Here is a 127,286-nt window from a genome sequence, read left to right as displayed (position 1 = left end):
TATCTGTTGCTTTTTGACATTTGCATATATGTAAGTATATAAATACGTGGACAGGAATGGTTTCCTTCTTCAGAATTGTGATTACCTCTGGGCTAGGACAGTATGGAAGCAGACCCAAAGGGTACCAAAATATAAAGTTTTAAGTATAAAAGTATAAAATGTTATTTCTGGGCTGTACGCAGTGGCTCATGCCTGTAATCCCAGCACTTTGGGAGGGAGGCAGGCAGATCGCTTGAGCCCAGGAGTTCAAGACCAGCCTGGACAACATGGTGAAACCCTGTTTCTACCAAAAATACAAAAAATTAGCTGGGCATGGTGGTGTGCACCTGTGGTCTGAGCTACTCAGGAGGCTGATATGGGAGAATCACCTGAGCCTAGGAGGCAGAGGCAGAGGTTTCAGTGATCAGTAATTATGCCACTATACTCCAGTCTGGGTGACACAACAAGACCCCTTCTCAAAAACAAAACAAAAAACCCACAGATGTCCAGCTTGATCAACGTGGTGAAAGCCTGTTTCTACTAAAAATACAAAAATTGGCCAGGTGTGGTGGCACATGCCTGTAATCCTAGATACTTGGGACACTAAGGAGAATCGCTTGAACTGGCGTTGGAGATGGCAGTGAGCCGAGATTGCACCACTGCACTCCAGCCTGGGCAACAGAGCAAGACTCCATCTCAGAAAACCAAAAACAAAAACAAATTTATTTCTTAAAGTTAAAAAAGATATCTGAAGCAAATATGACAAGATGTCCACATTGGTTAAAATCCGAGTGGTAGGTAAATGTTTTTATATTCTGTTATTTTCCAAGTTGCAATTATTATACTGTTTTTAAAAGCCTGTGTAATATGAAAGAGCACATTTACCTGAATGTTTTGTTTGCCAGCTTTATTAGATTGTGAGGACTGCCATTACAAAATACCACAGCCTGGGTGGCTGAAACAACAGAAATTTATTTTCTCACCGTTCTGGAGGCTGGAAGTCCAAGACCAAGGAGACAACTGCTGTATGTCCGTATCCTCACAGGGTCTTTTCTCTGCATGCACATCCCTGCTGTCTCTTTCTCTTCTTACAAGGACCCCAGTCATATTGAATTAGGGCTCCACCCTTCCGACCTCCTTTAACTCTAAAGGCCCTGTCTCCAATTACAGTCACACTGGAGATTAGGGCTTCAAAATATGAACTTGAGGAGGACATGATTCAGCCATAACACCACCCAAAGTATTGTATAAAAGTTGTAAGCACCTGTGTATGCATTAGCCAGTACCCCTTCTTAGTCATATCCCAGATGGAAGATTGAGATAGGACAAGGATCTTGAAACTATCGAGTCTTCAACCCACCTATAAACCCTTCCTAAAGTGAATCTGAGAGGTTTTTACTTACGCGTAGGAACTTTTCAACCCGCATTTGCAGTACCTATTTTGACTATTGAGATCAAGTTGTTTCTTATTACTGGGCTCATGGTTCTATTCTACAGAGTTGTGAACCAGAACAGCTCATTTTTCAATTATGACAGGTATATGAATTTGCTGCAGCCCTTGTGTATTTCCTAAAATTCCCACTCCTGAATGGATAACAGTTTGTATGATAGATACGATTCACTCATTGAATTCAACAAACATTGGGTGCTCATTGTGTGCCAGATTCTCAAAACACTGGTAGGAATGCAAAAATCAGTAAAATACAGCTTCATTTCTGGGATTCACTCCTCAAATACTGTTCAAAGTGAGGGAGGGGAAGCTGAAAATGGTAATAGATCTAAAGTCAGATGTCTTCTAGGGAATAATATCCTAATCCTTGCTCTTACATGTTTTATACCTGCATATTTCTACCTTTGCCTCATAGATGATAAATTCCTTGCATATAAGGAAAAGAACCTAAATGTTCTATACACCAAATGCTTATTGACTCTCTTTAATGTGAACTCTCTACATTTTTCTTATTTATAATAGAAACATATTTTCAGTGTCTGGATTTCTCATGTATTGTGGAGGGCGAAGCTTTCATTCAACCTCTTGATATGTTTAATCAGGTCCTTGGCACTGGGGAGTAGATAGTCTCCAAAGATGGCCCCTATCAATTCCTTCCCTTTTTGTAAGCATGAGTTGTTTCATTCATCATGAAGTGGGATCTACCTCTGCTCACCTTCCACTTGGGCTGGCCTTGCAGCTTGCTTTAACGTTACCCTTTAAGAAACCACGGAGCCTCCACTGTCACCCTGGGAAGTCAGCAGCCATGTGTGAAGTCTAGTTACCCAGAGCCCACTGTGCTAGGAGGAAGTCCAGACTAGTCTCATGGAGAGAGAAAGAGAATGTCATTCTCCACTTACTACAACATCATCTCTACTAAGAAAATTAACACGCCGGGCGCAGTGGCTCACGCCTGTAATCCCAGCACTTTAGAAGGCTGAGGCAGGCGGATCACGAGGTCAAGAGATCGAGGCCATCCTGGCCAACATGGTGAAACCCTGTCTCTACTAAAAATACAAAAATTAGCTGGGCGTGGTGGCACGTGCCTATATCTCCAGCTACTCTGGAGGTTGAGGCAGGAGAATCGCTTGAACCTGGGAGGTGGAGGTGGCAGTGAGCTGGGATCATGCCACTGCACTCCAGCCTGGTGACAGAGCAAGACTCTGTCAAAAAAAAAAAAAGAAAGAAAATTAACAAAAAATTCCCACTCCACTATATAGACCGTATTAAAATTTCTTCAGTTATTCACCAAATACATATTTTACAGCTAGATTTTTTTGTGTGTGTTGGGATCCAATGAAATTTTATACAGTGCATTTTGTTTGATCTTTTTCTTTTTTTCTTATTTTTGAGATGGAGTCTCGCTCTGTCACTGAAGCTGGAGTGCAGTGGCGTGATCTCAGCTCACTGCAACCTCCATCTCCCTGGTTCAAACCTCCCAGGTTCAAGCGATTCTGCCGAGTAGCTGGGATTACAGGCACGTGCCACCACATCTGGCTAATTTTTTTGTATTTTTAGTAGAGACAGGGTTTCGCTATGTTGGCCAGGCTGGTCTTGAACTCCTAACCTCAAATGATCCACCCACCTCGGCCTTCCAAAGTGCTGGGATTATAGGCATGAGCCACCGGGCCCGGCCTTGTTTTATCTTTTAATCTAGAACAGTTCCTTTGCTTTCCTCTGACATTAACATTTGGAATATTCTTGGTTCTGGATTTGTATAGTTATCTCCTCTTGATGTTCAACTTGATCCTGTAATCTATATTCTATAAACTGGAAGTGACATCTAAAAGCTTAAATAGGTACCGGTTAAATATTTCTGGCAAAGTATTTCATTAATGGTGCTATAAACTGAATATCGCCTTTACACCAGGAGTTAGATAAGAGATCTTTAATTTTGATTAATTCATCATGGTAGAGAAGTCCCAAAGGATCCAGAGAGCTGTAGCAGCAGGAGCTCTGTTCACAATCATAAAATATTCCTGTCTCTGTAGTACTGTTAGATCTTTCCCCCACTTCTTTGAAAACTTAGTTCTTGTCCCAGCTTCACCAATGAATTGTTTTTATTTAGCTCTTTTTAAATGATGATGGTGTTTTGATTTTCTCTTTTAAATTGACAAGTTAAAATTGTATATACTTATGGTGTACAATATTATGTTTTGGTATATGTACACGTTGTGAAATGGCTAAATTTTTTTTTTTTTTGAGATAGAGTCTTGCTCTGTCACCCAGGCTAGAGTACAGTGGCACGATCTTGGCTCACTGCAAACCTCCACCTCCCGGGTTCAAATGACTCTCCTGCCTCAGCCTCCTGAGTAGCTGGGATAACAGGTGTGTGCCACCACACCCGGCTAATTTTTGTATTTTAAGCAGAGACAGGGTTTCACCATGTTGGTCAGGCTGGTCTTGAACTCTTGACCTCAGGTGATCCACCCGCCTTGGCCTCCCAAAGTGCTGGGATTACAGGTGTGAGCCACCACGCCTGGCCATTAAGCTTTTACCATATGCATTAGCTCACTTTTGTGTGTGTGTGTGTGGTGAGAACATTTAAAATCCACTCCCTTAGCAATTTGCTTTTTGATCTTTTCTTTTTTTTTTTTTTTTTTTTCAAAGACAGGGTCTAGCTCTGCAGCCCAGACCGGAGTGCAGTGGCGAGATCCTGGTTCACTGCAGACTTGACCTCCTAGGATCAAGGGATACTTTTACTTCAGCCTCCTGAGTACCTGAGACTACAGGTGCACGTCACCATGCCCAGCTAATTTTTATTTTTAAAAAAATAAAGACAGGATCTTTCTGTGTTGTTCAGGCTGGTCTTGAATTGCTGGCCTCAGGTAATCCTCCCACTCCAGCCTCCCAAAGTGCTGGGATCATAGGTGTGAGCCACTCTGCCAGGCTGAGCAATTTTCAAGTATACAATACAGTATTGCTGGGTATAGTGGCTTGCACCTGTAATTCTAGCACTTTAAGAGTCCAGATGGGCAGATAGCTTGAGCCCAGGAGTTTGAGACCAGCCTGGGGAACATGGTGAAACCTCGTCTCCGAAACATTTTTTAAAATACAAAAGTTAGCTGGATGCAGTGGCACATGCCTACAGTCCCAGCTACTCAGGAGGCTGAGATGGGAGGATCACTTGAGTCAAAGAGGTTGAGGTTGCAGTGGGCTAGGATCACACCACTGTACTCCAGCCTGGGTGACAGAACAAGACCCTGTTTCAAAACAGAACAGAACAGAAGAAACAAACAAAAACCAAACAACATAGTATACAAACTGCAGTTACAAGATGTGCAGTAGACATTTTGAACTTATTCCTCCTATCTAACTGAAATTTTGTGTCCTTTGACCGACATCTCCCCGCGAAATTTTGTGTCCTTTGACCGACATCTCCCCGCAGCCACTGCTAACTACTGTTCTTCTTTTTGTTTTTATGAGATCAATTTTTTTTTTACATTCCACATATAAGTGGGATTATGCCGTATTTGTCTTTTTGTGCCTGACATATTTCAGTTAGTATGATGTTCTCCAGGTTCATTCATGTCACAAATGACAGGATTTTCTTCTTTCTTGAGACTGAATGGCATTTCATTGTGTATTATGCCACCTTTTCTTTATTCATCTTCCATTGATGGACACTTGGGTTGATTCCATACCTTGGCTATTATGAATAGTTCTGCAATTAACATGGGAGTGCAGATAACTCTTTGACATACTGATTTCATTTCCTTTAGATATATACCCGGCAGTGGGATTGCTAGATCATATGGTAGTTCTATTTTTAAGTTTTGGAGGAATTCCTATATTGTTTTCCATAGTGGCTGTACTAATTTACATTCTCACCAACAGTGTACGTGGGTTCCCTTCTCCCCACATCTTTCCATCACTTGCAGTTCTAATTTGCATTTCTCTGATGACTAATCATGTTGAGCATTTTTTCATACACTTGTTGGCCATGTATGTCTTCTTTTGAGAAACGTCTATTCAGATCCTTTGCCATTTTAAAATCAGATTGTTTACTTGTTACTGAGTTGTTTGAGTTCCTGATATATTTTGGCTATTCAGACCTTATCAGATGTATTGTTTGTAAATATATTCTCCCATTCTGCAGGTTGTCTCTTCACTCTGTTGATTGTTTCCTTTGCTCTGAAAGGCTTTTTAGTTTGATGGAATCCTTTTTATCTATTTTTGCTTTTGTCGCCTGTGCGTTTGGGGTTACACACAAAAACTTATTGCCTTGACCAGCGTCATGGAACTTTTCCCCTATGTTTTCCTTCTGTAGTTTTACAGTTTTGGAACTTATATTTTAAATATTTATCCATTTGGAGTTGATTTTTGGTATATAGTGTGAGGTGAGAGTCTGCCTTCATTCTTCTTCATTGGATATCCAGTTTTCCCAGTGCCATTTATCGAAGAGACTGTCCTTTCCCCATTGTGTGTTCCTGGCATCTTTGCCAAAAATCCATTGACCACAAATGTGTGGCTTTCTCTCTGGGCTCTCTATCCGGTTTCATTGGTCTGTGCATCTGTTTTTATGCCAGTACCATGCTCTTTTGATTTTCATCAAGCAAACCTACTACTCTTTTCACAATATCAAAAGAATATTGTCATGATTGATACTAATTAAGGATAAAATCTCAGGGGAACAAAATACATAACATGCAACAATGTAGTATTTGACTTCTAATCTGTGAGTTCTCATTCACTAATGTGAGCTATTTTGCTTTTACCCAGTGTTTCTCATAAGAAGATTCCTAAATATTGTGAGCCTATTGCTTGAATGGTTAAAAATACATAACAAAAATACATTTATCTAGGCAAACTGCATTATTAATCAGCATCATTTTGTTTACTAATTTTTAACCTACTTCAGAAACCATATAAAGAGTTCTTCAATGAAATAAATCCTTAAGCTTTAAAGTTTTTATTCTACCACTAAGCAAATGACAATCGATTTAACTTTTGTCACTTAAAAATACTGTAAACTTACTTACTTTATGTTCTGAATATTGTCTGTCTTCAATAAGTGGATGGAAAGTATGTACAATTCTGTTTTGAGTTTGGGTTTTGCATCTGAGTTTAAATCTTGGTTCTGCCCTCTGTTAGTTTCATGTCTTAGGGCAGATCTTGCAATCTCCCACATCAGCTCTTTCTCCACATGTAAAAGACATGAGCAAATAGCTCATGGCGTTTGTACCAAGGATGAAATGAGGGTTGTTTTGTGAAAAATGTGGCACGAACGGTCTTGGTCTCCACTGAGCAGAGTCTGTGTGTTCACGGCACTTTTGGATCTTTGGTTTTAGATGATGAAATAAGGCGTACACCCGTGTTTATGGGTTTGGATTATTGCATAAAGTGAATATGTGTGCATGCAAATTTCTAGATTTGATGACATCTTTCTTGGAGCATGGTGACAAATTTAGAGTCATAAAGCTATTAAAGTTTTCTGTTCCATGGCATATATGGAGTTAATCTGGGGTTGAGAGGAAAAGGCACCTGAGGTCCCAAGCTAGAGACTGATCCAAACCTGACTCCAGGAGAGACCAAGTGACATTTCCAAATGTATTTGTTCAGAGTCCTGGCGCCTGGGTCTAGCCAGTGAAATGCTAACCTGGCAGTCAGTGGCTGGTGCTCTTGCATGTTCTCTCTGGGTTTTTTAAGATCTGGAAATTGAAAGCATGTGATTTCAAAAAGAAGCCGCTAATCTCTGTAAGCAAAGAGATGTGTTTATTTTCCCTTTGACTCCCAGAACTCTGCCTGCCCCAGAAGCTCTGGTTGCACAATTCCTACCTGACAGGTAAAGCTTCGGAAACTTCTGAGACTCGCAGAAGCAGCAGAAAAATCAAGTAGACTTGCCTTCCCCCAAGAGTCAGAACGTTGTATAAACATCTTGGGCTGGGCTGATCCCATAGCCGATGGAACTGGTTTAACCAGGTGCTTCTGCCTGGACGCCAGTCTGGGAGAACAACACTGCCTTTGATCTCAGGGTGGCTTTGGGAACAATCTAGAAAGCTACTGTAGGCTTCAAGTGTTTGTTTTAAATTGCAATACTTAAAGGTAACCAGGAACTGCATTTAAACCCAAGTGCTAGTTTAAATCAGGGAAGTAACTGCCCTAGTATGACTTCTAAGCAATTTAACATCTAACTACACTTGCTATCCGTGTTGTCTGTGAGGAGTTGGAAATGCTGCATTCCCTGAATTTCTGGCTAAAGTCCTGCTCCTTCACTGGGACAGTATCCCCTTAATATGTCTTGAGGACAAACATTATTACCTTTACTTTAAGTTTCAAAAGTCTGAAACTTGGGACAAGTTGTCATGGTTGATGCAGAAATTTAATGTAATCCTTAGAGGAATGAAGTGGAAAAAGTCTTTGACTTTGAATGAAGAGATTAACTTGATTCTAGTGGCGGTTCTCCTTATAATTTGGGGCAGGTTATTTGAATTTCCTGTGCACGCATATGTATTGTATGTGTACATGTCTGTGTGTGTGCTTCCTTATTTCTTTCATGGTGCTATCACATGTATCTTGGTATATCTTACTTTACTGGGTGCTAACTGTTGTCCGTGCTACACTGGACATCTCCTGTTTTCTCCTCCAAATCTACTCTCCATCCTTCCCTCCTGCCTTGTGCTCTGGGAGGCTGACTTTTATGTGGCACTTTTATGGACACTTCTCACTTCTGGTTGCTTTTTGCCAATAGGAGACACGCAGAAGAAAGATCTGTAGGCAGAAGGAGGAGAGTGAGATTGAAGCATTTATCTCACCAGCTTCTGCCCAGTGGGCTTGTCGTGGTTGGCTGAGGCCCTCTACCAAAGGCCACAGCCGTTGTAGAGTTGCGTTTTCCATATACTTATTCTTTTTGGGTTCTAAGAAAGTTCCAGAAACTTCCAGGTCGCTTTGGCCTTGTAGACTTGGGGGTAGAAATGGCTCCCTGCTGTAATAGCCTTAAGATAATGCATGTTCTCTAAGTGGTTTATTTTAACTTGGCCCACAACCTGGCAAATTGTCCCTCTGTGAAATACCCCTCAATTAACCCACTTGAATGTGTCATCTGTGTCCTTTCAGCATCCTGAATGTCACACATGTGATCTTACTTCATTCTTTTTTTTTTTTTTTTTTTTTTGAGGCGGAGTCTCGCTTGTCCCCCAGGCTGGAGTGCAGTGGCTCGATCTTGGCTTACTGCAAGCTCCACCTCCCGGGTTCACACCATTCTCCTCCCTCAGCCTCCCGAGTAGCTGGGACTACAGGCACCCACCACCACGACTGGCTAATTTTTTATATTTTTAGTAAAGACGGGATTTCACCATGTTAGCCAGGATGGTCTTGATCTCCTGACCTCGTGATCTGCCCACCTCGACCTCCCAAAGTGCTGGGATTGCAGGCGTGAGCCACCGCACCCAGCCCAGACCTTAATTCTTACTGCAGCCAGGAAGAGTTTTGTATTATTACCGCATAGCACAGCTGAGAAAGCCTCAAGGATGTGAAACACCTTGTCTGAAGTGACACACTTTGTACACGGGAGGGCAGAACTCCAAGGGAGGCCCTCTGGCTCAGCTCTCCTGCCTCTTGCTATGCTGAGCTCTGTTGGATTACCTCTGTGAGTCTCACACGTGTGAGTTCACAGCCCCCTTTTCATAAAAGTACTTGGCAAACCTCTTGACTCTCTTGAAATGAAATTAATACATTATACAATGTATCTAAACACCTAATTTCCAATAAAATACATATATTAAAAATAAAAGGACAGTTATTTATAATAAAATATAGTCATGAACTGCATAATGATGTTTTACTCAGTGACTGACTGTATATACGACGGTGGCCCCAAAAGATTATGGAGCTGAAAAATTCCTAGTGACATTGTAGCCATTGGGCTGTTGTGGTGCAATTTCTATTTGCCATTCCTTTTTTTGAGACAGGATCTGGCTCTATCACTTAGGCTGAAGTGCAGTGGTGCAGTCACAGCTCACTGCAACCTTGACCTCCTGAGCTCAAGAGATCTTCCCACCTCATCCCACCCCTCCTCCCCATGACCCCCCACTCCCACCCCACTGCCCCCACAGTGGAACTGCAAGCGCAGGCCGGCATGCCCAGCTAATTTTTTAAAAAAATCTCAGCGGAGATGAAGTCTTGCCCTATTGCCCAGGCTGGCCTTGAACACCTGGGCTCAAAGCAGTCCTCCCGCCTCAGCCTCCCGAAGTGTTGGGATGCAATTACTTTTGAAAAAGTAAAATTGGCATAGCCTAAGTGTACAGTATTTACAAAGTCTGCAGTAGTATACAGTAACGTCCTAGGCCTTCACATTCACTCACCACTCGCTCACTCACTCACCCACCCAGAGCAACTCCCAGTCCTACAGGCTCCATTTGTGGTAAGTGCCTAGACTGGTGTAGCTTTTTTAAAATCTTTTTTACGGCATTTTTCCTTTGCCTTTTCTATGTTTAGAGATGCCTAGATACACAAATACTTCCCACTGGGTTCCAGTTGCCTTTAGTATTCAGTCCAGTAACACACTGTATAGGTTTGTAATCTAGGAGCAAGAGGCTATCCCCCGTAACCTAGGGGGATGTAGGCTATACCACTGGGGTTTGGGTAAGTCCATTCGATGATGTTCACACAGTGATGAAATCACCTAGTGATGCATTTCTCCGCATGTATCCCTGTCATTCGGTGACACACGACTGTCTGTATTTTGTATGTAAATAGTCATGACCACGTGGTTAAGTTATAATGAAATGATCAGAGGCATGGACTTTCTTATCAGAGTACATTAGTACTGGAGATATGTAAGGCAAAATGGGTTTTTTTTTCTTTGTCTATGACATTTTGAGATCAGGGCTACATTAAGACCATCAGGTCGAATCACCAAGGTAGGTTAGATTTTTGCTCAAACGTATTTACTCTCTTTCCTCCACCTCCACGGCAGGCGTGTGCTTTTACTTTTCCACGTGTTGACTTCAGGCTTGGCGATGGGGCCTGCTTTGGCCGCTTGGGCTAACAGCAGACAAGACTGAATGAAAGCTTGAAATGTGCTGTGCAGGGAGGCTCGCTTTCTCCTGCCTCTGCCACTGTCATGAAAAGAGCCTCTCCCAGGAATCTGCGGCCCCATCTGCCTGGGTCTCACAATGAGATACTAAGAACAGACCTGGGTCCAACACAAGCAAGGGGCCAAGCCAAGCTAACCATGCTTGAGGCAGGACTGCTCAGCTGAACCCAGCCAAGACCAACCAACCCCCAGCAAACCCAGCCATGCATGGGAGAGAATGATCATTATTTGCCTTGGAATGGCTTATTATGCAAAAATTGCTGACAGACACAATGATCATGAATGCAGTGGCTACAGATGCAGATGATACAGGAAGGTTGTACTGGGAATTCAGATACCATGGGCCCAGGTGCTATTGCTCATGTGATTTTTCCATGATAGTGAGCATTCTGGATAAAACACAGTGTCATTTCCCCTTCACACACACAGTAGTTGTGTTCCTGAAATACTCAGATACATGAAAACTGTACAAAAATAGTTTGTTTTTGTATAGTGTAAATCAAAACTGTTATAACGTCTTCTAGGCTGAAGACGTTATAACAGCTTTTTGATCTACATAAATATGCAGACAATAAAAGTATGTGGGACATTAGGTGGAACTGTCCTAACTATTATAGGTCACTCAGCACCCAGCTGCCCTCCAAATACCGGAACTGTCCCCCAATTCTTGTGAAAGCCAAAAACACCTCCACACATTTCCATAATTCCCCCAGGTGGCCTTGGTGGAAACACTAGATGAGATGTCTAAGTGGTCCCTTCCAGCTCAAATATTTGCAGATTTTAAAAATGTGATTATAGTAGTAATTTAATCAATACATAGATAGTAAATATTATGTGCCAGTAATTTTTTTCTGAGACAGGATCTTACTCTGTTTCACAGGCTGGAGTGGCACAAACACGGCTCACTGCAGCCTCAACCTCCCAGGCTCGAGTGACCCTACCACTTCAGCCTCCCATGTAGCTGGGACCATGGGCACACATCACCACACCCAGCTAATTTTTGTTGTTGTTGTTAATTTTTGGTAGAGATGAGGTCTCACTTTGTTGCCCAGGCCGGTCTCGAACTCCTGGGCTTAAGTGATCCTCCTGCCTTGGCCTCCCAAAGTACTGGGATTACTATGAGCCACTAGCCAGTACTGTTGATATAAGAAAAATACACAACCATTGTTCTCAAAGGGCTTACAGTGTAGAGGGGAGTGCAAGTCAGCAATTAGGCAATTATAATGTGGAGTGATAATTCATACCAGGAGTGTACATTCAGGATGCAGCAGGAGCACAGCCCACGAGCATCTAACCCAATGTTGGGGCTCAGAGAATGCTTCCCTCTCCTGGGGGACGAGTAGGTGTTAATCAAGCCAGCAGCGGTGAGAGGTGGAACGGAGGCGAGGGAGCGGGCAGCACACTCCATCCCACATAGAAAGGGTCATTATAATGCACCTACTGAGACTACAAAAGGGGCAGCAGCCTCAGCCTTGGATAGATTTCCATTCAAATTCTGGTTCAACTCCAATCCTGAGCCTTTATAATGACTAAACTTTATTAATTGCTTATTATGTTCCAGGCTCTGTGGGAAGTACTTAATATGAATTATTACTCTTAATCCTCCCAATGGTACCTTAAAAGGGTAGCTACTATGGTTATCATCCCTATGTTACAGAATGAGAAACTGAGGCACAGAAAGACTAAGTAACTTGCCTAAGCTAGGAGTAGTGGAGCTGTGGTTCGAACCAAGACAAAAACAAAAAAAATAAACAAACAAAGAACGAAGACAATGTGACTTGAGAGCCAACATTCTTTACCACTGCCCCACACGGCAACCTTCTCTGATCCTACTTCCTCGTTGAGATGAGTGCAATCACAGCTCCTGTGAATTTATACATGGATGAAGTCGTTTCTATATTTAAAGCACCAGATACATTGGTAGAATTTTTAAAAAAATTTTAATTATCCAAGTTCTAATTTTTCCATTATTGGTATCTTAAAAAAATTTTGCCTGTATTTTTAAAAATGTGGCTACTGAAAAAATTGAAATTACATATGTGTTTCATATTATATTTCTTTTTCTAATTTTATAGATTTAGGGGGCACAAGTGCAGTTTGGTTACATGTATATATTGTGTACTGGTGTAATTCTTCCCTTTTTAAGGGAGGAAAGTAATCATTTGGAGAGTATACAGTATATATAATTTTAGTTACAAATCACACTTTTTTTTGGCTTTAAAAAAAACCCAAGCCTATATTGGGTTGCATGTAACAGAAAACACAAAATACAAGTGACTTAAATACACAAGGATTTATTCTTTTTTTTTTTTTTTTTTTTTTTGAGACGGAGTCTTGCTCTATCACCCAGGCCGGAGCGTGCAAAGGTGCGAACTCCGCTCACTGCAACCTCCACCTCCCGGGTTCAAGTGATTTTCCTGCCTCAGCCTCCCTAGTAGCTGGGATTACAAGTGCCTGCCACCACACCCAGATAAGTTTTGTATTTTTATTAGAGAGAGGGTTTCACCATGTTGGTCAGGCTGGTCTCAAACTCCTAACCAGGCAGGTGATCTACCTACCTTGGCCTCCTAAAGTTCTGGGATGATAGACGTGAGCCACCACGCCCGGCCGAACAACGGTTTATTCTCATATCAAAGAAGCCGCGTTAGGTAGTCCAGTTCCTCCTATCTTTTTGGCCTCTGTCTCCAGGTGACTCTATGATCCAAGATGGCTGCCAGAGAGCTTCAGTCCTCAGATCTGCATCCACACTGCAGGGAGGAGGAGAGGGGAAAGAACAAGGAGATAGACCTAGTCAGTTCCTATAAGGGGCTTCTCTAAAGTCCCATGCAGGACTTCTGCTTACATCTGGGATTGTGACAGGGAGACTCACAGCCTGTGACTGACTGATAGAGGTTTAGAAAAGCCCCAGCCTCAAAGAAGGCAATATGGCAATGCCCAGAGCCTCCTGTGTGAGCAGGCTGAGGCTGGAAGCCACACCTTCAGCTAAAACCACCTCTTGCCTCTTTCTTGCCTCAGTGTCTAGAGGAACTCTAGAAGCTTCTGGAAGCCTTTTGCTTCTGGAGACCTCAGGCGTACCTTGACTTGTGGCAGATAACTCCAATCTCTGCCCACCTCTGTCTTCATATGGCCTTTGTCTCCCTGTGTCCTTTCCTCTTTTTTATAAGGACACCAGTCATTGGATATAGGATTCACCCTAATCCAGTGTGATCTCATCTCGAGCATTAACTGATTATTTCTGCGAAGAGCCTACTGCCAAGTAAGGTCACATATGATGTTCTGAGTGAACATGAACATTTGGGGAACAACCCACTAAACATGGTATTTTACTTTTCAGCAGATTTATTTGTCTTTCTTTTTTCTTTTTTGAGACGGAGTCTTACTCTGTTGCCCAGGCTGGAGTGCAGTGGTGTGATCTCGGCTCACTGTGACCTCTGCCTTCTGGGCTCAAGTGATTCTCCTGCCTCAGCCTCCCAATAGCTGGGATTACAGGGGGCCTGCCACCATGCCCAGATAAATTTTATAGTTTTAGCAGAGATAATGTTTCATCATGTTGGCCAGGTTGGTCTCGAACTTCTGACCTCAAGCGATCTGCCTGCTTCGGCCTCCCAAAGTGCTGGGATTACAGACGCGAGCCATCGTGCCAGCCAGATGTATTTATCTTGAGGTTTAATTTCTATGCGTTTACAAGAAGCAGTTACGTACACACACACACACACACACACACACACACACACACACACACACGTTCTCTCCTGCACTTCATTCCCTGCTTTCATGCCAGAGAGGTATCCTATTCAGGCAGGAAGACAGGGGACAGGGCAGCTCCTTGAGATGTGGATGGAGAAAGTCTCAGGAGTTCCATGCCACAGGTCTTTATTGGCTTCTGAAAGGCCTGTTCCATTGAGGCTCCTGTCCAGCACAGCAGAAATGACCAGTGAATCTCAATAGCTTATCAGAAAGCGTCCTTAGTTTCAGGGTGTTTGGTTCAGCAGTGTTGTCGCTGTTTTTCAAAGATCCAAGGAAGGCTACACAGAGTCCCTTTGTATCCAAGTCCTTTCCCAGCCAAGTTTTCACAGTTGAGACTTTTCAGGGCTGGAAAAAGGTTTGGTGAGCTTTACTCTTGGAAATTAGAGAGATAAAGTCAAGGGGATTGCGGGGCCCTCTCAGCAGGGGTGCCGGGATCCAGAACTGGGAAGCAGAGGCTGCTGTGGTAGGGTCTCTGCAGGTTTTATTCTTGTTGCTGGTCTTCCCTGATCGCTTTCCCCTTAAAACAGAACAACAGCAACAAAAAACAGTTGTGAGTGCTTACTTTGGGGCAGCAAGACAAAAAGCAGCAAAGAGTCCAGGTTCCTCCACAAAGGCCAGAGAGTATGGAGGGAGGAAAGATGGAGGGAGGGAAACAGGCAGGTCTACAGGGAGTGTGGCAGGGAGAAGGAAGGTCAGAGTAACCTGATCTTGACTGGAGAAGGACTTCAAGGACAGATACACCCATCCAATATTATGGCTGCAGCCACAGAGCATTAATCAGCATTCTTGATTATAAGTGATAGAACCAACCCCATCTCAAACTGGCTTAAAGAGCCACTGAGGAATTTATGAATTGTGTAACTGAAAACTTCAGGCTGGTCGGGTGCGGTGGCTCACGCCTGTAATCTCAGCACTTTGGGAGGCCGAGACGGGCGGATCACCTGAAGTCAAGAGTTCAAGACCAGCCTGCCTAACATGGTGAGACCCCGTCTCTACTAAAAATACACAAAATTAGTGTGATGGCAGGTGCCTGTAATCCCAGCTACTTGGGAGGCTGAGGCGGAGAATTGCTTGAACCCAGGAGGCGGAGGTTGCAGTGAGTGGAGATCGTGCCACTGCACTCCAGCCTGGGAGACAAGAGTGAGACTCTGTCTCAAAAAAAAAAAAAAAAAAAAGAAAGAAAGAAAGAAAAAAGAAAAGAAAACTTCAGGCATGGCTGAATCTAGATGCTCACATGGTGTCCTCAGACCTTCCTGTCTCCCGGTTCTGCTTTTTTCTTATTGGCTTCCTTCTAAGGCAGGTGCTCCTCAAGGGGTGGGGAATATTGCCACTGGCTCCTTGGTCACCCTGGTGAAGAAGGCTTATGTGGTCGATTGTGTTATGGACCCTGATTCTTCACCATTTCCTGATCACATTCCTTGTCATGTAACTTTGCAATGCTTGGTCCATGTGACTTACTTGAGCCAAAACTATGAGATGGAAGTGAGAGTGGTATAATTCCAACCCCAGGCCTCACGGAACTTGTCTGCTTCTGCTAGTTCTCGTGTGCATCTGCCATCCCCATGAAAAAGATATGCCCAGGCTGTCCTGGTGGTTCCAGGAGGAGGAGGAAAGATACACAGAGCAGAGCTGAGTTATCCCAGCCCCAACCCATGTTTGACTAGTGTTGCATTATTGGAACGCTAAGCATGTGGGAGTTATTTATATCCTAATGCTCAAGGTCATCGCCAAGGTCTGATTGCAAAAATTCACAAAATTGCAACTTCAGGCATAAATGGGTTAAGATGATCCTGGATGAGCCAACCACTAGACGTGTGACTCAGCCCAGGTAACACTGGAGAGCTGAACCCCTCAGACACATAAGGAATCAACATCATGAATGCCACGGAGATGAAAACATGTAACCAAGACACCTTTTTTCTCAGCCATTCCAGCAGAAGCTGCAAGCCACCTGCCCAAATCCAAGCCAGTCCCTGCCACTTTTTACACCTCTCACAACTACATGGGCTAAAATCAGGAGGGTTGGCTTCCCAAAGGAAAACTGGAGTCCTGTTACCAGAAGATAGAGAAGATGGTCAGAGCTCCACTACAGAACTCTCCTCTGGCTTCACCATTTTCTCTGAAGGAGGTCTGGGAATTGAAGATTTTCAAAAGACACTGATTTGTTCTATTGATGAAGCCAAGGAAGGAGACTACCAGCCCTGTTAGAAAGCTCACCAGTTTGGACTGGGCGCAGTGGCTGACGCCTGTAATCCCAGCACTTTGGGAGGCCGAGGCGGGTGGATCACGAGGTCAGGAGTTCAAGACCAGCCTGGCCAGCATAGTGAAAGCCCATCTCTACTAAAAACACCAAAAAAAAAAAAAAAAAAAAAAGATTTAACCGGGCATGGTGGCACATGCCTGTAATCCCAGTTACCTGGGAGGCTGAGGCAGGAGAACTGCTTGAACCCAGGAGGTGGGGGCTGCAGTGAGCCAATATTGATCCACTGCACTCCAGACTGGGCGACAGAGTGAGACTCTGTCTCAAAAAAAAAAAAAGAAAGAAAGAAAACTCACCACTTTGACCAGACAGTCTGCTGGGAGAGTAGCTGAGTTCCAGCAATCTTAGCAGCCCAGGATCACGCTCTGTGTGATAAGTGTAATCTAGGTCTCTCCTGGTGCTTAGGCCTCAACGGACCTATTTTCAGTTATGTCTTTGGCTTCCTTTGAGAACCTTGCTGAATCTCTCGGTATGTTTCTACTCAAGCATTTTCCTGTGAAGACTCAAAACACTATCAGGAAATTAAATGAAACATTTATAACTTACTGGTCATATTCATAACCTCATCAGTAATATTTAACACAGGCTATTTACCATATATATCTGAAAATAAGGTGAGTTTTTTTCTCCCCAAAATTATCCCTCTGCTAAGAAAATGGCCTGATGTTTGAAACCTTCGGCAGCTCTCACATTTCGCAGTGCCTTCCCATTTACCTTATTTGGATCAACCTTTGTTGTATTTTTACTGTTTGGGGAAGCTTATCTGTAAAGGCTGCACATCCATACTGGTTTTGGCTGTTTAGAGAGGTTGCCTCACAGAATCAGCATTATTTAAAAGAGAAAGAGGAAATATGGACTCAGTAACTCTGGTTTTATGAGTTCACAAATTCAGTTGCAAATTTTATAAACAAGTCTTTTAAGATCACAAATTTGTACATCTAAAACAAATTTGTAAATAAAAGTGCTAGAGTTCATGTGAGTAGGTAGTTAGGTCTCTTAATTTTTATTCTGCCTGGGGCACTGTCTCAAGAGGTCCTGAGAACATGTGCCCAGCTAGTTAGGTCTTGAGATAGTGTCCAAAAGTATCATCCTCATAGCTGTAGAAAATTGCCTATCTCAAAAGACCAGATATGTGCAGATAATGTACACTGAAAAAGTGTGCTGGACAACTTGAAAAAGGGGACACTGGTACATCAAACACAGATACTACTGGTGCAGATGGAGAATTTGAGTAAAACCATTATGTGAAATGTGAGAGAAAAACAGCCATGTTTTTACAGTAATAAGCCATAGCATCAATGTGTGATGTTAACTAGGCACATGCCCCAATGGTTCTTTAAATAACATAAGGAGACTATTTCGTCTACAATCACAGACATGTGGATGCATCTTGATTACTGCACTATAAGACTTGAAATTGAGTAGATTGATTCCTCCCACTTCATTATTCTTTTTCAAAATTGTTTTAGCTATTTTAGTTCCCTCACCTTGCCACATAAATTACAGAATATTGTCTAAATCTACAAAGAAATCTGGCTGGGATTTTCATAGCAATTGTGCTAAACCTGTATATGCATTAAACCTGGGGAGAACCAATATCTTTACTATGTTGAGTCTTCTGATTTATGAGTGCAGCATGTTTCTGCATTTGTTTAGTTATTCTTTGATTTTTTTTTTTTTTTTTTGAGACGGAGTCTCGCTCTGTCGCCCAGGCTGGAGTGCAGTGGCGCCATCTCGGCTCACTGCAAGCTCTGCCTCCCAGGTTCATGCCACGCTCCTGCCTCAGCCTACCGAGCAGCTGGGACTACAGACGCCCCCCACCATGCCCGGCTACCTTTTTGGTTTTTGTATTTTTAGTAAAGACAGGATTTCACCGTGTTAGCCAGGATAGTCTCGATCTCTTGATCTCGTGATCCACCTGCCTCAGCCTCACAAAGTGCTGGGATCACAGGCGTGAACCACCACACCCGGCTATTCTTTGATTTTTAAAAAACTTTAAAAATTGTTTATTTATTTTAGAGATATGGTCTCGCTTTGTTGCCCAGGCTGGTTTCGAACTCCTGGATTCAAGCAATCCTCCCACCTTGGCCTCCCAAAGTGCTGGGATTACAGGTGTGAGCCACTGCACCCAGCCTTGATTTTTTTTAATCAAGCATTTTAGAGTTTTTAGCATACATAAAACCCTGTACATATTTCGTTAGATTTACACCCATTTCATTTGAATGATTGTAAGTGGTATTCTATTTTTGAGTGTTCTTGTGATCATTGCTAGTATTTAGAAATCCATTTGATGTTTGTATGTTTATCTCATATCCTGCAACCTTGCTGAACTCAGTTTAAATCGGAGGTGTTTTCCTGATAGATTCTTTGGGATTTTTTAAATGTGGACAGTCATGTCATCTGCAAATCGGCACGGTTTTCTTTGTTTCTAATGTATAAGTGTCAATGAGTGTGCAATTATGATGTGCAACTTTCAGCGTTGTTCAAAAGTTACAGAGGATGATGCAGTGACTGTGATTCTGAAAAACAAAGAATGGTCCATCAATCGCAGCTGCTGCAGCCATTTCAGCTATTTGGCAGAGGTGGTAATGCTGCCTTTTGGACCTACAATACAACTAAATCTTTGTTCGAATCATCTCACCTCCTGGCTATATTCTTAAGAAAAGAGGGTGCTTTCAGGCGCTGAGCTCATGGCACAGGTCCCACGAGTGACCTGCGAGCCCCACCGCTAGGGGCCGCTTATGTGCAGCCCCCAGGTGAGCGGGGACTGCGTTTCGGGGCGTGGCCTCCGCCGCGGCAGCCCCCGCCCCAGCTCCTCCTAAGCGCTTGGGGGCGCTGTCGGTCGCTTTGGGTCGCGGGGGCGCTCTTTCTCAGCATTCTTGGTTCGTACTGAGGCTTTCGGGACGGCGGCGGGAAGATGGCGGCCCCCAGGGATGGGTTTGAAGCCGTGGAGGCAGAGGGCAGCGCAGGGTGCCGGGGGAGCTCGGGAATGGAGGTGGTGCTTCCCTCGGATCCCGCCGTCCCCGCCCCGCTGTGCCCTCACGGTGGGTCAGAGTCTGGGCTCAGCCTAACTGCTGGGCGCTGAGGGTGTGAATTGGCTTGGAAGTGGCCTTTGGGGCTCCTGTGTTTTTATCAGCCTCTTTTCCCTCACCAGTGTGCAGTCTAGAAAATAGTCCTTCCTCGGAACGTGGTGTTTTTCAACTTACTTGAGAAACATTCAGAGCAAGTCTCCACTCTTGTGGTTTTGGCTCCAGGACTATTTCATCTCTTTTTGGGGGGGAAGGGGCAGAAAGGTAGGCAAAGAGAAGGATGCATGGTATTGAATAGTTCTCGTTGACAAGTACTTGGGGATTTCATTTGTTGATTTGCTGTCCCTTCAAAAATAAAAAATTAGGGAGAAAGACAGAGTGTAAACCTTGCCTGCGAACTAGACTTTGTCTAACTTACAGAAAGTGGGCGTGGCCAATTCAAAGCTCAGGTTTTCGCTGCAAGGGTAAACGCGCAGGAGATGTCAAAGTCCTCGATTCTCTGAGTCCCTTCCTTGTTTTAGTCTCAGGTTTGTAACATTCACAACGTAGACAGCAGCTATACTGACAGTAGCATTTTCTTTCTGGAGAGACCTGTTTCCAAAAATTATTTATGAGTAGTCACTGCCGGAATGTTGTAACAGAGAGAAAAGAAACATTCATTAAACAGAAGCCGGCATGGTGGCGTGCACCTGTAGTCCCAGCACTTTGGGAGGCCGAGGCGGGCAGATCGCTTGAGCCCAGGAGTTTAAGACTAGCCCAGGCAAAAATGGTGATACCCTGTCTCTACAAAAAATAAAAACAGCTGGAGACACGCAGCTGTAGTCCCAGCTACTCGGGAGGCTGAGGCGGGAGAATCCCTTGAGGCTAGGAGGCAGAGATTGCAGTGAACCATGATGTTGCCACTGGGCTACAGAGGGAGACCCTGTCTCAAGAAAACAAAACAAAAAACAACCAACCAAAGAAATGGATTTAATTATGATAAATTGTGCGTAAAGCTCAAACAAATTTTATTTAAGGGCGGTGAAAACTAGGAACTTGACGCAGATGACTGTTGACACTTTTTGTTTTTTTTTTCTATTCTGGAACTAGGACCCACTCTTCTGTTTGTAAAGGTGACCCAAGGGAAAGAAGAAACTCGGAGGTTTTATGCCTGTTCAGCCTGTAGAGATAGAAAAGACTGTAATTTTTTTCAGTGGGAAGATGAAAAGGTATATCAACTTTTTGGATATTTATTTTTTATTTTTGGTGTATGTGACAACTTTGTTGAGAATGTGTAAACCAATAAAAATATGCGGTCTGAACATATAAGAAAATCTCTTAAGAGAGATGGAGATATTATGTTTGTTGGTTCAGAAAACTGCAGTTCATGCTTACTCTGAATACTGATACCTTAAACTACTGTCTCAAAGTCTTAATTCTCCATAAGACTCTGAGGTGGTAATATTGGGTGACTGATCTTCTGTGTCTTAGCTGGGGCTTCTATAACAGAAGTACCATAGGTTGTGTGGCTTAAACGACAGACATCTGTTTCTCACAGTTCTGGATACTGGGAAGTGCAGGATCAAGATGCTGGCAGATCTGGTGTCTGGTGTAGGTCCTGTCCTCTTCCTGATTTGCAGAGGACCATCCTTTCATTATATCATTTCCCAGAGAGAGGAAGCAAGTACTGTCTGTCTTAGAAGGACACTAATCTCATTCACGAGGGCTCTACCCTCTTGACCTAATTACCTCCCAGAGGCCCCTCATTTAAATACCATCACATTGGGGTTAAGGCTTCAACATACGAATTTTAGGGGGCACAAGCATTCAGTCAATAGCACTGTTGGCAAATATAGATTTCTCACTAAAGAGAAATCATGATCATTCCAGAAAGTGTTAAAAACACTTTTTTTGAACATTTGCATTGAACATCCCTTATACAGCTATTAGATGACCAATGAAGACATTTAGAGATATAGTTATGAACTTGGTATTCTCTTGAACTCGGCTCCAGTTGAAGTTTCTGAAAGCTTTGACGAGAGAATTTTCAGTTTTGTTAGGTTTGTGGTAAAACAGTATCATATACCATTCTTCGGCAAACCCATTAAGGTGAATACTTGGCTTGTGTCCACCTTTTTGCTATTGTGGATGATGCTACAGTGAACATATGTTAATCTCAGTGCTTTAATATGCTGGATATTGCTTCAAGCTGCTCTAGAATTTACCCAGTTTTCACTGTTTTGTTTTCCCCTAAAAGGAATGCCTGTTGAATTGGTTGAATTTCTGGCTTCTTGATGTCAGAATGTGTTGCCAGTTCTTCTAGGATGATAGAGATTTCCCAGTTTATTCAATGGGTTTTGTACTCTCTTTCAGTTGTCAGGAGCTAGACTTGCTGCCCGAGAAGCTCATAACCGAAGATGTCAGCCTCCCCTGTCCCGAAGGCAGTGTGTGGACAGGTACTGATGCGGTGTCATTTCTCTTTATTAGTTTAGCTGTCATGTTTCTTTGTTGTTGCCTTTTTCTGTGCCTTCAAGTTTACTTTCTTTTATTTATTTTTATTGTAGTTATATATATAATATAAAATTTGCCATTTTAATCGTTTTCAAGGATGCAATTCAGTGACATTAAGTACATTCATGGTGTTGTGTAACCATCATCCCTATTTGCAAAACTTTTTCATCACTCCAAGCAGAAACTGCCACCATTACGCTGTAACTCCTCATTCCACCTCCTCCCAAACCTTGGTAACCTCTGATTTATTTTTGTGGTTTTTTTTTTTCGAGACAGGGTCTCACTCTGTGTTGCCCAGGCTGAAGTGCAGTGGTGCTGTCACGACTCACTATAGCCTCAACCTCCTGGGCTCAAGCAGTCCTCCACCTCAGCCTCCTGAGTAGCTGGGACTTAAGGCACACGCCACCACACCCAGCTAATTTATTATTATTTTTCATAGAGACAAGGTCTTCCTATGTTGCCCAGAACTCCTGGTCTAGAACTCCTGGGTTCAAGGGATCCGCCCACCTCAACCTCCCAAACTGCAAGGGTTACGGGCATGAGCCACTGTGCCTAGCTATTTTTGTTGCTATGAATTTGACAGTTCTGTGTACCTCATATAAATGAGATTATACAGTATTTGTCCTTTTGGGTCTGGCTTATTTTACGTAGCATAATGTCTTCAAGGTTCATGCATGTTGTAGCATGTATCAGAACTGTATTCCTTTTTACAACTGAATAATATCCATTGTCTGTCTATACCACATTTAAAAAATCTGTTCATCTGTTGATGGACACTTGGGCTGTGTCTACTTTTTTGCTGTTGTGAATGATGCTTCAATGAACATTGGTATACAGTTTGGGATCCTGTCTTCAATTCTTTTGGGTATATACCTAGGAGTGGAATTGTCAGTAATTCTGTGTTTAGTTTTTTGAGGAACCGCCAAACTGCTTTCCATAGTGGCTGCACCATTTTACATTCCCACCAGGAGGGTATACGTGTTTCAATTTCTCCGCATCCTTGCCAACATTTTTTATTTCTTGTTTTTCTGATTATAGCCATCCTAGTGTATGTGAAGCGGTATGTCATTGCAGCTTTGATTTTTGTTTTCTACCAGATTACTAATGATGTGAATCATCATTTCATGTGCTTATTGGCTATTTATGTATGATCTTGGAGAAATGTCTATTCAAGTCCTTTTTCCATTTTTAATTGGGTTATCTTTTTGTTGTTGAGTCACAGGAGTTCTTTATATGTTCTGGATATTACACCCTTATCAAATATATGATTTGCAAATATTTTCTCCCATTCTGTAGGTTGTTTTTTCACCTTCTTGATGTCCTTTGAAGCACAAGAGTTTTTAATTTCAATGAAGTTCAGTTTATCAATTTTTTTGTTGTTGCTTGTGCTTTTGGTGTACAGATCAGAATCCATTATCAGATCCATTGTCATGAAGATTTGCTGTGATGTTTCTTTTTTGAAATACTAAACCAAACTTGAAAAATCTCTGAACATCTATTTTAAAAAATCTACATTGTTGAAATGTTTTATTGGGTGGATTAGAGTCATAGATTTACTTTTTCAACAAACTTGTGAAAAGAATTTGTCTCTCACCTGTGTCACTGACATTATACAGTAAGTGCTGGGAGAAGCTCCTTAAAAAGCCTCTTGTCTAGGTTACTGATGACAAATAGGTTTTCACTTTTATGGCAGCTCCTTCATTTTACCTGGGCTGCTGTGTTCAGAAAGATTGTGAGGCCTCATTTAGACTAAGCACAGAGGAGTACTGGGGTCTATTTATATTTTTCCTGAGCTGTTTAGTAGTAGATTTTAAAGTCCTTTGATACAGGAGGCATTTCTCAAGATAATTTGATTACCCCTTAACTACAGTGGTTAATCAGAGATGTCTGTGTATTTACTGTATGGGAATTCAGTCATCACCCAGAACATCTTGAAAAGGGAATTAAAGAAAATCAAGGCCAGGCGCGGTGGCTCACACCTGTAATCCCAGCACTTTGGGAGGCTGAGGTGGGTGGATCACTTGAGGTCAGGAGTTCAAGACCAGCCTAGCCAACATGGTGAAATCCCATCTCCAGTGGAATTACAAAACATAGCCAGGCGTAGTGGCAGGCGCCTGTAATCCCAGCTACTTGGGAGGCTGATGCAGGAGAATCGCTTGAACCTGGGAGGCAGAGGCTGCAGTGAGCCAAGATCATGCTACTACACTCCAGCCTAGGTGACAGAGTGAGACCCTGTCTCAAAAAAAAAAAGAAAAGAAAAGAAAATGGAGCACTACTGTGAGGCTGGCGCTGTGCTGCTAGGTGTTTTACATGAGATATTATTTAGTCCTGCAGAGGTGGTTTACTTAGATGAGAAAATTGAGGCTTGTAGGAGTTATACTTTATCACGTTCAGTCTATGAGAAGTACTAAGCTGTGATTCATCTTATGCCTGATTCTAAAAGGTTATTTTTAAATGTAAAAGCAGATAGTAATATATGATGCATAGCGATTTAATTTGAGGATATGTAAGGAGAGAAAAGGTAAGGATTTATGTAGAGATCTATCATAATGATTATTGAGAGAAAATAGCGTATTGAAGATGGAGAAAGTAGAAACACATGGCCCGTAGTTTCTTCCTTTGAAGTCATCACCTTGGTCATTTTGTATTATTTCCTTCTGGCTTCTTTTCCTATGCCAGGTTTGTTTGTGGCCATAATGTATACATAGTTTTGTATTCTGTCCTTAACACTTTTATCTGATAAGCATGTTTCTATTAGAAGGATATTGGTGATTTAATTAAACTCTGTAAGAAAATCTAAGTGATCTTATTTCTATGCATAGTAAAATTTTAGTTTGGAGCTAAACCACTGTTCTTTTTTTTTTTTTTCACCTTTTTTTTTTTTCTGAGAGAGAGTTTCACTCTTGTCACCCAGGCTAGAGTGCAGTGGCGCGATCTTGGCTCACTGCCACCTCTACCTCCTGGGTTCAAGTGATTCTCCTGTCTCAAGCCTCTGAGTAGCTGGGATTACAGGCACCTGCCACCATGCCCAGCTAATTTTTATATTTTTAGTAGAGACGAGGTTTTACCATGTTGGCCAGGCTGGTGTCAGACTCCTGACCTCAGGTGATCTGCGCATCTTGGCCTCCCAAAGTGCTGGGATTATAGGCATGAGCCATCATGCCAGGCCTAAACCACTGTTCTTATCTTTGTAGTGCCAGAGTATGTTTTTTTGATAAAAAATTGAAATTCATATTTTATATTAATTAGAACATAAAAACTGGGTAAAATAAGAATTATTAAAGAATTTCCAAAAGGTTATTTTTTGGGGGGGCCATAATTTCATCTTTTATCTAGTGCTAATTCTTGCCAGCATGTCTCAATAAAATGCTTTTCAATATCTTAAACCATCTGTGACCCGTTACCTTGGATTTTGTTGCCAGAAGTCTCCAAACAACCATCTATCCACCTAGTCAGTCATTCACTCATTCATTCATTCAGCAGGTATTTATTGAAGGCTCAAATAACATTTAAAATGCTAGTAATAGGTGGAGATATATAGATAAAGATTATTTAGTATAAAGTAAGGTGCGTTAAGTATCCACAGTATTCGTAGAAAAGGCTAAGTGCTTTGGAAGTCAGATGTCTTAGGGGTAACTTGTGGCTTAGGTGATCAATACAGAGTAAGGAGAGGGCATCTGAGCAGGTTTTGGAAGATGGGTAGAAATTTAATATCATTGATTTCACTGTATCACTTTGTAATCAATGTTCCTATGCTTTATTATATGCTTTCTATGGAGCAGTTTGAAATCAGTCCTTCTTCTGAAAATATTCAGTGTCTTAAGATAAAGAGTACTATTATGACTTTGGCTTTTTGAAATCAAAGGCATAGTAAATAATCTATTCTCTTTGTCTTCAGCTTGAGACTAGCAGTTCATTCTTACGTGTGAATAGACCTAAGGATGATGTACTATTGCTTGAGAGTGTAATTATTTTCTAATGTGGATAATTTAATTTTTTATAACTCATTTATAAGTTAGCTTATTAAACAACTATTATATTTGAAAATATTAAACTGCATTTGAACTTTGTACTGATTCTTAAAAAAATTGTACATATTCTATAAAGCAAATTTTTCATGTTTTTGTGTGGTTACAATAGCTTTTCATTGACTAATTTATTTTTAAAATCATTCGTAAGGACTTACGGTAGCTAGCAAGATAAATTGACCTGGTAGCTGATTTTTATTACGGGACTGGTGGCGCTGCACAGATTTCTAGGTTTACAGAATAGGATTTGATTTTCATTTTTCTAATCTCACTCTTTGAATCATGCTTTATGGTTCATATGTGTTCAGTTGACATATTTACATTTCCTGCCTGAGATTTGCTTTGTTTTATAGTTTTTAGCTGCCTGTTATGCTCTGAAATGTGTTATTATGTTTATTATATAGTATGTTTGCACCCTTGTTGTGACCTATGAAGTCTCAGGGAAGATATTTAAATGCTAAAATCAGCATTAATTTATGTGCATCCAAATAGTTTTGTTTCGTTGATATTTGGTTATTTTTTTTCAGATCTCATTTAAACTGAGATTTTCAAAGTCTGCTATTAGAGAAATGCCATAAACATAATTTGTGTACTCCAGGAAAGGCAAATGGAACATCAAATGGAGATCAATAAAAATGACATTTCAAAATGCTAGCCTGCAATTTGTGAATCATGCTGAGCCATGCAGCAGAATGAATTTCCCTCCCCTTGGGGAATGTGTTGTAAATACGAATAAGCGGGGAGAGCTGAGTAATCTTGAGCGCTTCACATTCTCATGTTCTGTCTACCAAACTTTTAGAAGGCCGTATGTCTGAATGTTAAATTTAAGGCATGATAGTTGCTGATTATGTTGTGATTTTGAGTAGAGAGAAATATGCACAAGATCTCAGTTTATCTTTTATCAAGAAAAGGTTAATAAACTAGCAGTGAAGCATTCTGAAGGGCAGTTTGGAAATATGTAAAGGAAAGAGGTAATTGACAAAGCACAAAGATGTATCATGTAAGTGGAGGTTCATTTGCAGTGTTCTTCTGTTCCTTCTTTTAAAAATGATTAAACTCAGCTCCTCATGGTGAGTGAATCATCTCCACATCAGCCCCTCATTGCTTTGAACTTTTGACCATATTTGAGTAACAAAACCCGATACAACTTCCTCTACTTGTGGTATTTTCCTTTCTTAGGTCCTCTAAAGGCCTTAATTATTGTTGTTATTCTTTCAACCAGGAATATTTTTTCTTTCTTTTCTCTCTCTGTCTCTTTCTTTCTTTCTCTCTCCCTCTCTCTCTCTTGCTCACTCTCTTTCACTCTTGCTGCCGCTCTTTCTTCCTTTCCTTTTCTTTCTTCTTTCCTTTTCTTTCTTTTTTTTGGAGACAGAGTTTCATCTGTTGCCCAGGCAGGAGTGCAGTGGTGCATTCATAGCTCATTGTAGCTTCAAACTTTTGGGACCAAGGGGTCTTCCTGGCTAATTTGTTTGTTTGTTTGCTTGTCTGAGATGGAGTCTTCATCTGTCGCCTAGGCTGGAGTGCAGTGGCGTGATCTTGGCTCACTGCAACCTCTGCTTCTGGGGTTCAAGCGACTCTCTTGCCTCAGCCTCCGGAGTAGCTGGGATTACAGGTGCCCACTGCCATGCCCAGCTAATTTTTGTATTTTTAGTAGAGACAGTGTTTCACCATGTTGGCCAGGCTGACCTGGCCTCAAGTGATCTACCCGCCTCAGCCTCCAAAAGTACTGGGATTATAGGTGTGAGCCACTGCGCCCAGCTCTGGCTAATGTTTTAAAATATTTTTAGAGTTGGGGGTCTCAATATATTGCCCAAGATGATCTGGAACTCCTGGACTCAAGTGATCCTCCTGCCTCAGCCTCCCGGGTAGCTGGGATTATAGGTGTGAGCCACAGTACCTGGCCAAGGGATATTTACTTCTCTGATATCAAATGTATGTCCTGTTGCTCTGTTCTGGTGGCTGACTGAATGTACATGATGTGTTTCAGTAATGAATCACAGGGTGATGGCAATTAACTCTCCACCCGTAGTTCCAGCCATGCACAACACTTGCCTGAAGACATGACAGCTTCAAGAGCAAGGACCAAGTTTTCACGAGTTCTGAACTACATCTTGGCCTCTGTCTGGCTAACAGCAATTATAAATCTTATCTCCATATTGCAGATGCTAAAATATGAAAAAATATATACCTTAGAAATGATGACATAGGGTGGTTGGATTTTGCTTTGTGATGCAGGCTGACAGGCTCTCTTTTTATTTATTTGTTTGTTTTTGAGATAGGGTCTTGCTCTCTCACGCAGGCTGGAATGCAGTGGCATGATCATGGCTCACTGTACAAAGATGTACAACTATCACAATCTATTTCCAGAACATTTTCATCACCTCTAAAGGAAACCTCATGCCTGTCAGCAGTTACTCCCATTTCCCCACTCCCCACCCCAACCTCTAGAAACCACTATTCTACTTTCTGTCTCAATGGATTTGCCTATTCTAAACGTTTCATATAAACAGAATCATACGATAGCCACATATCATTGTTGATTTAACCTTTTTTTAATTTATAAAAGACTTCTGTTCAAAAACCACTGAATCGTACACTTTATTTTTTTTTATTTTTTTGAGACAGAGCCTCACTGTGTCACCCAGGCTGGAGTACAGTGGCGTCGTGATCTTGGATCACTGTAACCTTCGCCTCCCGGGTTCAAGAGATTCTCGTGTCTCAACCTCCCAAGTAGCTGAAATTACAGGTGCACACCACCACGCCCGGCTAATTTTTGTATTTTTAGTAGAGATGGGGTTTTGCCATGTTGGTCAGGCTTGTCTTGAACTCCTGGCCTCAAGCGATCCACCCACCTTAGTCTCCCAAAGTGCTGGGATTACAGGCATGAACCACTGCACCTGACCTGAATTGTCCACTTTGAAAGGGTCAATTATATGGTACATGAATTGTATCTCTGTTTAAAAAATCTATATGTGGTAGGAGAATCAAATCATTCTATGAGAGCGCATTTTGCAAAGAACAATCAACACTCCTGTTTCCACCTCTGCATTTCTCCTTCTCCAGTAGCAACTATAGTCGCCTCTTAAGGCTAATTCTTTGCCTCACATCAAAAGGCAGATAATGTTTGGTTTTTCACTTTTTGTGATATTAAGATTAATCACGTGTTCAGGTATTAGCCAGCGATAAAGCATCCATTACAAAGCTCCCCATCAGCCCTTTGCCTAATGATTTTAGTGGTAACTGATGATCATTGTCCAGAGGTTGTAAAGGGTTTTGGAATCTTGTCATTGTTTATGCATTCATTAGCTGTAATTCTTCTGTAAAAAAGAACTTGGTTTCATCAACTGTTAGCGTTGATGTGGGAAAGGAAAGATAAATGTTTCATCCTTCCCCTCCTTTTTAACTAGTTGTTAGAAAAATGATTCGGTACTGCAGCAGCTTCCAAAGTTGATTAATCAGGATCATTTTTTAAAAAATATCACTATGAAAACATGTATTTTTAAAATTTGGTGTTTTGTAGTTCTTTGAGATTATTACTGTTTGTGATATAGCACTTTTGGAATTTGATTTAATTTTCACAATATTATGGGGGTTGTATGTAGGGTGACTGTAGAATTCAAATCCAGACCTAGATACTTTTTGAGACTGGAGGGGAAGGAGGCAATAACCAGATGGAACTCCAGGATGGAAGATGTCAACTGGGACTGTCCTGGGCAACCAGGGATGTGTGGTCACCCTAGTGATATGGGGATTGTTAGCGGAAAATTCACTTTTCCCCCAACATTTTTACCTTTACTAAGGTACGATACTTTACATATAATAAGTTGCACATATTTAAAATGTACCATTTGATGAATTTTGACGTATACATCTGCCTGTGAAATCATCACCACAGTCAAGATAATGAACATACTATTACCTTCAGAAGTTTCTGCCTGTCCCCCTATTCTATATCCCTGCACCCCTAGGGTCCCCAGACATCCACTGATCTGCTTCCTGTCACTATAGATTAGTCTGCATCTTCTATAAGTTTATATAAAGGTAATCATACAGTAGGTACAGTATGTCCGTTTTTTTTTTTTGTTTTTTTTTTTTGAGACGGAATCTCACTGTGTTGCCAGGCTGGAGTGCAGTGGTACGATCTCAGCTCACTGCAGTCTCCGCCTCCAGGGTTCAAGCAATTCTCCTGCCTCAGCCTCCTGAGTAGCTGGGACTACAGGTGCACGCCATGCCCAGCTAATTTTTTTTTTTTTTTTTTGTATTTTAGTGGAGACGGGGTTTCACCATGTTGGCCAGGATGGTCTCTATCTCCTGACCTCGTGATCTGCCCGTCTCGGCCTCCCAAAGTGCTGGGATTACAGGCGTGAGCCACTGTGCCTGGCCAGTATGTAACGTATGTACTGTTTTTTAAGGGCAGGTGCATTCATTTATTTAGCATAAATATTTTTGATATTCATCCATGTTGATGTGTTTGTCAACAGTTCATTCCTTTATTCATGAATAATGTTCCACTGCATGGATATTTCCATTCACCTGTTTGTAGGCGTGTAAGTTTCCTCCAGCTACTGACTCTTAGAAAAAAGCTGCTATGAACATTTATGTATGTGTCTTTGTATGGACTCATGCTTTTATTTCTCTTGGGTAAATACTAGGAACAGAGTGGCTGGATCATATGGTGGATATACGTTTAATTTTTCCAAAACGGCCAAACTTCTCCAAAGTGGCTGCACCGTTTTGCATTCCTATCAGCAATGTAGGAGGAATCAGATTTTTTCCTGTCTCCTACAACACTTGTTATTATCTGTCCTTTTAATTGTAGCCATTGTGAAGTGATATTGCATTGTGATATTAATTTGTGTTGATGGCATAGAGCATCTTTTTATGTGCTTATTGACTATTTTTGTATTCTCTTTGGAGAAATGTCTATTCCGTTCCTTTGCTATTTTTGAGTTGGGCTAATTGTCTTTTTATTGTTGAGTTATTCCTTATATATTGTGGATACAGTCCTTTAGCTGACATATAATTTGCAAATATTTTCTACCATTCTTGGGTCATCTTTTCATTCTCTCTTTTTTTGGCAGCGTTGCCATCTCGGCTCACTGCAACCTCCGCCTCCCGAGTTCAAGTGATTCTCGTGCCTCAGCCTCCTGTGTGACTGGGATTACAGGCGTGTGCCACCACACCCAGCTAATTTTTTTTTTTTAGTAGAGATGGTGTTTCACCATGTTGGCCGGGCTGATTTTGAACTCCTGACCTCAAGTGCTCTGCCTGCCTCAGCCTCCCAAAGTGCTAGGATTATAGGCGTGAGCCACTGTGCTGTCTTTTCAGTTTCTTAATGGTGTCCTTTGCTGTGCAAAAGTTTAAAATTTTTTATTAAGTCCAATTTATTTATTTTTTGTCACTTGAGTATCTTTTGAAGAAAAAAATTTTAAGTCATGACGAAGTTCAGTTTATTGATTCTTACACTTTGTGCTTGAGTCTTATTTAAGAAATCTTTGCCAAACCCAGTCATTATTATTTTCTGATATGTTTTCTTTAAAGTTTTCTAGTTTTAGGTCTTAGAGTTAGGTCTATGATCTATTCGGGGTTCTTTTCTTTTATATGAAGTGAGGTAAGAGTCAAGGTTCATTGCTTTGCCTATGGCTTTCAAACTTTTCCAGCACCTTATCTGCTGTGGGATTAGAGTGAAAAAAAACACAAAAAACAAAAAACTTTGCCAGCACCATTTGTTGATAGTATTATCCTTTCCTCGCTGAATTGATTTTGCACCTTCATTAGTTTTCCTGTTGCTGCTGGGAAACTTATCACAAGCTTAGTGGTTTACAACAACATAGATTTATTTTTCCAGTTCTGGCCCAATGTCCAAAATCAACTGAAGCAGGTTAAAGTGAAGCTGTTGGTGGGGCTCGTTCCTTTTGAAGACTCTGAGGGGAGAATTCATTTCTTGCTTTTTCTAGCATCCGGGGCCACCTACATCTTTTGGCTGTGGCCCCTTCCTCCGTTTTCATAGCACAACACTCCAGTCTCTGCTTCTGTCACCATGTCATCTTCTCCCTCATTCCACTGCCTTTTGCTTATAAGGACCCTTGTAATTATGTTGAGTCTACCCAGATGACCCAGGATAATCTCCACATGTTAAGATTCGTGACTTCATGACATCTGTAAATTCTCTTTGGTCCTATACATGTATTCACAGGTTCCATATTGTCTTTGGTAGGATGTGGGGAGTGAGGGGGCATCATTCAGCTTACTGCAGCACCTTTCTCAAAAATCAGTTGACTTTATATGTGGGTTTTTTTCTGGACTATTTTCTTCCCTCGACCTATAGGTATATCTTTACATAAATACCATATTGTCTTGATTACTGTGACTTTATAATGTCTTCTTGAAATAGGGTAGTGTAAGTCTTCTCACTTTGTCCATTGTTTTCAAAGTTGTTTAGGCTATTCTAGGTCCTTTTTATTTTCATATTCATTTTTTGAATGAGGTTTTTAGTTTCTACAAAACATCCTGCTGTGATTTTGATTGAGAGTGTGTTGATTTTATAGATACATTTGGGGAGCATTGACATCTTAATAATATTGAGTTTTCTAGTCTGTGACTGTGGTGTATCTCTTCAGTTACTAAGTCATCTTTAATTTTTCTTGGTGATGTTTTGTAATTTTCAGTGTACTACGGTTACACATTTTTGTCAGATTTATCACGAAGTATTTCGTGTATTTTAATACAGTTATAAATTTTTTTAAAATTTCAGTTTCTAATTGTCTATTGCTAGTCTCTAACAATACAGTTGATTTTATATATTGATCTTTTATTTAGAAGTTTTGATAAGCTTACTTACTAGTTCTAGCAGGCTTTTTGAAGATTTCCTTAGGATTTTATACATGTATGATCATGTTGTCTGTGAATAAGTAAGTTTTAATGTTTCCTTTCCAATTTATGTCTTTTGTTTTTTTATCTTGTCTTATCAAACTGGCTAGAAACCCTTAGTCAATGTTGAGTAGAAGGCTGACAGCAGACATCTTTGCTTTGTCCCCATCTTGGGGAAATGCATTCAGTCTTTCAGCTGTATGGTATTAGTAATAGGTTTTCTTAGATGCCCTCTATCAGCTTGTAGAAGTTCCCCTCTATTCCTAGTTTTTTGAGAATGTCCCTCCCTCCCTCTATCTCTCCCTCCCTCCCTCCTTCCCTCCTTCCCTCCTTCTCTTCCTGTCTGTTTTTTCTTTCTTTTCTTTCTTTTTATCTGTCTCGCTCTGTCACCCAGATTGAAGTGCAGTGGGACAATCATGGCTCACTGTAGCTTCTACCTCCTGGGTTCAAGTGATCCTCCCACCTCAGCCTCCCCAGTAGCTGGGACTATCAGTGCGTACTACCACACCCAGCTAATTTCTTTACTTTTTGAAGAGATGAGGATCTTACTGTGTTGCCCAGGCAGGTCTCAAACTCCTGGGCTCAAGCAGTCCTCCTGACTCAGGCTTCCCAGAGTGCTGAGATTATAGGCATGAACCACCATACCTAGCCTGAGGATCTTTATCATCAGTGGGTGTTTGATTTTGTCAAGTGCTTTTTTGGGGGGGCACCTAATGAAATTATCTTTTTTTCAAAAAAACCTGTTAATATGAATTACATTGATTGAATTCAAACTTTTAAACAACCTTGCTTTGCTAGGATAAACTATATTTGGTCATGATGTAATAACCTTTTTATATATTGCTGGTTTTGATTTGCTAACATTTTGTTGATAATTTTTGAGTTTGTGTTCATGAGGCATGTTTGTCTGTAGTTTTCTTGTATTTTTTCCCCTGGTTTTGGTATTGGGATAATGGTGGCCTCATGAAATGAATTGGGAAGTGTTCTCCAGTTTTTTGAAAGAATTTGCATAGAATTGGTATTGATCCAATGTCATCTTGCTTGTATTGTTTTCAGTGAGAAGCCTGATGTCATTTTTATCTTTATCTCTGTTCCTCTGTACATAATCTATCTTTTTTTCTTCCCCCAAGATGGAGTCTCACTCTGTCTCCCAGGCTAGAGTGCAGTGGTGCGATCTCGGCTCACTGCCACCTCTGCCTCCCGAGTTCAAGCAATTCTCTTGCCTTGGCCTCCTGAGTAGCTGGGATCATAGGCACCCACCACTATGCCCAGCTAATTTTTGTATTTTTCGTAGAGAAGGGGTTTCGCCATGTTGGCCAGGCTGGTCTCGAATTCCTGACCTCAAGTGATCCACCCACCTCAGCCTCCCAAAGTGTTGGGATTACAGGCTTGAGCCACCGTGCTCAGTCCACAATCTATCTTTTTTCCTCTGGTTTCTCTTTATCATTGTTTGTTTGTTTAGAGAAAGGATCTTGCTCTGTCACCCAGGCTGGAGTGCTTTGGCGCAATCACGGCTCACTGCAGCCTTGACCTCCTAGGCTCAAGCAGTCCCCCCACCTCAGCCTCCTGAGCAGCTGCAACTACAGGCGCTTGCCATCACACCTGGCTAATTTTTGTATTTTTTGTAGAGACAGGGTCTTGCCACATTTCCCATGCTGGTCTCGAACTCCTGGGCTCAAGCGATCCTCTCACCTTGGCCTCCCAAAGTGTTAGGATTACAGGTGTAAGCCACTGCATCTGGCCTATCATTGATTTTAAATAATTCTGGCGAGGTGCAGTGGTTCATGCCTATAATTCCAAGACTTTTGGAGGCCAAAGCAAGTGGGTCACTTGAGCCCAGGAGCTTAGACCAGCCTGGACAACATGGCAAAACCCTGTCTCTACAAAAAATACAAAAATTAGCCAGGTGTGGTGGCAAGCACCTGTAGTTGCAGCTGCTGAGGAGGCCGAGTGGGATGACCGCTTGAGCCTGGGAGGTCAAGGTTGCAGTGAGCTGTGATCACACCACTGTACTCCAGCCTGGGTGACAGAATGAGACTCTGTCTCAAAAAAATGAAAATAAATAAATAATTTTATTATGATGTGTCTTGTAGTTTTCCTTCATGTTTCTTGTACTGTGGTTCTCCAAGCTTCGTGGATCTTTTGATGTAATTTTGAAAGTTATCATTTATTATATTTTCAAAATCCACCCTCCCCTTTATTTTGAGGGCTTCATTTCCACATATTTAGGCCCCTCAGTTTTTCATTTTATATCTTTCTGAGGCCATGCCTTCAAGGTCACAAAGCTTTTCTCTTTAGCCCCTGAACTACTGTTATTCCCATGTAGGGGCTTTTTTTTTTTTTTTTCTTTTAAATAAATAATTTTAACAAACCTTTGTAGATTTGGTCTTTTTATAGTTTCCTTTTTTATTTTTTTTGAGACAGAGTCTCGCTCTGTCACCAGACTGGAGTGTAGTGGTGTGATCTCGGCTCACTGCAACCTCTTGCCTCCTGGGTTCAAGTGATTCTCCTGCTTTAGCCTCCCAAGTAGCTGGGATTACAGGTGCCACCATGCCCAGCTAGTTTTTGTATTTTTAGTAGAGACAGGGTTTCACCATGTTGGCCAGGATGGTCTCGATCTCTTGACCTCATGATCCACCCACCTTGGCCTCCCGTAAGTGCTGGGATTACAGGCGTGAGCCACCGCACCCGGCCGGATGTTTTTATATTTTGTATGTCTTTGCTTAACAGGCTCATGCTTTCCTGCACCTTCTTGAACACATGGAGTATAGTTACAATGAGTGGCTTTAATGTCTCTACAAATATCATCCTATGTCATTTCTGGGTTTGTTTAGACTTTTTGATTTTGATTTTTTAATTTTTTATTTTTTTGAGACAAAGTTTCACTCTGTCACTGAGGCTGGAGTGCAGTGGTGTGATCTCAGCTCACTGCAACCTCCGCCCCCTGTGTTGAAGTGATTTTCCTGCCTCGGCCTCCCAAGTAGCTGGAATTACAGGTGTGCTCCACCACGCCCAGCTAATTTTTGTATTTTTAGTAGAGACAGGGTTTCACCACGTTGGCCAGGCTGGTTTCAAACTCCTGACCTCAGCTGACACCGATCTCAGCCTCACAAAGTTCTGGGATTACAGATGTGAGCTACCACATCTGGCTAATTTTTTTTTTTTTTGCTGATCATGAGTCATGTTTTTCTGTTTCTTTGCATATCTGGTAATATTGTATTGGATACTAGTAGTGTGGAGTTTACCATGTTGTATACTGGATATTTTTAATTCCTTTATATATTTTTTATTTTGTTCTGGGACAGTTACTTGTTGTAGTTTGACGTTCTTGAGCAGGATTTAGCAAACTACTACCTGTGGCCAACTCTGGCCATGCCTTTTCCCTTGGCTGTGTTTGCTTTTGTGGTATCACTACAGAGTAGTTGTGACTGAGACTTTATGGCCTGCCAAGCTCAAAATATTTATTATCTGATCCTTTACAGAGAGTTTGCTGACCCTGCTTTTGAAGGCTTGTCTTTAAGCTTTTTAGGCAGGACTGAGCAACCTTTCGTGGTTCTAGGGCTAATTTTTCCTCCCTACTGAGGCAGTGCTCTTCTGAGTACTTGAGTACTTGGGTATTCTGAGGCATTTCCACGTTGGCTTGTTGGGAGACAAACCATTCTGGACCTGTGTGTGTTTTCCAGTGATGATTCCACCTGCTTCTGGCCAGTGGTTCTTTCCCTCGCCTTCGGGAGTTTCTGCACATGCGTGTGCTGCTCAGTACTCAGCCGAAGACTCGAGGGGAATCGTCAGCTAGTCTTGGAGCGTTTTTTCTCTCTCGGTGTACAGCTTTCTGCTCTCCTGTCCTCCCTGGTTATTCCCCCAGTACTCTTCCTGTGAATTCTGGCCGCCTAGTCTCCTGGAGTGCTCAGCTCTGTCTCATCAGTTCCTCAGGCTGTGTGTCGGTTCCCCATCCCTGTGCCGCCGGCTCTCCGCAGGCAGGAAGCTGGGCAGCCATACCACTCACCTCTGTTCCCTTCCCTCGGGGTTCACTGTTTTGGGCTGCTAGTTGTCCGATATCTTAAAACTGCTGTTTCCATATATTTTGTCTTTTTAAAACTTCTTTTGAAGGCCAGAATGGTAAATCTGGTCTCTCTTACTCCATCATAACTGTCTGTGGAAGCTGTCAACGTTTTTTTCTTTTAGAGACAGAGCCTCACTCTGTTGCTTAGGCTAGAGTGTGGTGGTGTCATCATAGCTCACTGCAGCCTTGAACTCCTGGGCTCAAGTGATCCTCCTGCCTCTGCCTCCTAAGTAGCTGGGACTACAGGCCTGTGCCATCACACCTGGCTAATTTTTAAAATTTTTTGTAGAGATGGAGTCTCAACTATGTTGCCCAGACTGCTCTTGAGCTCCTGGTCCCAAGTGATCCTCCTGCCTCAGGCTCCCAAAGCGCTGGGATTTCAGGCATGAGCCACTGTTCCTGGCCTGTTCAACATTGTTAGTACTTAGTGATGAAAGGTAATAGTAGTAAATTCAGTGTCTCTGTTGCCGAAGTGTTTATTGGTGCTTTCTCTTGCATTTCATGTCATAGGGCCCTTTCTTTTACTGGCATTCTCACTTTGAATTGCTTAGAAGTTTCTTCTAATATCCCTCTCTTTTTTTTTTCTAGCTTTAGATAAAGCTGTCAAAAGAACAGTTATCGTAGAAATAGAAACATTTAAATTACTGGCACGATAGTTTATTTCTTGCTGCAGCCATTCAGAATATCTATTTGTCACTGCCTTGGGTGCTTTGAAGTGAAACTGTGCTTAGATATAAAAAATTTAAAACTCACTTTGATTACATGTTAAGTTCACAGTTTTTACATTGCAGTTCCTGAATTTAGTTCCATCAAAACTGTATGACTAGGCCAGGCATGATGGCTCATGCCTGTAATCCCAGCACTATGGGAGGCCGAGGCAGGTGGATCACCTGAGGTCAGGAGTTTGAGACCAGCCTGGCCAACATGGTGAAACTCTGTCTCTACTAAAAATAGAAAAATTAGCTGGATATGGTGGTGCGCGCCTGTAGTCCCAGCTACTTGGGAGGCCCAGGCAGGAGAATTGCTTGAACCTGAGAGGTGGAGGCTGCAGTGAGCCAAGATTGTGCCACTGCACTCTAGTCTGGGTGACTCCATCTCCCATCTCAAAAAGAAAGAAAAAAAATGATATGACTCTTCCCAAACTATAAGGATTGTTTAGTGCACTATTTATTTTCACCTGCTTAGTTTTAGACATTTCTGACTCTCCACGGTCCTCAATCATATTATTTATTTTTCTTTTGTTTTCTTACTCTGATATCATAGCTGGCATCACATATACAAAACCAGCAGTTTTTAAACATACTGACCATGATTATTTTCTCTCTTCAATAATCTCTAATAAAATTTAAAACGAAAGAAAAAAGAAATGGTGACTTTGAAATAGGATATAAGGGTGACTTGGAAGAAATCAAATGGGATATTCAGTGTAGTCTGTTTTAAGGCTTTGAATATTGTCTTGCTGTTTTGGAGATGAGCTTATAACTCCATCAGTACTGCTAAGAACAGAGGAGCTTTGAGAAACATCTTTTCTTTTAGGAGGTGATTTTTCTTGCTAAGTATGTCATAAGAACTTGAAGAATGATCTTAATTTCTCATTTTAAAATGACTGTCAAGTGAGCCAGACTGTTTAACAGATAAAAGTTAGAACACATGGATTTGTCAATAAATTTAAACTTGATAGTAGTTGTCATTACTACTAAGTTGTTTGAGTAATATATTATGTTCACATTTTAAACGGATATTGATCTTCATTCAGTGACTAAATTGGAGCGTCTCAATTCTTATGAAATTGCTGATGCTTTTCCTCTTTGCAAGTATGCAGCCAGACATAAATTCTAGCCAACATTCCACAGATTTCTTCCTTTCTTCTTTATGCAGTACTCTTTAGGAAGTAAGAATACTTTTTGGATGCTAAAAATAGCAAAACATGTTGTATTTACAAAATCAATTTAAAACGTATTTCTTTGTGTTTTATTTTTTCTTGAAGGTACTTGAAGTTTATTGAGTTGCCCTTGACTCAGAGAAAGTTTTGTCAAAGATGTCAGCAGTTGCTGTTACCAGATGACTGGGGGCAACATAGTGAGCATCAGGTTCTGGGTGACGTGTCCATCACCCAGTTAAGAAGGCCCAGTCAACTCCTTTATCCACTGGAAAACAAGAAGACAAATGCCCAGTATTTGTTTGCTGATCGGAGCTGTCAGTTCTTGGTAGACTTACTTTCTGCCCTTGGATTCAGAAGAGTACTGTGTGTTGGAACACCAAGGTATGTCATATGATTTTTTAAAGAATTATCTTCTCACTGCGATTGAAACTGTATGAAGATTTTATTAAGTAGTTATTTGCTCTATGCAAGGTATAGCATGAAGCATGAGTATTTAAAATGTAAAGCACGGTCCCTCTTTTAAGGAGTTTGCAACCTGTATTCCATTTGAGAAAACTCTTCATAGATTTCTTTCTGATACATGGGAGAAGATTCTTTCTGATTTAACTCCTAAATTGTTTATAATTTAGACCTCTCTGTTTCAGATAAGTTCTGCTCTTAAAAGAATGTTTGCAAAATTGAAACCTTGATTATACCTGCGAAATTCTCTTCAGCATTTCATTGAAATATCATAAATACCAGAAGAACACTGATGGTTTTGTTGTTTGTTTGCTTATTATCTATGACATTTGTAATTTTTTATTACATTTGCTTTCACTAATTGCTTTAGGTTGCATGAGCTGATCAGGTTGACAGCATCAGGTGACAAGAAGTCTAACATTAAAAGCCTTTTATTGGATATTGATTTTCGGTAGGTTTACAAAATACAGTATTTCCTTTCATTGTCTCCTGTTTCTTTTTAATGCTTTTCTGTTTTTAATTGTTTATACTCTGTTACAACTCTTTACATTTGGAAGTAGTAATTTGTTATGAGGAAACTTTTTAGTCAAATAAATTCAACATGTAATCTGTATTTCAAACAGGGAGGCAGTTGATTTCTCATTTTGCTGGCGTGCTTCCTAGATTTTCTCTATGAATGTGTCTAGTTTGTCTTTGGCTTATAATCTAGAGATGAATCCCTATTGAGTGAGGTTTCTTCTCATGTGTTATGTTCGAAGATAATTCTAAACTGCTTCATACTTAATCAGACTTCCAGGATTTTGTTTCATTAGATCTTTGAAGTGTGGGAACTCAGATATTTCTTTTAGTATATTTTAGTGGATGTTGTACATGTTGTCTTTTACTGAACATAGCCTGGAGTGAAGGGAGTGCTAAGTAGGGGATAGACAGGTGCCAAAGCAGAGGATTAGCCATCAGATAGACTTTGTGAGAGGGTTGGCATTAAAGGCATCTGATGATTTCTGAGTTGACACAGAGGGAGGAACAGGTCTTGAATCTCCCCTCTGGTGGTAATTTGGAAGATACAAACCTTTAACTTATAACATGGATGGTAAATACATCGTCCACTGTGTCTATAATTCTCTAGATTCTCAGTTTCTGTAATTGTTTAATACCAGGAGTTCATGTTGAATTTATAAGACACAATGTTCTTAGTATTTTTAATGTGTTCTTGAAGGAATCAGGCTTTGTGTTTCCTTTTATTTAGCTCTGCTTCCTAAAAACAAAGCAGACAGGTTTTTTTTTTTTTTTCTTTCTTAGACAAGGTCTCGCTCTGTCACCTAGGCTGGAGTACAGTGGCATGGTCATAGCCCACTGTACCCTCAAACTCCTGGGCTCAAGCGATCCTCTAGCCTCAGTCTCCCTAGTAGCTAGGACTACAGGCCAGCAGTACCACACCCAGGTAATTTAAAAAAAAGAAAGGTTTGCAGATTTGGGGTCTGGAACTCCTGGCCTCAAGCAGTCCTCCTGCGTTGGCCTCCCAAAGTGTTGGGATTGTAGACATGAGCCACTGAGCACCAAACATATTTTTAAAGTGTAAAATGTCACTTTAAAAAGTGTAGTTTGGGTAGGTGCGGTGGCTTATGCCTGTAATCCCAACACTTTGGGAGGCCAAGGCTGGCAGATCACTTGAGGTTAGGAGTACAAGACCAGCCTAGCCAACATGGTGAAACCCTATGCCAACTAAAAATAAAAAAAATTAGCTGGGCGTGGTGGCTCACGCCTGTAATCCCAGCTACTTGGGAGGGTGAGGCAGAAGAATCGCTTGAACCCGGGAGGTGGAGGTTGCAGTGAGCTGAGTTCACGTAACTGCCCTCCAGCCTGGGTGACAGAGCAAGACTCAGTCTCAAAAAAGATAATAATAATAAAAGTGTAGCCTGGCTGGGTGCAGTGGCCTATGCCTGTAATCCCAGCACTTTGAGAGGCTGAGGCAGGTGGATCACTTGAGTCCAGGAGTTCAAAACCAGCCTGGGCAACATGGTGAAAACCCATTGCTGCTAAAAATACAAAAATTAGCCGGGCGTGGTGGTACGTGCCTATAGTTCCAGCTACTCCGGAGGCTGAGGTGGGATGATTGCTTGAGCCCAGGAGGTAGAGGTTGCAGTGAGCTGAGATTATGCCACTGCGTTCCAGCCTATGCAACAGAGACCCCTGTCTCAATAAAATAAAATAAAATGAAGTGTAACTTGAATAATTTATTTTCCTTTAGATTTCTGAGTCAACTCTAAGTTGTCTAACATACGCAAGCACATTACTCAGAAATTACCTATACTGTCTCATTCCTTATGAATAGGTCTGGCCTGGTAACCACTCATCCCTTGTTAACAGGACTAGCACACTTTACTAACATCTGCTTAACATGAGTGATCCTTGACAAATGATGATATAGACTTCTTAAAGATAAACTCAATTTATTTTTAATTGGGTATAATTCATTTAATAGTCACCATTTAAAAGTATATATTTCAGTGGTTTTTGTTGTAATCACTGTGTTGTGCAACCATCCCCACTGGGTACTTCTAGAACATTTCTATCACACTGAAAAGAAACCTAGAGTTCACTTCCCCTCACAAGCACTTTCTGTCTCTCTTTTCTGGATTTACCTGTTCTGCATATTTTATATAAATAGAATCATAAAATCTGTGACCTTTGTGGTTGGCTTCTTTCACTTAGCATCATGTTTTCAAGCTCACCCATGCATGTAGCGGCACTTCATGCCTCTTATGGCTGGCTGTATGATATTCCATTGTATGAGTATGCATGGAGATAGCAACTTCTTTTTTTAAATCCTGTATTTCTTTCCTAAAGTATTAAATTATTCTAAATGCATGATTTTAAAGGTAGAAGTTTAACTTTTGGGTTCTTATAATGTATTATTAATAACGGGTATTTTTGTTTGTTTGTTTGAGATGGAGTCTGGCTCTGTTGCCCAGGCTGGAGTGCAGTGGTATGATCTCAGCTCACTGCAAGCTCCGCCTCCTGGGCTCAAGTGATTCTCCTGCCTCAGCCTCCCCAGTAGCTGGGATTACAGGTGTGCACTGCCATGCGTGGCTAATTTTTGTATTTTTAGTAGAGAGGGGATCTTACCATGTTGGCCAGGCTGATCTTGAACTCCTGACCTCTAGTGATCTACCTCCCTCGGCCTCCCAAATTGCTGGAATTATAGGTGTGAACCACTGTGCCTGGTATAGCCGGTGTTTTTTGAGTGCCTGTTATATTTCAGGCCTTGCCCTGACTCATTCCTCACATTAGCCCTGTAAGATAGATGCTATCATCATCCTCATTTTTCCAGATGAGAAAACTGAGGCATGAAGAGGTTAAATAGCTTGATCAAAATCACAGTTTATAAGTGCCCAAGCTAGAATTCAAGCCAAGGCAGTCTGGCTTCAAAAACTAAGCTATCCTTTGGAAATAACTTTGCTTTTGAACTTGTATATATGCCTTTCTCATATAGTCAGTTTCTTTCTTGTCATCCTTCCATCTCTCCCTTTCTCCCTGTATCATCCTGCCTTGTTCCACAGAGATTTTCAGATGAATCAAAACTAGTTTCTAGGTTATTTGTATTTTTAGAATAAGGCACTCAGGAATTTTTTCCTTGGAGACCTGGAAATACAATCACGTAAAAGAGAATTTATTGGTTCACATTCCTGAGGTCTGGGATATAGCAGGCTGTAGTCTAGTTGAGATAGTGAGCCTCACACAGTGTTGCTAGGGCTCCCTCTTTCTCTCTCCACCTCTCATTCTGTCTTTCTCTGTGTATTGATTTTGTTCTGCAGACAGCCTCCCTCCTACTGCCAGGGATGGTGGTGGGAAGCTTTAAGCTTATCTGGTCTTCGGCTTAACTGCCCAGTGGAAAGAGGCAGTTCTTCCTGAGAGCTCCAGCAGCCAAACTCCAGAGAGTGTTCGGATTAGCCTGGCTGGGGTCACTTGCTGATTCCAGAGCCATCACTGTGGCCTGGCAGATGGGGTACTCCAGCCAGCCTCTGACCAATCACATGGAGTCGGTTCTCCACAGGAAAAAGGTGTTCAACTTAAAGAGTAGGGATGTAGGTGCTGGAGAGACAAAAAACCAGATGTCCATAACTAAACTAGTCAAGACAACGTATACAGTTGTCAGCAGCACTCATATTCCTACCTTTGGCACTTTTACTTCAGTGAAAATGGTACAGTGTGATCTTTCTAATAGTACGGTTTTGAATTTACATTAAAAGTTATATAATGGGCCGGGCGCGGTGGCTCAAGCCTGTAATCCCAGCACTTTGGGAGGCCGGGACGGGCGGATCACGAGGTCAGGAGATCGAGACCATCCTGGCTAACCCGGTGAAACCCCGTCTCTACTAAAAAATACAAAAAACTAGCCGGGCGAGGTGGCGGGCGCCTGTAGTCCCAGCTACTCGGGAGGCTGAGGCAGGAGAATGGCGTAAACCTGGGAGGTGGAGCTTGCAGTGAGCTGAGATCCGGCCACTGCACTCCAGCCTGGGCGACAGAGCGAGACTCCGTCTCAAAAAAAAAAACAAAAAACCAAAAAGCTATATAATGATTCTAAGTTATTAAAGACAAGCTTTTTCAAGCTAGTTTTAGTGGACTGATTTATACAGAGTAGATCTCATACTGTGTCTTCTCAAATAACTTGTTAAAATTGCAAGAATCCCTTGGTTTACTTTGGTTTTAAAAAAGGAAAAATGATCTTTAATTCTGCCATCCAAAACATTATGGGTTTTGGCTTTTTAAACCTTTTTTATGCATACAAACACTTTAAAAAGTAGATACATAACCTTGAAAACTTTTCCTGCTGGTGATATTTTAGGTATATTTCTTTTCTTTTCTTTTTTTTTTTTTTTTGAGACAACTTCTTGCTCTGTCACCCAAGCTGGAATGCAATGGCGTGATCTCAGCTCACTGCAGCCTTGACCTCCTGGGTTCAAGCGATCCTCCTACCTCAGTCTCTCCCAAGTAGCTGGGACCACAGGCATGTGCCACCACACCCAGTTAATTTTTATATTTCTTGTAGAGATGGGGTTTCACCCTGTTGCCCAAGATAGTCTTAAACTCCTGGGCTAATGCAGTTTGCCTGCCTCAGGCTCCCAAAGTGCTGGGATTACAGGGTGTGAGTCATCATGCCCAGCCCGTTTCTTTTTTTAAAATTGAGATATATTTTACATACATAAAACAGTTTTCAGTATATTCACATGGTTGTGTAACCATCACCACTATCTAATTCCACAACATTTTCATCACCTTCAAAAGAAGCACTCTCCCTGTGGGCAGTCCTTCCCCATTTGCCATGCCCCAGCCTTTGACAACCATGAATCTACTTTCTATCTGTACGGATATGCTTTGCCTATTCTAGATATTTTTTATATAAGTGGAGTAATGTACTGTGTGGCCTTTTGTGTCAGACTTCTTTCACTTAGCGTAAAGCTTTCAGGGTTCACCCATGTGGTAGCATGTATCAGTACTTCATTCCTTTTTATGACTGAATAATATTGTACTATATGGATATACCAAATTTTGTTTTTATCTTTTCATCTGTTGACGGACACTTGAGTTGCTTCCACTTTTTGGCTATTATGAATAATACTGCGATGAACATTTGTGTACAAATTCCACGTGAACATAGGTTTTCAGATCTCTTGGGTATTCGTTTGTTAGGGCTGCCATAACAAAATACCCCAGACTATGTGGCTTAAACAACAGAAATTTATTCTCTCACAGTTCTGGAGGCTGGAAGTCCAAGATCAAGGTTTCAGCAGATTTGGTTTCTCCTGAGGCCTCTCTCTTTGGCATGCAGATGGCCACGGTCTCCTCATAAGGCCTCTTTGTGTGAGTATCCCTGGTGTTTCTTACTATGTCCAAATTTCCTCTTAAGGACACCACTCAGATTGGATTAAGGCTCACACTAATGGCCTCATTTTAACTTAATTACCTCTTTAAAGACTGTCTCCAAATAGCCACATTTTGAAGTACTAGTGATTAGGGCTTCAACATAAGGATCTTGCGCGTGAAACAGTTCAGCCCTTATACCTAGAAGTGGAATTGCTAGGTCATATGGTAACTATGTTTACCTTCTTGGGGAACAGCCAAACTATTTTCCAAAGTAGGTGCATCATATTTTATTCTCACCAGGAATATATGAGGTTTCTAATTTCTCCATGTCCTTGCCAATGCTTATTATCATCCGTCTTTTTGAAGTGTGGTATCTCCTTGAGGTTTTGTTTTGGATTCCACTGGTGGCTAATAATGTTGAACATCTTTTCATGTGCTTATAGGCCATTTGTTTATCTTATTGGAGAAATATCAATCCTTTGCCCACTATTTAATTGGTTGTTTGTATTTTTGTTAAATTGTGAGAGTTCTTAATATATTCTGGATACTAGACCATTATCAGATATATGATTTGCTAATATTTTCTCTCATCTTGTGGATTGTCTTTTCACTTGTAATGAAGTCCAGTTTTTCTTTTTTCTTCAGTTGCTTGTGTGTTAGGTGTCATATCTAAGAAAGTCTTGCCTAATCCAATAAGTATCTATACCCATGTTTTCATCAAAGAGTTTTATAATTTTTGCTTTTACACCACTTAGTCTGTTTCGAGCTTTCTTTTTTTTTTTTGAGACAGAGTCTCGCTCTGTCACCCAGGCACCCAGGCACCCAGGCTGGAGTGCAGTGGCACATCTTGACTCACTGCAACCTCTGCCTCCCAGCTTCACACCATTCTCCTGCCTCAGCCTCCCGAGTAGCTGGGACTACAAGGGCTACCACGACGCCTGGCTAATTTTTTGTATTTTTAGTAGAGACGAGGTTTTACTGTGTTAGCCAGGATGTTCTCGATCTCCTGACCTCGTGATCCACCCACCTCGGCCTCCCATAGTGCTGGAATTACAGGCGTGAGCCACTGCGCCTGGCCTGCTAATTTTTTTTTATTGTATGAGGTAGTGGTCTAACTGCTTGCATGTGGATGACTAGTTGCTTTAGCACCGTTTTTTGAAAAGACTTCTTTTCCCATTGAATTAGCTTGGTACCACAATGAAAACAAAAGGACCACAAATATATAGGTTTATTTATGGACTTTAAATTCTATTCCATTGATCTATCCCCATCCTTATGCCACTCTCACACAGTCATGATTACTGTTGCTGTATAGTAAATTTTGAAAATGAGAAGTATGAGTCTTCCTATTTTGTTCTTTTTCAAGATTGTTTTGGCTGTTCTGGGTGTCTTGCATTTCCATATGAATATTAGGATCAGCTTGTCAATTTCCCCCCAAAAAAAAAAAAAAACCCAGCTGGGATTTTTACAGGGATTATATTGAATTTGTAGATTAATTTGGGGAATATTGCCATCTTAATATTAAGTTGCCCAGTCCATGAACATGAGATGTCCTTCCATTTCTTTAGGTCTTCAATTTCTTTAAATGATATTTTGTAGTTTTCAGCATATAAGTTTTTTGCTTCTTTTATTACATTTATCTCTAGATGTTTTATTATTTTTGGTGCTATTATAATTTAAATGGTTTTCTGAATTTTATTTTGTGGTGTTTATTGCTAGTACTCTGATTTACTTTTTAAAATTCTTCAAAAATACAATTAACCCTTGAATAACATGGTTTTGGACTGCTCAGGTTCACTTACAAATGGATTTTCTTCTGCCTCTGCCACCGCTCTTCTTCTTCCTCCTCCTAAGCCTACTCATTATGAAGATGAAGACCTTTATGGTGACACACTTCCACTTAATGAATATTAAATAATATTGTCTCTTCCTTATGATGTTTTTTTAATAGAAACGGGTCTTGCTGGTTGGCCAGGTTGGTCTTAAACTCCTGACCTCAAGCAATCCTCCCACCTCGACCTTCCAAATGACTCTCCTGATAACATTTTCTTTTCTCTAGCTAACTTTATAGTAAAAATACAGTATATAAAACATATACAAAATATGTGTTAATTGACTGTTATCTGTAAGGCATCCAGTCATCATAGGCTATTAGTAGTTAAGCTTTCGGGGAGTTGATATGGTTTGGAGTAGGTATCTCATGTTGAAGTGTGATCTCCGGTGTTGGAGGTGGGCCTAGTGGGAGGTGTTTGAATCATGGGGTTGATTCCCCATGAATGGCTTGATGCTGTCTTTGTGGTAATAAGTGAGTTCTCATTCTATTAGTTCACACAAGATCTGGTTGTTTAAAGAGCTTGGCACCTCCTCCTTTCTTTCTTGCGCCTTCTCTTGCCATGTGACATGCCAGGTCTCCTTTCCCTTCCACCGTGAGTGAAAACTTCTAAGGCCTCACCAGAAGCCCAGCAGATGCTGGTGCTGCGCTTGTACAGCCTATAGAACCGTGAACCAAATAAACCTCTTTTCTTTGCAAATTACCCAATCTCAGGTATTCTTTTATAGCAATGCAAAATGGACTGACACAGAAGGTAAAAGTTATATTTGGATTTTCTGCTGTGCCCCTAACCTCTGTGTTGTTCAAAGGTTAACTATACATAAAACATAACATTTACCATAGTAGCCATCTTTAGATATACAACTTAGTAGTGTTAAGTAAATTCACGTTGTTTGCAACTGATCTCCAGAACTCCTCATCTTGCCTGATTTAATTTGAAAGATTTATATGGCCCCTTAACTATTTCACCTTTAATGCCATGCCTTTTAGTTTTCCTTTTCTTGCACCTGTAGTTGTAATGTCCTGGTCACAGTAGGGGTTAGGGGATGTGGATAAAGTTATTTTATAATGTATGGAATATATTGATACTTTTTTTTCATACTTCTAAACTTTTGCATGTGCCTTGCAAACAAAAACTGATGGTGTTCTATTGGGGATATCACAGCTCAGTTTTTTTGATAACGTAGTCTGTTACTGAGTCAGTTCTATAGAAAGTTAACACTAAAGAGAGAGCTGGTTTATTGAAACACATAAGTTGCTGGAATTCTCTGAGGCTGTTACCTGTATTTTCAGCATGGCGGAGTGTGTGGTTGGATTTCTCATAAAGACCACAGTTAAATCAGAAAAAAAATTCTGCGTAGTATAGAGTGACAATGAGTAGTTTTTTGGCACTTTGACTTTGGTTTCTTGGTGCCTTACAACAGGTTTATCCAAGGTTGGAGAACTGCCTCAAACTCCAGTGTTCTCTATAGATGTGCTATAAATATGTTTTTTAGGGGGTAGAAGATACGAAGTTCACATTTGCTAAGATGGATTTCTATATGCTCTAATTTTAGCATGAAAGATGTGAAACTCTATTTGGCAAACTATTATCCAAATAAAGTTATGTCAAAAAATGAATTTCTTAGGTTCATTTCATGAACTAATTTTATTCAGCTCTTGATTACATTTCCTGTGTGTAGAGCATGTTTCACACTTGGTAACTGACTCTCATTTAAAGAGAATGAATGGCCAAATGAATGTCCTTTTGAGCATTTTTCAAGTGCATGCATTTCTGATTGGTTTTGTTTGCGTTATTCAATGGAGAGAATAATTCTTTGTGGCCAATTTCATTTTAAGAGGGCAAAGTTGAGTGATTTTTCATAATTTAAAATATGAATAATTATGCTCTCAAATTATGTATTTGATGGAAACTTAGAACTGAAATCTTTGCTTTTCTTTCTCTCTGCCTCTGCATACTGCTGCCCAGAATGTTTTGGACAGGTGTGCTGTGCTGAATTTCATGTAAATCAAATTTTCTTTTTTTAATTTTTAAAACTGACTATTGTATCTTTGTGAAGGAATGAAAATAATATGGATTAAGTTAAAAAGGGATTGTATTTTCCTTTGGTCATACTCATAAAGCAGGGCAAGAGAGAAGAAAACCCTCAAATGATACCATGTTTACACATGGCTGTACTAGTACTAATACACTCTTTTTTAAAGGCAGTTATGTGAGATTTAGTTAAATAGGAAGACATATTTGTTTAATGGTCATTTGACATTGCCTACAGTCAATTTTTGGAATGTTCATTAGGTTACAGTATATAGTTTAAATATTTTCCAGTTATCTAAACCTTTTATTTCTTCAGCGCAAATTTATATTTTAGGAAATGTGCTAACAGTGTCTTAAATGACATTAAAGGATATTACACCGAGAATGGTTGGCAGCTCTTTGTCCATCTCCACAGAACAAGAAGAAAGAGGCTTGGATTATTTTTGGTGAACATAAACATAATTTCTTAATATTAGGGGCATTAAGGCATAAATATTTACAGCTGACAATTATTAACATAACAGTAACAGTACTTAACATTTTAGTACATGCTATGTAGCTGGCATTGTATTAAGTACTTTACATACATTATCTCATTGTTATCCAGTCCTATGTGGTAGAAATTATTACTTTTACCATTTTATGGATGAAGACACTGAGGCTCAGAAAGGTTAAATAACTTACTAAGGATACCCAGTCAGTAAGCGAGAGACACACAGTTTGAAACCAGACCATCCGACTATGGAGCCTGTGCTGTTAGCCACAGTTAATGGGAAGAGGATAAACAAGTGCTGCCCTTACATTAAATACTCACCATGGGCGACCGATCAGTTACAGACAGTAATGGATAACTGAGTAGAAACACAAGCAAAGAAGTTGCCAGTATCATGATTCGGTTCAAGAAGTCGTAGTAAGGAAGGATGTGTCTCAGATTTTTTTCAGTTTTTTCACCAGGTTACAAATTCCCAAGAAGGACGATGTGATTCATATGTAAATTATGTGTAATAAAATAGTTGAAGTTCAAAATCCTATTGAGATAACAAAGAGGTTTCTATATTGTATGGAAAACTGAGAAATCAGCAACACAGACATTAAGACCTGGATACATAAATGGGGAAAACATATGGACAGACAGTACAAATACAGTTAAGAAATATAGAAAGTTCCGCCGTGTAAGTAATCAAATGCAGATTTAAGTCATAATGTGATATGAGTTTTTCCTAGTAAATTAGCGGGAATTTATAAAATGTTAATACCCAAAGGTGGTACTCTCATTCACTGCCAGTGGCTTTTTAAAATACTGTGTTAGCAAAACAAAATAATTCTATCAGTAAATAAATATTCCTCTTTCCTCACACTAATTTAGTAAATATGAAATCCATATGCTTTTCCTATTATATTGAAAAGCATATTTTATTAAGCTAGCCTGCATTAGACAAAAAAAAATTTGTAATTTGTATTATCTTTTTTTTTTTTTTTTTTTTTGAGACATGGTCTGGCTGTAGCGCCCAGGCTGAAGTACAGTGGTGTGATCTTGGCTCGCTGCAGCCTCCGCCTCCTGGGCTCAAGCCATCCTCCCACCTCAGCCTCCCTAGTAGCTGGGACCGCAGGCATGCATCACCATGCCTGGCTGATTTTTGTATTTTTTGTAGAGATGGGCTTTTGCCATGTTGCCCAGGCTGGTTTCAAATTCATTAGCTCAAGCAGTCTGCCTGCCTCAGCCTCCCAAAGTGCTGGAATTACAGGTGTGAGCCACTGTGCCTGGTCTGTATTAAATACTTAAAAAAAATCACCTACAGAAGAAAATAAATGAACAGCTGTTGAGCAGAAATGTTGATTTAGTATTCTCCTTAAAATTATTAACCATGAGAGATGTATCTTACTTGCCAACCCATTGCAAGCTTAAATTGCATAATCATCTGTCAGTAACCTCATTGTTTATGTATAACCTCCTGGTACATAGGAACATGTGTGTTTTATATATGTGTATTCTGTAGTTTTACTACTGGTTAAACATGGGAAAATCATTTATGTTTGTTATTTGTTCACTGTTAAAAATTACCTGAAATTTTTGGAAATTATTCTTTATTTCAAAAAACTAAAGAATGATGAAATTTTTAAAATAAAGGTGTGATTTTTAGTTTTAAAATTTAGCTTATATTTGTTTACTCTATCGCTGTGACTGGGCAAATAACTCTGTAATTATTTTACAGGTATTCACAGTTTTATATGGAAGATAGCTTTTGCCATTATAATATGTTTAACCATCATTTCTTTGATGGAAAGGTAAGAGTTGTGACCATTTATCTCATTGTTCTCTTATTGTGGAATAACAGATTTCAGAGTGCCTCCCTTGTTCTTTTGCTAAATTCCCTCAAGGTCAAATTGTGACTGTTCTACTATTTACTGGTATTTATTTTTGTTCTTTCACTGTTTATTGAGCACCTAGAGGTGATTTTATTATTCCCTTGTTAAGACTTCTCACTACTTTTTGGATGAAGGCCCATATTCTTAGAAGGCTCTGTGTGATCTGACCCCGATTTCCACTCTAGCCTCCCCTCTCCCTGTTTCCCCTTTGCTGTCTGTGCTCAGGGAACAGGGCTTGCATCTGGAACTGGTCAGACGCCTTTGCACCACAGGGAAGGCCCGTGCTGTTCCTGCTGGTTTCTGCTGTCTTTTGCCTTGATAACTTCCACTCATGTTTTAGAACTTTGTTCCAAATCACTTCTTCCAGCCTTCCCCGACCCCCACTCCCCAGAGGGTCACGTTCTCCTTTGTAGACTTACCACACTGTAATTAAATGCATGTGTCAGGGCTGGGAGTGTACGGAAAATCTCTATTCCTTCCTCTCACTTTTTCTGCGAACCTCAAACTGCTCTAAAAACTAAAAGATCTTTAAAAATAAAAAAGGACAGCAGCTTAAAAAAAGCTTCTTTCAATATGAGGCTAATAATGTCACAGAATAAACAGCGTAGTTGAGCTGATACATTTAGTTTGAGCTCTGTGTCAGGCCTATTATAAAATAAAATCTGTAACCAACCAAGTAATCACACTTGCCAGGACGCTGGCCAAAAATATTGTGAAATTATCAAGACACTTTGAAGCATACCCATAAATATATGCATATATATCAATTTTGTAAAAATTGTGAACCATGCTTACTATGTATTGTGCTTTGAGATATTAACTAATGATAGGAGGATGAAAACCAAGCAAGACTTTATAAAAGTCAGCATTCAGGAAATGAAAACAAATGTTAAATTGTTGGTTGGGATTGAAAAATGAGTCCCCTGATTTAGTAAGTATAGCACTCCTTCCATTTGAATCAATTTAGCATTGGGATATATATTAATATTTTTCAGCTGTGAAGCCATTAAAGCAAGGTATTGAAATAAACAGCAGTTATAATTAGATGTATTTCAGCTGTTTCCCAAAGCGTTTATATGGTTGGTAATCACTAAGAATTGAGAACTGTTGAGGTGAATGTGAAGGCAGGTGGGAATTGAAAGTCACTTGCCAGTGGATGATGAGGGACTTCTCAGCTGGGACAGTGGCAGTGAGAAAAGGAGAAGAAAGAACTGGGTTGTCTAGGCATTCACAGAGGCAGTGAGAAGACTGTACTGAGGGAGAAGTCCAAGCTGACTTGGTGGAATGGCCTGGATTTGTATTTTTTCATCTAAACAGAGGGAAGTGAAGTTTGGAAAGGTTGAGTCTGTGGGGCTGGTAGGATATTGATGTGGCGGTATCCAGCCTACTTGAAACCACAGGACCTTGACGTCAGGTGAGGTCAGGGCTGTGTCGTAGTAAATGAGGAAGTAATCGAGTTTGAATCACTGCTTGATGCTACACTAGTGAGTTAGGATTTTCTTGTTGTTTGTCTGTTTTAATACCATACTATGGTTTTGCTTTTTATTTTGAACCATAAATACAAAATAAGGATAAAATTAAATACCTAAAGGTTGGCTAGCAATTTTTTATTTTTTTAAAGGGTAACAGGTAATTAGGGTTTTTCTTCGAAACTCTTTGTAGCTTATAGGAAGTGTACAGCATTACCTTATAAGTTTCTACAATAATGGTTGGAAGAAGCTGCCAAGATTGAGCTCCACTTTATCTTCCCTGAAGAAAAGAGTCGTCCAGCTCAGGCTTTTCTTACTCTATATTTCAGCAGCAGCCTCTAAATAGCACTGCAGCTATAGAGATTGATCTGCAGAAACCCATTGTTTTAATGATTTTACTATCTGCCTTTTTTCTACCTACTCCCGGAGTCAAGTTTTTCACTAGAGATTTACCATCCACTAATCAATCACTAAGTATTTAAGTGTCCGCTCAGTGCCTGTGAGGCTGTCCAGGGTGCTTAGGAGAATAGAAGACTCTGCTAGTACACCTCAGCATTTTACAGTCCACTAGATTCAAAAGTGGGAGTTCCCCACATAGGATTTCTCATCGCAAATCATATAGTATTTAAAAAATGTCATCGGCCTTAATGGCAAAGTCAGTTAAAGTATGTAGAGAGGATGGCTAATTAAAGTACCGGGCACTTTTTAAATGATAACTGAGATAAAGAGTCAAATTACTGTGAACATTGATGGTGTAAGCAAGTATCTATTTCCTGTAGAAGATCAACATTAAGATAATCAGCAACTCGTGTTGGGCTATGATGCCATTGATTCTTACCTGGAAAAAAAATCCTTTAAAAATATTTTTAAAGTTAGGTTAGGAGCTAGACATCATTTACTTGTGTAATTTCTCTTTTCTACTTTTAACTCTAAGGAGTTTGAAGATTTCAATATCATCATCTGTGCTTTCAGTCCTTGTTCTTGTAAGCAGGTTAAGGAAGTGCCAGACAGCACTTGAAAAATGATTAACCTTCTTGACAAGTCATCCTCTGCTATAGGAGTTCCAGTAGGAAATTAATGAAGACTCTCCTAGGGAAAAAGGTTTTCCTCTTATCAGTGGGGTCTTCTAAATTGATTTAGCAGTAGAACAAAATATATTTTATTATAAAGTACATATAGGCTTATTAAAGTTTAAAATGCCATTAAATTTTAAAATCTCATGCCATTTTGTATACTGTGTTGACTTATTTTTGTAGATGAGTACAGTCAGCTCTCCCCATTTGTGGGTTCTGCATCTGTGGATTCAACAAACTGCAGATCAAAAATATTTAGGAAAAAAAAAGAGGGTGGTGGTGACTGTACTGAGCATGTACACTTTTTTCTTGTCATTATTCCCTAAACCATAGAGTCTAAGAACTGTTTATATGTCATTTACATTGTATTAGGTTATATAAGTAATCTAGAGATGATTAAAACTATATAGGAGGATGTGCATAGGTTAAGTACAATACTACAATATTTTATATCAGGGACTCCAGCACCTGCAGATTTTGGTATATGCGGGTGTCCTGGAACCAATCCCTCAGGGATACCAAGGGGACTGTACTTGAAAGCTACTTGCAAGTCAGTTGACTGGAGATACTGTTATATGGTATCTCTTAATAACTTCACCCATAGCAAAAACCGTGAAATATCCCTGTTAATGTTTACTTTGCAATTACTAAAAAAGCTTAAATTAACCTTTGGGAAAATGTGTTAATAGCATGGTTTCATGGACCAGATGTGCTTTGTCATTTGTGAACTTTCCTTTTTTATTTACTTGCAGTGCATGTTCAAATATGTCTGCCTGATACTCAAAAACATGTGCATATTTAACTGGTAATTTGTAGCTGTTATTAAACGAACTCATGGCATTGGACAAGCCAGATAGGAAAACAATGTCTTCTTCGTCTTTGTGTCCCTAGTGCTTAGCACCATCCCGGCTTGTTGAATTGAATTTAACATTTTAGATGGTTTTCATGAGTAATGAGTTTCTTTTAGGACACTAAATTTAGCCTTTTAATTTAACCATTTGAAATGTGTAGTCTTCTGATAGTGCTGGTGTTTGAATTTGCAATTTTAAAAACCTGCTTATCAAGGAACCCAAAGATAAAATCTTTTGGGGGCAAAGAGAGACTCCAGAATGTCACTGAGGGATGCTGCGGTGGCAAGATGACTCCGTGAAGTTTCCAGTATTAAGAGTGAGACTGAGTCTAATGCATTCTCCTCCAAGTAGGATGAAGTGCCTCTCTCTAGTCCTAATTTAGAAATGAATTTTTATTTGTTCCAGACTGCCCTTGAAGTCTGCAGAGCATTTTTACAGGAAGATAAAGGCGAAGGAATCATTATGGTGACGGATCCTCCGTTTGGTGGCTTGGTTGAACCTTTGGCTATTACATTCAGGAAGTTAATTGCTATGTGGAAAGAAGGTCAAAGTCAAGGTGTCTAATTTATTACTGCAAAGTAAACATGTATCTATGTATCTACTTCCTGTCAAATATTAGCTGAGCTCAGTGAATCAGAGCACTGATAGAATATACATGTCTTGAGTTCCCTTTTTAAAAACAGGTTTATTTGATGTTGCAGCAAACTTCATTATCATGATATACTTTGTATTATTCTAATCATGTGGATTTTTTTTAATGGCTTATAGGAAAAATACTATGTTTTTGATGGGGATAATGGGACATTATGCAGAACAGCAGTGAACTGCTGTCATTCATTCAGTAAATATTTACTTAGTAGCCACTGTGTGCCAGGCACTGTTTAGGTACTGGGAATAGATTTTTGAACAAAGCTGACACATACCTCTGCCCTGTGGACCATACATTCCCTGTTCCTGAAGCCTGGCCCAGAACACTAAGAAGGCACTCAGCCTGAGGTCCAGGGCTCTACACTTTGCCAGGATATGAGTTTGGAGGTTAGACATCCCATAGACTGATTGTGGTTATCAGTACCCAGATTCCCAGCCCTAGAGGTGGTCTAGTGGCTGGGGGTTATTATTCAGTTTAAAGTGACTTAGGGCTTCAAAGTATTTTATAAAATTATCTAATTAGTTGGTATATTCATTTTTTAGAAATATTTTCTAGCTCGCAAGTTGATAAATTTGTTAAGAGTGTCAGGAATTTTGTGATCATGCTTCTCCACTAATAGTGCTTTGGGAGACAGAATGCAAATGAAATATAAAATGTGACTGATATTGTTAAGTATTTCACTTATTTGCTGTTTTTAAGTCCACTAATTAGAGTAGATAAAGTCAGTGTCATTGGGGAAGCAATAAAGAGCTTTGTGGGCTTGAATTCCTGTTCTGCCACTTATTAGCTGCGTTGGACTTGATAGCTTATGGCTTCAGTTTCCCTATCTGTAAAATGGGATAATATCTAATTCTAGGGATTATTGTAAGGAGACAGTAAATAGAAAATACTTATTATAGCTTAGTGTAAGCACTATGATTAGGCTTGCCTCTGAATTATGACTTTTCAGCCTGTTGGAGTTTTAGCTGTAATAGTGCTGTAATAAGTACTAGCCTATACTAGGTGCTTTGTAAGTAACAGCTGTGTTCCGTCTCTCACAAACACTAATTTTGGTAAAACTGTTTTTAAGAATCTTCCGTGATGCAGGCCGGGCGCGGTGGCTCAAGCCTGTAATCCCAGCACTTTGGGAGGCCGAGGTGGGCGGATCACAAGGTCAGGAGATCGAGACCACAGTGAAACCCCGTCTCTACTAAAAATACAAAAAATTAGCCGGGCACGGTGGCGGGCGCCTGTAGTCCCAGCTACTCGGGAGGCTGAGGCAGGAGAATGGCGGGAACCCGGGAGGCGGAGCTTGCAGTGAGCCGAGATCGCGCCACTGCACTCCAGCCTGGGCAACAGCGTGAGACTCCGTCTCAAAAAAAAAAAAAAAAAAATAAGAATCTTCCGTGATGCAGTCAAGGTTGATTCATCCCTGAAAACTAAGATAAAGAGTTGTGGCAGAGCTGGAATTCACACCCAAGGCCTACTTACTGCCTTCTAGTCCAGAGGTCCTTCCACTACGTCATGACTGCCTTTGTGCCTCAAAAGTGACACTCCTTTTCTATTTTCAACTTTTTAGGTAACATCTTTGCCTTACCTAGACAATAGAAATATACATATGGGTTACTTTTACATACTCTTAATAGCTATATTTCAATATAAAGGAATATTTCCACTGACCTTTGGGAATAGTCAGGTTTGAAATGGCACTCTGGTAAACATTCTTTGTTTTTGTATGAGATTTCAATGTGTTGAATCATTGCAATTTCTCATGCTAGCAGAAGTTTTTCTATTGTAACCTTCTATTTTTTCTTTAATTTACTATTATTTTTCCCTTCTTGTGATCCATTAGATGACAGTCACAAAGAACTACCCATTTTCTGGATTTTCCCCTATTTTTTTGAATCCCGAATTTGTCAGTTTTTTCCAAGCTTCCGGATGCTGGATTACCAGGTAGAGTACCGATTCTGTTTTCTCGCATGGTTGGGGAATGGAGATTCTACTTAAATAGGTATAAGACTATTCATTGATTTTAGTAAATTAAAATACAATGAGCTGTATTAAACACTAAAATTATACCATATGTAGCTCAGTCCAGTGGTTCCTAAATGTCTGTAATCCCTAGAGTGCATGTTGAAAATACAGATTGAGTACCAAAATAAACCCACTAAATCAAAATTAGAGGACAAAGCCCCAAGAAAAAATATCTCACCAAGCTCCTTGGGTGATTCTCAGTGTGCTGGGTTTTAGAGCGGCTGATTTAATCTTTCATCATCACTAGGAGATTTTGCAGCCCCCCAGGTTCATCATTATGAATGTTGGTTTCCTCTGTTCAGAGGGTAGAGAAAAGTAAATCACCTTTCTAGTTGGTGAAATGCCATGCATACTTTACTGCGTCACTCTTGGGATGTCAGGAGTGTCGGAGAAGGCAGAGATGGTTCTGTGTGAATGTGTTGATTCTGGGAAGAAGCTACTGGAGTGAGTAGACCTCCTCCTTCACAGCGATGCCTGTGGAATTTTCCCCATGCCTGAAATGAGAATGAGGCTTGTGTCCACAGTAGCTCCACCTGGCCTTTTAAGTTCATTCTGCTTTAAACTCCACTTCCCTGTAATTTTTTCCCTTGTGTTTGAAGTTAACCCTGTTGTTGCCATCACCATGTACGGTCTTCAGGCAGGTACTGCTTCCTTTTTTTTTTTTTTTTTTTTTGAGACAGAGTCTCACTCTGTCACCCAGGCTGGAGTGTAGTGGTGCAACCTCGTCTCACTGCAACCTCTGCCTCCCAGGTTCAAGTGATTCTTCTGCCTTAGCCTCCTGAGTAGCTGGGACTATAGGCATGTGCCAACATGCCCACCTAATTTTTTTTCCCTGTATTTTTAGTAGAGACAGGGTTTTGCCATGTTGGCCAGGCTGGTCTTGAACTCATGGCCTCAAGTGATCTGCCCGCCTCAGCCTCTTAAAGTGCTGGATTACAGGCATGAGCCATTGCACCCAGCCTGCTTCCTCTTTTTGTAAGAGTTTTCTATTTGAGTTTTCTGAATAATCGACTAGCCTCTGATTAAGGCAGAGTTTTAGCCGTAAATGTCTTCACTTGCTGTTGCAAGCTGGCACTTGGTTCTAATCTTTCTAATCTTGAAGGTATATACCATTATGAAAATTATTTTAAAATTCTGAAAGAAACTGTTACCAAAAATGAGGGTAAAAGACTCTACCTGTGATTCCTCCCAAACAGCAGACACTATACTTTCAAAGTGTTCACTTTTAATCTTTTTTTAAAAGTACTTTTTACAGGTTTGTAATCATAGAAGGCAATTTTGAATTCTGCTTTCTTCACTATGTCTTATAAGTATACATTTTTAAACATAGCTACCCAATCTTTATGCTTTAATAACTAAATTATTTCATATGCAGGCTATTTATTATTCCCTACTTTTTGGACTATAGGTTGTTTTTACCTTTTAAGGTACTATAAATAACACTGCTATAAACACCTTTTATGCATATAGTTTTTTCATGTTTTATATAACTTGCTTAAAATAGATTTCCAAAACTGAGATTACTTTATCAAATATAATGGATTTTTTTTTATGGCTATTAAGTAGTATTAACAGGTTTTGTTCTAAAAGTGTGTAGCACAAGCTATTTTAAACTTGACTTCTTGAGCTCTGCTTTGGGCAAAATTTATATCGTAAGTTTTCTCAGAGCTCATTTAACTCCTTTTTGGGGCATCAGGTTTCCTGTTTCTTGTCTGAGGGATGCTTCTAATATAGACATTTGCAATGCAGAGATAGCCGACATATTCTAAAAATATTAACTGTGTAAACAGGTCCTAGTTTTCAGCAGCACTACTGCCTTTGGCAATGGATAATTATCTAGTGCAATGTTTGGCACACAGTAGGTGCCATGTGTATGTCAAATGGATAATTGAGTGAAAAGGCATGAACCCTAGAGTCAAAAAGGATCTGAGTTTTAATCCTGGTGCTGGCACTTACTTAACCCCGCTGAAGCTTATCTTACCTGTTAAATGAGTATGGCAATAATATAGCTATCTCTTAAGGTCTTAAGGATTTTATGAAATAATGCATGGAAAGGCTTAGCCCTGTCCTTAACACACAGCAAGTATTAAGTTTAGGTTCTTGCTGTCGGCATTGTCATCACCATCAGTGTCATTGTCATCATTCAGATAGTCCCAAGGTAGGGGTAAAACTCTTCCTCAGGTCCTTTTTTGATACATCTGAGAGATTAAAACTGCATAATTGTATAAGTTGGTGAAAAAGTAATTTTGCCATTAAAAAAAAAAAAATGGCCAAAACCGCAATTACTTTTGCACTAACCTAATAATTCGTGCCCTTAGAAAACTGTTGCATCCATATTTAGAGAGGAGTTTGTTTGTTTGTTTTTCCCCCACTATGGACAAGAGTTTGAAATGGTGAGAGGGCAAAAGAAGACAGATCCAGAATACAGCAGATGAGAGAGGCAACTTTGGAGTAACTGTCACTTGTTAGGCAGTCTGTGTTACTAGGACAGAGCTTTTGGAAATATTAGGGTTCTGGTTTTGAGAAATAGTTGCAAGGTCCAAGTGTGGACAATAATTATATACTTCAGTGTATTGATGAAGAAAGGTTCTGATTAGGTCATATGTGTCTGACAGGCTAAAAAGCAGTCTTCTCAATAAAAAGAAAGCCAACCTTTGGAAAGAAAAATGAGAATAAAATCTAAAACAAAGCAAATTTGTTTTTCCTGATTCCTGCTAAAGGGAAGAACAGTACTGTGATTACATGCTCATGTTGGAGAAACTGATTTTGCCATATCTCCTCATGTATTTATAAACATTATTTGATGTATGTTCTTGGACAATTTTTCTATTTTTTGAAAATTTCTCTAGACCTATTACTCCTTTCTGAACATTTTGCTTTCCTCTTTTTCTTTTGTTACTTTAACTTCATTAAATTTTTTTTGTTGTTGTTTTTTGTTTTTGAGATGGAGTCTTGCTCTGTCGCCCAGGCTGGAGTGCAGTGGCACGATCTCGGCTCACTGCAAGCTCCGCCTCCCGGGTTCTCGCCATTCTCCTGCCTCAGCCTCCCGAGTAGCTGGGACTACAGGCACCCGCCACCACGCCTGGCTAATTTTTTTTTTTTTTTTTTTTTTTTAGTAGAGACGGGGTTTCACCATGTTAGCCAGGATGGTCTTGATCTCCTGACCTTGTGATCTGCCCGCCTCGGCCTCCCAAAGTGCTGGGATTACAGGCATGAGGAAAAAAAATTCTTTTAAATAGAGATGGGGGGTCTCTGTATGTTGCCCAGGCTGGTCTCGAACTTCTGGGCTCAAGCAATCCTCTCACCTCAGCCTCCCAAAGTGATGGGATTACAGGTGTGAGCCACCATGCCTGGCCTAACTTCATTTTGTGGTACTTTTTTTTCTTTTATATTAGCCTTCATTGAATGAAAACTTTGAGTCCCCTCTCCTCCTTCACAGATCTTTTCCCATAGACCTTGATTAGGCCTTTTTTTTTTTTTTTTTGCCGGGGGGGACATCACCTGAGATGATTATAAGCCCTCAAACCACAATGCAGTAAAAATCCCCAAATCACGAAATCTATTTTTTTGGAAATACTTCCCAGGTAAGAGGAAGGCAGAAATGCTGCAAATCTTCATAAAACATAAATTATGTAGACTCTTCAGTGGTCAAACACTTGATGAATACGGAATAAAACAGTCATCCAAGACCTAGAAAACCAAGAGTTCTATTAACAACAGATTAGAAAGGAAGGATGTGATGATGAAGGGAAACTCTGATTTCGAGTCAGAAGTCTGAGTCCTGGCACTGCCTTTTAGAGGCTACTTAATCTTGGGAGAAGTCACTTTATCTCTCTAGGTTCTGTTTCCCTGCCTATAAAATAAAATGATTGAACTAGAAAAGAGATGGCAGGTAAGTTTCTCTTTTGGTACTAAGCCTGATAAATTGTTAGTGATTTTCTGGAGAATTTGTTGAGAATACCAGGTTCAGTAGCAAAGAGTAATGTGATTAGTGGTGTCTGCCATGGGGGTGGGGTTAGGGAGTGGTGGTGTTCATGTCCTGAATTTAATGTGTCTGAATTAGATGATCTCACCTCCTTTCCACCTGGGACATTCTGTTCTCTCTTGTCTGTACTTAATATGGGACACTTGTCTGGGGTGTTAAAAGTATAGCTCTTTGCTTTTGTCAAAGCTTTCCTTTTTTAAACATCAGCCTGTTAGGACACTGTGTTTTTCAAGATTAGTTTCACAGTCAGAAATGAAGATATTTTGGCAGCAATTTCTGGAAAATTATTGCAAATTAAAAGATGGCTACCAAAAGTCCTAAAATTTAATCTATAATAAACATAAAACATGTAGTGGGTTTGAAGTAAAAAGGGGTATAAGATGTTCACATGTTACTTTTAAATAAGAGGTTATGGGATATGGGGATTACGATAGACTTTACTGCTGTGGTAGAAGCTGGTTGCTGGAGCAGAAGAAGGTACTGGGGACCTTTTGTGTGTGCTGAAATCCAGTAGAAGACAATCCTTAGGGAGTTACGGAAATGCAAGTACTCTGTCTTATTTAATCTTTCTTTCCTGACCTGATACCTGGAACATAGTAGGCACAAAATAAATGTTGACTTCGATGTCTTGGTCTCCATTTAACTAGTTTCAGTCTCATGTTACAGAAGACATTTGCGTATAGATAAAATTAAAAATTAGGAATTGCAGAGATTTTGTGCTTTCCCTCATTTCTATACAGTACTTCATCACATTAATCAGTTCCATGAGAGAAATTTTCTATTTGAAAATGCCTCTCATCATCATTGTGAGTGAAATGTCAGGGATAATGATGGGAAAATGGTGTATCAGCTCTACTACTAGTGATAGGCAATTTGCAAAATTGTGTTTGCTTTACAGCACTTCCATAGGAGGTTTATTTGTGTGGCTGAAGCTATGAAATATGGATGTATGTTAGAGGTACATTAATTTACTCTAGCAGCATGCATTTTACATACCATATGTTTATAGTTAATTAGCACAACAAACCCGCATTTAAAAATAATAATAATCTCAATTAGGTTATGCAAAATCAAGCAATCAACCACCTTCCTGACACATACATTCTCTGACTCCTTGGGTAACCATAAAGAAATTGTTCTTTTTTTTCCCTCTCTTCCATCTGCTATCTAGTATGTTACATAGAATATTCCATGTAGTAGAAATCTTTCTAAAATATTATTCTCCAACATTTGAAAAGCTTAATATGAATCTCTTGGGAAGAATTTTTTTCTTATGACACTCATAAATGTTCAAAATATCTTTGTTGGTTTAATAAGGTACCATATATTTATTGAGTACACAGAGGAGTGCATTAGGGGAAACATTATGAATTTAAATGATTTTAAAAGAAAATGACTTACGGTACTATTTTAAGGTGATTTTTTAGTAAAATCTATTTTTGTACCCTAGCCTCTAATAGATAACATATATTCATAGAATTTTCAAAGTTGGAAAGAAACAGAGGTAACCTAGGCTGACTTCCCAACGTAATAATCCTCTCCACTAAATTCATGACCAGCCGTCATCCAGCTTCACTTGAATGCTTCCAGTGAGCAGAGGCCTACAGCCTTAGAAGGCAATGCAATTTATTTAATAGCTTTAATCGTTAGAAAATTTTCTCATATGAAGATAAAATATGCTCCCCATTAACTTCCAACCATTGGTCCTAGTTCTATTCTCTGAAGCAATAAAGGATAAGTCCAATTTCTATTCCATATGACACCCCTTCAGTTATAGAATAGCTATCAGATCCTCCCAGTCATCTCTTTCCTGGATACACATCCCCAATTTGTTAAGCTATAAATTCTGTTCATTCCCATTATTTTTCAAAGAAATGAACTAGTTTTATCAACGTCTCTCTTGAAATGTAGTGACTGAACGCGGGGCTTCAAATGTGATCTGACCTGAAAGTTTCCTTGTTGTGGTACTGTACTTCCAAATAGGCCAACTGTGAGTCCGTGCCAGCTTTTACAGTTTATGCTGGACTGCAGACTCACCATAGACAGCCAGAAACCCTTAAGGGCTTTTCCACACTGTCCCTTGGGTCTCCTCATCCTGTGCTACAGTGTACTTAGTTTTTCCCACTGCTGAAGCTTAGCCTTAAACTAGACAGAGCTGGAGAACAAGCCTAGGAATCTCCCCTTAAAGGCCTCTCTTTCCCTTGCCCTCAATTTCTTACATTTTTGTGATTCACTTATTAAATAGCTAGCTTACAAGCCAGTTGTAAGTTCTTTTGTATTCTTGTTTATAATAGAAACAATTCAGTACATAACTTATATGAATGTCAGGCTTACCTGTACTAACTTCATAAAAAAACCTCATGGTATTCTCGTGGATAATCTAAAGCAGTGGTTCTTAAACTTTAGTATGCCAGGAGGACTTGATAAAACACAGATTGCCAGGCCCTACTCCCAAAGTTTCTGATTTATTAGGCCCTAGGTAAGGTGAGAATTTGCATTCCTAATGAGATCCCAGCTGACACTGATATTGCTGATCCAGACACCACTTTGAGAGCTACTGATGTAAAGAAAGATGGATTTAATGACCAGGTGGATTCATAGCAGTCTTAAAACCAAATTGAGAATGCTTGTGGATAATAGGTTGCAGGAGGAGACTGAAGCAAGAGGCTAATAGAAGTCATGCTTATTCACTTCGATTTGCTTTCAAGATAATCTGCTGAAACTAAAAGTTGAGTTAGGGACCTTGAGGAGAGAGGTACCTATTTGAAATAGTCACTGTGGGGAGAACAACTATAATTGTGAGCCTGTGTCTTCATCTCCATTTTTCTGCCTTATGCCAGGCCTCGAACAAGTGTTTTACAAACATTATCTCATTTAACCTTCACAGCAACTTTAAGTACCGGTACCCTCTTCTTACGTAAGATGACACAGAGCAAATTTCACACACAAAATGGGAAGCCCTGACCAAATGAGCACACATTTTCAAAGGCTGAATTTTTTAATGCCAAAAGCTAAGTTCTTGAATACATGATAGATTTTCTCATAAAGTCTGTTGTATTAGATAAAAGCTTAGAGTTGTTCCTTTAATACTAGACAGTGTAAATTTGTCATAACAGATCTTTTTAATAATGAAATTTTACTGCTACAGAAGCTGTTGGTTTGTAAGTAAACTCTTGCTCTTAAGAATTTCTTGTTAAATACTATAAGGGAGATGGTTGTGCTTTAGTCAGGAGTAGACCAAGGCAGCTTTCCAGTGCAGCATGACTCAGCGGGTTTGGAGCGCAGGTGCACAACTCTGCACGTTATGTAACCACACTGCAGGTGTATTAGGTGATCACTCATGTGAGCTCGTGCTTGGCCTGGAGCCACTATTGTCTGTAAAAGGTATAATTAACCTGCTAACGCTGTACATATGGCCTGTGCCTGGGTTGGCTCATGCCTGGGCTCACTTGCACCCAGAGAGAGAGTAAAGCCATGTTGAAACTGTCTACAATTCGAGTGTTTTTCCAGTTACCTGCCACTGGTCTACCTACTCCCCTTGGTCCTCAGCTTGGCCTGAGACCTGACACTTGGCGTGACAATTGACATTACGAACAGGATACTGGGGAGAGTGAGCCTTCATTCCCGGGTGATTCTGGGTCAGCCATGTGGCCACAACATGGGTTGTGGTGCCCGGTGTCAGCTGTACTGCTTGAATGGGCTCCAGTGGAAACCTGGGCAGCGGTAGATGGGTCCCCTGCGAGCATGGAGAAGGCACTGAAGCAGCTAGAAATGCAGAGCACTGAGGAGGAATGAGCTTTTGCCAGCAGAGTTGGATGGGCATTTTTGACTGTGCTACGAGAAGTACACACCCAGTCCCTGAGGGATGCAGTAGAGGTAAGGGCCCTCCAGGTACAGATGGGCATCTGGAGGCTTGGCTACACAACTCAGAAAAAGAGTTAGAAGCTGCCATGAATGGGGACCTCCAGGCACACGCAGGGCGCCTGGAGGCCTGGCTACAGAGCTTGGAAAAGGAATTCGGGCCTGCTCTGGATGCAGGCCTGGGTCTGTTGTCTTGGCCAGAGACCCCCACCTGGTCTGATACCAAGGAGGCTGTTGGTGGGATCGAGGGTTCCGTGCCATAAAGAAGGGAAAGGTGCCCCACCTGCAGGGGTGCCCCCAATGGGAGAAAAGGGGGTCCCAGTGAGTGACATGCTCACAGGTGTGGATAGATTTGATTTTGGCCAGGGTGGAGCAAGAGAAAGTTGATAGGCAGCCCAGTGAACTTTGTGGAGACAGCTGTTTCCAGAGCAACAATTCTAGAAAATACCCAAGCAGGAGAAGAACGTTTCTGCGTGACCTGGTGCCACCCTGGCACTCCAGCCCAAAGACACACAATACCACAGAAAGCAACAGCTCCAGGTTATGGCAGGCAACCCATGTTGTGGCCAGGTGGGGGTGTAAAGTCTTCTGTTTGATGAGGGAACTGGCCGAGGTGCCCCTCCCGAGGAGGCCACATGTGAAATTAGTAATCCACTGGTCTCCCACCAATGTACAGCAAGTGCTGGTGCTGGTAGACACCAGTGCAGATACATTCTGGGGTTGGATATTTTACACGACTTGGCAGCTGTGCCGTCTATCACGGACTTGATGGACCACTAGATGGCACTGGGATAGTATCACTATGTAGTGGAGTTGGCTAATGCATTGTTTTCCAGAGAGCCAGGAACAGTTTGCCTTCATAGGAGGATGACACAGGTTGCCGCAGGGCTTTTTGCATAGCCCCGCCATTAGCCATGGTTTTGTTAATGATATTATGCCCACCTCTGATTCTCTTGCAGATTTAGAAGCAGCAACACTCCCCTTGCCTAGAATTAAGATGGTACGGCTGAGACCGCCTTCCTGGCAGCCAAGTGGGCCATTTAGCAGGCATAAGCCCTATAGATAGTTGACAGGGGCGCCCATTTGAGCTGGATGTACACGTGACCACAGATAGTTTTGGCTGGGGCCAATATCAGTGCATGGAGCACTTGAGAACACCGATGGGCTTTTGGTCCCAGCTGTGGAAGGGAGCTGAGCCCCGTTGTTGATTGATAAAGAAGCAGTTCGTAACTCATATGCTGCCCTTCAGATTCATGACAGCATGGCAGGACAGGCGACAGACATTGTGTGTATGACTTGCCTGATAGTGTGATGGGTGTGTTCGTGGATAACAACCTCCCAAACTGAGACAGCGCAGACATCCACTTTGGCAAAGTGGGGCACCTACTTGGAGCAGCAGAGTATGCTGAGTACAAGTCCCTTAGCATCTGAGTTGCAAGATGTCTTGGGACCTGTCATCCTAATGCAAGATAAGGCCATGGGGCCTAAGGCATAGCCTGACGCAACCCTATACCTTGAGCCATTACTATTTAAGGAAGGGCATCCCCCCATTCCTGATGAGGGGCATGATACACAGATGGGTCTAGCCAAGGTGCTACTGCTGCCTGGACTGCTGTTGCAGTCCAACCTAGTACTGATACTATATGGTTTGCAACCGGGCATGGCAAAGTAGCCAATGGGCTGAACGTAGAGCACTGTGGATGGTGATCACCAAGGAGGTGACACCTATGGTAATCTGTACTGATACCTGGGTGGTCTATCAAGGGTTAACCTTGTGGTTAACTACCTAGAAGTTACAAAGGTGACTAGTTGGTCACCAGCCCCTATGGGGCCAGGCCATGGCAAGACACTATAGGAGGAAGGATGACCTCCTCCTACCAAGTATGGGGACAAAAGGTAATCTGTTGTTGCCTGCCCCAATGCCTTTAAAGGTAGGGGAATAAAAACCCGGCTTAATGTATAAAGCAACATTGGGGTGATGTCACCATGAGGTGGTTGCCTGCCATAACCTGGAGCTGTTGCTTTCTGTGGTATTGTGTGTTATGAATTCAGGGCTCCACCCTATGGGCATGTGTCCCTGCCCAGAGGACACCCTTGGCCTAGGGGGTGGAGTGTAAGAGAGATGGCTGCGCTTTAGTCAGGAGTAGGCTGAGGTGGCTTTCTGGCACAGCGTGACTTAGCAGGTTTGGAGCGCAGTTGCACAACTCCACACGTTATGTAACCATGCCATGTGAGGCTCATTAGGTGATCACACACATGTGCTCGTGCTTGGCTTGGAGCCATTGTTGTCTGTAAAAGGTATAATTACCTGCGAATGCTGTACATACAGCCTTCACCCAGGTCGGCTTGCACCCACGGCTTACGCCCAGTCTTGCTTATACCCAGAGAGAGAGTAAAAGCCATGTCGAAATTGTCTATGATCATTGAGTGTTATTCCAGCTGCCCACTACTGGTCCACCTACTCCCCTTGGTCCTCAGGTTGGACTGGAACCTGACACTTGGCATGACAAATACTTTAATTCATATATTGGCATCAGTTTGTTCATTTATTGGTTAAAGAATCTTAATGTTGACTAATTTGAGTAAATTTTCTGCTTTAATTTTTAACTTTCTAGGTAGATTATGATAATCATGCACTTTATAAACACGGAAAGACAGGTCGAAAACAGTCTCCTGTGCGTATTTTCACCAACATTCCGCCCAACAAAATAATCCTTCCTACTGAAGAAGGGTACAGGTAAGATCAAAGTGGAATTTTGAGGTACACAAGTCACTGAAAATAAAGTTACATATATCTATCAGTCAGATGCTTTCAGTGTTGAATCATGTTATTCTTCTATTACTTTTAAATTAGGTCCATAATTTCATACTGAATTGAATTCAGATTGCACTCAGTTTTTGTAATGAGTGCTTTGTAAAGTTTTATCTACTCTGTAAATTTCAATAAATGTATGCAGCTGATTTCTCTGTCCTTTACTCTGTAGATTTTGCTCTCTGTGTCAACGATATGTTTCTCTAGAGAATCAACACTGTGAGCACTGTAATTCTTGCACATCCAAGGTATGGTGTTCTTATAGAATGTATTTTTATTTAAATATTTTCATTTTATTTTAGCTTACTAGTTTTATTACCTTTTAAATGTTATTTTGTTAATACGATTTGTATTAATATGTATTATCATTTATTAATTATGCTGTAATACAATATTTTAAATTATAGAGTACAACAGCTTTTAAAAATACTTAACTGCCTTCATCATCACCAACAGTCATTTGAATTCATCTTCAAATGGTACTTGGGACTACTAAAATTATCAGTGTTTCAAATAAGGCATTAAATGCATGCTCAATTATGTGTATGTTGAGGGAAAAATTATGGTGTTTCAAATAAGGCACTGACCTATTAGGTACCATCATCATTCTGGCGAAATAATTAATAACATGTACTGTGCACTTTTAATATGCCAGACACTTTCCTAAGAGCTTCACATGGATGAACTCATTTAATCCTCACAACAGCCTTATTAGGTACAGTTACTCCTTGATTTTTTACAGATGAAGGACTGCAAAGGGACATACCTCCTATTTATTTATTTAGGTATTATTTTGTCTTAATACACTTGGTTCTTTAGAGGAGTTTTAGGTTCACAGCAAAATCGAGCAGAAGGTACAGAGATTCCCCATATGTCCCCCGTCCTGACACATGCACATTCTCCCCAACTGTCAGCATCTTCCGCCAGAGGGGTGCGTTTGTTACAAGTGATGGACCTGCATTGACACATCATTAACACCCCGAGCCTAGAGTTGACATTAGGTTCACTCTTGGTGTTTTACATTCTATGGGTTTGAAAAATGTATGACATGTTTTCACCATTACAGTGTCATACAGAGTGGTTTCACTGTTTTCACTAAAAATCTTTTGTGTTCCATCTATTCATCCTTCTTCCTGAAGGGTGTCTCTGGCTACCACTATCTTTTTACTGTCTCTGTAGTTTTTCCTTTTCCAGAATGTCACACAGTTGGAATTATATAGTATATAGCCTTTCAGATTGGCTTCTTTCACTTAGTAATAGGCATGAAAGGTTCCTTCATGTCTTTTCATGGTTTGATCGCTCATTTTTTGTTAGCTCTGAATGCTATTCCTTTGATATACCACAACTTGTTTACTCATTCACCTACTGACGGATATCTTGGTTGTTTCCAAGTTTTGGCAATTATAAATAAACCCCCTAATTTTTTAGGAAGGCAGGGTGACCCTTAAGTTGTTTTGTTTATTTTAACTAAATCTGGTCAGAAAGGGCATGTGAAGTTTAGTTTGGCTCATAAGCACAAATTATTCTCTAAAGAAGAGGCTGCATTTATATAAACATTAGAAAGTACATTTTTCATGATTATAGAATGGTATTACTGGTTATACTTGTTTTTAACAATGTTAATACATCTGATTGTTTATATTTAGTTTTTATTAGTTGAGACATGCTGTGTATTCTTCATTTAAAAAAAATTATGCCCAGATTGTATAGTTTAAAGTTGAGGGAAACAAACTTATTATTTAGAGATGCACACAAAGGTAGTAAAAGGAAGCAAGAGCTAGGAAATGACAATCACACAATTTAAAGAGGTGTCATTTGGAGGGGACGGGAGGAATGCTGTGACTGAGTAGGGGCACGGGACAGTTTCCAGAGGGCTGGTGGTATTCTTTCTTGACCTCGTGGGTTTTATCCGTGTTTGCTTTACAATACTCATTAAATTGGATATATTTTATGCACCTTCCTAGATATTTTTATTTCATAGTTTTAAAATTAATCAAACAGTAACCTATAATCTATCTTTCTAAATTATGTAAAGTTCTCAAATATGAATTTCATTAAGGATTATGCAGTATAGACACATAAAATTATGAATCATTAATTCTCTTGAAATTTTCATTTGAGTCCTTCTTTGTGCAGATTGGGTTGCTTGAACTGGAGTGGATTTTCAAGATCATTTAGATAAATCTCCTAGTTTTACAGTTAAGGAAATTGAGGCCCATCAAGGAGGCATTTGAGTTGAGTGGAGAAATGCATAAATTAAAATCAAAGTATTTAATTGTGAAGCCCAGAAAAGGCAGAAATAAGGAATGAATAATTTACACAGATTTTAATAAGACATTTTAATTTTTAATTGTAGAACTTGATTTTTAATAACAAATTAAATATAATTAAAAAAAATTTTTTTTTTGATAGGATGGCAGGAAATGGAACCATTGCTTTCTCTGTAAAAAGTGTGTAAAGCCTTGTAAGTATTGAGACTTAATGTTTGAGATCCTATGAACACATTTTAGAGTTTTTCTCCATCTAAATAGGATTTTTCATTGGATTTATAAAGGAAAAACTAATCAGGGTAGAGACTTGTAATTTATTTGCTTTTTAATTTTATAGTTATCAACATGTATGTTCTGCCTTGTTCTGCCTTGCAGGAGAGATGATTGCTCACCTGTTTCAGTGTGGCATTTGGTTTGACTTATTTTAATAAGGCATTGTGTCACTCAGCCAGCATCCATTGTGACAGTAGCTGTCAGCTCATAACTTACTGGAGAAGGGCTGAATTTGTTGCATGTAACAGATAGAAGTTAGCTAGTTTATGTGGAATTCTAACCTCTTCTCCCTGGTCTGTTTAGCCAAACTAAAACTAGCTGTGCAAACTAGCCACAATATTTCAAGTAAACACTGTTCGTATATCCTACCTTAAAAGTTAATAAGATGAAAAATTACGTTACATGAACTTCTTTTAAAACTTAATTTTTATTTTACAGCCTGGATCCACTGTAGCATTTGCAATCACTGTGCTGTTCCAGATCACTCTTGCGAGGGCCCCAAAGATGGCTGCTTTATTTGTGGTGAATTGGATCATAAACGCAGTACTTGTCCTAACATTGCTACATCTAAAAGAGCTAACAAGTCAGTCGAATACGTAACTAGAAAAATGTATTCCATCTGTGTTTTATACAGGGTAATCCATAAAAGCATGCAACATTTGGAGGATCTTAAAGTGCCAAGTTAATTGTCACTTTCACTATTATGTACTGGTTGCATAGATGGATGGAGAGAGGAGAGAAAGATGATTCAAAGAGCTTGCTTTCAAAGAGCTTACAGTTCTATAGCTTAGACATGAAAATAACCAAAATATGAGGTAGAAAGTGGTTAACTTTGCCTCTCCTTAGCTTTACGTCTCATGTGTAAAGTTACAGGGCTTGACAGTTCATGCTTTATTGAAGGACATGATATTTAAGTCAGGCTTTGAGGAACAGATCAGATCTAGACACACGATGGCAGGAAAGGCTGGAGAAGCCATTTCAGATTGAATATCAAGTAATTCTACAGTAGGCAAATTGTAAGAGAGCTATTTCTTTATATCAGATTTTAAGAAAAATATTTAGACATGCTTAATACTTAAATATTTGAAATTTTTATTACTTTTTTTCCTGTGATTATTTTCACATCTCTTACCAATATTTGGTTACAGTTATCGATTACAACTCAGAGTAAAGGGAGAGCAATGACAATAGCATATTTAGAAAAGGCATTGCTTCTAGAATAGTTATCCCCAAAATAAAACAAGACAAAACAAAAAAAGAAAAACACTGCTATTTTAACAGGGCTAATTTGAATGATTATACTTTTTTCCTAACTAAAAGGGATGATAGCGATTAAGTGCTCTTGCTTTATTGCTAAGAAAACTAATGTCACACAGTTATTAATTGGAGATTACCAGATAGCTAAATTTGACATTATGTGACATATGAAATTTCAGATTGGGCTACCATATGACTATGACTTGTAATTAAAGAAAAATGGATTCTTATTAGAAATATCTGATACTTTGGTAATTATTTATGATAATATTACAATTCTTTCCCATGTGTTTTATTTATTTGTGGTCAGTGAAATTTTTTTTTTCCATTGTGGTCCAACCACTTGAATTCTGGCTACCATTACAACTGCCTCGTTCCTACATTTACTCTACTTTAAATAATTATTTCCACTGAGTAATCCAGGATAAAGTAAAGTTTTAAAAACTTAATTAAAGAAGCTTACTGAAGCATCTTATAAAATATTTCCCTTAGAATAAACCTTCAGAAATTGAATACAACCTCATAATCATATTGGTCTGGGATTGCTGTACCATTGTCAGTGTGATGCTGGGTGGTAGTCAGTAACATGCTCAGCCTTTAATTCTGTGAACTTACCTGGAAACTGAATTTGCATTTTGATACTCTATTGTAGGCCCTTCATTGCTTCCTAAATATAGTCTATTTGGCAGTAATATACTATTTCATTAGGGGAAATCATCTAGTATCTTTCAGTACTAGATCTTATCAAGTTTAATTCCAAGAGCAAATCCTTTGAGATGTGGATGCCTGATAATTCTTAAATAATATTACTTTTTTCCTCAGAGAAGACACCTAAACTCCTATTAATAGTTACTGCTTTAAAAAAAAATTATTTTGAAATTGACAAAGCAAAATTATTTTTTTATTTACAATAGTGAAAAATAACAACCTTTTTAGCATACATGACATAAAAGGTCTTTCCATCTCAGGCTTTTTACAGCTGTCTTATATTAATTTGTTTTTCCTTGGTGTTAATTTTTCTTTAGTTGCTAACTGGAATGATGCTGGCTCCCTCTTGTGGTTAAAGCTCATTTTATCAGTTACATAAATATAAATTAAAGGACAAATACTAGGTCAATTTAATTTTAAGAAAAAATAAAACTGACTTATAGTCAGTTCATCACCATTCAAAGACTTTATCTCTGGAAAGTTTTGTATATTCATATTACAAATGAATATTTTCAAATATTTTCCTCCTGTTTTTGTTTACCATATCCCCTAGTGAAATTTCATTCATTTTTAGTCCTGCTTATAAGTGGATGAGCCAAAGAGAAACTTAAATTTTGTGTACAGGCACACATGGCTTCACTGACTTTGCCATTAGAGATTATGCTGTATTTCATTAAGTTTGCTAAATCATCACTTATCAAGAAAGTATCCTACTTCAAAAAAGTGGGGAAATAGATTTATATAGTATGCACTAATCAGTATAATACTATAAAGATAACTTTTTTGTTTAAGTTTTCAATCCTACTACTTCTGTAAACTGTTCTATTTTGAACTGATAAGGTATCCCTAGTCCACAGTGCAAAATTTAAATATGAAAAAATTTAAGGTTGTCAAGCAAAATTCTGTGGAATAGTCATGTGGAACTAATAATGGCTAATATTTATTGAGTGATTATTATATGGTTAGCAGTTTGCATATATATAAATAATTTAGAGTATATAGTACAGCACAGGTCCTGGAATCAAGCTGGTTCTGCCAGTTCCTCATGGAATGTTCATCGATTTCATAGCCTCAATATCTTCACCTAAAAAAGTAGGGATAGAGAGGGGGTGACTATCCTCCCCCTTATATCTCTGTCTCCAAGCTCCTTGAAGTCAAAGATTATGCCCATTCATTTTTGTATTCTCATCAGGTAACATATATGCTGAGTAAACAAAAAGTGAGGCATAAATTGAACCCATTGGGGGATACATTGTTCATGAAGCTCTTTTCCCAGGTTTATTCCTGACAAGATCACGAATAAGCTTTTCCTATGGAGAAGCTTATGAGAGGTGAACCTAACAATTCATATTGCTGGGTAATCAGGGGAAGAGTCCTGGTTTGGCGGTGCTGTAGCTCTAGCCCCTTCCTTGTTTCTCGATGTGATGAGTGTCATGACATGATTCAGCTAGCGAGAAAGTGAATGGATGGGCCAGTAATTTTTTTAGCCACAGGTCGCCTGTAAGTGCGGAGAACACCAGAAACAAAGAATCTGTTTTGTCTGGTGTGGTTCAGTGTTTTCAGAGGGTGAGTTCCAGCTTGTTTATTTTGAAGCTAATCTTTAAGATAAGGACCACAAAATGCTGATACTCTGCGTGGCACTTGTCAGGACTTTAAGATCCGCTGAGGAAAGGAAAATCTGTAGGACTTAGGAAATGGGCCCTTTCAAGGCTTGTTGGTTTTTTCCATTGTGCTGTTTCATTTTTCTACCTCTGCTAACTGCCCCATGTATCAGCTCCTCTCCGGAAAAAACGGCATTCAAGGATTTGGAGATCGAAGTGCTGAGTTGAGCAGTACAGATGTACAAAAAACTTCTTTAAAAAGTCCAGTCTCACTGCCTTTGCATTTACCTCTGTGGTGTTTGCCCCAGACAGCTTGTTCTAAATCCATAGTAACCATCTTTTAAATAATTTTTTTTTCTCAAGCATTTTGCTTGGTCAGGCCTCTGGCTCTTTCCTTGTTGTTACGGTTAAGAGACTGAGGATTTATGCTTGCAATACAGTAGATTCTTTCCCTTCTTCTATTTTCTTATTTGGTTAGCTAGTTAATTAAACTTCAACATAATTACATAATTCACTGTGCTCATTCTGTGAAATAATTTAGCACCTTGTTTTCCAGAGCTGTCGGAAAGCAGAAGCAAAGAAAAAGTAATAAGATGAAAATGGAGACCACGAAAGGACAATCCATGAATCATACATCTGCTACAAGGAGAAAGAAAAGGAGGGAAAGAGCCCATCAATATCTTGGCTCTTAAATGTCCAGTGACTTGAGAATAAGAAAGATTTATGGTCCAACCTTTGATGCCATTTTCTGAAAGTGCCACACTGGACTTAAATTCAGCCGCTTCCAGAGGTATGCACCTTTCTGAGCTAGATAACAGGCAGGTGGCATTTGCTGGCTTACAGTCCCTTATCTGCCTCTCTGGAGACTGGGAGTTGTTCCATCTTCAGCCGGTTTACTAGTTCTTTCAGCATTCATTTTTCCTCATTTTAAGTCTCTCCCAGTCGCATTATTCTATTTTTATTTTTTTTGAAACGGAGTCTTGCTCTGTCTCCCAGGCTAGAGTGCAATGGCATGACCTCAGCTCACTGCAACCTCTGCCTCCCGGGTTCAAGCGATTCTCCTGCCTTAGTCTCCTGAGTAGCTGGGATCACAGGCACATGCCACCATGACTGGCTAATTTTTGTATGTTTAGTAGAGACGGGGTTTCACCATGTTGGCCAGGCTGATCTCGAACTCCTGGCCTCAAGGGATCTGCCTGCCTTGGCCTCCCAAAGTGCTGGGATTACAGGCATGAGCCACCTCACCCAGCTCGTGTCACATTATTCTAGCCTCTTTAATCTAGAAAATGCAGACAGCATTCTTTTGCAGAAGATGTCAGAAGAAAACGAAAGTGAAAACCTATGAAGTTTGTCTACCTTGAACATAAAAGTATGTTCATTTAAATAGGAAAATATTTTATGTTAAATATGAAACAATAGTTTAAACCCCACTTGAAAAGTACAGTGTACAATTATTTTTAGACTGAATTTGAAGATGATGGAAAGAGTTTTTACAAAGGCACTGTATAGATATAGAGATTGTAATTTTAATTACATTATTATTAAATATTTATTTTCCATGTACTTTTTGCAGTTGTCTTTTGATGGTCTAGAATCACTTAAATGCTTGTTGAATGAGTGAGATGTTTAGAACTAAGACTTGCTCTGTCATTCCAGTGTCTTTTAACCTATGCAGTCAGTTTCTCTCTTTGTAAAAGTAGTTCGGAGCAGAAGTCAGGAGAGTTTAGTAATTAAACTCCTCATTCCTACCCTTAACGTTTCCTGGCTGTATGATCTTGGCCAGGCCACTCTCTCTCTAAAAGCCCTGGTTTCTTCATTATTATAATGGGGAGAATATCAGCTATACCTGAGGTTTGTTTTGTGATTAAATTTTAAATGAGACCCAAGTGCTTGGCTCTCAGTTCTCCTCTGTCATTGGTGAGTTATGTTAACAATAAAGATTGTTACTGGGGTCTAATGGTGATTATCTTTTGGCCCGAAAACAAAGCACTTAACTGCAGTAATTTGAACTCCCAGAACAGTTCATCTCCCCATTTCTCTGCTAGTTATTATCTCCTTAAGACTGAATTGTTTTGAATGACTTATATTTGCATAATGACTTTTCTCTTGTTTCCAAACAACTGCTATAAAGCAGATTTGAAGGCATCTTTGTTTGGGGTTAGCCAGAGCCCTGTAAGGAAGGGTAGAGGAACTGCACTCTACCTGGTATTTAAATTCCAGGTAAGTTAGGACTGATGCCTGGTGTAGAATACTCAAGTGTGGCCCAGATCCGTGTGGCAGTGGTATACCTCAGTTGACATCAAAAGATGAGTTATACCCCTGGACTTCATAAGCATCAGAAAGCTCTTCTCCCCTTTGTTACATGGAGTGCTATGATAGGAGGGGCACATTTGGAGGTGACTGGGTGAGATATGAACTTTGTAAAACCATTCTGAGAGTTCCCCTCTCTGATTCAAGCAAGGATAGGGACATTGCCTGACTTTATGGTGTTCACCATTCCATGATAAAATCTATTGAAATCTCTGAAACTAAGACACCTGAGGGACTGTGACTACTGAAAAATTGAGTTCTGAAGGCCAAAGTTATTCTCATCACTATATTTCCTTAATTTTAAGATACCATCAGTTGTAAAATACACCATTGATTTTATCATAGCTTTTCGGGGGAGAAGAGAAATAATACTTCATTAATTAATTTTTAGATTATCTGATTTCAGAAATACTGAAATGCAAATAAAAAAGACACATCTTAGAATTGAGGAAATAGTTATAATCAGGAATAATGTACTTACTTATTTATTTTGAGACAGAGTCTTGCTCTGTCAGACAGGCTGGAATGCAATGGTGGGATCTTGGCTCACTGCAACCTCTGCCTCCCGGGTTCAAGCAATTTTTGTGCCTCAGCCTCCTGAGTAGCTGGGATTACAGGTGCCCACCACCACACCTGGCTAATTTTTGTATTTTTGTAGAGACTGGGTTTCTCCATGTTGGTCAGGCGAGTCTCGAACTCCTCATCTCAGGTGATCTGCCCGTCTTGGCCTCCCAAAGTCCTGAGATTACAGACGTGAGCCACTGCACTCAGCCAGGAATAGTGTACTTTAAAACTTTATTACTGTCTTAGAAAGTTAAAAATAGGAAATCTGGTGATTTTATACTTACATTCAGTTAATACTAATTTTAAGGACTTAATCTCTATTCCTTTTTCAGAGAATAAACTAATTAGTAGGCTGTAAAAATGTGTCTCTGGGAGGTAGAATGTGAAGCGGGATGAGGTCATTTATTCTTAATAGAGATCTGAACATCTGAACATTAAGATACCTTCTCAAAATAGCAATAGAAGAAAATCCCTGACATTTGACAGATAACATTTTCTAAGCTTTTTAAAAGGACACTTTTAATAAATAATTACAGCTAAATTTCATTCTTCTTCTTGTATTATGAAATTTAATCAGATACAAAGTCTTTTTGTAGGCCTGATTTCATATTTTTTTCCTACATTAGTCCAGTACCTAGACTAGTTTATTACTCCATATGCCCCATTCTTTTCATCTGATACTGTTCTTTCTGCTTGGAATATGTCCCTCCATGTGACCAGTCCGTTCTCATTTGGGAATCTTCCATGAGTCCCTGATACTGAAACCTTCTTTGGCACCTTGGCGTTCTATACTACATTTAAAGCCTTTCACATATTATTCTGTGATTATTTTTACAGATTTTATTTCCCTCAAAGATTTAGGTCTCTTAATGTCAGCACCCATTTCATCTGCTCTTGTGCATCTTGTGCCTTGTTGGTGCTCAATAAAAATTTGATGTAAGAATGGAATTTTCTAGAGTCTTTGAAGTGGTAGGCATGCCTGAAATACGGACTGGACCCACTCTAATATGTTTCTTCTAGGTACTGAAAAAGAAAACAGATTTATATTAGGAGGGACTTAGAGTCAATATGAGGACCACCCTAACACTGAAGTTTTAAACGTGGGGATATGCTGTGCGAAGATGAGTAGCCTTATCTGCAAGGCCCCTTCAAAGTAAACTGCAAAATACTAGGCATCTGGGAGAAGTTTGACTAATCTTGAAATATAAAATCACAACCTACAAAGGGTCCTGGTCTGCTCCCACTGCCTTCACAGTGTCCCTGTTGGTCTCTCCACTGGAGTAGTACATCTGTTGCCAGAGAAATAAAAATGTGTATGCTTGTGTGTTGTTTTTATACTTCTTTTATGGTACTTAAATCATGCCCTGTATAAGAATGACTTTACATACTTGTTTAGCCCTGTACAGATTAGAAGCTCATTGATGGCAGTGCCTGTGGACATCATTGTGTTTGCTTACTAGGCACGAGAACTGTGCCTCTTCTACAGTGATAGAGATTACCAGCCGCATCACCTGTGACCTCAGTTAATGGGAAGCAGGCAGCCAAGCTAACACATTTCTTCCCCCTCTAGGTAGTAGGTGCTCATAAATACAACTGAGTGAATGGAAATGCCATTTAATATCCTGCTTTATGCCTCGCACCCTAACTATGCTATGTAAGAAGCAGGTACACTTCGAGCTGTCTAGGTAGGACAGCTTCCAGAAAATCTAAAGGAAAATCCAGTTTTACTTATTTGATGTGATTTTAATTGGACCATGAGGACCTGGGTTGAAATTACTTGAGGGTCAGCTAAGAAGGTCATTGCAATAAAGTAAAGATCTCTGCTATTTGATTTCAGGCAATAGTATAAATGTTAACTCAGCAAGATGAGGCAAATAGCACCAACACTGAGCAACAAGATCTCAGATCTCTGAGAGGCTGAGTTTTATCTCAATTGTCTTTGGCGGGACAGTTAGTTACAAGATCCCTGGTTTAGCTGCTTGATACCACTGGATACTAGAAGAGGTGAAACCTGGTGATCTCTAAGATGGTAGGCCTGAATAGATGGGCCACTTTCTTCATCTGCAAGTGTGGAGAGGAGGAGTGGGAGAACACTAGAGGAAGTCACCCCAAACATTCCACATGCTTAAAGAAGACAGGCCAGGTGCGGTGGCTCACGCCTGTAATCCCAGCACTTTGGGAGGCTAAGGGGGGTCGGGGGGAGTGGATCACCTGAGGTCAGTAGTTCGAGACCAGCCTGGCCAACATGGTGAAACCCCCGTCTCTACTATAAATACAAAAAAATTAGCTGGGCATGGTGGCGGGTGCCTGTAATCCCAGCCACTCGGGGCAGGAGAATCGCTTGAACCTGGGAGGCAGAGGTTGCAGTGAGCCGAGATCACGCCATTGCACTCCAGCCTGGGCGACAAGAGCAAGAGTCCGTCTCAAACAAACAAACAAAAATAGGAAAACAAAGGTTGCTGCCTGTTAACTTTACAGTTAATACATGAGCCAGGTAAATCAAGGAAAAATAGAAGCATCTCTAATCCTACCACCCAGAGATAACCCCTCTTATAACTTCCCTGTCTACTCTTCCAAAGATAGGTTCTTGCATAAGTAGGTTTACAGACACATGCACAAATTTCCCTCAAGAAAATGGAATTTTAATTACATACTGTTTTATGTCCCATGCTTTTTCATAAGTATATTGTGAACATCGATTTATGTCTGCATAGTATTCTTCGGGATAGATACATTTTTCAAAAATCTATGATGGGACATCTAGGTGGTTTGCATTTTTTCACTTTCGTAAATAATCTCATAATGAACATACTTAAGCAAATATTTATTTCTCCTGCCCTTGCCTCCTTAAAAAGCACTGATGCCTGATCCCTGAGCCTTCTTCCCTTTTTCTCTTTATTCTGTGTCACCAATGCACAAATGAGCCAGTTTGACAAAGCAGTATTTTCCTAAGGATGGGGGAGGCAAAAAAAACAGAGGAGGTAAAGCTAAAATCTTTATGGGGCAGTGGGAAGAAGAAAAGGCTGGAAACACGATGTGTTAATATTTCTTGCCTTACGGCTACTTTGGATCATTTCCAAGAACAATTCCTGCCCCCTACTGCCTACCAACACACCTGAGGGTCTATAGCAAACTTGTCTAACTCGCAGCCTGCGGCACAGGAGGGCTTTGAATGCAGCCCAACACAAATTCATAAACTTTCCTAAAACATGAGTTTTTTTGTGTTTTCTTTTTTTTAGCTCATCAGCTGTCATTAGTGTTAATGTATTTTATGTGTGGCCCAAGACAATTCTTCTAATGTGGGAAGACAAAAGATTGGACACCCCTGGTCTATAGCAGCATCAAACTCTGCTGTTTCCTGCCCACACCTGGAACTCCACAGCTATGCTGTTTCCTTTGCTGTAAGGCTTAGGAAATTCATATTCCGTGAACACTTAATGTGCAGGTGGTTATACTCAGTCCTTTGCAGTACGGTGTTTATGCCTCTGGGAACAGTCATTTTCACGTGCTGTGTGGGTGTTTGTATTCAGGTAAATTCCAGGAAAATGGACACTCAATTTCCATTAGAATATCAAGTGCATAGATACTGGACCCCCACCAGGTGATCCATTATAACCGCCCCAAAACATTAACACCTGAAAATGCGTTTTGTGAAAAACAAAGGCAGATGCATTTTTACCTTAGAAATGTTGATTCTGGAAGAGTTGGGGGCACATGCTAAGTTGTCTGCGGCAAAGGCAAGGGTTGCAAAGCCCCTGAAAGGAAACAGGGTAGGTATAAAGACAAAGGCTAAGAACAGTACTTGGCACAAAATAGTTACTTGATGCTGAATGAATTAGTCTCCCTCCGTCATCTACTTCCCAGGGGCTAGATCCAGACAAAGGTCTAGAAGATGGGGCCTGTTCAAAGTTAAAGGTCCTGCGGTCTCTTTCTTCTTTGAACAAGTCAAAGGTAGTGAAAAGTAGACTTTCTACCAGAGGGTTTAAGAACCCTAGGATGACACTGTCACATTCTCTTAGGGAGGTCATAGCTGTGGGAACTGTGAACATGTTGACTCATTTAAATGTGTCCTACATAAAGCAACATCAGATGAATTCTGATGTACAGGTCTGCCAGGCTGACCCGTGAGCCTCTGGGCAGAGTTCCTGTCCCATGCATTCGTGTAGCCTCAGTTCCCCCACATAGTAAATGCCAAGAAGAAATCGTGTATGAGCCTACACTCTATTCGTTATGATGGGTCTGCAACTATCAATATGTTTTGAGGGTTAAATGGGATGAGGTGTCACAGTATTATTTTCCTGTTAGGGAGGTTTTAGGCAGGCGCCTCTTCTCTCTTCAAACTGGAATCACCCGAAGAGTTTTAGTAAATACTGGGCCCATCCAGGGTTAATTTTCTTCTAATTGGTTTGGGGTGCTGCTTGGAGAGGGGGACTTTTAAAATTCTATACTGACCCACCAGGAATGACATGAGAACTACTTGCTTAGTAACTGTCAGAGGAGGCTCCAGCTGATCAGGACCTAAAGTTCATATTCTTTATCATCTCCCCGTTGTTGCTGAAGCCTACCCCATAAACCCCTAACGTCCCGTCGTCCACAGCAGCGAATTTCCGGGAAAACGGGAAACCTATGCAAGCATGCCCACACACGTGCACAAACGCGTTCCCAAAAGCCCCGCGTGCGGCCGCAGGGGCCCGCCCCGCCCTTCTCGGGCCCTTCTGGGTCCCCGCGCCCAGCGATCCCACCCGCACCTGGGTCTGGGGCTCCGCTCCCTCCCTCTCCGCGGCACTCGGGCTTCCCTGCCCCGCCCACGTGCCCCACCCTCCCTCGCTCCGCCCCTCGCTGCTCCCTGCCCCGCCCACGGGCCCCATCCTATCCCCACCTCGCTCCGCCCCTCGCTGCTCCCTGCCTCGCCCACAGCGCCCGGTCCCCGTCCGCCGGGTCTGGCTCTCAGCCCCGCCAAGCCCGGTGCGCGCCCCGCCCCGCCTCCTCCTCTCGCGAGGCAGTCTCGACGCCGGAAGTGCCTGGAGCGCGCGACAGCGGCGAGGCGGGGCGGTCTGGAAGCTGTGGCGCGCGGCCGGCAGAGGGAGGGGTGAGGTCGCTGGGGCTGTGTTAGTCACCGGTGGGGACTCTTGCAGGTACAGCCGCGGTCGGGGCTCCTCGTGGAGGGCCGGGAGCTTCTGCCGGCCTCTTACTGGGGTGTCGTTGCAGGGCCGTCCCCATGTTGCGTTTTCCGACCTGTTTCCCGTCCTTCCGGGTGGTGGGAGAGAAGCAGCTCCCGCAGGAGATTATTTTCCTGGTCTGGTCGCCCAAGCGGGATCTCATTGCTTTGGCCAACACAGCGGGCGAGGTGAGTGAGCCGGCGGGAGCCCGCGTGTGCTGGGTCTGCTCCCGGGGTCCCAAGAACACCGAGCCCGAGCCTGTTCTTTCGGGCCATAGGCGGCCGTAGTCTCGGTTTCCCCTTCTGCAGACATGGTGGGCCACCTGCTACCCTTGCCTCCCAGGACGGCAGCAAACTTTAAGTATGTATGCGAAAGGTGATGTCTGTGCTATTTTCGGTACTTTCATGGCTAAAGTAACAGTTTTCACACAGCTTAACACCGTCACGCAATCCTGCTTCCCCAAGTCGTCTTCAGTCATTGGTTTATTAATTAAATGAACTTTTAAAAAAGCGCACGATGTGCCACTCATGAGCTAGACATAGTGGTAGATCCAGGGACCCTGCCCTAAGTTTGCTTACAGTTTTAATGGCAGAAGGAAGAGTTATTATCAAACTTCAGCTGCAGAAGTGCATGCATGTAGCTGCCACAGAGGATATATTTAAGAATCTGGCTTCTCTTGTCCACGTTTTATACTACGGGTTGGATAACCACCACTAAAAATACCTTTAAATTGGACAAGGAAGGGATGCATTGGATTCCAGAGAGAACGTGCATGAATGTTATCACCATGTCTTGTTCACATTAAATTTCATCGAGTATAAGCCAGTTGTACCCAACTTTCTGCTGAGAGTTACTACCTGCCAGCCATTTTGTAAGGAAACCTTCACCTGTGCATCTTTCCGCCTCTGGCTTGAGAGTTATCTGGCCAGGTGAGAGTTGTATAGAGTCAAATTTGGAAACTAGGTGATAAGGAAATCGTAGCACCCTGCAGACTACAGCACCATGTTATCTGCCATGATCCAGTCGCCGGGGTATTGATGTCTCATTTTTCAGGGCCCTCCATGAAATCTCGTCTCCCTCCACTGCCGGGATGCTTTGAAACTCTGTTGTGGCTCTAGAGAGCAGCAGGTGATACAGCCACAGAAGTAGGAGGGAAGGTAGACAGGAGGCACATCCGTGCAATCAGATGGGTAGGTGTGATAGAGGGCACTATTATATCCATTTTCTCAGTGAAGGAAGAAGCAAGGGTATTGTCTATGGGTGAAGATGGAGAAGAATATATTGGAAGTTTGAGAAAGAAGAGGTATGAAAAAGCTAACAAGGCAGGTGGACTTAGGAAGCCTAATAGGATTGCCTGTCAGTGTTACGAGCCACACAAGATCGGTGTTGTTATTTGAGAGACACTGGTTGAATGAGGTTGTATGTGTCTCTCTCCATTCTGTTTGGCTGTGTGGGTGCAGGCATCGTTGGGTTTAACCAGGATTGTTGTTTTGCAAGTATGACAAAGCAAGAGAAAGATGAAAGAGAGTTGAAGTTATGTGCAAGGGGAGTGATTGTGTTTCTGAACTTTGGGTTCTAACTTGATGAAGGAGGGAAGCGAAGGCAGGGGAGAGGGACAGTAAATAGGTGGTAGAATCAATAGACTGTATCCTGGTGAGGTCAAAGAATTGGAGTTGAGTATTGTAGAGATGAGCTGTAAAGAGGGGCGGTGGATGGAAAGTGGGAAGTTTGAAATGGAGATTTTGGTGGCCCTGCAGTTGCTGGTAATGACCAGGCCAGGGGTATGACCCTGAGAGTGGCTGAGTGCAGTAGAAGATGTGATCACTGGAGGAGAGGCAATTGAGAGCTAGGGCATCATAGCTCTTGAAATCACCAAAAATGAGGATGAGTGTGTTGCTAGAAAGCATAAGGGAGCCAGGTATCCAGATGTTCGAGGAATGAGGGGAATGGCCTAGGGGTCTGTAGAGGACTGCAATTAGAGGGATAGCGGTCGTATGGTGTGATTACATGTGATTCAAAGTTAGGAGATTTTCAAGAAGAGAAGAAATGGCATCAGGCATCAAGGAAGACACCTACTTCATCTCCTGCCCAAGAGTAGCAGTACAAGGGCTGTGGGATACAAAATGGCCACCACCTAGCAAGGCTGCAGGGAAGCATTGTCCTCAGGTGAGAGGCACATTTCAGAGAAAAGTATGAAGATATTAATTTCATGATGACACCTGACCGTGAGCTATAGAAAGCACAGAGGAAGGGTTTCAGAAGTAAGAAATGGCAGGAATGGTTTCAGAAAAGAGAGGGTCAAGTCCAGGAGATGATGTAACCCGGAGTGAAGGGTGCTGTGATCTGTGAGATAAGGCAGGGTCATGGTGGTGAAGCTGAGTGTGGAGATAGGGAGGGGTCTTGGAGGAGCATGTGCATTTTGTGAAGCCTTTTCTTCCTTACTGTCAGTGGTTGTATAGAAGCTGCTACAGGGGCAGTCGTAGAGCTCTTGGGCAACATTTTGATCTTCCAAGGTGGGAATTTACTGGTGTGGAAATGGAGATTTAGAATGGTTAAGTGATTTGTCTAAGATCCATGGCTAGTGAGTGACACAGCTGAAATTAGGTGCCACGTGGACTAATTCCAGGCTTCGTATAATTTGACTATATTACAGCTAGCTACCTTTTTAGTGGTGTTTGTGTTCTTTTATTTCTTTTTTGGTTGTCACCTTGGACAGCCTTCTTTATAAAAGGTAAGTCTCCCGTTGACATAAAAGATTAGGTACAGGGCCAGGCACAGTGGCTAACATCTGTAATCCCAGCACTTTGGGAGGCCGAGACAGGTGGATCACCTGAGGTCAGGAGTTCAAGACTAGCCTGGCCAACATAGAGAAACCCCATTTCTACTAAAAATAAAATATTAGCCGGGTGTGGTGGCATATGCATGTAATCCTAGCTACTCGGGAGGATGAGGTAGGAGAATTGCTTGAACCCAGGAGGCGGAGGTTGCGGTGAGCTCAGATTACGCCACTGCACTCCAGCCTGGGCAACAGGAGCGAAACTCTGTCTCAAAAAAAAAAAAAAAAAAAAAAAAAAAAAGATTAGATACAGGATTAAATTAGACCTTGTTTCACCCATTTGTTTTAAAAGACCTTGTGTTCATTCAGACACTGTTGTCTTTTTCTATTCTTCTGATAGCTAAGTGAGAGATGGTCATTTAAAAAAATTTTTAGTTAAGGCTCTAAGTTTATTTTATTTTTGGAAATGGATTTTTAATTTCCTGCCATTCTATCTGCTTTGTCTTAGGTTTTACTTCATCGGCTGGCCAGTTTTCATCGAGTGTGGAGTTTTCCGCCAAATGAAAATACAGGAAAGGAGGTGACGTGTCTGGCATGGAGACCAGATGGCAAACGTAATGATAATATTACAAAAAATATGTTTTTATTTTCACAAAGAGTATTCTGTAAAGCCCATTTTCAGAAAGGATTTATTGTTCTTAGTATACGTTAGAGTTATAAAGATCAGTTTGAGAATTAAAAAAAAAATGCCTTAAAATATTTTTATAGAACTCAGAGTAATTCTGCTATCTTGTTTCTTAGCAAAGATATTTCTTAAATAAAATCTAGCTTCTCGGCAGAGAAAACTCCAAAGTGAAATCTGATGGAATATACAAAATGTTTTGGTTTTGTTCTTTCCACTGTCATCTTGTCCTGTATTATTTGGCCCAAGCACCACTTGCCACTCGCCAGTGAGTTAGTTCAAAGCCATCATGGCCTTTTTCTTTCACAGTATATTTTCGCACGAAATGGGTGGCACATATTCCCTTGGTGCATGTGTGTTTGCCTCACCTGAGGCACTATCAGCTTTGGCCCCATACCTTCCATTTCTGTGTGTGATCTTTCTTCTGGCACCCTCTTATGTTATCGCCTGTTAGGGCTCTGGTGACTGAACTCTCCTTCTCCATGTAACGTTTTTACAATGACAGTCCGTATTGGAACTGTTGTACACATACGATCAGTGCAGTAAAATGCTGTAAACTACAATTTAAAGTTCATTTATGTCATTGGTACTTTAAGAGAAAAGCGAATTGTTTTTGTAAAATATGTGTTGTTCTTTGCTTAATTTTTCTGTAGATAAATATAAACTATTTAAAAATTTTATTGGTGCTTTAAGAAAAAAGTGAATTGTTTTTGTAACATGTGTGCTCCTCATTGCTTTTTTTTTTTTTTCCCTCCCCAGACGGTGTCTTACTCTGTCGCCCAGGCTAGAGTGCAGTGCAGTGGTGCGATCTCGGCTCACTGCAACCTTGGGCTTACTGAAATCTCCACCTCCTGGGTTCGAGCAATTCTCCTCCCTCAGCCTCCTGAGTAACTGAGACTACAGGTGTGCACTATCATCCCTGGCTAATTTTTGTGTTTTTTCGTAGAGACAAGGTTTCACTGTGTTGGCCAGGCTGGTCTTGTACTCTTGGCCTCAAGTGATTTGCCCACCTTGGCCTACCAGAGTTTGGGGATTACAGGCGTGAACCACTGCACCTGGCTCTCATTGCTTAATTTTGTCCCTAGATAAATATAAATAAGTACTTAAAAATTCCCTAGGCTGAGCGCGGTGGCTCATGCCTATAATCCCAGCACTTTGGGAGGCTGAGGCAGGTGGATTACGAAGTCAGTAGTTCAAGACCAGCCTGGCCAGTATGGTGAAACCCCATCTCTATTAATAATACAAAAATTAGCCAGGCGTGGTGGCAGGCACCTGTAATCCCAGCTTCTCAGGAGGCTGAGGCAGAGAATTGCTTGAACCCAGGAGGTGGAGTTTGCAGTGAGCTGAGATCGCACCACTGCACTCCAGCGTGGGCTACAAGAGTAAGACTCCGTTTCAAAAAAAAAAAAAAAAAAAAAAAAATCCCTGAAAGCAGATCACTTAGAGATGACAATTGTTCTGTTTTGGTGAACATCTTTTCCAATATTTCCCGATAAAATACATACATGTAGAGATCTAGATGTAGTTTTATCAAAAGACGGTTATTTGGTGCATGCCATTTTGTTGTATAGCTTTTTCTTTTTCTTTTTCCCACTCACTTTTTCCCATCAGTGTGGATAGATTTACCACATTAATGTTAATTGCATGCTAACCCACTATATTTATCTACTAAATTACTAAATTTAGTAAATTTAGTAATTTACTAAACCTGTTCCCCCTTGGTGAGTATTTAGATGGTTTTCAATTTTTGGCTTTGATAAGCAATGCTGTGTAAACATTCTGAACACTGGGAAGAACTTTGCCAGTAGCTCCTTAGATTAAGTCCCAAAATGGAATTTCCAGGAATGTCTTAAACATTCTGTGTGCATTCTGTAGTCATGTTGCTTGGAGTATAGGTAGAATATGTGTACAATTAGAGGACTTTTATAAGTAAAGTTATGAGATCTTGCTCTAAATCATTCAAAAACATGGAATGTCAAAGATAAATCATAAAAGTGTGTGTTAAAATGTATTTAAGTAGTTGTGTTACTCATTTTTTTTAAAATCTCATGTTTTTGGACAGTAAAATATGTTTTTTGTTAGATAATGATCAAGTTTGTTTTAAATTGTTTTTAAGAAAGAAGGCTGGGATTGGTTCACATCCGGCAAAGTTGCATGTGATGGTGATATGCAGTGAAACTCACTGCCCTCTTTTTGGAAATTCTTAAATTCTTAAATTGCGCATTAGGAAGAAATAATGACTTGCGTACAGAAACCATACTAGAAAATTCAGCCGCACTCAAAGAAAGATTTATGTGTGTTTAATGGCCTCGTTTCCCACCATGGTTTAGAAACATAAAAGAAGAATAAAAAGCATTCCAAGAACAAAGCAGATGGAATCACCGCTTACCTTTTAGACATGTGATAAGATATAATTGTTTATTTGTGGAAGCCTCTTTTGTATTTTCTGCTTGACAAGAGGGTTTTCAGTTTGGAGACTTTGATGTGTAAGACGTTGAGTGTGATACATGAGAAAGTAGTAGATACCCTATGAAGTTTGAGCACTTGAAAATAAGCTTAGATAGTAATGTAACTACAGCATATGCAAGTATTTCTTTTTTAGTTTTTAAAATATTGAAGGATGTTTAGGTCAAAAATTGCCATGATTAAGATGCACTCAAAAGAGTAAAACTGGGCAATAAGTGAAACATCCATTTATTTTTCTCAAATGTTACACTAATTTATTCTGATTGTTTTTTCTTATTTTAGTTTTGGCCTTTGCTCTTGCTGATACCAAGAAAATTGTTTTGTGTGATGTAGAAAAACCTGAGAGCTTACACTCTTTTTCCGTGGAGGCTCCAGTTTCCTGTATGCATTGGATGGAAGTGACAGTAGAAAGCAGGTAATTAGAAGAACGTATGTAGTCATTGGATATTCATGAGATTTTAATTTTTTTAAATGGAAACTTAGGAGTATTTGAGTATTAAGTGTATGTGTGTTGCATTTAAATTTTGGTTTCAGTTTATCAAGATGAAATTTTTTAATGCTTTCTTAGATTTTTTTTCCTTCTGATAAACATCTATAGGCATACCTCAGAGAGATTGTGGGCTTGGTTCCAGACCACTGCAATAAAGTGAACACTGCGATAAAAGCAAGTCATTTGAGTTTCTTGGTTTCTCAGTGCATATAAAAGTTATGTTTATACTATGCTATGGTACATTTAAGTGTGCAATGACATCATGTCTAAAAAAATTAAGTATGTACCTTAGTTAAAATATACTTTATTGCTAGAAAATGCTAACGATCATCTGAGCTTTTAGTGAGTGGTGATCTCAGTGGAAGTGGAGGGTTTTGCCTTGGTGCTGACGGCTGCTGACTGATCAGGGTGGTGGCAGCCGAAGGTTAAGGTGGCTGTGGCAATTTCTTAACATCGACAACGGTGGAATTTGTCACATCAGTTGACTCTCTCAGGAAAGATTTCTGTGTAGCATGAGATGCTGTTTGATAGCATTTTACCCAAGGTAGAACTTCTTTCAAAATTAGAGTCAGCTCTCTCCAACTCTACTGCTGCTTTATCAACTAAGTTTATGGAATATTCTAAATCCTTTGTCATTTCAACATTGCTCATAGCATGTTTACCAGGACTAAATTCCATCTCAACAAAGCACTTTGTTTGCTCATCCATAAGAAGCAACTCCTTATCCGTTCAAGTTTTGTCATGAGATTGCAGCAATTCAGTCCCATCTTCAGGCTCCACTTCTAATTCTGGTTCTCTTGCTCTTTCCACCAGATCTGCAGTTACTTCCTCCAGTGAAGTCTTGAACCCCTCAAAGTCATCCATGAGTGTTGGAATCAACTTCTTCCAAACTCATGTTAATGTTGATATTTTGACTTCTTCCCATGAATTGTGAATGTTCTTAATGGCATCCAGAATGGTGAATCCTTTCTAGAAGGTTTTCAATTTGCTTTGCCCAGGTCCATCAGAGTGATCACTATCTATGTCAGCTCTAGCTTTATGAAGTGTTTTTCTGAAATAATAAGACTTGAAAGGTGACCAGGCATGGCAGCTCATGCCTGTATCCCAGCACTTTGGGAGGCCAAGATGGGCAGATCTGTTGAGCTCAGGAGTTCAAGACCAGCCTGGGCAACATGGTGAAACCCTCTTAAAAATTAGCCAGGCATGGTAGCTATGGTCCCAGCTGCTCAGGAAGCTAGGAGGGAGGATCACCTGACCCTGAGGAGGTTGAGGCTGCAGTGAGCCGTAAGTGGACCACTGCACTCCAACCTGGGTGACAGAGTGACCTGTCTCAGAAAAAACAAAAAACAAGACTTGACAGTCTACTTAACCCATGTGATGCAGAATGGATTTTTGTGTTAACAGGCATGAAAACAACGTTAATCTTATATCTGTCAGAGCTCTTGGGTGACCAGTCATGAATGAGCAGTAATATTTTGAAAGGAACCTTTTTTCAGAGCAGTAGGCCTCAACAGTGGATTAAAACATTTAGTGAACCATGCTGTAAACAGATAGGCTGTCGTCTGGGCTTTGTTGTTCCATTTATAAAACACAGATGGGATAGATTTAGCATAATTGTTAAGCGCTGTAGGATTTTCAGAACAGTAAATGAGTTTTGGATTCAACTGAAAGTTACCAGTTGTGTTAACGCCTAGCAAAAGAATCAGCTTATACCTTTGAAGCTTTGAAGCCAGTCATTGACTCCTCTCTAGCTATGAAAGTCCCAGATGGTGCTATATTTCACTGGCTTTAAAATACGTATATATATATGCACACACACACACAGATACACATATGTGCATATACATCATATATATACATACATATATCATACATATATGATATATATATGTATTTTAATAAATAAATAGAAAATCCTTGATGGCATCTTCCAATAAAAGGCTGTTCTTCACCATTGAAAATCTGTTGTTGAATGTAACCACCACCTTCAGTAATTTAGCTGGATGTTCTGGATAACTTGTTGCAGCTTCCTCTCAGCACTTTCATAGAATTGAAGAGAGTCGGGGCCTTACTCTAGATTAGGTTTTGGCTTAACAGAATGTTGTGGCTGGTTGGATCATCTGTCCAGATCACTAAAACTTTCTCCATATCAGCAGTAAGGCTATTTCACGTTCTTATTTTTTTTGGATTTACTGGAGTAGCACTTTTAATTTCCTTTAAGAACTTTTCCTTTGAATTCACAACTTGGCGGACTGGCAAAAGAGGCCTAGCTTTTGGCCTAATCTTGGCTTTCGACGTGCCTTCCTCTCTAAGCCTAATCATTTCTAGCTTTTGATTTAAAGTGAGACAGTTGAACACTTAGAGATCATTGTAGGGATATTAACTGGTCTGGTATCAATATTGTGTCTCAAGGAATAGGGAGTCCTGTGCAAAGGAAGGGAGAGAGGGAACGGCCAGTCAGTAGAGCAGTCAGAACACTCACATTTCTCCATTTTAAAAAATTTATTTTTATTTATTATTTATTTTTGAGACGGAGTTTCGCTCTCACTGCCCACGCTGGAGTGCAGTGGCGCCATCTCGGCTCACCACAACCTCCGCCTCCCAGGTTCAAGTGATTTTTCTGCCTCAGCCTTGTGAATATCTGGGTTTACAGGCATGCGCCAGCATGCCCAGCTAATGTTGTATTTTTAGTAGAGATGGGGTTTCTCCTTGTTGGTCAGGCTAGTCTTGAACTCCCAACCTCAGGTAATCCTCCTGCTTCGGCCTCCTAAAGTGCTGGGATTACAGGCATGAGCCTCAGCGCCTGGCCTTATTTATTTATTTTTCGAGACACAGTTATCATTCTGTCACCCAGGCCAGAGTGCAGTGGTACAATCTTGGTTCACTGCAGCCTCTGCCTGCAGGGTTCAAGTGAATCTCCTGCCTCAGCCTCCTGAGTAATTGGAATTAGAGGTATGCGCGACCACACCCAACTAATTTTTATATTTTTAGTAGAGACAGGGTTTTACCATGTTGGCCAGGCTGGTCTCGAACTCCTCTCAAGTGATTTGCCCTCCTCGGCCTTCCAAAGCTCTGGGATTACAGGTGTGAGCCACCACACCTGGCCGAAGCTCACCACTTTATATGGCCATGGTTTGTGGTACCCACCCCCAAAACAATTGCAATAGTAACATCAAAGATTACTGACCTCAATTCACCGTGACAAATACTATAATAATGAAAAAAATTGCAATATTGCAAATATTTCAAAATGTGACACAGAAGCACACGTGAGCACATGACTGCTGGAGAAAGGACTCCAGTAGACTTGCTTGGCTGATAGACTTGCTTGGCTGATAGACTTGTTTGACACAGGGTTGCCACAAACTTTTAATTTGTGAAAAATGCAGTATCTGGGAAGCAGGATGAAGGGAAGCACAGTTGAAGGAGATAGGCCTGTATTTTCTTATTGGAGCAGTAAACCTGAATAGCTAAGAGTTTTCTCCTCTTTCTAGTCATTTCCTACTCCAAAAATAGTTACTGAGACAAAAAACAAAGCTCCATAAAATGGTGAAATGGAAAACAACCTCAGTTTGCCAATCAGTAATTTTAAAGTTATATTAATTAATACATATATTAATTTCCATTTCATGATTTATATCATCTGAACTTTTTTTTTGTCTCGGTAAGTATTCTTAGAATATGGAAAGTGCTAAGTTGAGCCTTCTGTTCTAATGCTGGACAGGTTTTTTTCTTTGTCCATGGTCCTGATAGTTTCCTTGTTTCATAAAAATAATTCTGCCTTAGTCTGTGTAGTCAAGTAATACACCAGAGTTATAGTGAAGAAGGCCGGAGGAATTAGTGCTTTTGGCTAATGCTGAAAACAAAAATTGTTTTTCTTGTTTGGGGCAATATGGTAATTTTCTTTGTATTAACTTTTCCTTTCTAATTAAGTTACACTAAGTTAGTATCAAATGAATTTGTAAATCCTGAATATTAATTGCCAGCTTTCCTAAGGGAAGCCTGAAAGAATTGGATAACAAGGGTTTGACCTGGGGTTTGAAATTCACTGCGGATAAACCAGAGTGACAAATCCATCATCAGATCATGAAGGATTACAAATGGTTATGTGACTCTGTAGAAGGTTAGAGGGTCAGAGCATACCGTGGAAGTCCTATTCCAGCCCAGTTATCTGCTATGTGTATTCCCAACATACTTCCTACTGACAGTTTAGAAAAGTTATATGGAGATTCCAGGGTCTCTCAAGACAGCTCCTTTTTGTTAAAGTAGGAAAAAATACTTGCTAAATCACCACTTTTTTACTTGCTCACTCATTTATTTCCAACCTTATTTGGAGTTAGAATTGGGAAGGAAAAGGGGGAAAATAAGACTATTTCAAAAGGCATGGTGTAATCTCATACACCTGTTGGAGTCTTAAATCCACAAGTGTATATAAGTCATAGATTCAATAATTAAATCATACGGTAGGCCATGCACAGTGGTTCATGCCTGTAATCCTAGCACTTTGAGAGGCTGAGGCAGGAGGATTGCCTGAGACCAGGAGTTTTAGACCAGTCTGGGCAACATAGTGAGACCCCCCATGTCTACAAAAAAATAAAAAATATTAGCTGGGTGTGGTGGCTTGCACCTGTACTCCCAGCTACTCAGGAGGCTGGGGCAGGACGATGGCTTTAGCTCAGGAGGTGGAGGCTGCAGTGAACCATGATCACATCACTGCAGTCCAGCCTGGGTGAGACCCTGTCTCATAAATAAAAGATAGGGTAATTGCAGTGTTCTTTAAAATTACTCTTAGTAGTCATATGTTTAGTGTGAGTTCTTAAATGAGAGTTAAGAAATCATAAATTCTCAGTATCTGAGTATGTATGAATGCATTTGATATGCTAAGAAAAATGTTTATTATCATTTCTCTAAAGTGTGCAGGCTGATGTTTTTTATTCCCCTAAAATAACAAAGAAATTCCTACTTTTCAATTTCTCGTTTGGGACTGTTAAACTGACTATAACTGTATAGTATTTGTGGCATCTGTTTACTTGATAATGTTGTAAAACTGGGTATCTTTTTAAAAAATTAGCATTTTTAATGGTAAGAGAAGTAAAATCTTTGGTGTTTTTATAATACTTTCATTTTTTCCTTTTTAGTGTTCTCACATCATTTTATAACGCTGAGGATGAATCAAATCTCCTCTTACCTAAACTACCTACACTGCCAAAAAAGTATGTATCACTGGTTTCTTTGAAATTAATCTTGCAGATTTCTCTTTCTTCTGCTTTTAACACCGACAATTTTCTCATGCATTTTAAAATACGTATTTTTGCTGAGAGTATTTTTTACCTTAATCTCTGTTTCCTTCTAGCTATAGCAACACCTCAAAAATATTTAGGTAAGATATGCCTTTTCTTGTTTTCAAGTAAGATAATCTGTTGTTATTTGAAAGATAGAATTGAAAGATGACCCAATTTATTTGTATATTTTAGTGAAGAAAATTCTGATGAAATTATTAAGCTCTTGGGAGACGTCAGGTAAGTCTTATGGATAAATAAGTCTAATTTCTTAAAGTTATTTCATATTTGAGGCAGTTTTCAGAAGCTTTAAGAGCAAATCCTTTATTTGCCATTTTATTTCATTGTTTTTTTGTTTTTGTTTTTGTTTGAGATGGAGTCTCTGTCACCCAGGCTGGAGTGCAGTGGCGCGATCTCGGCTTACTGCAACCTCCGCCTTCCTGGTTCAAGTGATTCTTCTGCTTCACCCTCCCGAGTAGCTGGGACTACAGGCGCCCGCCCCCAGGCCTTTCTAATTTTTATATTTTTAGTAGGGACAGGGTTTCACCATGTTGGCCAGGATGGTCTTGATCTCTCGACCTTGTGATCCACCTGTCTTGGCCTCCAAAAGTGCTGGGATTATAGGCATGAGCCACTGTGCCCGGCCTAATTTTTGTATTGTTAGTAGAGGCGGGGTTTCACCATGTTGGCCAGGCTGGTCTCAGACTCCTGACCTCAGAAGATCCACCCACCTTGGCCTCCCAAAGTATTGGGATTACAGGCATGAGCCACAACACCTGGCCTCATTGTTGACATTAATACCTTCAAACGACATATAGACTTTAATATCTATTATTGTTTTTATTGTGTGGCCTTTCGTTTTATCAAGTTTTAATAATAATATGCACATATGTTTAATAAATAAAAGGATATAAGTACTAGAGTTTCTAAAATTTAAGTATTCATGTTTTTTAAGCCCGTTTAATATATTTAGCATCATAACCATGATAAAACTGATGGCACTTCGTATTAGTTGGTAAAAGGATTGTTTTGTTATTGATGGTGCATAAATATAGTTGTTATTAAAATAACGTATTCTTATTTTACCGTAAGCTGATTTTTTTTAGGCTAGAGGAAATTTATGTTCTTTGAAAAAAGGAATAAACCTGATACGATTGAATATTGAGTGTTAGTGGATTTGATATTTCACTTCCCTCTGCAGGGGAGCTTTAGCATGTAGATTATATGAAAGCAGTAATAATTTATATCTTGGTTTAAGAATGTAATCATCTGTGTTGTTGATTCGTTCTCAGCTTGTTGCATTATTTTTAATTAGGCTTAATATTCTTGTCCTTGGAGGAAGCTCTGGATTTATTGAGCTTTATGCTTATGGAATGTTTAAAATTGCTCGAGTCACAGGGGTAAGATTTCTTTAAAATTTTCTCTTTCTAAATTGTTTCTCTTAGAATATACTAAGTACTTATGGAAAAAGAATAAAACACCAGGTTTTTTTTTCAGTCTCGGTTTTTAGAATTAAATGTTCAGAGAATGATTTTCTTACTAAGATAAAATAATTGTGATATGTCTATAAAGATTGGGAGCTATTTGTGGAATTAGTCAAGTTTGTTTGTTTGTTTGTTTCTTTAACAGAAAGATTAGTATGATACACTTGATTATGATTTAATGTTTTTCTAGTGTGAGATGTAAAAGAGCTTCAATTTGTGATTGGAATGTAAATCTTCAGAAGCATTCTTAAGTCCAGTACTGAATCTACTGTAGTTGCTACGTCTCAGTCTTCTCCATAGCTTTTTCATCTGACTCTTACCACTCCCAAAAGGGGTAGAAAATATGGTAGGCTCTGTGGAATATGTTGTTTCTCCAGCACCTGATTTGAGACTCGGGTAGGGGTGAGGGAACCAGGTTGGTTTTGTGGCCTTGTAACTAGAAAGGCCCATGCAGGCAGCCACCTACCTTCATCTGCTCCATGTGTGTGGCTGGAGCTCGGAGTATATGTTTCTGCTTTTTAAAGCTCTGAATTTTTGCTTTCTGCATGATAATCAGATTCAACCTAGCAATGATAATATACTAAGGGGTTTGACTCTTTTACAGATTGCTGGAACTTGTCTTGCATTATGTTTATCAAGTGATTTGAAATCATTATCAGTGGTCACAGAAGTCTCTACCAGTGGTGCTTCAGAAGTTTCATACTTTCAGGTGAGTATTGGAACTTGATAACAGTAGAGAGTAAATATGTATTTAACAGGTTTTATATAGGTTTTTATCCACATCTCACTGTATTGTAATGATCCTTAAAATAATACAAAAAAATCGACTTGGAATTTCTACATCCTAATATATTGAGTGTTATTATAGTGAATACCGTATTATTCTCCCCATGCTCCAATACAGTTTTCATAAAAAGTGTTTTGATGGTCTATTAATGACCATATTAATTTGCTATTCCAGTTTGACTTCGTACCAAGTGTTTGCTTAGGACTACTATCCCTGAAAATAATAAAGGCTTATATTTATTGATTGTTTAATATGTGCCATATACTGAATGCTTCAGAACAATTAATTTGAATCTTCACAGCATCGTAATAGGCAGATACTGTTGTTATCCCCATTTTATAAGTAAGTACTTGGACACACAAATACTTCAGAACTTGCTTGATGTCACAGGATGGGAAAGTGATGCTAGGCAGTCTGGCTGCATAGTCTGTACTCTTAACTAGCACATTGCATCTTGTGTAAAACGATCACTTAATATTGGGAAAACACTTTATTGTGTGCTGTCTGCATTGTAGATTGAGGAAACTAATTGGGCTCCCATAGAGTATCATAGCCTTGCCAAGAAATCGTCTCAAAGTTTTCATCTTAAATATCCCAGCCACTTAAGTATGTGTGAACTCTCAAACAAAAGTAGAACAAAAAAGATGCAAGATGCAATGTGTGTGATGCCTTCCAACATTCTCTTTGTATTCAGAGCATCAGAGAACTCTTGACTTACTATTCACTATAGTAATGGTTATTCATACTTGCTCATCATCTTAAGGTTATGTGAAACTATGACCACCAGGATTGCATTTGGGTTATAATAAAATGAGTCACTACTACTGTGAAGTTGGTAACAGATAATTTTTGATGACAAATTTATTGAGATACAATTCATATACCATTGATAGACATTTTCCCAATATTTATCAGTTGCCTTTAATTCCTTATACTTCCTTTAAGTTTTTACATATATTTGTGATTAAAAAATTTCTTTGTAATACTGTTGCAAAATAGGTTATATTACATTTATTCTATCTACACGGAAGGAGTTGATGACCCAGAGAGAGTGATTTGTGTATGGTTGTGTGTAGGTTAGGAAATCATAAGGCTATGTGCTGTTAGTTTCCAAACCGTTCTGCTCAAAGAGGGCACAATTCTGACATAGTCTTTCTGATACATAGTTTGACCTACATTCTGTAAATTATATACTTGGCAGCAAGTGCATCTGATGATGACTCACTTTACTCTTTTGATTTTACAGCTTGAAACCAATCTGTTATACTCTTTCTTACCTGAAGTAACTCGGATGGCCAGAAAGTTTACTCATATTTCAGCTCTGTTACAGGTATTTATTTAGAGCTTGTTTTGTGTGAATATGTATTATTGGCTTCTAAAGTTCTGTAAATAAAACACTTCAAAATTTTGTTTTGTAAAGCTGTCTGAAGTAGGGGTGTCTAGTCTGATAGGTAATCTTAGAAGGTCTATTAAAGCAGGAAAGGGACATTTAATTGAGAACCTACTTCCACCCCACCCTATTTTCCACCTCCAAAAGAGTTTAAATCTTTTAAAATACTCCCATAAATAAAATACCATTTACATTATAAAGTATTGTGGGAAAAACAGTCTTCACATGAGTTTACACTTGTTCATGATAACGTCACCCCAAATTACCTCCCAATTCTGTAGGTTGGTGATTTAGGCTGAGCTCAGCCAAGATGTTTGGGTGACCTGGGGAGGGTTCAGCTGATCTTGACTAGACTTGGTCATGCCAGCTGATAGGTGTCCCTTGGCTGTGATGTCTTGTCTCTACTCCACATCCTTCATACTCCAGCAAGCCAGTGGTGGTTAATGGGGCATCGAGGGTGCAAGTGGAAGCCTACAAAAGCGTTTCAGGCCCTGGAGTCAACAGCGTTATTTCTGCTGCATTCTGTTAGTCAAAGCAAGACTCAAGGGCTGAAGAAATTGACTCTACTACATCTGACTGGAGGAGCTACAAAAAATTGTGGCCATGTTTTTCATTCTACCACAGTCATTAATTTATTTGATATCAAAGGTTTCTAGAGATCCTGTTTTTTAAGGATCCTGTTTGAAAATTGAATAGTTGGCCAAACCAGTATTTTGACAGTTAGTGTAGATAAGACATATCTTATGTAAAAAGCTTTGGAGATACTTGTTTTAACAGATAAAAATTTAAGAATGTTTTATGATGAAATCCTAAGAATCAGTGGAATGTTTCTTTGTTAAGTGATAACCAAGCTATAGTCTTTTTCTTCATCTTAACTGAGTTAAAAGAGTGATTGAGGCTGGGCACAGTGGCACACACCTATAATCCCAGCACTTTGGGAGGCTGAGGCAGGCGGATCACTTGAGGCCAGGAGTTCAAGACCAGACTGGCGAACATAGGGAAGCCCCGTCTCTACTAAAAATACAAAAATTAGCTGGGCATGGTGACGCGCACATGTAATACCAGCTACTTGGGAGGCTGAGGCAGGAGAATCACTTGAACCTGGGAGGTAGAGGTTGCAGTGAGCCAAGATGGCGTCACTGCACTCCAGCCTGAACAACAGAGCAAGACTGTCTCAATAAATAAATAAATAAAAATAAAACAGTGATTGAAAGTAAATTCTAGATTTCTTTGAAACACTTGAGCATAAGTACATATTATTTAGATAGCAAGTTGGTTTAAATATTTTTTACCATTTCAATTTTTTTTCTTTTTTGCTAATAGTATATAAATTTGTCACTAACATGTATGTGTGAAGCATGGGAAGAAATACTAATGCAGATGGATTCTCGTCTCACCAAGTTTGTGCAGGTAAAGCCGCTGAAGTTTCCCATGGAGAGAGTTAATGCATTATGTATGTATTTACTTTGAGGTACATGAGAAAAATCAGTTTGATTCATAAAAGGTTAAGATCATGATTTCTTTCAAATGGCTTCGTCTAACTTCAAACTGCTTTCTTAGATTTGCAAAAAGAGCTCTTTTCCCATTGGTACAACTTAAGTGGAGACAGAATTGTGAAGTGGAGCTGGCGGGGCTTTGGCAATAAGGGCAGGTGTTAGAACAGCTGGTTGGCTGTCTTCTAGTCACTGATGTTCAGATGATCACTTTATGGATTTGATGCAAGTTTAAGGCAAGGAAAGGGAGTCATGTTCCTATAATTTTGAATAAATATGCTTATAATTTAAGAAATACATATACACAATTTCTTTTTTCACTTTTTTCTAGGAAAAGAACACAACCACATCAGTGCAAGATGAGTTCATGCACTTGCTATTATGGGGGAAAGCAAGGTAGTAAACTCAGATTAGGTGCTCCTGCTTCTGCTTTTTTTTAACAGTAACTATTTATTTGAAAAGTAGTTGATAGTCATAGCATGTGATTTTTTTATTGATACATACATAATATTTTAATTGATATATAATGTTTTACATATTTATGGGGTATATGTGATGTCACATGCATAGAAATTTTTGTTGAGCTATTTCTTTATTTTGTTTCTTGTTTGTGTTTTGACATTTAAAAGTTGTAAGTGATGCATTCAGATTTCCAGTAGAGAAGTGACTAAAAATACTTTGTTTTTCATTGTAGTGCTGAACTTCAGACTCTCCTGATGAATCAGTTAACAGTAAAGGTGCAGTTAATGTATCTATGTATTTAAATGGCTATGAACACATTCTTAATTTTTTTTCGAGTGGCATATAATATCCTGATTTTATGCTAAATATGTTTTCTTCTTTTAATTAGGGCTTAAAAAAGCTTGGCCAGTCTATAGAGTCATCATACTCCAGTATACAAAAATTGGTCATAAGTCACTTACAGAGGTATGAAGGTGACGTAGAATTTTTTGATATTGTATCCACACGTACCTGGCATTGGCCTTCTTCTGCCGCCTTCTCTTCATCTGGCATTCTCCTTTTAAGCATCTTCTAGCTAAAATTGTTGCATGGCATTTGAGAAGAATCTTCCTGTACCCAAGATTGAAAGAGTCAATAATAATTCTGCTTTTCGAAGTAATTTTCCAACATCTTTTCACCAGGCTAGACCCTATCTGGGTTTTTTTCTTAATCAACTAAGCATGAAGTATATTTTGAAATAAGGCATGTATCCCTTTTTTGAACAGTGAGATTAACATTTTATAGTTTATCAAGAATATTGTGTATTTATGTATTTAATATCTTGGCAAGGTGTTGGTGATTTTACACAAGAGGAAACAGAAGTTTAGAATCGGTTATATGGCTGGCCCAAAGTTACTAAGTGTCGGAGCCGAGACTTCATCCTAGATTTTCAAATCTCATGCTTTTTCTATCCATAGCGACTTCATTGAAGCCGTTTACAAGTGGATGCTGAGTGTTTGATTTATTTTGTTTGAGTTTTGGTTTTTTGTTTTTTCAAGATGGAGTCTTACCCAGGCTGGAGTGCAGTGGTGTGATCACACCTCACTACAACCTCCGCTTCCTGAGTTCAAGCGATTCTCCTGCCTCAGCTTCTCAAGTAGCTGGGATTACAGGCGCGAACCACTATGCCTGGCTAATTTTTGTACTTTTAGTAGAGATGGGGTTTCACCATGTTGGCCAGACTGGTCTCGAGCTCCTGACCTCAAGTGATTCACCTGCCTCGGCCTCCCAAAGTGCTGGGATTACAGGCGTGAGCCAGCACACCAGGTGGTGGTTGGTTTAAATTTTGATAAATTCATTTATGCTGAGTCCTTGGCCGTAACTACATCACCCCTCCCTTGGACCACTGTAGTACCCTCTGGACTAGTTGGGCTCTTTCAGTACACATTGTCCTTTGAATGTTTTCCCCAGTGGAGCTAAACATATTTCTCTCTTGCTTAAAAACTTCTAATGCCTTCCCCTAGAATGGAGACCTTTGCGTGGCCTTTAGCATACCTGCCTCTCTGCCTCACCCACACTGGTGGCCTTTTAGTTTCTCCAGCTTGACGTTTTGTCTCCCACCTAGGGCTTTTGTATATTCCTCTTGTCCCACCTTGTTCTTCACATGCATTCTTCAGCTCTCAGCTCCAATTCATTCCTTCAGAAAAGCCTTTCTGAATCCCAGATTATCTCAGGTTCTTCTGTTATGCCTGCACCCTGTGTGTTTCCTTCAAGGCGTTTATGGTAGTTGGAATGGTACACTGTATGACTGTGTGGTCATGACTGTCTTCCCTGTTATACTGTCAGTGCCATGAGACCCTTGATTGTGCTCACCGTTATGTCCCCAGTATCTAGCACGGTACCTGACCTAAAATGGGAACTTAAGAAATATTTATTGCATTGACTGTGTAGTAGTTGGGTGAACAAGATGGCCATACAACTATCTTAAAAGGGTCAGGACTAACTGTGGAACACAATTTGATCATCTTACAAGATTCGATCTTGTCATTTGTTTATCTCTGTAGTCACATTGACCAGATGGTTCTGCTGCACTTTTTAGGAACAGTTTTGAGAAATAATTATTTCTTATGGAAAGAAAATGAAAGTTACTTTTCAGTTTTTATTTCTGAAAATTTAGAAGTATTCAGGCAAGGTAGTCACTTGATGATCATCATGATACTAATTTATTTCTGCTGTATTTGGATAGTGGCTCGGAGTCTTTATTATACCATTTAAGTGAATTGAAAGGAATGGCTTCATGGAAGCAAAAATATGAACCTCTTGGACTAGATGCTGCAGGAATCGAAGGTAGTGATTTAATCTCTCAGTGGAATACATTAAACACAGTTTACTTAATTTGACAAATGACGTTTATTTATTTTTTCCCTTTAGATGCTATAACTGCTGTGGGTTCTTTTATACTCAAGGCAAATGAACTTCTTCAGTAAGTATTGGCAGTACCTGGAATCATTGACCTAAGAATACGTCACTTTTGACCTAAATAAGAACCTAGTAAGCTATTACCAGTCTCTTAAAATCAGTTTTTAAATTTTTATCACAATTATGTCTTTATAATGATTCCGACAAGCCAGCAGCACAGAGATTTTATAAAGTAAAGCTGTATTTTCCTGTCCTGGTCATCCTCACCTCAGGTCTTCTCCCTAGAGGGAATCATTTTAATTCTTCTATTTTTAGTTCTTCTGTGGGTTACCTCCATATTTCTAAATTGTATGACTGTGCCACATTCCTTTTGTCAGTTTTTAGAAATTAACTCTGTTTGTTTTGTTTTTCTTAGACTGTTTGGCTTGCTTGTTTTCTTGCATTGTCCGTCTTTTCTGCATCCTTCCGTCCTTTCCCTTCTGAAGGGTGGTATAGTACCTCTGGAATCCCCTGTTCCAGATGCCTTCTTTAGCCTCCCACCCCTCTGCCTCAGCCCACAGTTGTGCTCCAGTTCTCCTGCACGGCTATCACCTAGGCATTTTCTTCGTTATTCTCCTGGGTTAGACCCAGAACTGCTAGGATTGCCTTTGTTTCTTGGCTTATTTAATCATTTTGCTGGAAAACATCCTCTAGTAACTTTCTCAAAAAGCAGACATAGAAGGTAAACTTTATCTCCTTTTGTGTTTTTTCTCCTACCCTCACACTTAATTGACAGCTGGGTTTAGGATTCCCTGAGGGTTATTGATTTTCACATAGAACTTCAAAAGCAGAGTTCCATAGGATTCTGTGCTTTTTGTTGCTGATGGAAGGTCTGGTGCTTCTGATTCTTAGCCCTTTATAGTTGTTTTTTTTCCTTTTGAAAAAGCTGTAAAAGCATTACTGTTTATTCTTGATATGTTGAAATGTCATAACTGTTTTTAGGTGTGGGCCTTTTAATTCATTGTGCTATAATAAGCCATTTTAACCTGAATTCTCTTGTATTATTCTTTTAATAATTTCCTCCTCCCTCTTTTATTTACTTTACTGTTTTTTATTTATTTTTGTGGCAGGGTCTCTCTATGTCGCCCGGGCTAGACTTGAGCTCCTGGGCTCGAGTGATCCTCTTGCCTCAGCCTCCCGAGTAATTGGGACTACAGGAGTATGCCATTACGCCAAGCTTTCTCTTTGTTTTAAGCTAGATTTGTGTTCTAGAAATCCGTTTGGTCAGATATTAGAATTTGTGGTGGATTGATTTCTGTGTCTCTTCTTTTTCTCTTATATTTTTCATATATCTTTGTCTTTTTTATTTTCTGAGTTTTTTTGAATATTGTCAAATGTCAGTAAATATTTGTTGAGCACTTAACTATGTTCTAAATACAGTGATAAGTAACGTTGAGAAAAACCAAGCAAGAAATGAGGACCTAGAGCATGATAAGGTAGGGGATTCAACTTCATATAGGTGGTCAGGGAGGCCTCACTGAGAGGGAAGGAGACAGGAGGAGCAAGCACTGTTGATGTTTGGGGGTGGAAGGGGCAGGAAGTGTGAAGGCCCTGAGTTTGGAGCGTGGCTGGCATGTTGCAGGGACAAGGGCACTATAGCTGAACTGGATTGAATGAGAATAAGGTAGGCAGTAGATTGACCGGTGATAGAGGGTGGCCAGGTTGCATAGAGCCTGTGGGGCAGTTGTTAGGACTTTGGCCTTTACTCTGGATGTAAAGAGAAGCCCTTGGGGAGTTAGGAGTCGTGGAAAGGATATGATTTAGGCTTCAGAAAGATCCCTCTTGCTACTCAGAGTTGAGAAAAGCTCATAGATAGGCAAGGACAGAAGCCAAGAGAGAAATGGTGGTCAGAATCTGAAGTGGTCAGGATTGGGATGTATTTTGAGAGTATAATTAACAAGATTTTCTTAATGCTTCTTTGTAGAAGGTGGTAATAAGGGAGTCATAGATAATTATGAGTGTAGGGCCTTGGTACTTGAAAGAGTAGAATTGACATTTACTGAAAGGGGGAACAAATGTGAGGGCAGGTTTAGGGAGGGGGAGCGTGGAATAAGATCAAGAGTTTGGTTTGGACATACTGGATTCTTCTTTAGACTTAGCATTTGAAGTAATTTTACATAAAAATTACAAGAATAATAAAGACAACTCTGATGGTACTCCTTTACTTAATTCATCATTTAAAAATATTATATTTATCATATACTTCATCTTTTCTGAAACATGTGAGAATATGTTGTTTCTATCAGGTGCCTTTTCCCTGGAATACTTTAGTGCATATTTTCTTTTTTTTTTTTTTGAGACGGAGTCTCGCTCTGTCACCCAGGCTGGAGTGCAGTGGCCGGATCTCTGCTCACTGCAAGCTCCGCCTCCCGGGTTTACGCCATTCTCCTGGCTCAGCCTCCCGAGTAGCTGGGACTACAGGCGCTCGCCACCTCGCCCGGCTAGTTTTTTGTACTTTTTAGTAGAGACAGGGTTTCACCGTGTTAGCCAGGATGGTCTCGATCTCCTGACCTCGTGATCCGCCCGTCTCGGCCTCCCAAAGTGCTGGGATTACAGGCTTGAGCCACCGCGCCCGGCCTTAGTGCATATTTTCTAAGGATAAAATTATTTTCTTACATAACCATAGTACAATTAACGAATTTAGGAATTTTAACGTTAATACAGTATATTAACCTACAGTTCAATTTCCCTTTAGCAATTATCCCAATATGTCCAGTATGATAAGATGCAGTTCAGGATCACGTATTTGTTTTAGTTGCTGTATCTTTTTAATTTTCAGCAGTTTCTCAAACTTTCTTGGTCTTTTATAAAAGTTGACATTTCTTTAAGAAGCACATCGTGTATGTATGTATATGTATGTCTGTATATCTTTATGTTTCTCATTTTAGTGTTATCTGATTTTTTAAAAAATGATTATATTTAGGTTATGCATCCCTGGCCAGAAATACTACATAATTGGTGTGTCCTTCTCAAGTTACCATATCCAGCAGCACACACAGTGTCCGTCATCCACCCCTCTCAGTGATGTTAATTTTGGCCACCCTGTCAGTGTGTTAGGCGTGTGGAATTTGAAATGCCCATTAGATCTGCAGGTGGAGCTGTCCGGCACGGTGTTAGTTATGTGCGACTAGCGTTCAAGGGGGAGGGGTCCAGGCTGGAAATGTGCATTTGGAAGCCATCAGCACATTGGTGTTATTTAAAGCCATGGGACTGGATGAGGTAATGAGTGTGCGTAGAGAACAGGAGCGACCTGATTTCAGAATGGGGACAATGAAGAACTAGCAAAGGAGATGGGAGAGACAGAACCACCAGAGGAGTAGGCGTCCTGCAGGCTGAGCGAAGAAGGCATTGCAAGAAGGAATGAGGGATCGGTTGACAGATGCTAAGTCAAGCAAGGGAAACACCAAGAATAGAATAGAGTCTTAGAATATTATTAGGATAGTGACCTTGATAAGAACCACCTTGAGGAGTGATGGGAACTGGTACGATACAGAATAAGCAGATGCAGAGAAGACAGCAAGTATAGCCTCTTGAGGAGTTTTGCTGTAAAGGGAGTGGCCAGTAGATGGAAGCAGAATTGTTGGGTTTTTTTCTTCTTTTTATCTTGGGAAGAACTGGAGCATGTTTATGGATGGAATGATCTAGAAGGTAAAAAATTGAGATGAGAGAGGAGAGGCTCTAAAGAGTATGAGAGAGGTGGGACCTAGTGCAGAAGGGGAAGGGTTGGAAAAGCAGAAGCAGGAGCTCATCAGTTGTGGGAGGAAAGGCTGAGAGAGGAGGGTCACAGAGGCCAGTGTATGAGCAGGTGGGAGCTGGGGGACGTTCCCTTCAAGCTGCTTTTATTATCTTAACAGGACATCTGTCATCAGCTAAGAGTAAGGATGGGGAGGCAGTGTTGGAGGTTTAAGAATACAAGGAGAGCTGTGAAGCAGCTGTCTAGTCCAGCAGGAGATCAAGGGCACTAATGGAACAGGAGGGCTCTGGGAGTGGGAAAGTGAGGCCGGCCAGCTTGACTGCAGGTCTGCTGCAGGAGTGGGGCATAGAGCAGGGGAGCAGTTAGATTTACCAGGCTTCATGAGCAAAATGAAGCAAGAGGAGCAAGGGAATTGAAGCAAGTACCAGATTAAAATGATGGCCCTTGAATCTGAACTACTTTAGGAAGGAAGTGAGGACATGTAGAGGCCGAGAGAAGGTGAAAGGCAGTAGAACCAGTAGATGATGCGTCCTGGTGGGAGGAAGGTGGGGCCCCTGGAGAGAGACTGGACAGATAGGAGGGGGTGTTTGGTCAGCGGGATGCTTGAAATTGAGACTTAGAAGGGTTGCAGTTGGTGATGACGGGGTCTGAGATGTGAACTTTGGAGTAAATGTCTAAGGTCGGGTTGGAAGACAGGATCATTAAACTGGACCATTCTCTTCAGTTTCTTATTATAGCACTCCTTTCTTTTAATTTTTTTTTTTTTTTTGAGGCGGAGTCTTCGCTCTGTCGCCCAGGCTGGAGTGCTGTGGCGCGTTCTTGGCTCACTGCAAGCTCCGCCTCCCGGGTTCACGCCATTCTCCTGCCTCAGCCTCCCAAGTATAGCTGGGACCACAGGCCCCTGCCACCACGACTGGCTAATTTTTTGTATTTTTAGTAGAGATGGGTTTCACCATGTTAGCCAGGATGGTCTTGATCTCCTGACCTCGTGATCCGTCCACCTTGGCCCCGCAAAGTGCCGGGATTACAAGCCTGAGCCACCGCGCCCGGCCGCAAGGTTTCTTTAAATACCAGATGCTTGGTTACTTACTCATGTTTATTCAGGAGGCAGTTTAAAGTTGCTTGGACTCTCTGTAGGTTGGGGCAGCAGGGAGCAGGTGCCAGAGTATGTGGAGCTTTGCTTCAGGCTACTGGTGCCCACGTGGAAGTGCCTTAGCTCTTCCGGAGAGGAGCCCCCTAAGCATTCTTCGTGTGTTGGAGGAAAGAGCATATTGACCACTCTGTGTTATATTTCCAGTTTGTCCCTGTGTCCAGCCCCACACATCACCCTGAGGTCTTCTGTTAGAGCTGACATTGCTAAGGTCTGAGCATCCCTGGGCTTCTCCAGGGCGGAGGCTCCTTCCCAGGTGCCCTCTCCGTGCACTGCCTGGCAAGGGGCCTCCGCTCTTAATCTGCGTCAGTCACTTTTGCTGTTGAGCTGCATCAGTCCTCTGTCACTTTTGACGTTTCTGAAATTTAATTTCTTTTTTATTCTTTTTGTTTTTGTGAGTTTCTAACACATGTACCCCTCTCCTCCCATGGCCATTTTCATGGTATTTTAGAAGGTAGAGGCTGTAGATGTGTGTGCTCAGAAGACAAAAAAACACAAGGAGAAATGGCATTGCTTTTCCTATATTTTGAAGTATTTTTGGGTTCACCATATTTGCAGAGAGCAAATATAAAATATTATGCTTTCTATGATCACTTCTCAATATGAATGAAAGGGAGTTTAACTTATTGTTCTTTCAGGTGAGTAGAATTATTACAGGTTCCAGATGGAGAAACTGAGGCATTGAGCATTTCGGTGTTGGTCTGGTGGCCTGGGATAGGGTTGAACATATTGACTGCACAAAGGAACTTTTTTTCTTTCTTTTATCATTGCCGCAAGAGGGTTTTGATTCTATTGCTTAGTAACATAAGAGATGTTTCAGTCTTTTATTCCGGGCGTTTTACTTTGTACCAAAAGGTTAATGATACTGACCTACCTCTCCAGTGGTATTATGAAACTTAATGCTTGGAAAGGGCTTTGAGATTTGGGAATGAAAAGCACAGGTTTTTGTCTAGAGTAATTATCTTATACATGTGAGCTTAAAGAGATAGTTTAAAAAGCGATAACCCATCTCTCTATTCAGAAACAGTTTTATCAAAATGAAGATGGCTTCCATTTATATAACACTTAATTTGGGGGGGGGCATATGTGTAAAGCCAAGGAAAATTCAACTTCTGAGATCTCAATTGTTAGAATAAAAAATCAGCTTCCAAAAATAATGGTCCATTGATATCAGAGGTAATGACATAGCACAAATTTGTAATAATGGTTTTCTGTTGAAGTTGATGTTTTTTCTTCTTACTGACCAATGAGTATTTTCTTTTAAAATGAGAATAATGCTGAAAACTGTTTTTTTCTGAGTTCTTTTATTTGCAAAGTTAGAAAAGGAGTTCATGCTTTACTGAATAATAAGAAAGACTATTACACAGTTTGTGGCAAGGCTGTTGTAACCAGTTAGAATCTAAGTTATTTGCTTTATTTTTAGAATCAGTATTTTCTTTTTTGAAATTTTATTTTTAGGTATGTGTTCAATTTGTAACATCTGCTGTTCTAAAGACTTAAATGTCACCCAGATAGAATAAAATAGAACAGTAAGGATTATGATATTTCTTGATAGTTAAGCAGTGATATATGAACCCCCCACATAATAATCTTATTTCTGATTTTTTTTTTTATCTCTTTAGAGTTATAGACAGTAGTATGAAAAACTTCAAAGCATTTTTTCGGTGGCTGTATGTGGGTAAGTTACATACAGTAAACTTGTATGCATTGAGTAAATGCATTTTTATTTTAATACTTTTAAAAAAGTATAGGAGTATTATCTTAGATGGTTTCAATAAATCTAGTACAATTTCAAATACATTGAGAGAATTGTATAATGATCCCTGTTGTACCTTTCACCTAGCTTCAGCAGTTATCAACACATGGCCAGTCTTACTTTATTCATAACACCCACCTCCCCACAGAAATATTTATTTATTTTTTATTAGTATATAATAAATATACATATTTTTGGAGTACTCGCGATAATTTAATACATTCATATAATTTGTAAAGATCAAATCAGTATAATTGGAATATGTGTCACCGTAAACATTTTTCCCTGTGCTGGAAACATTCCTCACAGAACTATTAAAGCTAACTTGTAGCCTGTGTTATCCCTGTTTGCTCACTGATAGTTCACATTTTTTAACTTTTTAATGTCTCCATAGGTTAAAATAACATTTAAAAAAAATTTTGTAAGTATCAGGCACTGTTAGGTGCTAGATTTTAAAATTAAAAAAAAGAAAATAAGAGTCCTTGGGTAGCTTATCTTCTGTTTGATTATTTGGTCTTCTGTCTTTAGATCTCTACTGTCCACTATGGTAGCCACTAGCCACATGTGGCTATTTAAGTAGATTGAAATCCTGTACAACTGTATATTTGGTTCCTCAGCCGTACTGTCCGCATTTGAGGTTCTCAGCAGCCACAAATGGTTAGTGGCTGCATGGAAGTAGAACATTTCCGTTACCACTTCTATTGTGTATTGATGTTCCAACTAAATAGAATGCAGACCACTTATAGCCTGTCTTTGTATCTTCACAATGTCTTTACATTTGGGCAGGTAGTTAATAAGTATTTGTTGACTTGATATTAAATGTTTTGTATTCACTCTGCAGTATATGCATATTTTATTTAGGTCCATTTATATTGCTATTTTTGTGAACTCTCAATATCCTTAAAATAATCCAGCATGTATTTCCCTCCAACGTATACAAAATTTAGTTTTAATGTAGTTTATCTCACACTTGTTGAAACTCTAAAGAGTAAAATAGAATGTAAATTACCTGTAATGTGCTGATATCCTTTAAACAAATGTCCAGATCTTCAGTTCTAATATTGTAAAAACAGACTTTATATTTTTCAACCTAATTGCTTTTGTTTAAAAACTGAATGTGATCTGCATATGTTGATACTTTTTGATATTTCTGAAAACTGTACCAATACTAACCAGAATGAGGAACCAGAGTGCTTATCAGGCGGGCCTGTTTAAGATCCATGTTGTTAATTAGAATAAATTACAATATTAAAACTGAATGAGAACTTACAAGACTTTTTTTTTTTGCAAAGGTAGTTTGGTTTTACTTATAATTGCTGGAGGTAATTTAGGCAGTGTCTATCCTTACTACACATTCTAACTGTAGTAAGAATCAGGATTAGAAGAGAGATGACTTACTGCTCAGTCCTTCTCATTAGAGCAGGACATTGTAGAAAGCACACTGGATTGGAGAAGTGGAGATCTACTTGTAATCCTGGCTCTGTCCCCAGTAGCTGTATAACTTTGGTTTTCTTTTTGTAAAATGTGATCTCCATGAAGGCGGGGACATCTTTTATACTGATATATCGCTAGCACCTAGGGTATGCTCCATAAGTAGTGTTTTTGGATGGAAAGAATGAGTGGAACTAGATTTTAGCTCCCCTTTCAGATAACTTAAGATGTTTAAATTAATTAAAAACAGTTATGTATTTGCAAAAGTACTTCTGACTTGCTTATTACTGACCAAATGCAATGAAGAACCATGTTCAAATACCATGCAGAAGTACATGAAACATACTTTGTCTTGACTTAGGTGGAACATAATACAAAACACATAGTACTGATGAGGACAGTCCTATGAAAGGACAAAGAGAGTCAACTACAGATACTAGATCAAAGAAAAGTACATCAATATACTGTAAGTGCGTAGCAGAAAAGACCAAGGGAAATAAACAGATGTCTTTGGTATCGTAAGACTTTGGAGGAAAGGATGGCTTGCAGATTTTAAGAGCAGAGACATCACCAGGTTAAAAGGAGGGATCCTTACACACGTAGTCTTAGCACAGACAGCAGTTAGATTTGTCTGGAGTGGCAACAGGTTGAATTGAAGAAGAAAAAGAATAGTGTAGAATGGTTAGAACAACAATTTTGAACCTGAAAATATGAAGCAGATTAAAGTTCTGGCACCCGTTAGTTTTTGGAAGAAAAATGTTTTTGTTGGTGAAAAGCTGTGTAAAACTGAAGATTTAGTTCAGTCAAACACCTTGTCTTTGAAATGTATTTAAAATTAAAATTATGTTTGTAGTTTGCTTTTAAAGATCGTTTTTTAACTTTGTATTTCCAGCAATGTTGAGAATGACAGAAGACCATGTGCTTCCTGAGCTGAATAAGGTAGTATGTACTAGTGCATTTTCACAGTGTTCACATTGTCCTGTTTGAACTCAGCTGTGCTGGTCATCTTGGTACTCTTCCTCAGGTGTTAGTTAACAGGAAGTCAGGATGTAGACATTAGATCCCTTAAGCACCACCTTTTTAAAAAAGAAATTTGCATGTTTTGTGTATTGTTTCTTCTCATAGAATACCTTTATTATGACTATCTAAATTTATAGTTTTCATGTTTCGATAAGGTTTTATAATCCATGTAAGACAGCATCCTTGTATTCCTTACTTTGACTTCCTTAAATTTCAAATGCTTCTTATTTTCCTTGGAAATCAGGTGCTTAGATATTAGTCCCTGTGTTGAAGTCTGGTAAGCAACAGTTTCTTTCTAAAGAAAGAAAGGAAGGGTTCCTGTAAAGACTGTGACAAGCGGCGATGGAGTCTCCTTCCAGGGAAGCCTTACAGAATAGGGCGGAATTTCCACTTGATTCCTGCAGCTCACTCTTCTTCACCCCTGCTGAAACTGGTTAGATAGGTTGGGTAGTTTTGAGCCTGAAAAAATGGACAGCATTAAAATTAGCCTCGTGAACTAGATGAGAAAGGGATTCTCCACTGTCTACAACTCGTTTGCTAAGTAGATCTTTTGCACTGTGGGGGACTGGCCTTGCAAACCAGGAAAATTTCACAATAGTTGTTTTTCTGACATCACTGTTAGCTTTATTTTGGGAGGTAAAATATGTCAGTTGTTGGAAGGAATCCTAAGGTATAATTTTCTGACGGCTGAAGAACTAAATTGGGATAAATGCAGGTCATCATAAGAAGCAGGGGCCTGCACTGAAGCAGACAGCACTGTTTGCCTGCAGCCCTTAACTAAGGGTGACACATCTTATCTGGGGTCCAGTGCCCATTCCCAAAGGAGGAGCCTCAGCACGTGTGGTCTTAGCACAAGGCCTGAAATAATAAATAACCTTAGGCCATAAAGAGTTTTGTAGCTATTGGATTAACTGATTGGAAGATGAGTTCACATGTTTAATTACATTCTTGGAACCCCAGGCGTTCATATTTTCACAGTCGCATAATCTATATTTCTTTGAAAGAACTTTGCCGGTTTTCCCGTGGCCTTTAGTAGATGGTGAAAATGTCACATTTATTATTATGTACCATTTCTTTTATTGAGCAGCTTTCTTTTATCTTGATTTGTTTTCTTTTTGTTCCTTTTGTTGATAGATGACTCAGAAAGATATCACATTTGTTGCTGAATTTCTTACTGAACATTTCAATGAGGTAAGAAGTTGATATTTCTGTAATGCAGTTTAAAAAAAAATTGTAGTAAACCTGGGTAATGACAAGATATAATTAAATTTAACCCAATGTTATTGAAGTCCATAGCAATTACTTTTTTTAAACTGTTGAACTAATTATGTTTCTAAACATAGTCAGTAAACCAGACTTTTGTTTGTGTGTCTTATAATCTACAAAAGAAAATAATAACTGCCACTCACAGCTCTCTTGAAAAGGAAAGTTTGGGGTTTAAATTTAAGATACTTTTCTTCGTGAGTTGACTTAAGAATTAAACTATGTTTATTTTTTCCAGGCTCCAGACCTTTATAATCGAAAAGGAAAATACTTCAACGTTGAAAGAGTTGGTCAGGTATGGGCTTTGAACTCATTTTAAAACCTTAGCAGTGTTCGTCTTTGTTATCCAAAGTTTCTGGAAAGTAACACGATACCAAGTAATACAGGAGCTCTGCCCTTTTAGTAAAGTTACCAAAGAGCAGCAGTTTTTAAACATTTTGATCGGAGAACCCTTTTACATTCTTAAAAATTATTGAGGACTAAAAATACAAAAACTAACTGGGTGTGGTGGTGGACACCTGTAATCCCAGCTACTTGGGAGGCTGAGGCAGGAGAATCACTTGAACCCAGGAGGCAGAGGTTTCAGTGAGCCAAGATCAAGCCACTGCACTTCACCCTGGGCGACAGAACAAGACTGCGTCTCAAAAAAAAAAGTTATTGAGGACTAGAAAAGAGCTTTTGTTTATGCAAGTTAGCTATTGCTGATAGCATTATTAGGTATTAAAAATTAAACATAATAAAAAATTATTCCTTAATTCACTCAAAAATACAATATAACAGCCGGGCATTGAAGCTCACACTTGTAATCCCAGCTACTTGCCAGCTACTCGAGAGGCTGAGGCATGAGAATCGCTTGAACCCAGGAGGCGGAGGTTGCAGTGAGCCAAGATTGCATCACTGCACTCCAGCCTGGGCAACAGAGTGAGACTCAGTCTGAAAACAAAAGAAAAAAAAAGAATATACCCACTTACTGTTACATGTTAATATAAATACTTTTAGTGAAAAAGGATATTTTACAAAATAAAAATAATTTAGTGAAGAGTGGTAATGTTTCATATTCTTGCAAACCTCTCTGATGTCCAGCCTAATAGAAAACAGGTGGATTCTCATATCTGCTGCTACATTCAGTTTGTTTTGATATGTTTTTTCTATAGTATCAGTGTATATGAAAAAAGTCTGGCCTCACATAGGTGTGTATATGAAAAGGGAAAAGTATTCTATTAGCTTTTTCAGATAATTGCGACTTTGCTTTATTACATCAAATCTGGACAAGTGATAATATCTTAAAGGTTCGTTTCAGCGTGGAATCTAAGATTGCATCAGTGAACATTTTTTACATTAAAATTCATTCATCTCCCTCGCACTTTGAACGGATCTTTTGCCCATGCATAATTTTGTAACATCATGCTGTGGTCATTTTGGAAATGTAGGTTCCCTGAGTCATGCAGCTGTTCTAAATGCTACCACCTTAAATAGCACCACCAATTTAATCAGAAAAGTCTTTTGTGTTGTGAAGCACACGGGCAGATGCAGGTTTTCCAAAAAAAAAAAAAATTTTTTTTTTTTTTTTTTTTTTTTTTTGAGACAGGGTGCTTCCTCTGAGTACAGTGGTGCAATCATGGCTCACTGCAGCTTCCACCTCTCCCACTTGCCTCTTGTAGCTGGGCCTACAATGTAGCACATACCACCATGCCTGGCTAATTTTTGTCTTTATTTCGTAGAGACCCGACATGTTGCCCAGGCTGGTCTTGAGCTCCTGGGCTCAAGTGATACGCCTGCCATGGCCTCCTAAAGTGCAGAGATTACAGGCCTGAACCACCATGCCCAGCTTGTTTTTGCTTTTAACAGAAGTGCTTTTCCTCAAGATAACCACCATGTTTTTGTGTAGCAAAAGTGCCTATGTATAACTCTCAGTTCTGTCACACAGAATATTAAAGATTTGTACTCAAAAGTTGAAAATAAAGTTAATAATGTAATGACTTTGTTAAAGATAAATGAAAGTATGAGTATGTGACAGAAAAAGAATACAGTGACTGCTGGTATGATTTGGAACCACTACTGTGATTCTTGACTGAGACACAGTTTTCCCCACCATCAGTGCAGATGTTAGCCCAGTGTAAAGGGCAGGTGACATCTGCATTTTTATAAAACTAGTATTGACTTTGTGGATCCCCAAAAGCATCTTGGGGATTCCCAGGGGCCTGTGGACCTCATTTGGAGAACAACTGCCATAGAGTATATTGACAGTATATTGACAGTTGGTAACTTATGAAACTAATTTATAACTTGCATATATAAAATTAAAATATGTTTATGAAAAACACAATTTAAGTTCGATTTGTGGTCTCTCTACATCTACAACATAGTAATCTTAATATATTGCAGTTTGTTTAGTTGCTTGACTAATTAATTCTGCCACATACGCATAGCAGATTTTGGCTACCTCACTTAGAATAATAGTAATGCACTTTCAGAGGACTTGGCAGTAAAACAAAGTAGCTTGTTAAATTAAAAAGCGTTAAATATGAACAGATTTTAGACTGTAATTCTTCAATTTACTAAACTTAACTTTTTTTTTGTCTTTTACTTTTTTTCTTTTTCCATTTTCCCTTCCAGGTATGGAAGGGAAATAAGTTTATTAAAAATAAACTTAAATTTCTAATTCTGTATTTCTAGTACTTGAAAGATGAAGATGATGATCTTGTGTCACCCCCTAACACAGAAGGAAACCAGTGGTATGACTTTCTTCAAAATAGCAGCTACCTTAAAGGTATTTCATGAACCAACCAAAAATAAACATGATTTGGGCCATGTTTATTTTTATTTAAGACTAGGTCTTGAATAAACAGTTTTGCTGAAAACTTGCTGAATACTTATCTAAGTTTATTAGACTTATTTTTATTTAATTATAGGAACAGCAAAATAACCAATCGTGTATGACATCATCATGATAGATAGACACTCTGAAGTTAACTATGCTATAGCAAGATTGCTTATTCCTAAGTATTCTTATTTAAGTGTTTTGCACCCTGTAAAAAATAGGATTTTGAGGAGAAACTATAGAGCCAAATAGTGAGAAAAGTCTTTTTTGCCAATTCCAATTTATTATCTTCTAAAAGCACAGTGATGCTCAACTGTATTCTTGGGTTGTAGTTTCGTGTGTGTGTGTGTGCGCGTGCGCGCGCGTGCGTGTGCGTGTGTGTACTGGTATGCCTTTCATTTTCTAGGATGTCAGAATGTTAATACAGTAAAGCTGTCCAGCATTATGAGGGATGCAGCACATAATAGCAGCCATTAAATATACCAGCACATCTTACTATTTTAGATGAAAATATTTTAAAGCTTGTATTTCTTTGCTGTCTGAAAGAATAATCTGACCAGATTTAGCAATTTCTTAGATCTTTAAGGTAGTAACTAACATTTATGGGTTGCTTAATCTGCCGTATATACACACAATACCTGCTTCAGTCTTCACAAGATTCTGTGGGTAGATACTTGGTATCCCCATTGACTAATGAGGAAACAGAAGGTTAGAGAAGCCTGGGATCACACAAGCTGGTTAGTGATGGAGCTAGGATTCTGTTAATGTGAAAGCCTGAGGTTTTAACTAGACTAGCAGTACAGGTTGAGCATCTTAATCCAAATGTCCAAAATCTGAAATGCTCCAAAATCGAAAACTTTTTGAGCACCGACATGACACCACAAGTGGAAAATTCCCTACCTGACCTCATATGATGGGTCCCAGTCAAAGTGCAGTCAAGACTTTGTTTCAAGCACAGAATTATTAAATATATTGTATAAGATGTACATGAAGCATAAGTGAATTTCGTGTTTAGACTTGAGTTCCATCCCCAAGATACCTCATTATGTATATGCAAATATTCCAAATTCCAAAAAAATCCAGAACACTTCCGGACCTAAGCGTTTTGGATAAGTGAAACTCAACCTATAGTCATTTCTGCCACTTCTGTTTGGTTGCTGCTTCTGTGAATGAATGAATGCATGAATGAGGAAGAGAATTCTTTGATGCCCAGAACTTTACATATGGTCCAAATTCTTTTTCAAAGCAGAACCTATTTTGTATTGCCGGAGAGTCTTGAGGTCAGTAGGGAGATGCATTGGTGCAAGCTGGCTATTGAATGGAGGGAGGATATGGGTACAGGAGATGCTACTCATTTACTGTATTTAATCAGGATGCCCAGGGAGTAAGGCAGGATGTCTGTGGAGGGCCAGTGGCGGTGTGTCAAGAGTAGTGGCACCTGGACCCTGTTGCTCTTTTGGCTATTATTGATCTAGGGAACTTTGCCAGGCTGAAAATAGGTCCTACTCTCTTTTTTTCCCCCCACATCTTATGTGTCTGAATAAGAAAGGCCTGATCTTAGCTACAGACCTGATGGAACTCACTATTGAGTTCCACACTGAATTCCAGTGAGGAAATATCAGTGCAACTGTTTTCTTACACTGCAAAAATCAAGTGCTAAGTACTTGATCTGTGTAGTTTCTTTAGGGTACATGGGTCAGTATTGTGTAATGGGTAAAAGCTGGTGCTCTGGAAGCTGGATTATCTGGGTTGGAATCTGCTCTCCTGCTTCGTAGTAATGTGGCTGAGAGCAAGTTGCCTAACCTCTCTGTGCCATAGTTTCTCATCTGTAAAAAGAAGGTGGTAATAATGCCTCCCTCAAGAAACTGGTGTGGAGATTAAATAAATTAATCTGTGTAAGCACTTAGACTAATGCCTGGCACTTAGCACAGAAGCAGTCTGTAGGTTTGCATCTGAGCGGTTTTTACTCAGTGTTTCTGACAACAAAATGAGAGAAACTTTTTTCCTCCTGACACCAACCAATTTTGACACCAACCAATTTTGACACCAACGGGGTGTCCTACAATTCAATCCCGACGCTAATTACAGACAGCGCAGACCTCACAGGATAAGGGCGCAGTCCCAAAAGACTGCCCTCGAGTCAGATGTCAGGTCTCTAGATCACCCACATCTCTTGGGTAGCCATGCTTGTTGTCAGACTTGGCTATAAGGTCAAGAGTTCCCAGAACTTTCCTCCCTTTCAGGTTGGATAGTTTTGCTAGAATGACTCACAAAACTCAGGGAAACATTTAATTTTTGTTTACCAGTGTATTGTAAAGAATATGACTCAGGAATAGCCACATAGAAGTGCTATATCAGGCAGGGTATAGAGGGAAAGGAGCAGAGCTTCCATGCTCTCCCAGCACCTGGACATATTCACCACCGAGAAAGTTCTCTGAACCTCATTGTCCCAGTGTATTTATGGAGGTTTCGTTATGTAGACATGATTGATGAAGTCGTTGACCATTGGTGATTGAACTCAACCTCCAAGCCCCTCTCTCCTCCCTGGAGGCTGGCAGGTGGAGCTGAAAGTTCCAAACTTCTAATCAAGGCTTGGTCTTTTTGGTGGCCAGCCCCTATCCTAAAGCTGTCTAGGTGCCAGCCAAGAGTTGCCTCACTAAAACAAAACATGGTAGTCATAGCACGTTGGGAGGGTGAGGTGGACAGATCACTAGAGATCAGGAGTTCCAGACCTGAGCAACATGGTGAAACCCTGTCTCTACTAAAAATTAGCTGGGTGTGGTGGTATGCACTTGTAGTCCCTTTACTCGGGAGACTGAGGCAGGAGAATCGCTTGAATCCGGGAGGCAGAGGTTGCAGTGAGCTGAGATTGCACCATTGCACTCCAGCCTGGGCAACAGAATGAGACTTTGTCTTTAAAAAAAAAGAAAATGTTCCTGTCACCTTTATCACTCAGGAAATTCCAAGGGTTTTGGAAGCTCTGTTCTAGGAACTGGAAACAAAGATCAGTGTCTTTCTGTGATACCATAGCATCTGTCACTTTGAGAACTTAAAATGTTAATGTGATTATAATTCATTTTATCCAGCATGACTTTATCTAAGGGAGGGCCTACAAAGCACAGTGGAAGAGGGTGGGCATTAGAGTCAGACTTGGGTTTGATTGATAGATCTAGATACTTAGTTATTTTCACACTGGGCAGTTGCCTAAACCTGTTGAGCTTCATTTTTTTTTTTTCATCTGTAAATTGGAGAATATGGTGTTTACTTCATATGGCTATTGTAAGCAATAAAAGAAAACAAAACTTATTTTAGAAACCTAGCACAGCAGGTGTAAGTGCTAAATTATATATTATTTTCTCCTGATAAAGTAATCTTTTAAAAAGTAAAGAGCTTATTTATATAGAGCTAGTTTCCAGTCTCTTGTTTTTGAGACTCTTAAAAAACAGTGCTGAGCAGTACTGGACTGCTGTTGTCGTTTCACTGTGGCAAAGAATAGAAGAATGAACTGTATTTCATCATATATTTGATGGTTCCCAAATCATTCCTTTCTTCTTAGAGCCAGCAGAGACCTACAGTTGGATTTTGGTGAGTCCAAGCTTGTAGTGAGAGAGATTGTTTTTAGTGAGCTGTCAGTGGGGGTTGATGAAAGGCAGAAGGCCATGGTCGTTTTTAATGAGGTCATGTGAAAATCCAGTGAAGTGGTCAGTGGAAATTCTACCTTGAGATAAACTGTGCAGACTGGCTCTAATGTTAGATTATTTTCTTCTAATTATAAGTTTGCTATAGCTTCTTTTATTTTTGTTTCTGTTTTTGTTTGAAACCAGAAAGTCCTTTGCTGTTTCCTTATTATCCTCGAAAATCATTGCATTTTGTGAAAAGGCGGATGGAGAATATTATTGATCAGTGTTTGCAAAAGCCAGCAGTAAGTTTAAAAGAAATGCATGTCTTTATGTAGGAGCAATAGTGTCTACAGTATGTGGCTCACTTAATGTAAACCATCTTAATTTTTAGAATGAACTATGAAAATGTTGATATTCAACTGTTTTTGGTTAAGAAAAATAACAATTTCATATGGTTCAACCTAATACTCCAACTTAAGTTTCTTACACACACACGTGTGTGTGTGTGTGTGTATAAAGATTACTAAAGGTGTTGACATCTTGAGTATTTTATTTGTTCCCAGAAGAAGTTCATTGTAAACAGTCTTGGTTACAGAGCTGATGTGTCTCTGTTTACTACTGAAGGATGTGAATGAATGGTTGTTATGAGACCAGAGGCAGGTGGTCTTAAACCTGCCATGTGCTTAGCACCAAGGTCCTTTTCAGCTCAGAATTTTCTCTTTTTCCTTACTGTTACAATTGTCATTAAAGTTTTTTATGTACAAGGTTTGGTGATATAGGCGATTTTTTACTACATTTGAACAGTGATGGTCAGTCACTTTCTGTAGAGTTACCTGTGTGCATATTAATGCTCTAATTATATTTTAAAATCTTATTTTATATAGGATGTAATTGGAAAATCGATGAATCAAGCAATCTGTATTCCATTGTATAGAGATACCAGAAGGTAATTCTGTTTACCTATTGGGTGGTGTAATTCAGCAGCCAATTTAAATTTTTCTCATTTCTTTTTCCTTTTTATTTTAGTGAGGATTCTACACGTAGATTGTTCAAATTTCCTTTTCTGTAAGTATGTTTCTTCTCTATCTTGAGTGAACAGTACAATTTCGTTTTATCCATCAATAGTTAAAAAATATTACAATTTTTTTTTCTTAGGTGGAATAATAAAACTTCAAATCTACATTATCTTCTTTTTACTATTCTAGAAGATTCACTTTATAAAATGTGCATCTTAAGGAGACATACGGATATTTCCCAGTAAGTATTAATCTGAAGTTTGACTCAGAGAGAGGAGTTTATTATTTTTAAGAATAAAGCATACAGCCTTCCAGCATTTCAGATTTTAAACTACCTTGTGACTTTTAGATTTGTCATGTAATTGTTAGTTTTCATGTCATTAAGAGTAACACTGAATTAGGAAGTTATATGATCTTGTTCCAGATTATTTTATTTTTATTGGCATATAGTCATCGTATGTAGGACTTTTTTTTTAGAGTTAGGAAAAATATGACAGCTCAGAATATTATATCTCATTTTTTAGAAGTTAAAAGCTTACAGAAAGTTAAAAGTTAAAGAAGTTTTAACTTTTTAGTAGTTAAAAACTTCTAAAAGTGGCTGCCTTATAGAAATGATTTTTGCCTAGGGTTTAGTATGCTTTTCATTAAACAAGAGGCCTTGCCTAACAGAGACTTACTCAGAAATTCAAAGTAGAAGTTCTGAAAAATAAATCATATTTAGAATGCCATTGGTATCTTAAAAATGATTTTAAATCTGAATTTGAAGAAAATGTTGAGACCAAGATGTAACCAAAAAGAAAGAATTTGGTTATTTCTATTCCAAATGCCAAATGTCTTTGGATAAATCTGTTTACTTTGGTGACTGTATGATTTTAAACCAAGTTGGTTTATCTGTCTAGGCGTTTAAACCAGTTCTCAGTGTTCTAGAGAAGTAAATGTACTGACCCTGACAATCATGTTCTTTTAAGTGTTTGGATTATTGACTATCCAGGTTGTTCCACTGAGTCTTTTTTTTCCCCCCTTCTTTCTTGGAGATCCGTGAGTAATGGACTAATTGCTATTAAATTTGGGAGCTTTACATATGCCACAACGGAAAAAGTCAGAAGAAGGTAAGTCTTGAATCTTGTTTGAGTGATGTGTGTATATGTTTAGGAATCGAGCCAGATCGGTTACGGTGATAATATAGGTAAAAGGGCTTTGTCACTTCCCACATCGAGGGCAGGATTCTTTGTGTATTTATACATAGAGAATGATTTGACTTGTGATTGAATAGAACCTTACTGCCCTGCAGTTTATGTCATATGGTTTCGTATAATTACTCCCGAGCTCCCTGTTGACAAAGAAAGTAATGTGGTTCCCGTGGGCAGATGGCCTGCAGGACTGAAGTTCTTGTTATGACCAAAAAAATTATGAGGTGATGCCATTCTCAGTGATGGGAGATTTTCTTAGGATTCAAAAGGGTAACAGTACCTAAGCCATCCCTGAGGCTTCGCAAGGGAAAGAAGTGACTAATCATAGGCTGATCTTTTTCTCACTTGTTTCCTCACATAAAAGAAGTTTTTTTAATGATAAAGTCTTTGGAGTTGCTGTGCCTATTTTTCATGTGTAGTATCTTATTTTTATTTCTCAGTCTAGTCAACTCTGTTTGCTGAACGTGTATATAAGGTGTCATTCATAGAATTTCCACAGGCTTAATTTCTATGTCATTCATAGAATTTCTTAAGGCCTAACCATCGATGGCCAGGCCTAACCATCGATGGCCAGGGGTTTTCTAGAACTGAAACAACTTCACAGATTTTGGGGGGTCATGATTACCCATTTTTAAGATTTGGTTATATATGTGAATAATCAGTACAAAAAATAACTGATTTTTATACAAACCAATGGTATATTTTAAATGTTACTGTACAGAATGTCACTTAATTTTAAATTTTTTTCTGCTTGCTGCCAGTATGACGTGCATACAGTATTTTCTCAGTAGTCATGATCATCTTTGATATAACAAAACTTATTTTAATTCTAGCATCTACAGTTGTTTAGATGCGCAGTTTTATGATGATGAAACTGTAACAGTAGTTCTCAAAGACACTGTAGGACGTGAAGGAAGAGATAGACTCTTGGTCCAGCTGCCATTGTCTTTAGTATATAACAGTGAAGATTCTGCAGAATATCAGTTCACTGGGACTTATTCTACAAGGTAACTGGTAAAATTGTCTTTTTGATATTACGGTTAAATATTTTTTAATGCACATTATAAATTCCAACCTTTCAGGCATGCTAGATAATGGTTATTTCATTACTAGGGGTAACCACAGAGGTAGCTGAGCAGAAGTGCTCCAATTTTTCATTCAAAATATGCTGGCCTTAATAGCTTTTTTTATCCCTTCGCTTTACTAGTAAATCAGGAAGTATTTGCTGGAATCAAGGTGGGGAATTATTTGGAGTGGAGAATGGGACTTCTTTTAGTTACGTTTTCAAGGATTGCATTAACCCTAGTTGGTTGGAATTAGTTATTTTTGATTTGCCTTCAGTATTTTCCTTCCAGAATTAAGACCTCAGTGCCCATGTGGGAAGTATACTGTCAATTCCAAGAGATGGCTTTAACTGAGACTTAAGTAAGCAGATCTCTAATTTAAAAATGTATCCATTTGCTTTCCTTGAAAGGGAGTCAGAAACCTTGCTAAAATGATATTCTGCCTATTTGGAATTGCAGTATTTTCTTTTTTTTTTTGAAACAGAGCTTGTGTCTGTCACCCAGGTTGGAGTGCAGTGATGCAATCATAGCTCATTGCAGCCTCAAACTCATGGGCTCAAGTGACCCTCCTGCCTCAGCCTTTCATAGCTGGGACTACAGGCATGTGCCACCTTGTCTGGCTAATTTTATTTTATTTTTTACAGAGATGGAGTCTCACTCTGTTGGCCAGGCCGGCCTTGAACTCCTGGACTCAAGCGGTCCTCCCACCTTGGCCTCGCAAAGTGCTGAGATTCCAGGCATGAGCCACTGTGCCCAGCCAGAATATAGAATATGGAATTTTTATAGAATATTATATCACAGCTCTTTTTTTAATACAACAGTTGCTAAAATTATATTGGAAGTGGAAGTATGAGTAGAAGTCAAAGCCATAATTGACCCTAATACCACCTGTAGCAAACTAGGGAGGAGAAGATCCCCTTTTCATTCCTGGGTGGGTTTTTTCCCTCTTTAGGCTAGATGAACAATGTAGTGCTATTCCCACCCGTACCATGCATTTCGAGAAGCATTGGAGATTACTGGAAAGTATGAAAGCACAGTATGTTGCTGGGAATGGTTTTCGAAAAGTATCCTGTGTGGTAAGTGTTTACAGATCGTTCAGCAACTAAGAAATTACAAGAAGTAACATTGCTTCTTTGGAACCTTCATCAAATACATGACATGTAAGGTCTTTTTGTGCAAATATTTTTGCTGTGATTTATAGCTTGTATTGATTATGGTCATGTGGACTTAGCTATTCTCTCGTTCTGATAAAGCTTACTAAGCAGTTAATAATAATTCTAGATTTTAATCTCATGAAATTGCCACTGTTGTTATGTGGAGACCTTTTTATACAAAATGAAGGCTGAGTTTATTGATTTTGTTGTAAATTGATGGGAATATGTTTCCTATAAAACCATTCTTTGATTCAGACTTCTGATTTCTAATTCCTTATATATGATATATTAGTTAAGCCATTAATTTAAAAGTGCTTTTATGGCCTTTCTTTTTTAGTTAAGCTCAAATCTTCGTCATGTGAGAGTATTTGAAATGGACATAGATGATGAATGGGAGCTCGATGAGTCTTCAGATGAAGAGGAGGAGGCTGGTAATAAGCCTGTAAAAATAAAGGAAGAAGTGTTGTCGGAGTCAGAGACAGAGAACCAACAAGCTGGTGCTGCTGCTTTCGCTCCGGAGATAGTCATTAAAGTGGAAAAACTTGACCCTGAGCTAGACTCTTAATCTAGCTTGCCATTGTTGTGTGTGTAATTATGGCCAGAAGGACATAGGAGATGGACTAAGATGTCTTGGACCACCTTTAATTTTCTTTGTGTAACAAAGAAATAAACAGTAAATTTTATTTTTTCATATTCTGCTTCATCTTCTCTTAGTGATACAGTCACTCTGATAGACTTTATTTTTTCTGAGATTTCTCTTTAATGCTATGTGCAGAACTAGTGTTTAAAGAAAACAGGGCCAGGCATGGTGGCTCACACCTGTAATCTCAGCACTTTGGGAGTCTGGGTGGGTGGCTCACTTGAAGTCAGGAGTTCAAGACCAGCCTGGCCAACATGGCAAAACCCAACTCTACTAAAAATACAGAAATGAGCTGGGCGTGGTGCACACACCTGTAATTCCAGCCACTTGGTAGGCTGAGGCATGAGAATCGGTTGAACCCGGGAGCCAGAGGTTGCAGCGGGCTGAGATCATGCCATTGCACTCCATCCAGCCTGGGTGACAGAGTGAGACTGTGTCTCAGAAAGAAAGTGAACAAATTGAATGTGAAGAAAAAGTCTAATATTTTCTGTCAGAAGGGTAGGTATCAGGAATTGTTTCTGTATCAGGAAGAAATTACATTGAAATAGTCATTCGTCACTGGAAATTTTAATGCATTTAGTATTTTAAAACTATAGACAACATTCCTATTTTTCCAACTCCCCTTCTAGTTTATTTTGGATCTCCAGAATGATTTTAAAATTACGTTTTTAGAATAAATTATACTGATTTACTGTAATGCTAAACCAAAGGATGGATCCTGTCTTTTATAGTTTAAATAACAAACACTGCTTGACACCTACATGGTTATCTTTTCTCATTCTGTCCCTGCATTTGAGCTCTGAGTTATTTGAATCAGCAGTGCTTAGATGTGCCCTTTTACCTTTTCAGACTTGGTCAAGGACATACAGTAGCTGTCTGGTTGACTCCTTGAGAGAGTGAGAAATAATGGGGTAACTAAATGTTATCTAGCATTAGTGCAGATAAGCTACTGTGGATTTCCTAATGCTCGTTCATTCCTAAAGTACAATAGTATTCTTGTGTGACTTTCAAAGAGATTAATTTAATGTATGAATTCCACTATCAGTTCATTGATAGTCACTTTTTAAAGCTTAGGTATCTTTAGGCAGGAGGACATACTATAACCAGGTGAATAGGTAACTACAGGGTTGCAGTGTCATTTGTCTATTTAATAGGTAGCTGTCTCTGAGTACTCCAGGGTACCTCTGTGAATGGAAGCCACTGTTGGGTGACGCAGTATTTAGGACTGTGATCAGGAGGCTGACTATATTGGTCTGTAGCCTTGCATATGATAGGCCTTAAACTCGATTAACAAATGTATGTAAATATTTACTGATGGTTGAGCATTGTTCTTGGTGTAGTGCAGAATGTCTTGAATTAGCTTTTGTGAGCAAGAAAGGTGAACTGTCAGATGACATTACTGAAAAATTATAGGTTGTGGGTATGTAGAGCATTTTTAGAATGAATGCATTGTGCACATTTACCACATAACATTTAAAGAGCTTTAATGGATTTTAGGAACCAATAATTGTAGCCTGATCTTAGAAAGAACGACAATTTCACAATCAGCAACGAGTTATTTATTAGTTAGTAATTTGTCCTTTGTGACCTCAGCATTAGATTTACAAAGATTTTTTGATACATACACATTTGCTTTCTGTGGTTCCAGCGTAGACATAAAATATGGGAGAATTGGTTTTTCAGTAATGGTTTTAATATGTATAGCAAATAGGAACTAGAATTGTATTAAAGTGAAAAAGTTTAAATTGACATCTGAATCTCTTTAAGTTTTAATAAGATGCATAGAGCAGAGAATTTATTGTATTTTTAGATACATGCTCTAATTCTTGACACCATTAGGCATTTTGTTTTTTTAAAAGAAATTTAATTTTTAATTTTTGTGGGTACATAGTAGGTGTGTATATTTATGGGGTACATGAGATATTTTGGTACAACATACAATATAGATACTTTGCTTTTAATATGTAGAACAATTTGATCATTATACACTGACTACTTTTAGTATGTTTAGCTGCAGATGCTGAATTTGAGCTTTGAATTTAGTGAGCAGCAAGTGAAGAGTGGGAATGTGAGGCCCCTGGGAAGAGGAGCCTCCAGGTCCTGGCTCTTGTGGATCTTGGCACTTTGTCTCCATAAAGTGTGGTAATTGAGTGCCTCAGGGTTTAAGGACTAATGAGGGGTACTTGTAGAACACTGTGGTTAGCGCATGTGAGATACCCAATAAAGACTAGCACTTCTATTTACAATATTCTGTTTTTTGCTGACATAAATTCTGTTGATTTTTTTAGAAACTTAACTAGCCTCTTTTTTGGCCAGACTTGATAGAACTATAATAGAATTCTAATTCTCTGGCTTAGTAGGGTTTTTTTTGTTGTTGTGTTCTTGATTTTTTTCCAATGTAAAAATTGTACACTTAGCAAAATGCTAAAATATTCTGTCTTCTTAATTTGGAACATTTGAATGTAAATGTGAAGAAAACTATTATGGTATAGCCTTGAGTTTATGATGCCGTAACTAGGGGAATTTATATATATCTGAGTTGATCTAAATATTTTCCCATTCTTGAGGGAAGTCCAGCAAGCAGACATGCGCTAAACACTTCTTTCTAAAGGATGCTATAATTGAAATCATGGGTTGCATTTCACCAGGAGCAAATCAGTTTCTTTGACACCTCTTGAAGTTGCAATGTTGTGATTATCTACAGACTGTTTACATTTACTAGAACCTACAGTTGACTATCCAGCATAATATTTTGAGTCCTCACTGAGCACAAGGAGATAGTACTTAGGATTATACTAAGTCAAGGTCACAAAAACCTTATAATATGAGAGCAAATAACATATTAGCATAGAAATGATCTCTTATGGGAAATATTCAGTTCAGAAACTCGATTATTAAATGGACCCGGGAAATGATTTGTTAATGTGGTTGATAGCCAATGTTTACTTTCCACTTCTTGTTCTGAGGAAATGAAAATTTCTAGAACAGGATTTCTCATGAAGCACACACTAGTACATTAGAAGTGCCAAGGCCAGTGATTAAAAATGTATGGATTTTACCCTACGCCTACTCAATCAGAAGCTGAGGGTGAGGCCAAGACTACATTTTTAACCAACTCACTTGATCATTCTTACACCCACTAAGCTTGAGAAACATTATTTTTCTATGAAAGCTGTGTTTTAGAAATTAGATGGTTATAATTTCTTAGTTGTAGGTTCATAAGCTGTTCCCTTGGATGCAATGAAAATTGATGTATTTTTTTTCTTTAAAAATGACCCTAGCTGGTGGTTAATTACACATGCAAGTTGCTCACACTTCAATAAATCTGTTTAAATGATGGTGAGCATAATTGTACCCCAACTCCCTCTCTGCACTGCAGCATTGTAGCAATGGATCCCTTAGGGCCACATTTCAGCCCTAACAAGATTATGTTCAG

General features: G+C 39.7%; 2 protein-coding genes and 1 long non-coding RNA gene across 8 annotated transcripts; 2 read left to right on the top strand and 1 right to left on the bottom strand.

Annotated features, from left to right (window-relative positions):
* The first annotated feature begins 19,395 nt into the window (after positions 1-19,395).
* Positions 19,396-76,140, top strand: LOC105487830 (zinc finger CCHC-type containing 4). Of its 2 annotated transcripts, XM_011751455.3 has the most exons (13): positions 19,396-19,556; positions 20,631-20,749; positions 21,894-21,976; positions 38,980-39,255; positions 39,704-39,784; positions 51,278-51,350; positions 55,230-55,380; positions 57,305-57,405; positions 67,948-68,069; positions 68,317-68,392; positions 70,557-70,608; positions 71,126-71,270; positions 74,810-76,140. In XM_011751455.3, the coding sequence occupies exons 1-13, from the start codon at positions 19,430-19,432 to the stop codon at positions 74,943-74,945; spliced, it is 1,542 nt and encodes a 513-aa protein (XP_011749757.2). In that variant the 5' UTR covers positions 19,396-19,429; the 3' UTR covers positions 74,946-76,140. The 2 variants fall into 2 exon arrangements, with proteins under 2 accessions (XP_011749757.2, XP_011749758.2); XM_011751456.3 differs by lacking the exon at positions 39,704-39,784 and having other exon boundaries at positions 19,410-19,556; positions 74,810-75,766.
* A 1,535-nt stretch (positions 76,141-77,675) lies between these two features.
* LOC105487831 (uncharacterized) lies at positions 77,676-82,113 on the bottom strand. Its single transcript, XR_003019439.2, has 3 exons — positions 82,007-82,113; positions 80,807-80,882; positions 77,676-78,150 (listed from the first exon to the last, which is right to left on the bottom strand). It is a non-coding gene; the product is annotated as an uncharacterized lncRNA (long non-coding RNA).
* An 18-nt stretch (positions 82,114-82,131) lies between these two features.
* LOC105487829 (anaphase promoting complex subunit 4) lies at positions 82,132-123,901 on the top strand. Of its 5 annotated transcripts, none has more exons than XM_011751452.2 (29): positions 82,133-82,262; positions 82,336-82,474; positions 85,571-85,676; positions 88,493-88,625; positions 93,839-93,913; positions 94,054-94,080; positions 94,175-94,219; positions 95,295-95,379; positions 96,068-96,172; positions 97,497-97,580; positions 98,964-99,050; positions 99,465-99,529; positions 99,828-99,870; positions 99,984-100,060; positions 101,820-101,920; positions 102,005-102,056; positions 108,498-108,553; positions 110,955-111,001; positions 112,217-112,273; positions 112,584-112,640; positions 115,022-115,115; positions 118,991-119,088; positions 119,671-119,732; positions 119,813-119,851; positions 119,942-120,043; positions 120,837-120,911; positions 121,826-121,999; positions 123,009-123,132; positions 123,548-123,901. In XM_011751452.2, exons 2-29 carry the CDS (start codon positions 82,346-82,348, stop codon positions 123,773-123,775), a joined length of 2,427 nt encoding a protein of 808 aa, XP_011749754.1. In that variant the 5' UTR covers positions 82,133-82,262; positions 82,336-82,345; the 3' UTR covers positions 123,776-123,901. The 5 variants fall into 5 exon arrangements, with proteins under 5 accessions (XP_011749756.1, XP_011749754.1, XP_011749751.1 ...); XM_011751449.2 differs by having other exon boundaries at positions 110,955-111,004; XM_011751450.3 differs by having other exon boundaries at positions 82,135-82,216; positions 110,955-111,004.
* Positions 123,902-127,286: the final 3,385 nt, after the last annotated feature.

This window comes from Macaca nemestrina, chromosome 3 (genome assembly GCF_043159975.1).
Source record: "Macaca nemestrina isolate mMacNem1 chromosome 3, mMacNem.hap1, whole genome shotgun sequence".
In the NCBI taxonomy this organism is placed as follows: domain Eukaryota; kingdom Metazoa; phylum Chordata; class Mammalia; order Primates; family Cercopithecidae; genus Macaca; species Macaca nemestrina.
The sequence above is the reverse complement of the archived record's forward strand: the minus strand, read 5'-3'. Positions and strand labels throughout refer to the sequence as shown.

Excerpts from the sequence above, each read along its gene's own strand:
- LOC105487830 (XM_011751455.3), top strand. The coding sequence starts at position 19,430 with ATGGCGGCCCCCAGGGATGGGTTTGAAGCCGTGGAGGCAGAGGGCAGC. Across the intron at positions 51,351-55,229 it reads ATCATTTCTTTGATGGAAAG|ACTGCCCTTGAAGTCTGCAG; the intron begins GTAAGAGTTGTG and ends TATTTGTTCCAG. Across the intron at positions 57,406-67,947 it reads TCCGGATGCTGGATTACCAG|GTAGATTATGATAATCATGC; the intron begins GTAGAGTACCGA and ends TTAACTTTCTAG.
- LOC105487829 (XM_011751449.2), top strand. The coding sequence starts at position 82,346 with ATGTTGCGTTTTCCGACCTGTTTCCCGTCCTTCCGGGTGGTGGGAGAG. Across the intron at positions 88,626-93,838 it reads GAAGTGACAGTAGAAAGCAG|TGTTCTCACATCATTTTATA; the intron begins GTAATTAGAAGA and ends TTTCCTTTTTAG. Across the intron at positions 120,912-121,825 it reads ACGGAAAAAGTCAGAAGAAG|CATCTACAGTTGTTTAGATG; the intron begins GTAAGTCTTGAA and ends TTTTAATTCTAG.